Source organism: Salvelinus sp. IW2-2015, linkage group LG14, assembly GCF_002910315.2.
Source record: "Salvelinus sp. IW2-2015 linkage group LG14, ASM291031v2, whole genome shotgun sequence".
Lineage (NCBI taxonomy): Eukaryota > Metazoa > Chordata > Actinopteri > Salmoniformes > Salmonidae > Salvelinus > Salvelinus sp. IW2-2015.
In genome coordinates this window covers 14,643,351-14,778,947 of record NC_036854.1, presented here as the reverse complement: position 1 = coordinate 14,778,947, position 135,597 = coordinate 14,643,351, and the positions used below count along the sequence as shown (strand labels likewise).

Genomic DNA, 135,597 nt, shown 5'->3' with positions numbered 1-135,597 from the left:
ATTAGACTAAAATATTAGCACTACATAATCTGGTGAGTGATAACCTTCAATCTGGACAATTACACAAAACAAATTCTAAAACTAGAGACATTTATCGACAAATATTACGAAAGCAGGCAACAAACAAACATGACGGAGAGTAAGACAGGGGAACCGATTACAAAACGTAAACGTGACTCTTCTACAGACACTGATGATTTAATATTCTCACCACCGGGAATGGTAAGGTCGAAACCGATCTGTTAAAATCAAAAATGACAAACTGGGTATTCTTGAATTAGTTAGTAAGGATATAAAAGAGTTGAAGGCAAGCCTAGAGATGAGTGATGAAAAAGCTGCGACATTGGAGAAGGAAACGCACAAGCTAAAAGGGATAGTCAATAAGATTGAAACCGAAATGATTGGAATTAAAAAGGAGACACCGTTCTAAAGAAGCCTTACTGGACATACAAACTAGATCCATGAGAGAGAATTTGGTACTTACAGGTATCCAAGAAAAGAAGGAGAAGTTCCTATGATCTGTAGTTAGAGGAGTTCCTCTTACAGCGCTTCAGATTCCGCGCGAGGTTGTCGACAAAATCCAACTTGAACGTGTTCACCGCTTCGGACAGAGAGGGCAGAGGTACGAACGCCCAATTGTTGCCAAATTTGCTTCATTTAAAGATAAAATAATGTTAAAAGCCTGGGTAAAAGACTTGCTGGGACCAAAATTGTCATGAATGATCAGTTTCCGAAGGAAATTGCAGAACGGCGCAAAGTTCTGTATCCAATTTCAAAGAAAATAGATTAAAAGCGAAACGAGTAGCTCTCGTCGTTGATAAACTATATATTGAAAACCAGTTGTTCAGAGACAAAGACTACTCCATGGTTATTTTAAAATTTACAAAGTTCTCATAGACGAGGAAAATAAACACAATTCAAGACCGGTTACTGATTGTAACAATATAACAAAAATATATAGCTTTTCTATAAATCTTCACAAATAACTAATTGAACACACAAGCTCTATTTTTACATAGTGAAGATAAAACTAAGTAAACAGAAGGCACAGTATGTGTGGATGGTATGGTTTGTGTTTATTTTTATTTTTTTTGTTATGTTTGGAAAGTTGAGTGAGTGAGTAATGAAATGGTTGCATATCCCAGAGCCAATGTATGCTGTGAGCCGGGTATGAGAGGGATTTCAAGGTTATTCAGATGATGGATATACTTTTATAATGAATTATACGTCTTATTTATTTATTGTACTATCATGGAGAACTACATTTATTTTTAATTTTTAATTAATTATATCTAATTATTTATTATCCTATTTTAATGGTACGGTCCATGGCCCATTACCCTAGACACCCAACTGAATGACCCAGATACTAAGGAGAAGTCCCTAACTGTTTTATGTGCTCGCTGTAAGCGGTCTGTATGCAGCTAAAATGAGGTCGAGACCAAGAGCAGCACTGCCCCCTCAAGATTCTGAGCCTGCTTGGCAGGGTTGGTCCTGCAAAGCCAAAGCCCCTAAAGGAGAAGCATAATATACAAGGAAATTCTCAAAGCTGCTAATGAGAACCTTGACGACCTTGTACCTAGCCGGTGGGGATTCCGTGGGGTGCCCCCACTCAGGCAGTGGCAGTGCTGGCAACACTAGCTGCAGTAACCCATGGGGAGGGGTCACACTCGGACATTCAGAGAGGGGTATATTTATTGTGGCCCTGGCGGCACAAAATCAAAGTCGGACTGCATGGAGATGCGTGGGACCTGGTCATGACGGGTGCCGTATTGTGGGTGTTTCAGGACTAAGGTGTACATTTGACCACCATTATCTAGATGTGACAATGGTAAATAAATCTCTCAATTTTTGCTCATTATTTTGCGCGGCTTGCAGGCCTTCTCATGCAGCTGCAACTGCAGTAACATTTGTAAATCATGACCCATCTTGAGTTGGGCTCTGGGATGGTGCAATTGTTGAGAAAGTGAGCTTATGGTTGTGTGTGGGGGTAAGGCTGAGTGTGGTGTGTGTGAGTGTATTGTGTGTATCCCACAACTGTTGCGAAGGAAGAAGTAAAAGATGTTAGGGACAATAGAGGATGATCCACAGCTATATATAATACAAAAAGAGGTGAGGGCAATGGAAATGCATATGGCAATTGATCTACTACAATCCGGTAAATGGCACTGTATGCTCTTTTCAAAGGATGGATCCCAGTCGGTTCAGGGCTATGGGATACAGGGGTCGAGGGTGGTCTGCCGGCATTGGATGACAACCCAACTCGGGTTGAGGAGGGCTTTTAGCGGGTGGAATAGTAGGGACCAATTGGAGGTTACTTAGTAGAAATGCAAATATCATGGTACAACTATATAGACACTCAATCATTATGTTACTTTTTAATAGTACGTTTACAAAAATATATTCTGATTAAAAGACTGAAAGGTGTGTCTCATTATGGTAAGTGGTGAAATAAGTATAGCCAGTTACAATTGTAATGGCTTAGCAGATAATAAGAAAGACGATCAGTATTTACCTGGCTAAAAGAGAAGGATTATAATATCTATTGTTTACAGGAACCATTCAACAGTTTTAGATGAAGTTTTGTGAAAAAGAACTGGGGGGCAAAATATATTTTCTCCCATGGGCAAAGAAATTCAAAAGGGGTGATGGTCTTAATTAACAATAATTTTGATCCAAATGTGCAAATTGTCCAAACAGATCCTCAAGGTAGATGGATTATTTTAAATATGTTATTGGCAATAAACAAATATGGCTGGTTAACCTATACGGTCCGAATAATGATGATCCAAGCTTCTTTGAAAATATATATAAGAATTTATCACTCACAAGCAACACTAGACTCTATTATTATAGTGGGAGATTTTAATACGGTTCTAAATACTCTATAGACCGGAAAGGAAATCACACTACAAACTATCACCCTCAGGCACTTAAGGAAATCATGAATGTCATGGATATATTGGAATTAGTGGATATATGGAGACTTAAATACCCTGATTTAGTGAGATTACATGGCGGAGGCTGAATCAAGCTAGTCGTCTTGTACTACTCATTATCTATATACCTTCTCTCTGGCACCAAAAGTATAAAAAAGTGTTGATAGGGATAGAATGCGGTCGGATCATCACATAATTGGCATATATATTTCTCTACAGAATTTCACCGTGGGCGAGGATATTGGAAATTTTAATCAAAGTCTACTAGATGATAAATTGTTTAGAACTAGGACAGAAGACTTTATAACTGACTTTTTCAGACATAACATAGGTACAGCAGAATCCCCTTATTGTATTGGACACTTTAAGTGTGCCTTTAGAGGCCATGCAATTCAGTACTCATCTATAAAACAAAAGCAATTTAGATCAAAAGAGTCCATATTAACAAAGGAAATTGAAGGACTAACAGTACAGTTAGATAGCAATAAAAACGGTACCACAAGAGGCAGCAGAATAAGTTAGAGAAAACAAAGAAATGGAGGAACTTATTCAAGAAAGATTTCCACGTGTGACTATAATTATATATAATCAATATCAAGCGACAACTGTGATCCGGATATGTGGGAAAAATGCACCAATATCTCTTCTCTTTTTTTTTAGCAGATAATTCGAATATTATGTTTTATCTTGAGGTGCTCTACATAAATCCCTTCAGCCCGCCATTACCCTTACGTTACCTTTACGCCTTTACCTGCAGCTTTTTGTTAAGTGCTGCAGTCATTCCAGTCACTGTAGTAGCTGATGTGTATAGTGTTGAGTCACCCTTTACTCAAAGCCAGTGGCATGTCGTTAGTAAAGATTGAAGAAAGTAAGGGGCCTAGACAGCTTCCATGGGGGAATTCCTGATTCTACCTGGATTATGCTGGATAGGCTTTCATTAAAGAACACCCTCTGTGTTCTGTTAGACAGGTAACACTTTTTCCACAATATAGCAGGGGGTGTAAAGCCATAACATATATGTTTTTCCAGCAGCAGACTATGATCAATAATGTCAAAAGCCGCACTGAAGTCTAACAAAATCTCTCTCAGCCAATTATCAGTCATTTGTGTAAGTGTTGTGCTTGTTGAATATCAGCATGCAAAAAGTCGGTTGTCAATTTGTTTACTGTAAAATAGCATTGTATCTGGTCAAACAATATTTTTTCCAAAAGTTTACTCAGGGTTGGTAACAGTCTGATTGGTCGGCTATTTGAGCCAGTATTGGGGGCTTTACTATTTTTAGGTAGAGGAATTACTTTTGCTTCCCTCCAGGCCTGAAGGCACACAGTAGACTAAGATTGAAGATAAGGAAAATAGGAGTGGCAATATTGTCCACTATTTTTCTCAGTAATTTTCCATCCAAGTTGTCAGACCCCAGTGGCTAGACAATAATTTGTTCACCTCTTCCACACTCACTTTATGGAATTCAAAATTGCATAATTTGGTCAGATATACTTGGATGTATAGTGTCAGGGTTTGTTGCTGGCATGTCATGCCTAAGTTTGCTCATCTTGCCAATGAGAAATCATTAAAGTAGTTGGCAATATCAGTGGGTTTTTGATGAATGAGCATGAGCCATCTGAGTCAATGAATGATGTAGACAATTTTGCCTTTTTGCCCAAAATCTCATTTGCCAGAGAGGAAGGAAACCGCTCAGGGATTTCACCATGGCCAATGGTGACTATAAAACTGTTACATCGTTTAATGGCTGTAATAGGAGAAAACTGAGGATGGATCTGTCACGAACGTTGTCAAGGAAATGACCGGACCAAGGTGCAGCGTGGTCAGCGTACAATTTTACTTCTTTATAAATGTTGCCAACAAAACAAGAAATAACAAAAATGAACGTGAAGCTTACTAGGGCTATACAGGCCACTAACAAAGACAACTACCCACAACTAAGGTGGCAAAACAGGCTGCCTAAGTATGATTCCCAATCAGRGACAACGATAGACAGCTGCCTCTGATTGGGAACCACACTCGGCCAAACACACAGAAATACAAAACATAGAATGCCCACCCCACATCACACCCTGACCTAACCAAATAGAGAAATAAAACGGCTCTCTAAGGTCAGGGCGTGACAGGATCAACAACATCGTAGTTACTCCACAATAATAACCTAATTGACAGAGTAAAAAGAAGGAAGCCTGAAGAGAATAAAATATTCCAAAACATGCATCCTGTTTGCAACAAGAAAATAAAGTAATGCTGGAAAAAATGTGGCAAAGCAATAAACTTTTTGTCCTGAATACAAAGTGTTATGTTTGAGTCAAATCCAATATTACACATGACTGGGTACTGAGTACTACTCTCCATATTTTCAAGCATAGTGGTGGTTGCATCATGTTATGGTTATGTTTGCAATCGTTTTTCAGGATAAAAAACAATTGGAATGGAGCTAAGCAAAGGCAAAATCCTACAGAAAAGCCTGGTTCAGTCTGCTTTCCACCAGACACCGGGAGATGAATTCACCTTTCAGCAGGACAATAACCTAAACACAAGGCCAAATCTACACTGGAGTTGCTTACCAAGAAGACAGTGAATGTTCCTGAGTGTTCGAATTACAGTTTTGACTCAAATCTAGAGCAAGACCTGCAAATGGTTTTCTAACAATGATCAGTGGTGACCCGTCATTCAGGGCAGGTGGGCAGAGCTCTACCTGTTTTGAGCCCTACCTCTTTAGCTAAAAAAATAATATATATATATACAGTTGAAGTCGGAAGTTTATATACACTTAGGTTGGAGTCATTAAAACACGTTTTTTCAACCACTCCACAAATTTCTTGTTAACAAACTATAGTTTTGGCAAGTCGGTTAGGACATATACTTTGTGCATGACATAAGTAATTTTTCCAACGATTGTTTACAGACAGGCGTTCTGTCTCCTAGAGATGAACGTACTTTGGTGTGAAAAGTGCAAATCAATCCCAGAACAACAGCAAAGGACCCTGTGAAGATTCTGGAAGAAACAGGTACAAAAGTATCTATATCCACAGTAAAACGAGTCCTATATCGACATAACCTGAAAGGCCGCCATAAAAAAGCCAGACTACGGTTTGCAACTGCACATGGGGACAAAGATCGTACTTTTTGGAGTCGATATCCTCTTGTCTGATGAAACAAAAATAGAACTGTTTGGCCATAAAGACCATCGTTATGTTTGGAGGAAAAAGGGGGAGGCTAGCAAGCCGAAGAACACAATCCCAACCGTGAAGCATGGGGGTGGCAGCATCATGTTGTGGGGGTGCTTTGCTGCAGGAGGGACTGGTGAACAAAATAGATCACATCATGAGAAGGAAAATTATGTGGATATATTGAAGCAACATCTCAAGACATCAGTCAGGAAGTTAAAGCTTGGTTGCAAATGGGTCTTCCAAATGGACAATGACCCCAAGCATACTTCCAAAGTTGTGGCAAAATGGCTTAAGGACAACAAAGTCAAGTTATTGGAGTGGCCATCACAAAGCCCTGACCTCAATCCTATAGAACATTTGTGGGCAGAACTGAAAAAATGCGTGCGAGCAAGGAGGCCTACAAACCTGACTCAGTTACTAGAATTAAATGTCAGGAATTGTGAAAAACTGAGTTTAAATGTACTTGGCTAAGGTGTATGTAAACTTCTGACTTCAACTGTATATATACAGTACCAGTCAAAGGTTTGGAAACACCTACTCATTCAAGGGTTTTTCTATATTTGTACTATTTTCTACATTGTAGAATAACAGTGAAGACATCAAACTATGAAAGAACACATATGGAATCATGTAGTAACCTAAAAAGTGTTAAAAAATCTACTCTAATGTACTTGTCATCTGCTCAGTTGTGCACCGGGGCCTCTCACTCCTCTTTCTATTCTGGGTCCAGCCAGTTTGCGCTGTTTTATGAAGGGAGTAGTACACTGCGTTCTACGAGATCTTCAGTTTCTTGGCAATTTCTCGCATGGAATAGCCTTCATTTCTCAGAACAATAATAGACCGACGAGTTTCAGAAGAAAGTTCTTTGTTTCTGGCCATTTTGAGCCTGTAATCGAACCCACAAATGCTGATGCTCCAGATACTCAACTAGTCTAAAGAAGGCCAGTTTTATAGCTTTTTTAAACAGAACAACAGTTTTCAGCTGTGCTAACATAATTTCAAAGGGTTTTCTAATGATCAACTAGCCTTTTAAAATGATGAACTTGAATTAGCTAACACAACGTGCCATTGGAACACAGGAGTGATGGTTGCTGATAATGGGCCTCTGTATGCCTATGTAGATATTTCATAACAAATCTGTCGTCTCCAGCTACAATAGACATTTAAAACATTAACAATGTCTACACTGTATTGCTGACCAAACAAGGACATTTCTAAGTGACCCCAAACTTTTGAACGGTAGTGTACATGTACATATTACCTCAACTAACCGGTGCCCCCGCACATTGACTCTGTACCGGTACCCCCTGTATATAGTCTCCCTATTGTTATTTTACTGCTGCTCTGTAACTACTTGTTACTTTTATTAAACTGCTTTGTTGGTTAGGGGCTTGTAAGTAAGCATTTCACTGTGAGGTCTACACTCAATCAAATCAATCAAATGTATTTATAAAGCCCTTTTAACATCAGACGATGTCACAAAGTGCTATACAGAATCCCAGCCTAAAACTCCAAACAGCAAGCAATGCAGATGTAGAAGCACGGTGGCTAGGAAAAACTCCCTAGAAAGGCAGGAACCTAGGAAGAAACCTAAAGAGAAACCAGGCTCTGAGGGCTGGCCAGTCCTCTTCTGGCTGTGCCGGGTGGAGATTATAACAATACATGGCCAAGATGTTCAAACGTTCATAGATAGCCAGCAGGGTCAGATAATAATAATCACAGTGGTTGTAGAGGGCGCAACAGGTCTGCACCTCAGGAGTAAATGTCAGTTGGCTTTTCATAGCCGATCATTCAGAGTTAGAGACAGCAGGTACGGTAGAGAGAGAGAGTTGAAAACAGCAGGTCCGAGACAAGGTAGCACGTCCGGTGAACAGGTCAGGGTTCCATAGCCGCAGGCAGAACAGTTGAAACTGGAGCAGCAGCACGACCAGGTGGACTGGGGACAGCAAGGAGTCATCAAGCCAGGTAGTCGTGAGGCATGGTCCTAGGGCTCAGGTCCTCCAAGAGAAGAGAAAGAAAAAGAAAGAGAATTAGAGGGAGCCTACTTAAATTCACACAGGACACCAGATAAGACAGGAGAAATACTCCAGATATAAACAGACTGACCCTAGCCCCCCAACACATAAACTATTGCAGCATAATTACTGGAGGCTGAGACAGGAGGGGTCGGGAGACACTGTGGCCCCATCCGACTATACCCCCAGACAGGGCCAACCAGGCAGGATATAACCCCGCCCACTTTGCCAAAGCACAGTCCCCACACCACTAGAGAGATATCTTCAACCACCAACTTACCACCCTGAGACAAGCCGAGTATAGCCCACAAAGATTTCCCCCACGGCACGAACTCGAGGGGGGCACCAACCCGGACAGGAAGATCATGTCAGAGACTCAACCCACTCAAGTGACGCAACCCTCCTAGGGACGGCATGGAAGAGCACCAGTAAGCCAGTGACTCAGCCCCCGTAATAGGGTTAGAGGCAGAGAATCCCAGTGGAGAGAGAGGAACCGGCCAGTCAGAGACAGCAAGGGTGGTTCGTCGCTCCAGTACCTTTCCGTTCACCTTCACACCCCTGGGCCAGACTACACTCAATTATAGGACCTACTGAAGAGATGAGTCTTCAATAAAGACTTAAAGGTTGAGAACGAGTCTGTGTCTCTGACATGGATAGGCAGACCGTTCCATAAAAATTGAGCTCTATAGGAGAAAGCCCTGCCTCCAGCTGTTTGCTTAGAAATTCCAGGGACAATAAGGCCTGCGTCTTGTGAACGTAGCGTGTAGGTATGCACGGCAGGACCAAATCGGAAAGATAGGAGCAAGCCAATGTAATGCTATCTTTGTAGGTTAGCAGTAAAACCTTAAAATCAGCCCTTGCCTTAACAGGAAGCCAGTGTAGAGAGGCTAGCACTGGAGTAATATGATACAATTTTACACCTGTTGTATTTGGCGCATGTGACTAATACAATTTGATTTGATTTCAATTTACATTTGGTTGAGATGTCAATTAATGTCAATTCAACGTGAAATCAACAAAAAATCTCAATGTCATTGGATTTAGGTTAAAAGTTCGGTGGAAAAAAAGACTAAATTCCATTACGTTGATGACTTTTTGCAAATCCAATCAGTTTTCCACATTGATTCAACAGTCATCACATGGAACGGTCATCACATTGAACGGTCATCACATGGCACGGTCATCACATTGAACGGTCATCACATGGAAACAACGTTGTCTCTACCAGTTTTTGCCCAGTAGGTTGTAAGGCTGAAATTGTCTTCAGTTCGGGGCATGGGGACGGGGAAGAGAACCAAGGCAAGAAGAAAAACTGATACAAGTTATTATTATTGCCCTCGCCCTGGAAGACAGAGTGACAGTTTGGGTGCTCCTCAGACCCACAGGTGACGAAGCACGGGAGTGCTACGGGAATGTGGAGTGAAACATTTTGCTTTTTTTTTGAGAAGTGGCCAGTACCACAGGCAATATAATGGAAAGGTCTCTCAAGAGTTTTTTTTAAGTATCCTAGCAACATACCAGTATAGATGGAGATATAAGATGGTTGTTACTATGATTATGTCTGCGTCCCAAATGGCACCCTATTTCCTATACAGTACACTACTTTTGACCAGGGGCCATATGTGTGCCATTTGGGATAGTGCCAAGTTGCTTTTCTTTAGTTGCCTTAGGCAGGATGAAAAGCAAGAACTTTTCATCCTGCCTGTTTTCCATACTGTTTGTGAACTAGTGTGCACCATGTGTTTGCATATGTATTCCCTTAGCATTTCTGTCTTCAGACTTGTTCTGCTTCTTAAGCTGCGGGTCTGAGGAGCACACAAACTGTTACTCCATCTTCCAGGGGGAGGGCAATAATAATCTTGACAGTTTTTATCTTTTTTTTGTTGTTGTTGGTTTTGTTTGGTTCTCGCTAATACTACTAGACACCTAGCAATTTTGTGAAGTTGGCTTTAGCTAGCCCAGATAGGTTCCCAATCTCCCAACCTTATAATTAGCTATCAAGTTAGAGTAGGTGGCTTGTCTAACTACAGAAGTAGGATCTTAATTTGAGCCAGTTTGCTACAGCAGGAAAATAATCCCGCAGCAACAGGAAATGTGGATTATTATGTAGATTATAATAAGGGTTGATACATTTTTCGTTAGTGAAAACCAAGTGTGATATTTTTAAGTGGAAATTACAAACTTTAGAAGCCTTTTTAAACCTTGAATACTCTACAAGTTTTATTTTCCTGCAACAACAGGATGATCAAATTAAGATACAGCATCTGAATCTTATCTGGCATGCTTGCTGGCAAGGTTGGTAGCCTTTAGAAAAGCAAGCAATAACTAAATGTACTGAATAAGACTCACATTCCTTTCAATCTTTTACCCAGATGTATTTATAGCATTTTTTGTTGTTGAGATAATCATATTTAGTTTCTATAAGAAAATAATCACCAGTCAGGAGGATACAGACAGCTGAAGAGGCATGCTTAGATATGCAGAAAAATAGACATATTTTTGAATTAAGAATAATGATTATGTCTCTAGATTGCAGGAAAAGGCTGTTTCAGGTGTTTGAAAAATGCTAAATTACCCAATTTACGATCGGGGGTCCTAGCCCCTCTGGACCACCCCCCAGCCATCCTCACATACTTTGTGCCCCCTCCGGTTTTTGGAGTGCATGATGCCCCTGATTGAGCCAACAGGCTCTGAGACAGCCTCTAGCATCCGGCCACCAGACTGTTCAACAGATAACCTTAGCTGTCTTCCTGCACAGACCTGCACCTTATAGAGACTATTTCCACTGACTCTCCACACACATATATCCCTCACACACATATATCCCTCACACACAAGCACACACACAGTCAACGTTGCTACTCCATTCAACGCTCCTGTACCCCCACACATTGACTAGATTCCCGATTAAAAAAAAAAAAAAATGTTTATTTTAGTTTATTTAGTAAATATGTTCTTAACTCTATTTCTTTAACTGCATTGTTGGTTAGGGGCTTGTAAGTAAGCATCTCACGGTGCATTCGGTGCATGTGACAAATAACATTTGATGCTCTACTTATATACTGTTTATACAACTACACAACCAAGATACTATCCACTTTATGTCAGGACCCGGTGCGAGAAACAGTCACTAATAATCGTCAGAACCCAGAAGATGAGGCAGACACAGCAGTACTAGAGATGGTGGTTTAATTAAAGAACAAAATCTTCAGGCAAAGAAACTAAATCCACAATGTCCAAAAATAAAGCCAAAAGGCACAAAATGGAAATCCTCCAAAATACAAAAGAAACTCCACAAAGTGGTAAAAAACAGCAGGGAAAAACAAACCTCAAAAGACTACTCAAATAATACACAAGAACTAAACCAGAGAACCTCTGGAAAATCCAACAAGATAAATATCTGAATAAAACAAGGCTTGGGCTGGGGCTGGGTGCTAACTTCCAAACACTGAGCAAGGAACAAAGGAACACACAGGGTTTAAATACTAACAAGGGAATGACCTACAGGTGCAAACAATAATTAGAGCAAGAAAAACAAAAGGTACAAAAAAGGTGCAATGGGGACATCTAGTCACCAAAACCCGAACAGTCTTGGCCAAAACCTGACACTTTATATGTATAAATACAGTCATAGTTGAAATTGCACTCATCATTTATACTGTATATATCTTATTGTGTACAGTTTAATTACTATGCATACTATCGTCTTACTTTAGATTTTTTATTTGACTTTTGATTATTATTGATATTGACATTGTACTGTACTGTTGAGGGAGCTCACAAGTAAGCATTTTACTGCACCTATTATACCTGCTGTTAACCGTGTACGTGATTAATAAAATTGGATTTGATTCGAATTTTACATTCCAAAAATGTTTCTGATGGATAGCTGATCTACGCTTTCCAATGATATACGATTAAAGTCAAGGGTAGGCTACACTTGAGCAATAACTTGTTGTATACTGACATTTTTTGTCATGGGGTTAAATTCATATGGAATATTCAAATATTCCAAATCAGACTGCGTAGACAAGCAAACCCCACGCTGGGAAAAAAAAATATTCTAAATTGAGGATGTTTTGCTTTCATTTGTGGAATTCTCAAACAACACAATAGGTATGTCTACCATAAGAGCAAACAGCAATAGCCTATGAAATACATTGTCCATAGGGTAAATTAGAGTGGCGTATAAAGTGACACAGTATACGGGAGTTTCTCTTTGAGGCATATTGGGCCATAGAGTTCTCGATTCAGGATGCGTTGGGATACCCATCTACTGTTTACTTTGATTGCGTAACGCACTACACATCATAGAGACCCTATTCAACTCGGTATATTCAATTGTATTCTAATTCCTCATTCTATGCTACACATCAAGCTTGCGTCATAATAGCGTTTCGCGCACCTGCTACTTATGTGGCCCACAACCACCTGTAACGGTCAGATACACTGTAGGTTTCTATCGGACAGAGCAGTAACGTTGCTTCAACCCCGCGTTTTCCATTGGTAAAAGAGCGCGCAATCACCAGAAGAGCACCGGATCGAAACGGACGCGTATCTTTCATATCCGAGTGATCATGACGATGTCTGACAGAAGAACTTAACATGTTTGCAACTTCAGTAGAATACCTGGACCTCCGTGTGCCCCAGCTCCTGCAAACATTTGAGGAGGAGTTCGGCTCAGATCGTGTCATCGGGCTCAACCTTTTCCTGATTCTGGTCTTGCTCCTGTTCTGGGCTATCCATTTGCGTAAAAACGATGTAAGTGCGCGCCGCCAGTAGACTTTACTTCTTTATGTAATGGTGTTTGACGCGGGACTATCAGCCAGGCTCTCACAAACTTCCCACAAACTGTTCCATGCCCACAAACATGAGAACTATAGCTGCAGTGGCGTTGTCCTTTTAGCACTGCGGAGTGACTACCACTATACGACCACGACCTCAGCTCTCCATATAAATTGCATGCACTACAACTAGAATGTATATTTCAAAATCCTTATCTTATACACCCGTGCATTTTTTTCTTCACAGGATGATGTCTTCGGGGAGATAGACCCGTAAGTTTCATCCTTCATAAGTTTCATCCTTCATAAGTCATTGTGAATTCAAAGGGATCTTACATGTGGGTAAAAAAATAAAAATCATGAAAATGAATAGCTCTGAACTCAATTTAAACCCAGTCTTATATTTTCTCTTTCAGAGAGCTGGTCAATAAGTTCACAGAGGGAGTGCAGCTCAACTACAGCTACCTCAAACAACTGGAGGAACTTCTGGACATGAAGAAGTTACAGATAGAGGACCTCACCTCGGAGATGGACCTGGACTGCTGCTCTGAATCCGAGTCGTGCTCTGACTCATGCTGCTCAAGATCATCTTCAAGATCCTCTTCTAGATCACATTCTAGATCTTCTGTATCCTCTAGATCTAGTGACGGCAGCACATGCCAAACCTGTAAGAAACAGCCTCCACTTGACAGGTTTAAATACCCGAAAGGCTGTAGTCCAGATAGTCAAGATAGTCAAGATAGTCCCTGCCCTCCGGTTAATCCTAGCCCAGTGGGTAGTCCTAGCTCAAAGGCCACTCCCTGCCTCCAGCTACCAGGAGGTGGGGATGATGAGGACAGTTACCATGGCTCCACGCTCTCCTCCCGTAGCTCCTCCTGCAGCTCCTCTAGGTACGTGTCTCCTTCTGACTCCCCTCTGCCCCTTGAATACCAGCCCAGCCCTCGTCAGCCTGCTGCTACTGGTTGGAGGCGAAACTGGACTTTGATGGAAACCAAAGTGGACTCTGTGGCTAGTCCTGTGGCAGCTCCTTCTACTGTCACGTTCCCTGACTGCAAAGACAGAGCTGCTGACCTCACAGACCATACAAACTGGTCCAAGACCACTCCAGACCATTCCAAGACCACTTCAGACTGCTCCAAGTCTCCGACTGTGAGACAGATTCTGACGGTGAGACAGCTGTTTGAGGTAGTGCCGAGGAAAGCAGACCCACCCCTCCTGCACCGCTGGCACCGCAGACGCCTGGAACTCAACGTGACGCAGAAGGTCTGTAGAAATGTACTGTTAATCTGCATCCCCAATGGGACCCTATTTCCTACATAGTGTACAAATAAAGGAAATAGGGTGCCATTTGAGACACAACCACTACTGTTAAAATGTCTGGGTGATGAGTTGTTGGTTAGGTGTTCGTCTAAATGTACAAGTCTGTGAAAAGTAACATATACTCGGAAGACAATAAAACTAATCGAATCCGAACTATAATCTAAGGTGGCCCGCAATCGCTGGAGGATTGCCGTGCTGATGATCTCCATCGTTAGGTGGCTGCTTGCCGAGAGGCTGAAGGGAGGAGGCACCACCAGCTCAACCCTCCCCCCAACGTCCACCACTACCACCCACTCCAACACCTCAACCACCTCTCAGGCTAAGAAAGGATCTGAGATCATTAGGAAAACTGTCAGCATTCCAGCCTTCAGCTCGCAGGGTGTAAACCCTCCATCTCATTCCCAGGCTCCATACCAGTTTCCAGGGTCGGAGGGTAAACTCTTTATGATGTACGCTCAGGGTGCCAGGATCCCCTTAATTTCCCAGGAGGTCCGGGAGAAGCTGGAGTCCCACGTCCGCCGCAAGCAGAGCCAGCGCCTCTGGGGCTTCCCCAAGCTGGTCACCAGGTATGTGGGCGACCTCACGCCCCTGCAGCCCCCCACCTCCTGCAGCGAAGGCAACTGGAAAATCATGGGCAACGTGACTGACCGCCAGGCAGTGTTCTCTGGACGAGTGCACCTCAACACAGAGTTCAGGTTGAAGAACAAGACTACCAAGCCAGCGGGGGAGCAGAAGGCTACTGCAGCTGTAGCTGCACCAAAGGACATCTCACCAGCCACCAGGACTGTGGAGAAGACTACCACCATCAGCACCATGCTCCAGCCAGCTGAGACTCATGCTACTAAACCACCCCAGACCAGAGCCACTCTGAACCAGCCCTCCCCTGTGATAACCTTGACCCCGGAGAGACAATGGCTGGAGAAGAAGGTGAGGAGTAAGTGTATGGAGGTAAAGCTCAAACACTTCCCTGGCATGGTCGCCCAGTCACACCATTCCGCCCTTGCCTGGACAACCAGCCAGCCAACCAGGAAGCCCACCCAGGTGGCAAAAGCCTCCACTGTTGTTCCGAAATGCCCCGCCCCACTCAGACAGAGAGATAAGGTATCATTCATGGACCAGGGGAAGCTGAGGCACCTGGCAGACAACCTGATCATGAAACACATGGAGCACGTTCAGAGACAGGGAGTGGCAACCCCTTCGACCCACACCCAGGGAGTGACAACCGCCTCGGCCCTCTCGCAAAGCTCTCACAGCCTGGCCCTAGAGACCTCGATCGACACCACCGTCTCACATCCCTACCCTGCCCTCATTAAACAGCTGGTGCTGGTGAATGGTTTAGAACAAGGTGCCGGGGAGAGCAAGACACTGCAGGCTCCACAGCAGTACAATGTGAAGCCTAGCTCAGCCACAGTCAAGGTGAGAAGACGCTGCAGCATCATGTGAATCTGCAGCAGCATCATCCAGCACTGAGGTCCAGAGGGCTCCTGCTGCCTCCTTTGATTAGGCCTCTCATTTCCTGCATATTTTAGCTAAAGATGTATCCAGAAGTGAATAGTATGTATTCTTTCTACCAAATACAGAGTTTTGCATTTCACATGATTTGACTCTGTTCTTTTTATTTATGACATTTTTTATTTAACTAGGCAAGTCCGTTAAGAACAAATTCTTATTTACAATGACGGCCTACCCCGGCCAAACCCGGACGACGCTGGGCCAATTGTGCGCTGCCCTATGGGACTCCCAATCACAGCCGGATGTGATACAGCCTGGATTCAAACCAGGGACTGTAGTGACGCCTCTTGCACTGAGATGTACTGCCTTAGAGTATCCCGAGTGGCGCAGCGGTCTATGAGTAGAGTATGTGTCTGTTCCTGATGAATATTAATTTGGGCTTATTCATTTCGGTTTGTTTTAAATACAACATGCATAGTTTAAAATACACAAAGTCAAAACTGAGTCTTAGATGGCCACATAGACACAAGCAAACACAGCTGACTGAAGAGGAAATAGCAGGGATATTGATGCTATAATGCACTTTACAGTAACAAACTGACATGTTGAGCTATTTTGGTCTGAGGTGGTGCCTCTTGAAGGTCTACTGCCGCTTTCCATTTCCATCTCAGAGCCGTTAGCCCAATGAGCTCTTTTCCAAGTCACCCGTTTGTCCAGTTAGCCTATTGGAATGACAGGTGCAGGTCTATCTTTATGGATGTAAACAGACCAGTTCATTCCCCTGTGTTATGTTTCAGTCTATGCTTGCGGATTCCTCCAGATGTCAGAACAAAGCGACACTACCTTGGAGACAGTGAGAGCAGACAGACAGAGCTATACTCCCACTCCCTGTCGCACACCCCCCACATACAAGTATTTATATTTCGTGCACATGGAACAATACCAGAACAAAGAGAAGGGTACATGCTAAATTATGCCTGACCCCTTTAGCTGGAGTGTTACTATAAACAGCTAGGATTGACCAGTCAAAAGTAGTGCACTGTGTAGGGAATAGGGTGCAATTCAGGATGGGTCCCGAGTCTCCGAATCAAGGAGTAGGACCTTGTTACTCAGCCTCCAACAAAGACAATGGAGCAGATTGAGAATACAGTGCCTTGATGAGGCTGATGCAGGAACAGTGCTATGGCTCTCTCCCTGGAGTCCTGTCACACGCTCCAGCAGACTGGGAATGAGAGGAGAGTAGGAGGGGGAAGGGGGGGGAAGAGGGTGTTTGTCTCACTAACTGTGTGCTGCATCATCTTTTGACAGCTAACATTTACATCCCCACTGTGCTCTCTTGCTATTAATATATTTATGCTAATGAGAATCCCAAAACCCAGGTGTCAGCGATGGTAAAAAGGTCACAATAAATAGAGAAAGGAGCACAACCTGCAATTCTGAGCCACCTGTGCCATGTATGGAAACTCATGTGTCCCAAATGGCACCCTATTCCCTACATAGTGCAAAACGATTGACAAGAGCCCTGGGCTCTTGGTCAAAAGTAGTGCACTACATAGGGAATAGGGTGCCATTTGGGGGCGCAGCCTTATTCATTATATGCCAGGGTATTCCAGAAGAGCGTTCTTCTCAGATACGCACTTCAACAGATGTGACACATACCATGCTTCAATGTATTATGCAGTGCCCCCTAATCTGATTTTGATGAGAAAGCCAATAATGATGAGCTTAGTAAACAGCCCTGCACACAGTTTCTAGCAGGCAGCTGTGGCTGAGAAGGAAACAACAGAGTTGGTCGCTGTGGGTGAAATATAGTGTTGGACTGGGACCCAGAGATACCTTTGAAAATGCTGAGCCTGATGTACAGGAAGGAGATCACACCTCTCTCTACGGCCTGTACACAGAACTGATGTACCACACAGTTGGCACAATAGTCACTTGTGATACAATAATGTTATTCTGCACAAAAATAAATCGCAACATACAATGGTTGTGTAAAACTGTTATATCACAAAAATATCAGCTGTATCAAAACCATTGTGTCAAATCATCAGTTGTACATTCTGAGTGTCTATGGGGTCTATGAGTAGAATTCTATGTAGATAACCTCCTGGTGGCAAAACGATACTCAACGTTGCCAGGATGGATGCTGATGTTCCTCTCTTTTCCGAAGTGAATGAGATATGTAATATTGATACCCACTGCCCTGCACTCAGGGTTACAGCTCTGTGGTCAGAATGATAACATCATGAGCACATCATCAGTACAGGGGAAACGGTCTCGAATACAGTTGCTTTCATTCCCCTGTGGTGCTGTGAACGACACCATTCTCTGTGATCCTGCAAACGACATTGAACAGAGAGACCTTGGGGAAACAAAAGCAAGGAGACTTCTTGATAATTGGTTACCTTGGTGAGGTTTTCATAGCTCAGCCACGTCTCTCATGTCAGTGGCTCTTTTCATAAGTGTACTGGCTGTTGCCAAGGTAGAGAGTCACATAACATCAAACCAAAGGACACTTTAACATCAAACCTCTCAGTAGTGTCACTATGATTCACTACTCTGCTCTGATGTGACCACAGCAGACCATGGGAGGTACTTCAGCTGGCAACTGGCCCTCAGAACCAAGGCACATGCTATGGTGCATTGGAAGAAAACTTGTAGGAATCGCAAATCCCTCAGAAACCGCTCATTAATCAACACCGTTGCAGTTCATCTTAATGCCCTTAAAATGGGAAGTACTAATTCCACTAAGGGCAGCCAGCAGAAGCAAGGCATGACACATCCCTCTTCTGCTACCTGTGGCTTCAGTCTCACACAAGGCTGCCTATTAAAGCCACCACACAATTATAAATTACATTTTCAGTTTGTGACATGAATATCGCACACAATGGAATACACCAAATTAAAAAGTCATTGCCCTTGATGAATATTCAATGTTATGAGGTTTTTGCTATGTGTAAATGCCCCCCATTCGTTAGGGTGGCTAGGTTCTCATTTCAAGGTGTCAGCACAGTGGCTTGAATATACTGGATAATTATTTTCTGTAAAGTTTTTGGAATCATTTCAAATGATCAGTCACACCCGACCCTTGTCCTTGCGCGCCTACAGTACATCTATTCAACAAACAAATGGCTTTTGCCTTTCTGTTCCTCTGCTCTTTGTTCCGCTGGATGGACAATATTATGCAAAGCAGATCATGATAATGTATGTAAAACACCCCACTGTGAGCCACGGCATAAAATCCAATATTTATAAAAGAGGGTCACTTTCAAAGTGCGCTTTCTCAGGAGTTTATTGAGAACCACCTGTTCTGATGTTCTCTGACATCACTCGCACCTGAGGGGATGGAAAAGGAAAAACCGACCGAGGCACGTTTTTATCATCAACCCCCTTGAGAGGTTGACTCTAGCGTCCGCCCTAAAAGGCAGGTCTGTTGCAGCATCACCTTTCCAGCTGCCTGGAGATTTAATTAGCAGCAATACCAAGAGCAGCACGTCACTGCTGCGCTCCTCTCTCAGGCTTCAGATAGTGACATGATTGACAATGCTGTATACGTCCCAAATGGCACCCCGTTCACTCTATGGTGCACTACTTTTAACCAGGGCCAACAGGGAAATTAGGTTGATATTTGGAACTCAGACCCTGTGAACAAACACAACAAAGAATCTCATGAATCATGCAGAGAGCAGAGGGCATCAGAGGGAGACCAGAGCTGTAAGTGGGAGTCAAACAGTCTGGCTGGCAATGGGACAGTCAGTGGCAAAGCTAGAGGCACTTCTGAGGGAACTGTATGGTAGGGGCCACAGATTGTGGTAACTAAGTATGTGGCCTGGATCCAAACTAAATTGTAAGAAAGCCTTCATAGAACAGCCTATCTCCTGGTTCTGTAGCACGAGGCAGTTTGATGCACCAGTACAACCCCAGGACAGGACGCTAGTCTGCCAAAAGGGGCTTATCACACAATCCATTTCCTTAATGCTGAGTGCCAAGCAGAGGCATCGGTCACATTTTTTAAATATTTGGTATGACTCGAAACTGAATTGCTCCAATTGAAAAATTTGGTTTGGATCCAGGCTAGTAACTGTGGTCAATTCATATGTCACTTCCTCCTAATCTTCAATTATGTAATGCACTATAATACATGTCCAGATTCTGGTATACAGTATGGATAACATCTAATGAAAATCTTCACCTGGAGTTTGTTTTGATAGCCTAAACAGAACACAAGCTTCATTAACCTGCTTCGTTTGTTTTGATCTGTTATGTTCTCTCAGTCTAGATCATGGAAATAGAATTTACTCATCAGAATGCATTCTAGCTCTGTGTTTAGGATGAAAACCATTATCTGATTGCTGTATTCTGCTGGTGCATTTAACCCATCTATAACCATGACACAGCTAGATCCAGATAGGATTCATGTATGGAAACAATCACTAATAATTGCCTTGCCTTCATTTACCTTCTACTGTAGTCTCAGGAAAATGACTGGCAAATGGCCTGTGAAATACTCGGTTTACTGTACACACACACACACATATGCTGTATTAGTATTTAGCTAGATATCAAATACCGGATTTAAAATTACACAATAAATCTATAGCACGTTGCTTAGCTTTATGAACAAGCGCGACGCCTAGTGACATCATCCTGCATTAAAATTAGATTTAGAGGTCTGTGCTGGACAGATTTCTTCATTACACCGCATCTTTTCATACGACATCCGCAATCGCAAAAACGGGTCCCAAAGCCAACCACTGTTCCGCAATGTTATTATAAGCGTATGTGACGCAGCTCACTTTCTAGCCATGGTCCCAGCAATTGTGCGCCCTATAAGCAATATTAAAATGCGCAACAATAACTTAAATAGGTTAAATGACCAGATTCTCACGTGGCCCATTATATTAGACCATGGGTATTACTGGGCTATATTTGCCAATATACTAGATGTAGTTTGACGAGAGCAGAGTTGGAGAGACACGCACTTCCTTTTGAGCTATTTTTATAGCCTACCTTTTAGAGGTGGGAAGATTTTAAGACGGAGAAATATAGGTGATCATTATGTATTTATAGGAAACGTAGTAAGCTACAGCCTAATCATATTTGGGAAGAACATTTCCTTGAAAATATAACTGTCCCGTTCTAGCCTACTCTGTAATTGAGACCACAGGCGCACCTGATCTCACACGTATGGCTACGGAATTTGAAGGAAGAATGATAAAAGCGGACACATGCACTTTATCTTGCGCTAAATAGTGCATATAGGATATAGCCTACCTTTTAGGAGGACGACTTGCAGGCAGACAAATGGGTAATCAAAAGTTAATTAAAAGACGAAATGCTCGCTCGTAGCTGGCGCTCGCGTTTTCAATGTTGATCATGTTTTTTTGATTGCACTTGGGTCACGTTGGTTGAGCGCCCTCCACTTTTTTCCATTATCAATATATATTTTACAGACTCTGTAGTAAACTATAGTGTAATCCAGTGGATGCTGCTGTGGGGATGACGGTTCATAATAATGGCTGGAACTGAGCTAATGGAATGGCATCAAACATGTGTTTGGGGTATTTGATACCATTCCACTGATTCTGCTCTAGTCATTACCACGAGCCTGTTCTCCCCAATTAAGGTGTCACCAACCTCCTGTGGCTGTTTCAATGTAATACAATAGGTAGGCCAACTCATAAAGCAGAAAGACAACCATATCCAAATAATCTACAGGACAATACAAATGTTTTAATCCCAATGTAGTCCGACTGCACGTGCTCACCCGGAAGCATCAGAAATGCGGACCCAACTGAAAGCCAGAGTCCATGACCATGACTACACTTGGCAGACTGAAAAGGTTTTTAATTATTTACAAATGAAAATACACCATAACATCTCCAACATCAATCTCCCTATTTATGTCATTTACAAAATGGACAAAAATATATAAAAAATGCATAAAAAGGTTATTCAAGGTAGCCAATTCAAGACCCAATTCAAGGTAAATCTTTTGTATTTACAAATGGAGTAGAGACGAGACATGGCAGTAATACCCATCATCCATGGTTGTGTACATTAGGCTCGTGTTGACAACGTTTTGTTACGAAACACAAAAACAAGTGTCTCTTAGTGGACAAGTTCACACAGCATCTCCTTGTTCCACTCAGTTTCAGACCACTTTCTTTCATTCTATACCTACTGAACAGCACCCAGGAGTATCAAGGTTCTCAGGGAGTTCTATCTCCGTGCCGACCGGCTTTCTAACAGCTGGATGACCAGGCGGGTCTTCAGCGACGGCAGCTTGTTGCTGTAGTTCTGTTGGAGCACGGTGCTCAGTCTACTGCGCAGGCTCCGCAGGCATGGCAGGGAGTTGCAGTCAGGCACATTCAGCAGAGTGTGGAAGAACTCTGTCCACAGATCACTGTGGGGATTTCTGGAGAAGAGAGAGGGAAGGAGAAAGTAGTGTGAATTTGAACTATGCTAGAAATATTTTGGGTCAAAAGGGGGAGATGTTTTCAAAACCCAAACAAAAATATTCAAGCAATTACTTGGAACAACAAAAAGTAGTGAAACCATAAAAGCCATTAGCACTCCTACTCAAGGGTTACCTTCTAAATACTGCATTTGTCTTCCACACACCACCCTCCTGTGTTACTTGCATGTATGTTCCAAAAATCATGCAGTACACCGTTCCAGCTATTCCAAAGTAGTCGGTCTAAAACACAAAGAAACGTAGTTAATATTCTCAACCGGTCGTATCGGACATCCACCCATATCACTACAGGACACGCACTTGACACAGACAGACACACTTTACCTGGTAGTTCCATGGTCTCCCACTCTTCATCTCTGTACACTGGAAGCCAGAGGTCATACACTTGGCAGTGAACGAAGTGCCCTCTGGGAACAGAGTCATGTCAATGCTCTGACCCAGGTCAATCAGGGCAAGGCCATGATCCAGGTTATCTGGGTCAAAGGACTTGTTCTCCAGGAACCTAAAACACAACAGACAATTAGCACAGTGAAGAGCCACTGGTAATCCCTGGTAGAGTACTGCATCCACCCGTTACTAGAAATGACTACAGGGAAAACAAAAACACATCCGAGAGACATAACCACCAGTAAGGAGCCATCCCTACCTATCTCCCAGCAGGAAGTTGTCTGGTTTGATGTCAGCGTGAACGATGTGGATGCTGTGCAGCTGTTCCACCATGTGCAGCATGCAGACAGTGAAGTAAATCACCAGAGGCTGGGGCATCACCTTGTCAGTCAGGTTTTTGTACAGGTTCACAGCGTTCTGGAGGGGAGTAATAAACATGTTTAACTCCATTTAGTGCTCCGGTGTGGCGTCTTTGGGTGCATCCCAATCTCCTTTCGTGTAAACTTGTTCATTACTTCCCACATATCTAAAAGCATTGGATTGGTAGAGACATGGGCTACAGGGAGTTTCCATCATATTTTTAATACCAGTCATTTCCTTTCAAATCAGTGAAGGGAAGTGAACAAGTGCACACAGACGTAGCCCTGACGTTCAATTGTTTGAGAAAATATGGTGGGTGATGAAGAGCGGTTACTACCCACCAATAGGGTGCCACAGTTGTGGAGCTCGCCCAATAGCACGCTGCCATTCTGAAAGAAGTGGGCAGAGTGGATGTTGCTGAAGAGGTGGCGCACGCTGGGCTGCAGCCGGGCATTCAGCTGAGTGTTGATGTAAAACTCCCATGGATTGGCTGGTTTCTGCACCTACATGTACAGATCAAGATACATACAATAATTGACAATCAAGCATTCAATAGGAGTGTACGAATTGTGAGGATAAAGTGCCACTACTAATTGTGCCACTATAAAGCCGTCATGTTATCATTCCTACCTTTAAAATCATCTTCTCTGAGGTTGTCAGGTCAGTTGCCTGGTAGACCGTGGCAAAGGCACCCTGTCCGAGGACGCAGTCAACCCGTAAGGAGCCTTCACCTGTGGATGACCATCAAAGCGACTTTTTAAAAATAGGGTGAATTCTTTTTAAGTCACTGCCAGTAAACACACCAAGACTTTCTTACCCATCTTGATGGTCATCTTGGGTGCGATGCTGGGGACTTTGCACTGCCAGGTGATGAAGTTTGGCTGGGAGGTGAGTGGCATGGGCAGTTTGGAGAGCAGGGAGGAGATCAGCTCATCATCCCAGGGGTCAGAGAACAGCTCTGACCCTTGGTCTGGGCTCATAGGAATATCCATGCCGTACCTCACCTCTGGAGCTGGACTCATAGGAATATCCATTCTGAACTTTGATGACGAATGGACTGGACTCATGGTAACATCCAAGCCAAACTTTGATGGTTCTGGACTCATAGGGATGTCCATGGTCTTCAGAGGGAAGCCATCTGTTCTCTGACCCTGACAGGGACTCATGAAGGCATCCAAGTCCAGGTCGAGTTCAACCCCAACCTCTGGGCTTTTTACCACTAACCAGTCTGGCTTGGGTGCACACTCTGGGCTCATTGGGATATCGAAAGCAGGTGTTGGGGCTTTCTCTGGACTAGTTGAAACATCAAAGTTGGATTTGAAGGCATCAATCTGGCTCTTTGAAAGGGATGCCTCTTCCACAGGTGCACGCTGTGAGAGAGGACAGGCTGGCTTTAAAGACTGCTCTGGGCTCACATAGACATCCCAGTCTGGTTTAGAGGCCTTGGGAGGAGGGCTTTTGGCCCCTGCCCCCTCAGTATGAGCCAGGGGGGCAGTCTGGTCTCTGAAGGACAGTGCGGCCGGGGCATGATGCTGCACCTCAGTCATGGAGCAGGCAGCCAGGCTTCGCTGGGCCAGGGCTAGCCCTTCACCCACGATGGTGCCCTGCTCAGCAAAGCCCTGCGCCCTCATAGAGCACTCAGCGCCGGTCTCAGATATCCCATCAGGTGGGCTCTGCTCTATGATAGGGCTGAGGGAGGGAAACAAACTCATTATCTCCACCATGGAGGCAACTACATGCGTTTGACCCAAACACTTGACTACACTTCAAAAACATTGACCAACGAGCATTCGAGTGAAAATGTACAGTACACTGCAGTTACTGGTAGTCTACAATAACAGGTTACCAGTAAGTACCTGAGTTTAGTGGGCTGTCGCAGGAAAGGGCCCTCTTCTGGACCACTAAAGCCTCTGGGGTGATCATTTTCTAGAGGGAGGAGAAAAAATAAAAAAAGTCAGACAAAAAAGGTCAAGTACTTGCTTTAGACCACATTGTTGTTCTGAACTACAGACACCTTTTACCAGGTGAGGGCATTTGATTTCTGAACAGCTCATGGTTGCATCCCAAATGGCACCCTATTCCCTATGTAGTGCATTACTTTTGACCAGAGCCCTATGGTGGCAATTGGGATGCATGCATCCTATGCATGAGCTCAGATAGAGGGCTACCTTGGTCCTGCTCAAAGTTCCAGGAGGAAGGAGCTTTGTTTTGGAAGGGCGTGGAGACCAGGTGGGCCGACAGGGAAAAGTCTCTGGTGCTGTTGGGGCAGGTGGCCAGGGAGTTGTAGCGTGCTCCCCACATAGTGCTCTCATCTGGTATCAATTCCGAAGGAGATTCCTGAGCAAACACACACATGAAACGATAAAGGTTTGCATTGTGTACACAACTTAACATAACCCAACCATATTCTTTCATTGAGTCCTTGCTAAATGAAGATGAGTACATCACCATGTAATTTTGCACTTACATCTTGTTTCTCTCTTTTAGATACAGCGATTTCTGCTAGGGCCCTTGGTGGCTTAGCCTTGTCCACCATAGTAGCACTAAATGGAGCAGGAAAAGCACCATAAAGCAGTGTTCATAAATTTACTTTGAGAATTAAAGAGATAGCAAAGAAAATGGGATGCAGGAGAAGAATGTTTCACCTGCAGTTCTCCTTGTTTTCGTTCTCATCCTGAAAGATTGCGAAAGGCACTGCATTGGGGGGCTTGCTGAACAAAGAGGTGCTTCCTTTAAATAATAATTTAAAAAAGAGAAAAAAAGACATTTAACCACAATGTAAAATCAAAAAGGGTGACCTGCCATTATGCATCTTTTATTGATTGTTGTTTTCTTTTACCTCTCATTTTACTGTGAAGTGTTTTGCAATTGTAAATACACTTCTGATTTGACCTACAGACAAACAAAAAGTTGAGAAGTTACAATCGAAGGCGGAATTGAATTACCCCTTCTGTGGTAGACAGCATCAAAGCTCTTCTCAGCCTGATGCATTGACATGCTGGGGAACTGTTCCTCCTGCATGAGGGTTGGAGCCTGGAACATGTCCATGATCGCATCTGGAGGGGAAGGTAAAGAGAGGTGAGATACTAAAAAGGACCATATAATTAGGAATTAGAATTCTAGAATGGACATGAACCTTCTTATGGATGGGATGATAAAGGTCAGCCATTTTGGTCAGGGAATTAGTAAACCATGGTTTGCCAGTGCTGTGATAAGATCGTGTAAAATAATAAATTTGAATAATTTATCTGCACTGCATGTTTGTTAGCTACTGTAGCTAGCCAGCTAGTTTTACAGGAATAATTCCATCAATTTTTCTAATTAACTGCCAACATTCCATTCAAACAGTATATAGTATATAGTCAATCCACAGCCATTATCCATATACTGGCTGAAATCAGTTGACGATAGGATTAGACATGTTGTAAATGCAACGACTACTGATATTCTATCATATAATAGCACTCACAGCTTTCCAAGAAAACAAAATCTGAAATATTTATGGTCTGTTTCCATATATATTTTAGAGGCTATTTATATAGAAAATGTGTATAAAACCTGTATACACTATGTGTAATTATATGACAATATTTTAGGTTGACAATTCCATTACACAATTTCTGATATATAGTGCATTCGGAAAGTATTCAGACCCCTTGACTTTTTCCACATTTTGTGACGTTACAGCCTTATCCTAAAATTGATTAAAGTTATTTTCCCCTCAATCTACACACAATAGCCCATACTGACAAAGCAAAAACTGGTTTTTAGAAATGTAATAAAATACTGAAATTGTACATTTGCATAAGTATTCAGACCCTTTACACAGTACTTTGTAAAAGCACCTTTGGTAGCGATTACAGCCTCGAGTCTTCTTGGGTATGACGCTACAAGTTTGGCACACCTTCATATGGGGAGATTCTCCCATTCTTCAATGTAGATCCTGTCAAGCTCTGTCAGGTTGGATGGGGAGCGTCGCTGCACAGCTACTTTCAGGTCTCTCCAGACTAGAGGTCGACCGATTAATCGGAATGGCCGATTTGCCGAATATATATATATATATTTTTTTTTTTACACCTTTATTTAATCTTTATTTAACTAGGCAAGTCAGTTAAGAACACATTCTTATTTTCAATGGCGGCCTAGGAACGTTCTGCCTCAGAATTTTAACCTTGTCGGCTCGGGGGATCCAATCTTGCAACCTTACAGTTAACTAGTCCAATGCTCTAACACCTGATTACATTGCACTCCACGAGGAGCCTGCCTGTTAGCGAATGCAGCAAGCTAAGGTAAGTTGCTAGCTAGCATTAAACTTATCTTATAAAAAACAATCAATCAATGACTGTCATTGCTCCAATGTGTACTTAACCATAAACATCAATGCCTTTCTTAAAATCAATACACAAGTATATATTTTTTAAACCTGCATATTTAGCTAAAAGAAATCCAGGTTAGCAGGCAATATTAACCAGGTGAAATTGGGTCATTTCTCTTGCGTTCATTGCACGCAGAGTCAGGGTATATGCAACAGTTTGGGCCGCCTGGCTCTTTGTGAACTAATTTGCCAGAATTTTACGTAATTATGACAACATTGAAGGTTGTGCAATGTAACAGGAATATTTAGACTCATGGATGCCACCCGTTAGATAAAATACAGAACGGAATAAACGTTTTGTTTGAGGTGATAGTTTCCGGATTAGTCAAAGGTATATGGTTTAGAGAGAAATAGTCAACGCGTTATAATTCCTGTAATAACTTGCGGCTGAATTTGAAAGGGGTTCCTTCGTTATTTTACCGTTCATGTCTTCCATAGAGAATGTCTTGATCTACTTCAAATAAGGTCTRTGTTTCGTGCAGGCTTAAACCGCCTCGACGTTTTGATACCCGTGTAAATCTCACTAGGATAAGGTAACGTTTGTCAACATATTTTCATAAATCCACTCTACAAAAAAATGTATCTTCGCTTATATTTAGCCAATATTGATCAGAGTTACCTTGTCCTATGCGATATCTACACAGTTATAAAATTGGCACGGTGATGTAAGCCTACACGAAACACAGACCTTATTTTAAGTGTAAATCTAAAAATATCCTATGGAATAAATGAAGGAACCGCTTTTCAGATTTGCTAAAAGGTGTCATGGAATTATGACTCGCACTTTGGTTGTCAATTCTTACCATGCCCATTATTAAAATAGGATTTCCTGCATATAGAAATTAAATTTTGTTTTCAACATTCATCACAGGTAACTTAAACTCTATTTTATTCAAACAGTTGAGAGTATTTGTCTCCTAAGCAGACTCTTCAGTATCATTGTCACTTCAGAGCTGTGTGCGTGTGTGTATTTACGTATTATATTAAGTTAAAATAAAAGTGTTCATTGTTCATTCAGATTGTTTGCAATTGTCATTATTACAAAAATGTGTGTGTGTGTGGTATGTGTGTGTATGATATATATATATTTATTAAAAAAATAAAAAAATAAAAAAATTATATATCGGCATCGGCTTTTTTTATCCTCCAATAATCGGTACGGTATTGAAAAATCATAATCGGTCGACCTCTACTCCAGACATGTTCGATCGGGTTCAATCCGGGCTCTGGCAGGGCCACTCAAGGACATTCAGAGACTTGTCTCCAAGCCACTCCTGTGTTGTCTTGGCTGTGTGCTTAGGGTCGTTGTCCTGTTGGAAGGTGAACCTTAACCTGCTCCAGAGCGTTCAGGCTGGGGTGTTAATTGGCCAGCGTCGTCCAGGTTAGGGGAGGCTTGGCCGTCAGGGATATCCTTGTCTCATCGCGCACTAGCGACTCATGTGGCGAGTCGGGCGCAGTGCACGCTGACATGGTCACCAGGTGTACGGTGTTTACTCCGACACATTGGTGCGGCTGGCTTCGGGTTGGATGGCATTGTGTCAAGAAGCAGTGCGGCTAGGTTGGGTTCGGAGGAGGCATGGCTCTCGACCTTCGCCTCTCCCGAGTCCGTACGGGAGTTGCAGCGATGAGACAAGACTGTAACTACTACCAATTGGATACCACAAAATTGGGGAGAAAAAAGGGGTGAAAAATACACACAAAAAATAGAAAGAATCTCTTTGACTTTGGCTCCGTTCATCCTTCCCTAGATCCTCAGTAGTCTCCCAGTCCCTGCCGCTGAAAAACATCCCCACAGCATGTTGCTGCCACCACTATGCTTCACCCATAGGGATGGTGCCAGGTTTCCCCCAGACATGATGCTTTGCATTCAGGCCAAAAGAGTTCACTCTTAGTTTCATCAGACCAGAACATCTTGTCTCTCATGGTCAGAGTCCTTTAGGTCCTTTTGGCATACTCCAAGCAGGCTGTCATGTGCCTTTTATGGAGGAGTGGCTTCTGTCTGGCACTCTACCATAAAAGCCTGATTGGTGGAGTGCTGCAGTAGAATGGTTGTCCTTCTGGAATGTCTCCCATCTCCACAGAAGAACTCTGGAAGCTCTTTCAGAGTGACCATCAGGTTCTTAGTCACCTCAACAGATCAACGCCCTTCTCTCCCGTTTGCTCAGTTTGGCCCGGGCGACCAGCTTCTGGGAAGAGTATTGGTGGTTCCCCCCAATTTTGTGGTATCCAATTGGTAGTAGTTACAGTCTTGTCTCATCGCTGCAACTCCCGTACGGACTCGGGAGAGGCGAAGGTCGAGAGCCATGCATTTTTGGGGACCTTCAATGCTGCAGAATGTTTTTGGTACTCTTCCCCAGATCTGTGCCTCGACAATCCTGTCTTGGAGCGCTACAGACAATTCCTTCAACCTCATGGCTTGGTTTTTGCTCTGACATGCACGGTCAACTGTGGGACCTTACATAGACAGGTGTGTGCCTTTCCAAATCATGTCCAATCAATTGAATTTACCACAGGTGGACTCCAACCAAGTTGTAGAAACATCTCAAGAATGATCAATGGAAACAGGATGCACTTGAGCTCAATTTCAAGTCTCATAACAAAGTGTCTGAGTACTTATGTAAATAAGGTACTTCTGTTTTTAATTTGTAATACATTTGCTAAAATTTCTAAAAACCTGTTTTCACTTTGTCATTATGGGGTATTGTGCGTAGATTGACGAGGGGAAGAAATTATTTCATCCATTTTAGATTAAGGCTGTAAAGTAACAAAATGTGGAAAAATGGAAGAGGTCTAAATACTTTCCAAATGCACTGCATCACATGCCTTACTTTTATTTTCCTGCATAAGAAAAATCAGGATTATCACCGTACTGCCATTCATTCCTCCCTGACCAATATGGCTGCCATTTTCACCCCATTCTGGAACTTTTATTCAGGTTCATGACATAGCCCCTCTAGTAATTTAATAGGATCTCTCTATGCTAAATCTCAATTGGTTGTACTGCCTTTACCATACACATGTATGGTGGTAATACATTTGAATATCTCCACCAAAAAAGGGATTGAGTGTAGCAGATAGCACAACGGAAGTGATTGATTTGAGCACCAATTTTCTGCCTTTGAATTTAAATCACCAATATCTGAACACAACACACTATGATTGATTGACCAATACATGTATGAAGAAATGCCTTCATTTCAGTAAATGAAAAGAGTTGAGTACCCCACTCACCAAGTGCCTCCCGTGTGTTGACTGTTGGGGATGGGAGAACCCTGGACGGGGTGGCTTGCACCAGTCCCAGAGAAGTGTTAGGAGTGATATGGGACAGGTTCCCAGTCCCTCCCTGTGATACTGAGAGAGAGAGGGACGGTGTAATTAAACCTTTTAATTCACATACGGAAACTAATTAGGCGAATAAAGAGCCCAGATTATGATATTTTACTTACCATCTAATTTCACCTCCGACTCAGTACCTTCACTGACAGACACCTCACTGGAAAAACAAAGGGAAATGATTAGCTTAGACGATAAAAGGCTAAATAATTTAAAACAAATTCATTATCTACATCTCTGAGGTGTCTCGCCCTGCCAGAGCTAAATAGGCTAGAGACACATAATAAATTCTGGTTGTGAATAATGACATCTGAAACTCGGACTAATCTTTAGACATGATGACTCATTATCACTTACTGGGAATCTCTGCCATTGTACTGCTGGAAGCTGCTGCTGAGGTAGTTCACTAAGCCACCGAGTTGGGACTGGGAGCGAACATCCTGGAGAGGATCTGCCCCGTGCTGCAACTCAGATTCATAGGCTGCTGGCTTCTTTGGGGCCGATCCAAATGACAATCTAATAGGCTTAGGGTTTTGTCTTGGTTGGAGTTGAACCAGAGAGGCCTGTAGAGAATATGCCTGGGGAGCAACTGCAGATGGTTTTGGTGCTTCTGTACATTGACGCAAGTGACCCATTGGTGCTTTTGGCAGGTGAAAGGAGCAGCTATGGGAGGTGTTTTCCTCTTCCACCTGTCCAGATGGGGGAGAGGACATCTGTGAGAGCAGGGTGTCTGTGATGGGAACCCTGAGATGGACGCGCTGAGTGTGGGCCGCAGGTTCCTTCACCGTGCCTTTTCTGGGGTCCTGTCCACTGTTCAGTCTCAAGCCTGGAGTGGGTTTGATTCCGAGGTTGTTTGAGAGTGGAGGGTGCCTAAAGGACTGTTGTAGGAACCCAGGATTCAGTCCTGTTGCAGGTGTGCAGGATGCCTGAAAACAGAAGTGCATGCCACATTTTAAAAAAGGGTCATACAAATTCTATGGGAACCACGACAATAGAAATTGAAGTTAAGGAGCCATGTGGATTCTCTTACCTGCACTTGTGGAGCAATGGCTGAGCTTCCCTGGACTGTAGAGCTCACACCGAGGTTACTCTCCAGCTCCTCCAGCAGTTGGTTCATCCTTATCACTTCCTCCTCCTGCTCTCTAGCCAACCTCTGACGTTCCTCTGGTAATATAACACAAACAAACATTGGTCAAAGCTCACAGTTGGCACTGTGGTAGTGAGGCACACACTCAGCTGTTGGTGCATTTGATTTAGATAACGGGTGTCTGTAAAGGATGTCATGTGGCCAGTTCATATTGATGTCTGACTCCACGATAAAATACAGCCTTGCATTTCTACTGTTAGAGGAGTGGGATGCAACAGCGCTGCGTTAGAAAGTCATATGATCCTACCAAACTCTCTCTGCTTCTCCACTTGCTTGCATCTCACAAAGTATCGTCTGGCTCGGACCTCCTCGAAGCAAAGTTCAGACCCTTCGCAGATGAGGTCTTCAGTATGGTACATCGACACTGTTTGCAAGTTTACAGCCGGGCCTTGATTGGGTTTATTTACCACCACATTTTCAGACCGGGAGATTCTGCGGGAGAGTCGTTTCATTAGAGGGAATACAATGTAACTTTTCAACAAACAAAAAATATATACACACACGCACACTAAAACGTTTTGTTATTACGTTATAAAGACTTACATGCGAACTGTTCTGTCTGCAGGGAGTTGGGACAGACCTTCGGGGTCCTGTGGCAGAAACATTTATATTTCTCTGTTGATCACTTTCTACGAACAAACATGAGAAATGATTCTGAAGCCATTTATAAACATTTTGAAGACAAAAAAAATGTGGTAACTCACCTTGTACTGTGGGCCAGGCTCTCTGTGGGATTGCAGCTGATTTACCAAGTGAGAAGTCTGAAGAGGATTCCGTACACCTTCTGTTTTCATAAACAAATTCAGGTTAGATTGTGGATACGTTAGTCAAAGAACCAGTCCACAAGGAAGAAAACAGTCTCACCTGATGCCCCTGTCCCACCTCTAGAAGTGCTGGTTTGGAACCTCCTGTGAATACATTTAGATGTATCAACAATAAACACAACATGGAAAGGCTAAAACTTTCAGTCAATTGAGTCCTTAATTTTGACATGTAATTCAAACTAACCTGTATTGCTGAAGGACAGTGTCAACTGGCTCAGCTTGGTTTTCCATGGCTCTCTGGTAGACGGCGTCAGCCTGTTGAAGCAGGCCCTGCTGCTCAAACTGTTGAGCCCACGCCACATAAAGGACTGCAGCTCTGGTGCCAATACCCTTACTGTATATGTGACTGTACAGTTTGATGGGCTCATCATAATAACTTGCACATTTGATGCAGTAGTTTACGTATCGGATGTCATTGGAGTAGCGCTCCTCTTGTAGAAATCTTTGTACTAGACGATCTAGCACAAGAGACATCCCCTTGGCGTCTTCAGCAGGTAATCTCTTCTCTAGATATTCAATAAATCTGAAATAATGTAAAAGTATGGTAAAGATAGTTACACACCAATAAATATTCACACACAAAAAAAAGTTGTTACTCACAAACCAGGTGAGATTTGCATGCAAAAATATCCCATCAATGACAGATGCATAACCCTTTATTGTTTACTTTTGTTTGTGGCCCCCTCTATGAAGATAATAATGGAATATAACGCATGCACAAGTTACAGTACCTGTCCCATGGATCTAGGGGGTCGTCTCCAGTATAGTTGCTCAAACTTTCCTCAAAGCTCCTGTAAAGCCAATTAATTTGATTAAAAACTCAACCGCAGTTTGAACCCCTTCCTCTTCTGCTTAACTGTTACTGTAGCTAGCTAACTTCTAGCATGGATGACAATACGTTTATGTCAATCAAAACAAAGTATTACTGTAAATTGTATCAGCAAAGAAACTCTAGTATCAAATCTTGTATTATTCACCAAGCAGCAAAATAGGAAATAGTTACTTAACATTAGTTGGCTAGCTACTGTTAGCTAGCAAGGAATCAGGATTAACGTTAGCTGGGTGTGGAAAAATAAAAGCAGTTAGCTAGCTAAGTTACCGAACTTACTGTAAATGTGAACCAACATTCATGGTGTGGACTGAACAGCAGACTGGCGGTTCCCACTCCAAATTCCAACAACACAAATATGAGCAATTACACGCAAATCTAAGTTACATTAATTCAGTAGCTAAATACCAAGTATTGCATTCGCGTCGCTAGCAAAGACACTGGTGGCTTATTCTATCTGTGTCGCTAGCATGGCTGGTGTCACAGAGTACTGTGAAACTGTCTTTGCCATTGATCTATAATAAGAACGGACTTTGCTGGTAGGGTATTTCAAATTCCGCGCCTAGCTGATACGTCAAAAATCAGCATCATAAATGAATGCATCCAATCAGCGCCTTTGGAGCGAGTAAACGCGATTTCATTGGCTGGATGAAAAAAAAGATATTCACCTACGTGAAACTTTCGCCAATGCCTGAATCTGCCATTTTGAATCGTTTGATGAATTCGATTATAAATATGTTACAAAATGTGCAAATAAAAAAGTGCTATATCTTAAAAAGGAATGACAACAAAAATATGCTTTTTGGTCTTAATTTAAAATCAGGGATAAGGTTAGCATTGTGGTCAGTGTTGGTGAGTAGTGAACCACATGTAGTTCCACTACTAATTTAACTCCATTTTGCAGTAGCATGGTGGTTGTAGAACTACATTCAAATCTTGGTAGTGTTTTCAGTGGTTAATTACTGTTTTGCTGTGTATCTAGCTACTGAAACTACACACTACTTGTTTTGCAAAAATAAAATATGGGTGAAGTAGGGAAGAATTTCCTTTATTTTTCGGCATCAGAACTGCCTAATTCTCCTTTGAAACATAATTGATGTGTTTAATATGCTACATTACATATTCTGTTAACATCTGACTCCAGAGGGATCTATTCTTTCAATTTGTTGTCTGACACTTCAGATTTAAATATGATAATTATCACAAAGTAGTTTGTATGTAGTGAACTACTTTCTCAAAGTAACTTAGTTAAGTAAACTATATTTTTCTTAAGGGTAGCTTTAGTGTAGCTTAACTTCTTCCAGTGTGAAGTAATTGGTAGCTTGTTAACTACATTATATTTTCTAAGTAGCTTCCCCAACACTGAGTGTGGTTAGGGTTAGGTTTATGTTTAAAATCAGATTTTAAAGCTGTAATATGTAACTTTTTGGGAGACTGACCAAATTCACATAGAAAGGTGAGTTATAGATATGTCTCTCATTGAAAGCAAGTCAAAGAAGCAGTAGAACTGTTCTATTTCAGCTATTTCTATGCATCCAGTTCTTAATTAAGTTTCATTTTTGCGTCTTTTACTTTCGGTTTTGTACACCAGCTTCAAACATCTAAAAATACAATATTTCTGGTAATTGAAAATATATTTCACATTAGTTTAGATGGTGTCACGTTCCTGACCTTATTTCCTTTGTTTTGTCTTTGTTTAGTTGGTCAGGACGTGAGCTGGGTGGGCATTCTATGTTATGTGTTTCTATGTTGGGTTCATGTTCAATTAGCCTGATATGGTTCTCAATCAGGGGCAGGTGTTTTACGTTTCCTCTGATTGAGAACCATATTTAGGTAGGCTGTTCTCACTGTTTGTTGGTGGGTGATTGTTCCTGTGTCAGTGTTTGTGCCACACGACTTTGGTTTTCGTCGTTTATTTCATTCGTGTGTTCCTTCCTGTTCGTGCGTTCATGTTTTATGTTCACAAGTTCAGGTCTGTTCAAGTCGTTTATTGTTTTGTAGTTTGTTTAAGAGTTTTTTCGTCTTTCTTAAATAAACAAATATGTATTCAACCCACGCTGCGTTTTGGTCCGATCCATGCTCATCCTCAGACGAGGAGGAGGACGAGCGTTACAGATGGTACAATGATTCTCTACACTATACATTGCTTGTTTTGTCATATAAACTGAAATTAGGGGAACTATTAGAATTTTAGCAACCAAAAAATGGCAGAGCTATTTCTGCATACAGTGGGGGAGAACAAGTATTTGTACACTGATATTTTGCAGGTTTTCCTACTTACAAAGCATGTAGAGGTCTGTAATTTTTATCATAGTACACTTCAACTGTTACGATCAAACAAAAATCCAGAAAATCACATTGTATGATTTTTAAGTAATTATTTGCATTTTATTGCATGACATTAAGTATGATACATCAGAAAAGCAGAACTTAATATTTGGTACAGAAAGCTTTGTTTGCAATTACAGAGATCATACGTTTCCTGTAGTTCTTGACCAGGTTTGCACACACTGCAGCAGGGATTTTGGCCCACTCCTCCATACAGACCTTCTCCAGATCCTTCAGGTTTCGGGGCTGTCGCTCTGCAATACGGACTTTCATCTCCCTCCAAAGATTTTCTATTGGGTTCAGGTCTGGAGACTGGCTAGGCCACTCCAGGACCTTGAGATGCTTCTTACGGAGCCACTCCTTAGTTGCCCTGGCTGTGTGTTTCGGATCGTTGTCATGCTGGAAGACCCAGCCACGACCCATCGTCAATGGTCTTACTGAGGAAGGAGGTTGTTGGCCAAGATCTCGCGATACATGGCCCCATCCATCCTCCCCTCAATACGGTGCAGTCGTCCTGTCCCCTTTGCAGAAAAGCATCCCCAAAGAATGATGTTTCCACCTCCATGCTTCACGGTTGGAGTGGTGTTCTTGGGGTTGTACTCATCCTTCTTCTTCCTCCAAACACGGCGAGTGGAGTTTAGACCAAAAAGCTCAATTTTTGTCTCATCAGACCACATGACCTTCTCCCATTCCTCCTCTGGATCATCCAGATAGTCATTGGCAAACTTCAGACGGGCCGGACATGCGCTGGCTTGGAGCGGGGAACCTTGCGTGCGCTGCAGGATTTTAATCCATGACGGCGTAGTGTGTTACTAATGGTTTTCTTTGAGACTGTGGTCCCAGCTCTCTTCAGGTCATTGACCAGGTCCTGCCGTGTAGTTCTGGGCTGATCCCTCACCTTCCTCATGATCATTGATGCCCCACGAGGTGAGATCTTGCATGGAGCCCCAGACCGAGGGTGATTGACCGTCATCTTGAACTTCTTCGATTTTCTAATAATTGTGCCAACAGTTGTTGCCTTCTCACCAAGCTGCTTGCCTATTGTCCTGTAGCCCATCCCAGCCTTGTGCAGGTCTACAATTTTATCCCTGATGTCCTTACACAGCTCTCTGGTCTTGGYCATTGTGGAGAGGTTGGAGTCTGTTTGATTGAGTGTGTGGACAGGTGTCTTTTATACAGGTAACAAGTTCAAACAGGTGCAGTTAATACAGGTAATGAGTGGAGAACAGGAGCGCTTCTTAAAGAAAAACTAACAGGTCTGTGAGAGCCGGAATTCTTAATGGTTGGTAGGTGATCAAATACTTATGTCATGCAATAAAATGCTAATTAATTACTTAAAAATCATACAATGTGATTTTCTGGATTTTTGTGTGACAACATAGGTTGAAGTGTACCTATGATGAAAATTACAGACCTCTACATGCTTTGTAAGTAGGAAAACCTGCAAAATCATCAGTGTATCAAATACTTGTTCTCCTCCCTGTATAAGAAGAGAAATTGTAGAAATAAGCGGACACCATAGTGCCCACAAAACTCATCACTAAGCTAAGTAACCTGAGACTAAACACCTCCCTCTGCAACTGGATCCTGGACTTCCTGATGGGCCGCCCCCAGGTGGTAAATGTAGGTAACAACACATCAACCACACTGATCCTCAACACTGGGGACCCACAGGGGTGCGTGCTTAGTCCCCTCTTGTACTCCATCTTCCCCCGCGACTGCGTGGCCAAGCACAACTCCAACACCATCATTAAGTTTGCTGATGTCACAACAGTGGTAGCCCCATTAAAATCGATGGGGCTGTAGTGGAGCAGGTCGAGAGTTTCAAGTTCCTTGGTGTCCCAATCACACCATATCACCAACAAAGAAACGCCACCTGCTGAAGGGAGACAGATTTTCTGCCAAGTTGGGCCTCTCTCTTCCTCTTCCTCACAATGGTGTAGCCACAGGACAGCTAGTTTCCGACATCCTATGGGTACATTGACTTTAATACAAAACCTAGGAGGCTCGTGGTTCTCACCCCCTTCCATAGACTTAGACAGTAATTATGACAATTTCCAGAAGATGTCCTTCAACCTATCAGAGCTCTTGCAGCATGAACTGACATGTCCACACAATCAAACGATCAGAGAATGAATCTAGTACTGAAAGCATAAGCTACAGCTAGCTAGCACTGCAGGTTATATTATGTGGTGAGTAATTTCTTCCAAAATGAAGGAGAAGCAAGAGATAGAGAGTCTTTTTATCCCCAGTTTCAGTTTCACTTACTTAGCTAGCAAATGCAGCTATTTAGCCGAATCAAACACCCTGCTCAAACAGAGGGATGCTACGTTAGCTAGCTGGTTATGACTATCAACAAAACACTGGCAATCTTCCACTTCAAAGTAAGCTTTTGGTTTTACTAATGTATTGTTTTCCGTAAACAAGCGCTGTAACATTTATGGCCCTATAAAATCTGCAAAAATGTTTGCCTGATTCAGTTGAGTTTTTCCCCAAATTCCGTGGTCTCTGTTTAGTTTTTCCAGGTTTCCATTTCCCCCAAATTTAGATTTTTGAGTGGATACCCTTTAATTCCAATGGGCACCTAGCAAGAGGCTGTTTAGTGGCATTTTTGTAGCACACGTGATGGTATTTTGCAAAACAAATACCCACTGGATTGATGTAAATGATATCATTCTATATATCATTCATGATATCATTCTGCCACCTTGTACTGTAGTTAACTGTCACACCCTGATCTGTTTCACCTGTCTTTGTGTTCCTAGCTCCAACAGTGCAGTAATATCTAACAATACACATAAATCAGAAGTTCAGACCTCAAGAAAAGACCCAGATGCAGACAGTTCGAAGTAACAAAGGTTTATTACAAAAACAGGGGGCAGGCAAACGACAGGTCAAAGGCAGGCAGAGGTCAGTAATCCAGAGCAGAGTCCGAAATGTACAGAACGGCAGGCAGGCAGAGTTCAGTATTCCAGGGCAGTGTCACAAGGTACAGAATGGCAAGCAGGCTCGGGGCAGGCAGAATGGTCAAATCCGGGAAAACGGGAACTAGTGCAAGACAGGAGCACGGTTAACACTGGTAGGCTTGACAAAACGAACTGGCAACAAACAGAGAACACCGGTATAAATACACTGGGGATAATGGGGAAGATGAGCGACATCTCGAGGGGGGTGGAGACAAGCACAAAGACAGATGAAACAGATCAGGGTGTGACAGTACCCACCCCCCTCTAGGGGCGCCACTTGGTGTCCTACCTTGTTGACCGGGGTGCTGGCGTTGGAACTCAGCGATGAGGCCTGGGTCCAGGATGTCCCTAGCAGGGATCCAGCACCTCTCCCTCCCAGTCAAGACACATGAAAAGTGGGATGTATACGGAGGGTACGGGGCAACAGAAGACGAACAGCAGAGGGGCTAATGATCTTGGAGATGGGGAAAGGGCCGATAAAACGGGGGGAAAGTTTGCGGGACTCCACCCGGAGGGGCAGATCTCGGGTGGACAGCCATACCCTCTGCCCGAGACGATACCGGGGAGCCAGGGTCCAGTGGCGGTCCACTTGTAGCTGATACCTGGAGGTAGTCTTGAGAAGAGCCGACTGGACTCTCATCCAGGTACGGCGATGGACAAACATCTGGGCCGAGGGTATGCCGACCGCTTCCTCTTGCTCCGGAAAGAGTGGGGGCTGATAACCCAGGGAACCATCGAAAAGGTGAGAGCCTGGTGGCAGAGCAGGGGAGGGTGTTGCGGGCGTATTCAACCCACACGAGTTGCTGGTTCCAGGTGGTGGAATTGGCAGAGACCAGGCAGCAAAGAGTCGTCTCCAGATCTTGATTGGCTCACTCCGACTGGCCGTTGGACCGAGGGTGGAACCCGGAGGACAGGCTGGCCGACGACCCAATGAGTGTGCAGAACGCCTTCCAGAACTGGGACGAGAACTGCGGATCCCGGTCGGAGACCATGAAGGAATGTGTCGAACAGGGATTCCAGGTTCCAGGCACTCTCGGCAGCCAATGTGTGGAAATCAACCACATAGTCCGCCACACTGTGGGAGTCTTGGTAAAGCTGGAGTAATTTACAGGCAGCCTCTCTCCCGGACAACAGAGAATCTAAAACATTTTTCACCTCAGCTACGAACTTCTCCAGGCTGAAACACACGGCAGATTGTTGTTCCCACACCACTGTAGCCCAGGCAAGAGCCCTCCCGGACATTAGCGTTATGAGACACGCCATCTTCGAGCGGTTCGAGAGGAAGGACGAGGGCTGCAGCTCGAAGATGAGGGAACACTGGGAGAGAAACGCCCGACAGGTTCCTGACTAGGGTTGCAAAGGGTCGGAAACTTTCGGGTAAATTTCCAGCATTTTTCTGAAATATTTCCATGGGAAGTTCAGCCTGTGATTTTTGCTTAAATTCATGAAAAAAAGTTAGCTAACAGTTAACCTTTGTGAGTTCCACAAGGCATTTCTAGGTCTTGTGGCATATTTTGGTTAAACTATCCCCAATTCAATGGAATTGCAACCCTCTGCATGCACAGTGCATTCTCCCATCACATGTACAGCTGATTCTCAAGATCTTGCACCCTAATGAGATGCTATTGAGCCCACACAGTTTCCATAAATGTTTTAAAATGAAACATGTATCTTACAAAGGAGTTGTTTAATCTAACTGCTTAACTATTTATCTGTACATGGAATTGTATTTGTTTTTTTTAAATCTATTTTTTCTCATCTTTAAAGGAAAATGCCACGGGCACTATCTGATGTGTGGAAACATTTCACTGCAGCTAATGTAGAAGGAGAAGCTGTGTACATTTGCAAATACTGTGCCAAATCATATGTGAAGAACATAAGACACAGAATCTGGCCAAGTGCATATAAAGTTCCCTCAGAGCTCACAACCTCTGACAAAAGTCCCTCTACTTCTAGTCGAGGTGAAAATGATGAATCAGACACCTTATCGATAGCAACAGCTCATGGTCCTCCTGGAATCAGACGTGTTTGACTCAATGGAGGAACGTAGTCAGAGAAATGCTGATGAATGTCTTGCTCGAGCGGTGTATGCAACTGGTTCACTTCTGGAGTCCTACCCTCACATCACACCCATTGGCTGTGCTGCTCATGCATTGAATTTGCTCCCCAAGGACATGGCACTGAAAACAATGGATACACTCTACAAGAGAGCTAAGGAAATGGTTAGGTATGTGAAAGGTCAACAAGTCATAACAGCAATCTACCTCACCAAGCAAAGTGAGAAGAATAAGAGCACCACATTGAAACTGCCCAGCAACACCCGTTGGGATGGTGTTGTCATCATGTTTGACAGTCTCGTGGAGGGGAAGGAGTCTCTCCAAGAAATGGCCATATCACAGTCTGCCAATATCAACAGCCCCATCAAGAGGATTCTCCTGGATTATGTATTTTGGGAGAGAGTGGTAAGCAGCCTGAAACCTATAGCAGTAGCCATTGCACGGATTGAGGGGGACAATGCCATCCTGTCTGATGTTCAGACTCTGCTTGCAGATGTAAGAAAATAATTCTGTACCTCCCTGCCCACTTCACTGTTGCTCCAATCAGAGGAAACTGCAGTTCTGAAATACATTTTTAAAAAGCGTGAAGACTTCTGCCTAAAGCCCATACGCAGTGTACATATTGGACCTCAAGTATGCTGGCAAGAACATCCTGTCTGGTGCAGAGATCAACAAGGACTATGGTGTCATCACTACCATGTCTCGCCTCCTTGGCCTGGACGAGGGCAAGGTTCTTGGCAGTCTGGCGAAGTACACTTCCAAGCAAGGGCTTTGGGATGGAGATGCAATATGGCAGTCGTGCCAACATATCTCATCAGCCACCTGGTGGAAGGGACTTTGTGGATCTGAGGCTCTTTCCCCTGTTGCCTCCATCCTCCAAATCCCACCAATGTCAGCCGCCTCAGAGCGCAACTGGTCCTTGTTTGGGAACACACACACACCAAAGCACGCAACAGGCTGACCAGTAGAAGGGTTGAAAAATTGGTGGCCAGCCGGGCAAATTTGAGGCTTTTTGCGCCTGACAACAAGCCATCCTCAACAAGGTTGGAAAGTGACAGTGAAGATGAGGCCTCAGTCTGATGTTCAAGAGGTGGTCCAGGGAGAAGACATGGAAGCCTGAGAGGAAGACAACCAAAGTTTTAGTTTCTAGACTGTAATTTTACAGATGTATGTTGAAAAAGTTTTTGGGGAGATGCGATGGATCATTGGGGATCATTCAATATTCCCTTTCTTTTCTTGTTCAGTGAAATCATCCCATGTGAAGTCAACTCATTTAATTAAAGTTCAATTCATAACTATTTAAAAAAAAATATATATTGGACGGATTTATTCATTTGCGAAGCGTTCTGGAGGTGGTAAGAAGGTTCTCGGGAAGCAAGGGTGTCTTGGAGAGGCGCACTGCTGACAGCGGTGTTACTGGGGGGCTGAAAGGCTACTGTGGTGGCCAGCTGTCTCATAGGTAATCCGCGGAATTGCTCCAGCAATGTATTCAAGGCACAGTCAAGGTGTTCTGCCAAGGTCTGGAATCCGTCCAGAAGACCTCGAAGTAAATCCTCCTGTCTCCCAATGGTGGCTCCTTGGGAGGAGATGGCATTGCGGAGCTGGTCCGAGTCTGCAGGGTCAGTCATGGCCAGTTCGTATTTTCAGACCGTAGGATGAGACCCAGATAGTTCGAAGTAACGAAAGTTTATTACAAAAACAGGGGGCAAGCAAACGACAGGTCAAGGGCAGACAGAGGTCAGTAATCCAGAGCAGAGTTTGAAAGGTACAGAACGGCAGGCAGGCTCAGGGAAGGCAGAGGTCAGTAACCCAGGGCAGTGTCACAAGGTACAGAACGGCAGGCAGGGTCAGGGCAGGCAGAGGAGTATGGGAAAACCACTGGTAGACTTGACAAGATGAACTAGCAACAGACAAACAGAAAACACAGGTATAAATACACAGGGATAATGGGGAAATGGGCGACACCTGGAGGAGGGTGGAGACAAGCACAAAAACAGGTGAAACTGATCAGGGTGTGAATAATGGAATGAAGAAATATTGAAATATTAGTATGAGCAATCTCAGAGTCTGGAGTATTTATATACAGTATACCATATTTTCATAAGTCGGCTGGCCCTCGCTACATGTTCGTCGTCAGACCCACTGGCTCCAGGTCATCTACAAGGCTATGCTAGGTAAAGTGCCGCCTTATCTCAGTTCACTGGTCACGATGGCTACACCCACCCGCAGCACGCGCTCCAGCAGGTGTATCTCACTGATCATCCCTAAAGCTAAAACCTCATTTGGACGCCTTTCCTTCCAGTTCTCTGCTGCCTGCGACTGGAACGAATTGCAAAAATCTCTGAAGTTGGAGACTTTTATCTCCCTCAACAACTTTAAAAATCTGCTATCCGAGCAGCTAACCGATCGCTGCAGCTGTACATAGTCCATCTGTAAACTACCCACCCAATTTACCTACCTCACCCCCCATACTGCTTTTATTTATTTACTTTTCTGCTCTTTTGCACACCAGTATCTCTTCTTGCACATGATCATCTGATGATTTATCACTCCAGTGTTAATCTGCTAAATTGTAATTATTCGATTTATTGCCTACCTCATGCCTTTTGCACACATTGTATATAGATTCTCTTTTTTTCTACCATGTTATTGACTTGTTTATTGTTTACTCCATGTGTAACTCTGTGTTGTCTGTTCACACTGCTATGCTTTATCTTGGCCAGGTCGCAGTTGCAAATGAGAACTTGTTCTCAACTAGCCTACCTGGTTAAATAAAGGTGAAATAAAAAATAAAAAAAGCATTCAAACCATTTGCTATGAGACCCGAAATTGAGCTCAGGTGTGTACTGTTTCTATTTATCGTCCTTGAGACGCATCTATAACTTGATTGGAGACCACCTGTGGTAAATTCAATTGATTGGACATGATTTGGACAGGCACACACCTGTCTATATAAGGTACCTCAGATGACAGTCTATGTCAGAGCAAAAACCAAGCCATGAGGTTGACATTTTTTTGCGTAGAGCTCTGAGACAGGATTGTTGAGGCACAGATCTGGGGAAAGGTACCAAAACATTTCTGCAGTATTGAAGGTCCCCAAGAACACAGTGGCTCCATCATTCTTAAATGGAAGAAGTTGGGAACCACCAAGACTCTTTCTAGAGCTGGCCGCCCAGCCAAACTGAGCAATCGGGGGGGAAGGGCCTTGATCAGGGAGGTGACCAAGAACCCTCTGGTCACTCTGAAAGAGCTCCAGAGTTCCTCTGTTGGGATGGTTGTCCTTCTGGAAGGTTTTCCCATCTCTGCAACACTCCACCAATCAGGCCTTTATGGTGGAGTGGCCAGATGGAAGCCACTGTTCAGTAAAAGGCACATGACAGCTCGCTTGGAGTTTGCCAAAAGGCACCTAAAGGACTCTCAGACCATGAAAAACAAGATTCTCTGCTCTGATGAAACCAAGTTGAACTCTTTGGCCTGAATGCCAAGCGTCATGTCTGGAGGAAACCTGGCACCATTCCTACGGTGAAGCATGGTGGTGGCAGCATCATGCTGTGGGGATGTTTTTCAGCGGCAGGTACTGGGAGACTAGTCAGGATCGAGGCAAAGATGAACAGAACAAAGTACAGAGATCCTTAATGAAAACCAGCTCCAGAGTGCTCAGGACCTCAGACTTGGGCAAAGGTTCACCTTCCAACAGGACAACAACCTTAAGCACACAGCCAAATGAATGCAGGAGTGGCTTCGGGATAAGTCTCTGAATGTCCTTGAGTGGCCCAGCCAGAGCACGGACTTGAACCCGATCGACCATCTCTGGAGAGACCTGAAAATGGCGGTGCAGCGACGCTCCCCATTCAACCTGACAGAGCTTGAGAGGATCTGCAGAGAAGATTGGGAGAAACTCCCCAAATACAAGTGTGCCAAGCTTGTACCCAAGAAGACTGCCAAAGGTGCTTCAATAAAATACTGAGTAAAGGGTCAGAATTTTTTAATTTTTTTAGTAATAAATTCGCAAACATTTCTAAATCTGTTTTTGCTGCTTTGTCATTATGGGGTATTCTGTGTTGGGGAAAACAATTGAATCAATTTTAGAATAAGGCTGCAACAAAATGTGGAAAAAGTCAAGGGTCCTGAATACTTTCCGACTGCACTGTGTATATGAGTGATGGGCTGTCTAGACATTATGGATAGAATATATAGTGTATATCTAAAGAATACATGGATAGAATAGTATATGTACATCAATAGTTGAATATGATGGCCTTGACTAGAATACAGTACATATGAAATGGGTCAACCTAAAAGTGACCAGTGTTCCATGTCTATGTACATAGCGCAGCATCCTCTAAGGAGCAGGGATGAGTAACCGGGTGGTTGCCAGGTAGTGACAGTGATTAAGTTCAGGACAGGGTACTGGGTGTAGGCCGGCTAGTGATGGCAATTGGGCTGACCACATCACCCTCTAGAGAGCCCTGCGGTTGCGGACGGTGCAGTTGCCATACAAGGCAATGTGATACAGGATGCTCTCAATGGTGCATCTGTAAAAGTTTGAGAGTATTAGGGGGCAAGCCAAATTTCTTCAGCCTCCTGTTATTGAAGAGGCGCTGTTTGTCCTTCTTTACTACACGGTCGGTGTGGGTGGACCATTTCAGATTGTCAGTGACATGTACGACAAGGAACTTCAAGCTGTGCACCTTCTCCACTGCGGCCCCGTTAATGTGGATAGGAGCGTGTTCCCTCTGCTGTCTCCTGAAGTCCACGATCAGCTCCTTAGTTTTGTTGACATTGAGGGAGAGGTTATTATCCTGGCACCATGTAGCTAGGCCTACTGGTTATTTTCCTGGCACCATCTAGGCCTACTGGTTATTTTCTTGGCACCATCTAGGCCTACTAGTTGTATGAATTTGGGATCTATCATCCCACAACTGTCCCAGAGTCAGTTTGTGCTATTTCTTTCTCTACAAGTTGATCAATAGAATAGGTCAACTTTTCTACTATAGGGGATAATAGACGAACAAGTACATTTAATTAAATGCCAAAATTGTGTATTTATTTTATTTAACTAGGCAAGTCAGTTAAGAACACATTCTTATTTACAATGATGGCCTACCAAAAGGCATCCTGCGGGGACGGGGGCTGGGAATAAAATAAAAAAATAAAAAAAATATCGTACAAAACACACATCAAGACAAGAGACACACCACTACATAAAGAGACCTAAGACAACATAGCATGGCAGCAACACAACATGACAACATGGTAGCAGCACAACATGGCAGCAGCACAAAACATGGTACAAACATGATTGGGCAAAGACATCAGCACAAAGGGCGAGAAGGTAGAGACAACAATACATCAGGCGAAGCAGCCACAAGTGTCAGTAAGAATGTCCATGACTGAAGCTTTGAATGAAGAGATGGAGATAAAAAAAACTGTCCAGTTTGAGTGTTTTTTTGCAGCTCGTTCCAGTCGCTAGTTGCAGCGAACTGAAAAGAGCGACCCAGGGATGTGTGTGCTTTGGATACCTTTAACAGAACGTGACTGGCAGAATGGGTGTTGTATGTGGAGGATAAGGGCTGCAGTAAGTATCTCAGGGCGGAGTGTGGTCTAAGAGGGTTTTATAAATAAGCATCAACCAGTGGGTCTTGCGAAGAGGTATAGCGAGATATATAGCCTAATGAGCCTACTCCTGTCTATACAGAAATAAATAAATCAACAGTGGCTGAGTTGAAACAAAATCAACTTTATTATTTTCTTTTATTGACTATTATTCTTGTGACTTTCACGTTCTGATAATCAAAGGTTGATTATCTACAAGGTCATGGGTTGGATGAATGTTTGGATATTTCACCAACGAGGTAGTGACAAACTATTTTGGTATTGGTTATTAAGGGTTACTAAGTTTGAGAAATACTTTGTTACGCCTTGTTGAATACTGTACGTGGTTTTGAGAAACAACTTTCTTTTTGTGTTTCATGCTGGTAGTTGGAGAAATCAGTCCACTGCTCTTTATTATTTTCATTGAGGGTTATCAGTCTGAAGCTACAGTATATCAGTGTCTGATTGTATACATTGACTATTGAGGCACCATACTATTGCTTTTGTTTTGGTGTGTTGACTATCAAGATTCCCGACTCTATACCACTGCTCCTAGTGGATGAACATTGTTTATGTTCATCCATAATATAATTCTATAATTCTAAAGGAAGAATAGGAGAGACTGAGACACTTCATATGAATGGGTGGAATTAAACCAAAGAATTCTAAACGTTTATCTGGACTCACTGCGTGGATTGATTAATAGAGGCCATGCTATTGCACTCTTATTACACTCTTACGCTTAGATTGTTATGAGTTTACTGGATGTACACTGAGTATACAAAACATTAAGAACACCTGCTCTTTCCATGACAGACTAACCAGGTGAATCCAGGTGAAAGCTATGATGCCTTATGGATGTCACTTGTTAAATCCACTTCAATCAGTGTAGATGAATGGGAGGAAGTGGGTTAAAGAAAGATTTTTAAGCCTTGAGACAATTGAGACATGGATTGTGTATGTGTGCCATTCAGAGGGTGAATGGGAAAGACAACATATTGAATTGCCTTTGAACAGGTAATGGTAGTAGGTGCCAGGCGCACCAGTTTGTGTCAAGAACTGCAATGCTGCTGGGTTTTTCATGCTCAACAGTTTCCCGTGTGTATCAAGAATTGTCCACCACCCAAAGGACATCCAGCCAACTTGACACAACTGCTGGAAGGATGGTCAACATGGGCCAGCATCCCTGTGGAACGCTTTCGACACCTTGTATAGTCCATCCCCTGATGAATTGAGAATGTTCTGAGGGCAAAAGCAGGGGGGATGAAACTCAATTTGAGGAAGGTGTTCCTAATGTTTGGTATACTCAGTGTAACGACCATGACATTCTGGCAACCTTGAGAAAAACTATTTTATAGCAGAGTTGTGCCTGTTGTTCACACGTGCATCTGCCCTCTCATTTGCTAGAATATTCCCACATGATCTGGCCTCCTCCCGCCTGCTTTTCACATGCATTTCCATCTTCTTTCATACTGGACGCAGACATAAAAATAGTATCCACGTGTTCATCTGACTCTGGGGAAGTACAGTACCAGTCAAAAGTTTGGACACACTGACTCATTCAAGGGTTTTTCTTTATTATGGTTATTTTCTACATTGTAGAATAATCGTGAAGATATCAACACTTTGAAATAACACATCGAATCATGTTATTCACTCAGCTTCCCTTTATCTAATATTAGGTTTTGGTTGAAAAAAAAGTGTACAAAATGTGGGAGCCAGAAAGGGGCAAATACTTTTTTCATGGCAATGTACATTGTTGCAATAGGTTTCACATACAAACTTTATAGCCCATGTCCGAACTCAGAATCAAATAGGCTTTGCAACAAAAAAAACATGGTCGCTGTTATAGAATGTTTATTTTGGTTGCCGATTTTCTGCATTTACTTAAGTTCCATGGCATCAGGTAGACTGATTTCAGATGTGTCCATGTAAACAGGATTATTAGGGAAATTGACCTTCTTGCAAAGCATGTAAATGTTTTAACTATTATATTAATCTGACTATCCACAATAATCGTATTATTGTGTGCATGTAACCATACTCATTGTGATCTGTATCAGGGCTGACCATCACTGGCAATGCAGAGACTACAGCTTTGCCTTATTTTAATCTACAAAGCTAAATGACAAAGCACTAAATTAGCGCAGAGTTTTTTTCATATTGACTGTAGTGTTTTGTGTATTAACTGTATTAACTTTTCTTTTAATAAAGATAATTTAGCCAAGTGCATTCTGTCTTGAGCTTTTGGTTTCACTGCTTAGGGGTTTGTCACCTAAGCATCATTCTCCTTTGGCTGAGAATGATGGCTTTTGGAATCTAATGACCTCACCATGTCTGATCTTATGACAAAATGTGTCATTGTTTCAATTCTATAGAGCTAAGTTCTCTAAAAAATCATATTGGGGATATGTAATTCCTAAGGAACACGCCATGTTCAATTTCATAGTGGTATGACACAGCTCTAATGAATTTGGCATAATTGGCTCAAGGTGAAGGAGCAATTGTCATTTGAGAGAATGGAGAAAGCATATTCTGTAGAGGTACGGTTTGACAACTGATATTTAAAATGCTTTGCACGTGGCTTTCTCAACATGGACCTTATCAATCAAAACATGTTTCAAGGGTGAAAGTTTCCCACAGCATTGCTTATTATCCACAACGTGGAGATCTACAAGATATTAGACTAATAGTTCCAAGGACCTTACCATAGACTTTAGAGGAGATGGTGTTGCACTTGGAGCAAGTCGTAATGACATGCATGAATCACATGTGATGTTGGGTTCGAAGAGTCGCCCTGGCCCATGGAGCCCGAGGAGAGATGTAAGAAGGTAATACCTTTGACCCTTTGTCAATTCATACTTCCTCAATTCTCCCCGTCCTTCTCAAAAGCCATTGGAAAAGGTAATAGGGGAGGGCCTCCATCACTTTGCAATAATGTAGCTATGTTTTTCATTTTACTGTAGCAGCACAATTGAAGCAATGCAAATTGTGTTCCCTCCCTCCCCAGGTAGCTGTGGTCAAGCCCAAAAACCGAACAGTGGCAGGTGGAGCGCATGGGACTATAGTCCCCCAGAGGTTGCAAGTCCTACATCAGGCAGAACCTATCCAGGAACATCCTCCTGTTGACGTAATTCTGTTTTTAACCACAGCTACAAATTTAAAGTGAATACATTTTAGCTTTATTTTATTTCAATGGACAGTTTCCTGGACTATAATGCACTTTCAATGAAGATTCTGTGTCTTCCCTAGAAACCCCTAAAAAAAAATCTTAAATTGTGTACCTTAGGTGCTAGTGAAATGCAATAGATGACCTGAAGGGGTGAAAGTAAGGTACTGGTAATTTACCAGGTATTTCTCTTGAAAGGCAGGTACCAGTTAATGAGCTGAACAGTACAGACCAAATTGTAGAGGAGCATGCACCTGAACGTGATTCCAGAACTGCGCTGGCTGAGTCAGAAGCCTCGAGCACCATAAGCCAACCAGTCAAGCAGAAGACAGTCCCCATCAAGGATCATGATCTCTTTATCTCAGAGTCCGAAAGCAATTCAAATATTAAATTGGATGCATTGTTGGCCTCGTCTGACTCTACATCTGACTCATCTGAAATGTCTGACTCATGACTCTGACTTAATCTGAATCCAATTCATCTGACCCCGAGACAGAGGCATAAACCTGAATGAGATGAAATTAGCTCTAAGGATCAGTACTAGCACTGCATAATGTAATATGAAATTATGGTTGTCTTGTCCAGAATAATTTACATTTCTTTATGAAATTATGTGAAGCCTCGAAAAATAATGCTTTTGAAATGCTTATTTGTCTGGCTGTTCTGAAGATTACATAACTTGGGTCCACCTATAGTGCCATCAGAAAGTATTCACACCCCTTGACTTCTCACATTTTGTTGTGTTACAAAGTGGGATTAACATGGATTTAATTGTCATTTTTGTTAACGATCTACACAAAATACTCTGTCAAAGTGGAAGAAAAATTCCACTTTTATACAGTATATTGATTAGATAAGTATTCAGCCCCCTGTCAATACATGTTAGAATCACCTTTGGCAGTGATTACAGCTATGTGCCTTTCTTAACATGCTGACCAGACCGGACACGTCGCGTGCGCCGCAAAATAAATTTAGAAATCCATGTTATTCAATTATTGCACCCACACTGCTCGCGCGCCAACGAGCGTCTGCGACGCCAAGGGATCAAATAGAACTAATTTCTATTTCTGACGCAGATCGCACTGCAAGTCTTGCCTCTCCCATCTCATTGGTTTATAGAAGCAGGTACCCAGTGCCATCTCATTGGTTATACCCACGTGGGTGATTGAAAGACAAAATGGTTTGCCGGTTGTCGTGGTAAAAGTGTAGATGCCATTCACCATATAAATTCAAAGATGAAAACGCCTGGAAGGAGGAGAGATGACTAGAAACGATTCGGTTGGCCGTTGTATGTGGATTAATTGTCGGAGTAGAAGACATTGTGCATTTCAGGTAAAGTAACTCATTTATATCCCAGGACAAATTAGCTAGCAACAGCAAGCTAGCTAAATAGGACAAATTTTCTAGCTAAATTGCCATACATGTTTAATGCTTTTCGACCTGTACCCAGATTAATGTAATTGGTTGAGTTTTTGACATTTTAACCTGCGTGTCGTGATCGCGTTTGGTGTAGGGGGACAAAATAATGTATGCACGATAGCGCGCAGCTGGTTTGGGTTCTGTGTAAGAGCATTCCAAACCAGGATTGTACAACATTTGGCCATTATTCTTTAATCAAGCTCAGTCAAATTGGTTGTTGATCATTGCTAGACAAACATGTTCAGGTTTTTCCTAGATTTAAGCAGATTTAAGTCAAACTAACTTGGTAAGCAACTCCAGTTTAGATTTGGCCTTCTGCTTTAGGTTATTGTCCTGTTGAAAGGGGAATTCATCTCCCAGTGTCTGGTGGAAAGCAGACTGTACTAGGTTAACCTTTAGGATTTTGCCTGTGGGGGGGTTAAACCTAAATGTATTTAGGCTTGCCATAAAAAGGGGTTGAATGTTGATTTCAGACATTCCAGCTTTTCATTTACGCAGTATGTCAAAAAACAAATTCCACTAACTTTTTTGGGGTATTGTGTATAGGTCAGTGACAAAAAAAATATATATTTAATCAATTCAAAATTCAGGCTGTAAAACAAACGTGGAAAAAGTCAAGGGGTGTGAATACTTTAAATGCACTGTACACTTTCATTTGGGTCCATATGCCCCGATACCTTTTCTTGTGCGAATAACTAATTCATGGGACATGAAGAGTGATGAAGATAGCTATGATGCCTTAAATATTTAACACCTTTGTCTCCGTTTGTTCTGGACAAATAAATGTACTATGTATTAGCGATTTGCGTCAATTCAAATCTGGTATCAGGACAAAATGTGATTCAGCGTCACCGAACATACTTTAAGTATTTTTATTAAACTCAAGCAATAAATGGTAAATGCAATTTTCGTATATACGGGTTCTCTGTATCACCTCGCAGGGCAGAACAGAGAACTGGCAGGATGTAAGTAAACAGCTGTTCTTATACAGTGATAGACGTAGTTCCAACCCGTCTGTTAGCCTATCACAGTAGAGGCTGAGCGTGGTTTAAACTTGCTCAACCTAACGCCGGCGCTCAGACTGGTCCCAGCCTCTTGGCGCTCCTTGGTGTCCGGCGCTGTTTCTGTGTAGATTATGCTCCCACACCCCAGAGACTGAGGTCAGACAGTTCTGTAACATTGTTTGAGCTATTTGCACCTGCATAGAAAGCATACTGTTCTCACTCAAGGTTAACCACAGCTTCTCAGCACACTATCTGGGGCACAATGTTACTTTCAGCACACACAGGCGCCCAGGCTAACAGTTACTAATATTATATCACATGTGATATAGTATTGGGTTATAGTGCAATAAACACAGATTCTCACATATGCCATTGCTTCTGTTCTGTGCCAAAATGTGCATGCTCCCAGTCCCGCGAAAATACAACAGCCCGTGGTTAGCGGTTGCTGAAACCCCATATGTGGAAGCACTCGGAGCGCACGTCATTAGTTACCACAGCTACAAAGTCATAAACCCCGCCCATTTCTACCAAATCTATTTTTCAAATCTGACTTTAAATTCAACCACATGCCTAACCTAAATCGAGATCAAAACGTATGTTTTCATTATTTATAGTCAGTTTTGACTTTGTGGCTGAGGTAACTAGTGACAACACTCGCAGCGTCAGTCAACTAGCCGCCATTTCGCATTATCCGGACAGGAGCCTGACCTAACCTTATGCCGGGAATCGTAGTTTTTATTTTTTTTAAACACCCTGAAATCAGACAAAATCGGCAACGTGCACCTTGGTGAACTATCGAACGGTAAGTATTTACATGTGTTAAATGGTGAATTCACGCGGATAGTTGACTTTTGTTCTGGCTGTGTTTTTAAAACAATGTGGAAAGTGGTTAGCTAGCTAAGTAACGTTAACGTTACTCCTAAGAGTCCTACTCGACATTTTGAAAATTAATTCCAGAGTTTGCTAGATATTTTGCGCCTGGAGACCAGGCCGGCGCCAATGGAGTAGTTCCACTAACGTTGCGGAAGCTGTGTGACATTTCAGACGAGAAACGCATGACAAAGGTTAATTAACGTTTGCTAGCTAGCTTATTCGCTTTAGCTAGCAACCGGTTACGTAGAACTATGGCTAGCATTGGCTACGCGGCGTGGATGTCTCGTGTATGGGCTGGTTAACGGGATTGCAAACACGGAAGTCTTAACATCGTTAGTTAAGTCAATTACATTTAACTGACATTCAAGCATTTCTTGGCTAACTATTTAACTAACGTTAATTGTTTCCAAGTACGTTACAGTAACGTAGTTAAGCTGCACTCGCTGGCTTGTTAAGCAATGCATTGGAAGCTAATTAAGTAGCAGCCCGTAAGAGCTTCGCCAGAAAAAATATCGTTGTGCACAAATGCACATGTAACGTTAACTACAGTAAGTAACTAGTTGGTTCTGCTCGAATTGGTAGTCCAACAACTCAAACCAAATGTTAGCTAGCTAACTGAATGTAGTTAATGGTAAACCAATGACTCCCAATTAAGTTAAGTACCAATATGTTCAGTATAATGCCTGGTGTCCTGACAAATTGTTCAGGCACTATAGTAGCTAGCTAAAACAAGACCATCGACGTAACATAACTGATGGCTTTTATCACGTTAGCTATTTGTCTTCATTGTAGTAGTTTCGTGATTAGCATGAGAATAGGTGGGTTGATTTGTCACCTGTGCACTAAACTTGCCAGGACAATGAATTAAATGCTTCTCTGTATGCAATGTTGCGTGGAAACCCCGACGTTTAATTACATTTAATTCTAAAAGTTGGACAGAAATTAGCTTTTGAATCAGTCCCGAATGTTGAATAAAATTATATTTTAACATACTTTACCGGTTGGTCTTTTTGGCATTAGGAATGTATAACTACATCAACTTTTCAGAGCGCTGGTAGTGCATTCATATTCTAGAGGCTAAAGAAACGCACACCTTTTTAGGCGAGGTGCTGGCTAAGGGAGTGGAACACTTGAAAAAATAAAGGAGAGCCGCACAACCTAGGAGCTCAGATGCAAAAATATTTATGGCTAACGTTTCGACACACAAGCTGTCTTCATCAGGGTATAATGACAAACATTGCGGGATGACTCATTTATATAGTGTCAAAAGACACACAGGTGTTTGTAATCATGGCCGGGTGTGGCCTGATATCATTGGTTAATTCTCATATTAAAATAGCATACAAAAAAACATAAATGGATAGCGTACGATCATAGATACAATTTGGCTACATAAGTCTACAAACATTTACAATATCATAATCACAAGAATGGCTTCAGATCAAAGTCTGAAGGGTCTTTAAATTAAAGATCCAAGCAGCCTCTCGTTTTAACAATAAATTGTCGAGGTCACCCCCTTTCCTAGGGAGGGTGACATGTTCGATGCCAATATAACGTAGAGACGAAATCGAGTGGTTTCTTCCAAAAAGTGGGTCGCAACTGGTATGTCGAGTTTTTGCGCCTAATGGTGCAACGATGCTCCAAGATGCGTACTTTTAATTCGCGCTTTGTTTTACCCACATCATTTTTTACCACAAGTTATAAGTTATAAGATAAATAACTGCCTTAGTGGAGCACGTGATAACACCTTTAATTGGGATCTGTTTCCCTGTTTGGGGGTGTTTGAAGGATCTACATTTATAAGTGCCATTACACTTGTAGTTTCCATCCAGTTGGGGAGCAAATACACGTTGTGCAGGGATATCTTGGGGTGGTAAATCAGAGTTTACCAGTTGATCTCTGAGGTTTCTGCCCCGCGAGAATACGGGGGCAGAAAACACATTACCGATACTATCATCGGATCTTAGAATGTGCCAATGTTTGTGAACGATTCCCTTAATTTGTTCAGAGCACTTTGAATAGCGGGTAGTTAGAACGCAATAATGCTTATTTTTGCAATGTTTTGAATTTTCTCAATGGCAGTATTAATCTGACCATTTTTGTACCCCCTCCTCTTGAATTTTCTTTGCGTCTCAGCCATATTTCTGTTGAAATCTGATTGTTTTTTACAAATTCTTTTGATTCGACAGAATTGGCTGTAGGGCAAACTGTTTTTCAAGGGAAGTGGGTGACAACTATCAGCCCTCAACAAACTTACGATCAATATACCGTTTCCAAATACTTATGTTAGGCAAGAAAACATTTTTGAAAGAATTGGAAATAGAATGTTTCTCAATGTAACCCACATACAAATTAGCATAGTTAGGAGCCATGGGGGATCCCATAGCAGTACCCTTCGCCTGAAATTAAGAAATCATTCACCTGAAGCATGCGCACAATATAAAAAAAATATGCAGGAGATGCATGCGTGCTTGTTGAGCTCGTTTACATGGTTCTGTGCATGCTTCAGAGATCTGAACACTACCAGCACTTTACAGAGTTGATGTAATTGTACATTCCTGTGAATATATTGTCTCATAATTGCTGCCGACAAAAGGACCCACTGCACAGACAAACGTTAAAGTACTTTAAAATATAATTTTATTAAACACTCTGGCTTGTAGAGGGAGGAAACTTTCCTGATTCAAACACTCATTTCTACCCGACATAGTATTAAATGCAATTCAACTTCGGATTTCCAGGCAAGCAATGATGAAATGCCTGAATGTTATGTTTTGCTTATTTGAATTGGCTAAGTGCAGTAGGTGCTTAAGTTATTGGAACAGTCATTCAAATAATTTTACTCATCATTGCATTAAACAGATGGCGACCGATCAGATGACCGATCATGTAAATGGGAATGGTACAGAGGAACCAATAGACATAACTGAAGTGGACACAACTACAGCTGAAGTTATCCATTCAGACAATTTCCAGACTTTATTAGATGCTGGTTTACCACAGAAAGTTGCAGAAAAACTAGATGCAATTTACATATCAGGTAAGTGCATGTTATGCATAACCTAACTGTTTTTTGTTGTTGTCGTGTTCTTCCTTTTTAGTTTGTATTTCTATTAGAAACTTGTATTTATTTACCTTTGCAACTTTGTGTGATATATTTACAAACAAAGCTATCCCCACCATAACAAAGAACTGTGAATTTGAATCCATTGTTTCTGGGTGGAGTTGATGAGCTTTGCTATGGCTAACACTAATTCTGCTAATAGGTTATGCATGTATAAACTACACATTGACACATCCAGCCCAAAGCGGGAGCTTTAAAATATGCTTTGTAGTTGCTAACCAAAGTCCCGGAGCATGTCTTTATTTAAGGATGGAACTCTGCGAATCCTGGGGGGGGGGGGTGTTGTGTTGTTGTCTTGATATGGTCTTCAGGGGGCGCAAATGAAAGCGTAGGGGGGGTGTTCAGATGTCTGAATTGAATTGTGCATGTACAGCTGACCTGGTTCATGCAGTAGGATTAATGCTTTGGTTGTGGGTGCAGTTAGCGAGATACTTTTTCCCTCCTTTGATGAGCTTGTTCGTGTGTATTTCCTTGGTTTCTGTAAGCATAAATCATTATTCTTCAAATTTTATAATGTACAACTAGCCTGGTAGGTTGCTATTTCTAGCAATGGTGACATTTTTTTTTTTTTGGTTGTCCACATGATGATCTCTATACTCAAATACTGGAGCAACTCATTATTGCTGTGATGGTTTACCGCTAAGATCTGATTGGACATAATCCCATGAGTTCTTTGTGATTTCATTGGCAAACAGTGGTTATATTTGAAATGTCACCCTTCTACAGGCCTGGTAGCGCACAGTGACCTAGATGAAAGGGCTATTGAAGCATTGAAAGAATTTAACGAAGAAGGTGCTCTACAAGTCCTGCTTGATTTTAAGGAAAGTGATCTGTCGCATGTGCAAGTAAGTGGCCGCTGCGTTACACTTAGTTGAGGATTATTTAATGAAACGCAGGGAGTACTAAAAGCGTAAACTTTCCTTTTCAGAACAAAAGTGCCTTCCTCTGTGGAGTAATGAAGACTTATAGACAGAGGGAGAAGCAAGGGACCAAAGTTTCAGATCCCACGAAAGGACCAGATGAGGCGAAAATAAAAGTATGTCAACACCAGGAAGGAAGTTTACTCTTTGTAGAGATGAAGGCATGCCTCTTTTCCAATATCTTGGCATAGCAGATTGTAAGAGTCTTGCTCATTTGTTGGCAGACTTGATCTTGACTTAGCTCGTCAGAGTATTATACCAATGTTACAAAAGTCTGTCAGTTTAGGCTACGCGGTCACATTTTTTGCATAGGTGATTTATTGTGGTTGTGTGAAAAATCAAGCGGTGTCTGTGTGTGGTTACAGCAACATGAAATATTTTTATTTTGATAATGACAGGCTCTGCTTGATAGAACCATCTATACACTTGATGTGACAACGGGTCAGCGGAAGTATGGAGGCCCCCCCCCTGCGTCTGTGTATTCAGGTGCTCAACCCACTATTGGAACAGAGGTAAGGTCTTTATCTTTCAGTGAACAAACACTTTTGAATAAGACCATCAAATGTCGACAAATCTCTGTTTGGCCTTATGATGACGTTTGTAATTCTGGAGTGACTCTTGTTACACTGAGAGCTTACCGCTAAGATCTGACTGGGCCAAATAAAAAAAATAAAAAATACCGCTCATCTCCTTGATTCCCATAAATATTTTACATTTCCAGAACTGACTACTTTCTTAGCTGCTCACAAATGTTTTTTCATGACTTGTTTCATGACCTCCCTATGCAGATATTTGTTGGGAAAATTCCTCGAGACTTGTTTGAGGATGAGCTGGTGCCCCTCTTTGAGAAGGCGGGACCTATCTGGGATCTACGTCTAATGATGGACCCCCTGAGTGGCTTGAACAGGGGCTACGCCTTTGTTACCTTCTGCACTAAAGAGGCTGCCTCGGAGGCTGTAAACCTGGTCAGTGTATCCCCATGCTTCCAGTTATGGTCTGTCTCTTCAGCCTATCAGTCAGTTTGGAAGTATGAACTTTGGCATAGTCTGTGCCATGGCTGTTTCATATTTATCCTTGTCACACTGGTTGATGAGTTCCTCTTTCCCCAGTGTAATAATCATGAAATACGCCCCGGCAAACACATTGGAGTGTGTATATCTGTTGCCAATAACCGGCTGTTCGTCGGCTCCATCCCCAAGAGTAAAACGAAAGAACAGATTGTGGAGGAGTTTGCTAAAGTCACAGGTAAGAAAGATCTTTGTTTATGGGTGAGATGGGCACTTTTCATTTGATTAAGTCAACAACAGGTCTTGTAGTTGTAACTAAATACATGATCACATTTTGCTCAAACCTCGCTTAACTTTTTCTATTTCTAACAGAGGGTCTTAATGATGTCATACTGTACCATCAGCCAGATGACAAAAAGAAGAACAGAGGTTTTTGCTTTTTGGAATACGAGGACCATAAAACTGCTGCTCAGGCCAGACGCAGGCTAATGAGTGGCAAGGTGAAAGTGTGGGGGAACATGGTTACTGTGGAATGGGCAGACCCCATCGAGGACCCAGATCCAGAGGTTATGGCCAAGGTAAGTGATCTGCTGACTACAAAGTGATGAAACACTGGAGAAACAAGGTGTTATGTCCCAAAGGGCACTTAATTCCCTATATAGTGCACTGCTTTTGACCAGGGCCCATTGGACCTGCTCAAAAGTAGTGCACTGTATACAGTGCCTTCAGAACGTTTTCATACCCCTCGACTTATTCCACGTTTTCTTACAGCCAGAATTCAAAATGGATTAAATAGATGTCTCACACATCTGCACACAATACCCCATAATGACAAAGTGAAAACACATTTTTAGAAATGTTTGCAAATTTATTGAAAATGACAGCCGTTATCACATTTACATATGTAGTCGCACCCATGTTATAATCACATGTTAGAACCACCTTTGGCACAGATTTGCAGCTGTGAGTCTTTCTGGGTAAGTCTCTAAGAGCTGTGCACACCTGGATTGTACAATATTTGCACATTATTATTTTTAATATTCTTCAAACTCTGTCAAGTTGGTTGTTGATCATTGCTGGACAGCCATTTTCAAGTCTTGCCATAGATTTTCATGCTGGTTTTAAGTCAAAACTGTAACTGTAAGCAACACTGGAGATTTTCATTTGATATATTTCCAACCTGAAGTCTCGCTTTATAGGCTTGCAGTTGATGCTTGATCAACCTTGGATGTCTTTCATTTAACAAAATACAACCACTAGTCTTTAAGTGGGTGCAGATCACACTGATGCCTGTGTGTAACCCATGTAGTTGAAGTTCTTAACACGTTTCCCATTGTGCATTTCAACCCACAGGTCAAAGTTTTGTTTGTCCGAAACCTTGCGAACAGTGTTACGGAAGAAATACTTGAAAAATCCTTCGGCCAGTTTGGGAAACTGGAGCGAGTGAAAAAGCTGAAAGATTACGCCTTCGTTCACTTTGATGAGAGGGACGCTGCAGTCAAGGTACTTTATATTGAGTGATAATATAATGAGAATACACTGTGGTAAGTAAATGATAATATAATGAGAATACACTGTGGTAAGTAAATGACATTGAGGGTGTGTAATTGTATGATGACTGTAGTTTTCCATCATCTCCACAGGCGTTGGCTCAAATGAATGGCAAAGTTCTGGAAGGAGAGCACATTGACATAGTCTTTGCAAAGCCCCCCGATCAGAAGAGGAAGGAACGCAAAGCTCAGAGACAAGCAGCCAAAACAAACATGTAAGACATGTCTTTATAAAATATATTTTTTGCGCCCAATTTGAAATTGGTGCATGACTGATTGATTCTAAAGCCTTGTTTACACTGCAGGCCCTAATGTTCACATCTGTTTTGTTTTTCAAATCTGTTTTGAAGTACTGACTGTCAAAATTGCAAGGTACAAGTGACCAAATCAGATTTGTGGGTGTTCAGATGGAAGTTATTTGCTGACATGGCTATGCTAGTTGTCATAGTAATGACGGGTGTGTGTGCAGTGGTGTAGGCTGTTTTGGCGGTGCTTGTGCTTCCTATCAATCATTTGTTTGTAAACAGTTAACAAGCTAGTTACCTACAGTTTGTTCTTGTCAAACTGTCAACAGAGCAGCTAACAAGCAACAAGATGTGCCTAATAACAGTCTAAAAAAACATTTGGGGGCAAATAAATCATATTTTACCATTCAGAAAAGTCGCATGGCCAGGAATCAGATTTGTATCTGATTTCAAACCACCTACGAAGGTGGTTTAAAATCAAAGTTTATTTGTCACATGTGCCGAATACAACGGGTGTAGACCTTACAGTGAAATGCTTACTTACAGGCTCTAACCAACAATGCAAAAAAGGTATTAGGTGAACAATAGTTAAGTAAAGAAATAAAAACAACAGTAAAAAGACAGTGTAAAATAACAGTAGCGAGGCTATACACAGAAGTGAGGCTATAACAGTAGCGAGGCTACATACGGGCACCGGTTAGTCAGGCTGATTGAGGTAGTATGTACATGTAGATATGGTTAAAGTGACTATGCATATATGATAAACAGAGAGTAGCAGTAGCGTAAAAGAGGGGGTGGTGGGTGGCGGGACACAATGCAGATAGCCCGGTTAGCCAATGTGCGGGTGCACTGGTTGGTCGGGCCAATTGGGGTAGTATGTACATGAATGTATATATGAAGGTTTGAAATGTGTGTTGAATTATCTGATTCCATGTGATTTTTGGCTGTTCAGCCTGCAGGAAAAGTAACAGATTCTAATGTGATATGTATGAAAATTGGATTTGAGTCACTTTAAACTGCCAGTGTGAACAAGGCTTTAGTCATCAAATCAGAACAATGAGTCCATGTGTGTTCAGTGCCTTGAACATTTTTGTCAGGTTCTGCTTGTTTCTCCCATAGGTATGATGATGATGATTATTATTACAACTACGGCCCCCCTCAGTTGCCCCCTCCCACAAGAGGCGGCCGAGGTAGGGGAGGTTATTCTTACCCACCCGACTATTATGGCTACGATGATTACTACGATTATTATGGTTATGATTACCCCAACTACCGCGGGGGATACGACTACGACTACTACGGCTATGATGACTTTCAGGCTCCCGCTAGAGGAAGAGGGGGCAGAGGTGCACGGGGGGCATCCCCAGCCAGAGGCAGGCCAGGCGCTCCCAGGGGCAGAGGTGGCTTTTCCCCTCGTGGTGGTCCAGGATCAAGCAGAGGAGGTGTGCAACAGAGAGGCCGCGGCGGGGTACGTGGTGCGAGGGGTGACCGCGGTGGAAATGTAGGAGGAAAGCGCAAAGCTGATGGGTACAACCAGCCAGATTCCAAGCGGCGCCAAACCAATAATCAGAACTGGGGCTCTCAACCCATTGCTCAGCAACCGCTCCAAGGTGGTGATCGTTCTGGTAACTATGGTTACAAATCTGACAACCAGGAGTTTTATCAGGATTATTTTGGGCAACAGTGGAAGTAGAACATTAGGGTTTTAATTCCAAATCCTTTTTTAGAGACTTGATCTGATTGGCCCTTAATGCATATAGTTGCCTCACTTTTTTCCCAATTTGGTGACATCTGGCAAGATTTATTTTGTATATATTTTAATAATCCGCTTGGATTTGAACAGTAGTCACACTTCCAACTGTTTTTGGCTAACTGGTTTTTATTCTTTCAAAGTTGATTAATGCGATTTCCATAATCAGGTTTAAACATTTAAAAATGTGCAATCATGTGATCCAGCTGTTTTTATTTGGCTGTAGTTTTATGTATGTTTTTAGTGATTCCATGTTTTAAGTAGCTAACAGCAACTAAAGTCTCCTAAACATGTACCTATTTAAAACAAATGAAACCACAATTTGTATGTTACAGAAGATAATGCTAGGAAATGGCGTGTCTTGTAAAAAATCAAAGAAGAAAAAAAAGACTAGTCCTATTTATTGGGCTTTACATTTTGGCTTGTATTTTTTTGCTATTTGTCTGCTTTAATAAACATACACGCAGAAGTGTACAAAACCTCAAATTGTGTTTCAAATTCATGTTTCGGAAAATTCTCTTCAAATTACCTTCAAATTTAAGGCTCCTTGTGGAAGAAAATAACTAAAGGTTTGCCTATGTTTGCCACGTGCAGCAACTTCACTTTTGCATTCCATAAAAAAATGTATTACTTATTTTAGTAGTCGGCTTATTCCACAATTGAAGTGTTACGTATGTGTAGAGACGTTCTCCATTTGAGTTAAGTTTTTTGATTCGAGACCGTATCTCAAAAATTCTCGATTTAGATTTCACAATTTCGTAGCCCAAATTAAATGGATTCCCGTTTTAAAGAAATGTCATAAAGTGGAGTCTTTCTCTGATGGCCAGTTCAAATATATCCCTTTGGCTATTAAAAAATTAGTCTGTGAAGATGTTCTTGTCCCCGAAGGCTCTATCTCAAATTGAGCAACGATGGGAATAATTGTCATGCATGAACTGTCTGTACATAGTGCTTGTAGTTTGGACATAACCCCCAATCTTTCCATATCCCAACCACTTGACTGGTCACCTTTAAAATAACACAGCAAGGCCACTGTTCTGCTCTACCTTTTCCTGACGGCATAGCCTTGTTGCATGTGACGCTGAAGGGTGTAGACGTCTTGGTGAATGACTAGAACCCTTTGCTTTTTCCTTACTCAAGTTAATTTGTTTGTCTTTAATGTGCATTGGACTGTGTTCTGTAGTTACTTGTGGGTAGCTAGCTGGATGTTATGTGGTCATCTGTTGTGATCTATCTTCTAATTGCGTCCTTTTGTTACCTGACTAGCAGGGAAAAGTGGTCGAGGCCGGTCCTGACCTGTCACTATGAAGACTGACCTGCTATGTGGGGTTATACTGGAAGCTGCCAATTGAAGTGATGGTAAGGTCAACTCAATGGTCCAATGATATTCCAACTTTACAGGAGCATATCTGCCAGATTAGAAGATAATCAAAAGGGCAAACTCAAGACACTTGTTGCTTGGACTTTTTAGACCGTTGCTGCAAATAGGGTTTTCACACCTCTGAAAACCTCTCTCAAAGCTAAGGATCGGGATCATATTCTGCACATATTATTTTACATGCGCATGTTCTTTTACGCACACTTTGTAGCTGCTGCTCACACTCCCCTCACGTTTCTCTTTTTACTCACCCTCTTTTGGGCCATGCTGATGTAGCCTATGTCTTTCTCATATTTCTGAACAGCTGAAATAACCCCAAAGTGATTTGATCTAACGTTCCCCAAAATATATTATGAAGGCTGTACAACCATTGTCTGTTGTAACGGATATTGCAGTTGCACAAGCAGGACACAGTCCTTACACATTCATTCCATTGGAGAAAAAACAGTCAGGTTTTTGTGTGAAGTAGGCTAATGCTTTATAGTCATATCGTAGCCACAGCCAGAGTTCCTGGGGGGAAAAAGAACACTACTACTTTGTCTGCCTGTCTGCCTCCTGCTTAGCCAATGCTTGTAATGATGAGAAAATAACATTAAATCGCTAACTAGACTGTGTCTCTGTGTCTTGCTTGTGTTTCATATGCTGCCTAAATAGCTGCATGGAACTACCCACTTGAGTTTTGCTTTGGGGCAAAAAATTATCTGCGTTTCAACCACACCCAGACCCTACTAACTACTAATTTGCGTTTCAATTATCATGCAAGTACCGCATGAGTAAGCGGCCTAGCTGTTCCAACTCTGGACAGTTGAGCATGTATTTTGACCCGTAACCAGTGTCTGACAATGGGCGAGTGTTTTGCATCGCCCGGCGCGTTTATTATTGCTTGCGTCGTTTTGTCAACTACTGCTTAGACTGCCTACTATTTGTCATAATCTTCATAGTATGCTGCCATATCGTAGCGATGATTGCTGGAAAAAATAACTAGCCAATGTTTGCGATGAGAAAATAACATTAAATCACTATTTTGACTGCCTGTGTGTCTTGCTCGTGTTTGATATTCTTGCCTAAGTAGCTGCATGTTTAACTCGGCAACTAAAAAGAACATGGACTCGCTAGACTGCTTATGTTTGCAACAGACAACTGTTACAACCGACAAAGTTTGTACGAACATGATGGCTGCATGTAACACCCCTCCTGAAAATAATTACATTAAGTCACGCTTGAGGCATGGGTGGGTGAACATGTTGACCATGTCTTAAGCATAGACTAAAAAAACATATATCTCAGTATATAGTGTAGGCTACAACATTAAGTGGAAGCAGCAGTGGAGCACTGAGCAGACATTACTGTGGGCAGCAGTTACGTAAAAAAAAAAAGATACTGCACATGTGCAGAAAGCTCATTATCCATGGCAAGTGTTCCAGAAAATCCTAAACCACAGCCACGCCTTTGTTATTATAAGCTTGCCACCTCCCCCATGTCTCCAAATAATATGCCATTTTTAAAATGACTATTGAAGATGTTGAGTTCCCAGTGGACTGTTCATCCCGAAATGTAGTTATGCCTTTTGCACTTTGTCTAAGTTTGAAGTGGCTCAGAGGAGCTTGACGCCAATGTATATTTTGATGCATAATGCAGCTTTACGATGGAATAGACATATTTAATTCTGTTTTGATTTTGATTGGCTTTAATATAATGTTTAGCAGGTTTTTAGGTTTAACCACCTGGCATAAATGGTCAGGCATTCCAGGAAAGTGGTTATTTTCAGAACTTGTCTTTAAAGGGTTGGTTAACTACCTCAGTACAGAGGATACAACTGCCCTGTCTACTGTAAGTATGGAAACGTAATTGATGAAAGCAGGGCTTGTTCCACATACTAACAAGCACAAGGGCAACAGCAGAGCACATGTAGTTTGTTTATTATAGGTGCTGCATGCTGTTATTCTAACACTGCCAACACTCAAGCTGGGCATGTTAAATAATCTCATGTAATGAGTGAATGAAGGAACAAACCCTGCTTTCATATGGTTTGAACTGCATTGGCTATGTGCTTATTCATATAATGTATTTACAGGTTGTATAATAGTTCAACATAATAATTCAACATTCTTGTAAAAGCTTGAAGGAAAGACATGCTTTTTTCAGAAGCATTGCATTGTCCCTTTTTCATTCTGGGATAGGATAGTAAGTATTTTGTATATGATCCATTCCTTTTGGTTGCCTGGAAACCCAATGTAGCATTATATGCAATTCAACATTGGGTTTTCAGGCAACCCATTTGGAAGGTTGCATTCACATTTAAGTTTGAGAGCCATCAGTCTACTTTGTGTACAGAAATTTGCCTAATCATGATGTACTGTACAACATGTACAACATGAATATCGATCAGACATCTATGAGCTGCCTTTTTGTCACATTTTAAGTATGTGACAAGTGTTTTGAATCTGCATCATGTTGAGCATGTAATTAGTATCTGAGTTAGCTGGATATGACTTGGTTTATCCAGTTCAAATGGGATACTGCAGCTTAAAAAAAAAAAATGTATTTCCTGGATCGCATAAAGGAGACAACAACTTAATCAGGTTTTGTACACAATTGACTCTGAAAAGCTGTTACCAGTTTAAACAGTTGTTGGTGGCTAACAATTGTTTTTGCATTCTTGCAAATAAATTGTTTTATACTGTTAAGTGAGGTGCGTGAAACTTATTTAAAAAAATAAAGGTCTTGATTTTCATCCCTGTCTTATATTTTTATATTGTATTTGATCAATTTATGACTATTCGTCCAACATAGTTGTGTACATTTAAATGTAGATTTTATGGAAAAACGCAAACAATTCAACCTGCTGCTTTGTGCACCACACCTTGGTATGGAACTTACGGCAATGGAATTAATTTCTTCACGGAAGTTCGTGTTACTTTCAAACATACTATTTCGTTTAGGAAATTAAATAGTTTATGATTATGAATACCAAGCAATTACCAGCTGAGACTACAGTACTAAAGATTTTCCAGTAGCTTCGCCTATCCCTCCCTCTCTGGTCTGCTGGCACTTCCTGTGGTGAGGATTAGAACCGGAAGTGGCGACCATCGGATTAAGGGAACTCGATCTGTCAAGGAAATCACACAATACTTTCTGAAATGGGAAATAACAAAAGTGCGAACCATAATTAAAAGGAAGAACTATCGTTGAAGAAATTAGATAACAATGTGAAACCTGCACAAAGTTATGACATGGTTCGCTGTTTGAAGTACTAGTTGATGGGATTATATTGTGTATTAGTAAATAGCTAAAGTCGCGAGCCTTCCTTGTTAACTTTAGCATACGCATCAAACGTTATATAACGTTAGACCTAGCGAGTACATTTTAGCTGGTGTTATGGGTTACTTGTTTAGGGTGTCCATATAGCTTTTTAATGTTTACTTCAACAGACCCCATTGTAAAATGGAACGTATTCGAGTTTATCTGGAGAATCTGAAGCAAGGACTGCAAATTGATGTCCTGAGGGAAGTTGGACGTCAATACCCTGTCTTTTGCTTTCTTCTGGTTTTCATGTTTTCATCAACTATACTTCTTAATAGGTAGGTTTTGTTGACATACAGTGGATATTTGTTCATGTGGGATATCGAATATTTTGACTCAGTCATAATGTCACTTGAAGTACCTGTAGTTAAAGTTCTCTTGCTCATTCTGGAGTGTTAGTTCAGCATCCTGTCTTAACTCATAATTTCAGAATGTTTCTTTTTTAGTTCCGGTATTAACCAGACATCTAGCTATATGTGTCTGACCAGGTTTTTCTTCCAGGTATCTCCACATTCTGATGGTGTTTTGGTCCTTCCTGGCTGGAGTGATTACATTCTATTGCTCCCTCGGCACAGAATCCCTCCTGCCCAACATCCTCTTCACCATGAAGCCCAAGAACAAAGTAAGTTGAATGTTAAAAACACTAAAACCAGTAGTTGGAGGGCAATGCAGTGTCACTCCAGTGGTGAAGTGACTCAGTTGCTTAACTTTTCTAACGGTCAGTTCCCATTTGTCAGTGGGATATCCAAAAGTACGTTTTGTAGCTTTAGGATCTACCTCTATTTCTACAGCAGCAGGAGCAACAGGAGCTGTTTCCATTGGGACACAGCTGTGCAGTGTGTGGGAAAGTAAAGTGCAAACGTCACAGGTATGTCAGCACACCAGTGATTTTAGGGTTGACTCATAACCCGCAGTCCCTGCGCCTGCGTGTTAAGGGTCATTAAATATTGTGTAAGTAAAGGGCGGGTCACGGCCAGGTTTTATAAAGAGAAAACAATGCATAAAAAATTCATAATGTATTATTATTGTACAATTCATCTCTATAGGCTACATTGAGGTTTTTCTTAATTGATTTTTATTTTTGGTGTTAGGCCCAAAAGCTTAGGTTTATACGCACTTAGGCTTATAACTATATGTGCGCCAAATACACTTCAATTGCCAAAACTTTTCTGACCAAGTTCCCAAAAGCATAACGTTGATCCACTGATGCAAAGAGGACTTTGTCACAGTTTAATTCAATAATGAAAGCTGCGAAATGGAAAGTTGAAAATAAAGAGAAGGGTGGGTCAGAACAATAGCCTAATGTTTTGGACAGTCACAAGACAGGGTCATCAAATATGGCACATGAAAGGAACTGTACTGTTCAGATGGGTTAAATATAATATTAACTGAAATATGGACATTGACTGTAGGTCTATAACCTCTCACATAGCCTAATATAATATTAACCGTAAAATCATACACCAAATGTACATTTTGACTCTAGCTCCTGTTTCCTAGTTGTCATGTGACTGGAGTATGGCTGATGTATTTGCTGCCAAGGACTAAGAACACATGTAAACAGACATGAAAGTTCTGTGAGCTTACACATTTGGGGCTGCCTTTGAGATCACTTGACCTCCTGAAGGCATCTTGGACTGAAGTGTTTGACACTGCCTGAACGTCACTAAGGAGTTTTTCCATTGGGCTCACAAAGCAGTCTGTTGCGAACAGCTTTGATAAAGGGCACTCGACTTGGAGCATTAGCAACCATATTCTGAGGACCTGGCACGTACTTAATGTCAAAATCATAACTGGCTAACTTGGCCACTCTGCGTTGCGCGCAACAGTCCAGCGTCAGCTTGGTCATAATGTGAGTAAATGGATTGTTGTCAGTCCAAACAGTAAAGACATGACCTTTCAACCAGTGACTGAACTTGTCACAGATCGACCACTTCATTGCCAGGAACTCTAACTGCTAAGCTGGGTAGTTCTTCTGAGACAGACAAGGACTTGCTAGCAAATGCAATGGGTCTGGCACAAGTTTCTCCGTCTTGCAAATGTGACAGGACAGCACCAATGCCGTCCATGGACGCAGCTGTCGATAACATGAACAGGCGGGAGAAGTCAGGATGTGCCAACACCACCGCGTCTACCAGAGAGGTCTTACATTTTTTGAAGGCCTTCTCATGTTCAGGTGTCCAGTCTGCGACGCTCAACTTTCGACGCTGAGGAGTGCTTTACTTTCTGACGACCCTTGGGTTTTCTCTTTGATCCAGTCAATGAGAAGAGGTTTGGCTATTGCGGAGAAACCAGGCACAAAGTGTTAGTAGTAGTTTACCATGCCAAGGAATGAACTTAACGGTTTCTGTGAAGGAGTCACCATCAAATTCCATCAGATCACCAATGCTTATCTTAGGGATGCTGTCGGCTTTATTAGAATCTGTAGACACACCATTTTCATAAATTATATGACTTGACAGACTTCCTGAGAAAAAGCACTTCTATGGGGCCAACTTCATGTTGTGACCATCTCCAAGGGTTCCAAGGCCGTCTTCTCGTCTGGGCCAAAGACCAACAGATCATCCAAGTAACACAGCAAACACATGAAGTTCTGATCTCCGAAGATACTGGCCATCATGCGCAAGAAGCTTCCAGGGATGTTACAGGAGACCCTGACGTAGACGGTTATATTCAAAGAGCCCCATAGCTGTTGTGAAGGCTGTATACTTCCTGACATCTTCGTGCAGTGGCATGTTATAGAACCCAGAGGTGAGATCCATTGTGCTGAAGAGAGAGTTGCCGCCGAGCGCAGCCAAGAAGTCCATCTAGTGCGGGAGAGGATGTGCATCTTTCAGGGTCTTCTTGTTCAACCAGCGGAGGTCTGTACAGATACGAAGGTCTCAATTTTTCTTCTAGACTAGCACCAGGGGAGATGCTTACTCGCTTGTCGATTTCCAAATTAGATCTTTTTCCCCCTTCTCACTCAAGACCTGGCGCATCTTCTGGTATTGACATGGAGGCACTCTTTGGAACGGAAGCCGGAACTGTCTATTGTCGGTCATGCGGATTCTGTGAACAAATCCTTTAGCTTCTCTACAATCAAGATGGTGACGTGAAAAGATATCGTCATAGCGCACTACTAGGTCAGCCAGTTGACTCTTGCACTTCTCATACACATCACGGGCTGAGGTCCAAAGCACTCAACTCCAGCAGTCTTAGCTTCTCTTCCGTGGAACGTGTCTCTTGTGGCCCATCACATCGGACTCAGACGTGGCTTGAGGACAGCTGACCAGGTGGACTACACTGTTCTGGTTCGGTGACTTGTATGTCCTCCATTGCTACACATGGGAAGATGTCTGCAAGCTTTACATTGCGCTTCAGCCACACTGGACAGCCAGACGTGTTGATCAGCTTCAGTGGGACCCATCTGTCTCCCCACACAGGCGTAACAATCCTTGCCAACATGATCCCCCATAGTGCTGAGCGAGACGTAGTAGGTTCTGTCATCACCGCGCTGCCAGGAGACGCAACAGTGGTTTTTGTTTAGCTTTTCCCAAACCAGATACTCGCGACCACGGTCAAGGCAAATGGCTGAGTTACATCTCACTGTTCCTATCTCGTTAGAGATGTTGTCGCCTCTCCAGTGGTTGATTCCAGCTAACATGGTGAGAAACTGCTCAGATTCCATGTCGTCTGTGATGCAGGGGGCCGAGACTGCTTTCCAATAATTGTCACATTGTTTTGATTCACGGAGGATGTGCTTGATCACGTTGGTTTCCAGTATTAGTTCATCATGTTGACCTTCTACTACCAAAGTTGGAACAACCATCTTGCATCCATAGACTTCAATGTTTGTTGAATGCAGACTTAGGCCTCATAAGGAGTCCTCCACAGCCAACAAGTACGACATCTGAGTTAAACTGGCTTTTCACATCAACTACCCCAGCATCTATAAACTTCAGCTTAGCCATCTCACTCATTGTGCACGCCATTGACCCACTGTCAAGCTTAGTACCGAGAGTCACTTTGTTACCAACAGGTGTGTAAAACAGGCTTTTGCTTCTTCCTACTATATGTGTGTTCTGGTACACAACATATCCAGTCATGTCATTAGAGTCTTTGGCTGACATGTATAGAGCTTCGGCATTGGGAGTATCTTCATCTTTACCTGTACTGCCTCCCTCAAAACACAGACTGGCTAGTTTTCCTCAGCCGGACTGGACTGTGACAAAAGCCTTGGGCATGCATCTCTCGTGTGACCAGGAGTGAAACGGAAGGAAGCACATACACTCTCCCATGCAATGAGACTGTGTTGAGTGCCTAGTATCATTACACACCCTGCAGGCCTGGTCACTGGTACGATGTTGAGACCTTGGGTTGTGTGCAGGGGGGTTGTGTTCACTGGAACCACTTTTGTCGCTGCACTTTCTCCATCATTAGTTCCAACATGTCCATCTCATCTGGCTGCTGCTGTGCATTGAACCAAGGCAGGAGTTATGGAAGTATTGCAGGAGGATGGGGTAGATTAGATCTAGGTTCTGTTTGATGTCCAACGACTCTTCACTACATCCCTGGCTTTTCCCATTAACCTGCTCATGATCTCTTCTGCTTGATCAGGCACCTCACATCTTTGCTTTTTGAAATAGTCTGTCATATCAACCCACTCCTGAACTGTGTACCCGCGCTCCTAACACGATCAGCTAATGACTGATATATCCCCACTCCCCGACCATGAAACCCACTGGACATTGCATTGCTACCTGTATGTTTGCCAAACCAAACACCCCTCTCCCCTTGACAATATTAGGAGTAATAAAATCTTCAACTATTTCACTATCAGTTGAAGATTTGTGAGCCCTGACACCGCCCTTGGATGAAACAAATTAAATGTCAAAGAAAAAGTTAAAGAAAAATTGACAGAGAAAATAAAAACTGGAAAAAACACAACACTGAAATGACAAAACAGCAGCCCTATGGCATGAAACAAAAAATCTGACCAGAAGAGCACACTTGATCTTCACTTCCCCCGGTGATCTGCGTCAGGCTGATCATGAGGATCATCCGGGTCACGGCACCAGTGTAACGGCTCTTGTATGGCTCATCGACAAAGGGCACAGTGCTGTTCTCTTTCACGGTTTATTCTCCATCAAATTTTAACTCTTTGATGGATCTGCAAATACATTCACAACACTGTGTAAACTTCAGAACAACTGCAAACCCACCTAGCAAAGTTGAACAACTCTGGCTGGATGCTGCGTGATCATGCGCACATATACAGTACCAGTCAAAAGTTTGGACACACCTACTCATTCAAAAGTTCTTCTTTATTTTTACTATTTTCTACATTGTAGAATAATAGTGAAGACATCAAAACTATTAATTAACACATATGGAATCATGTAGTAACCTAAAAAGTGTATTTTATATTTGAGATTCATCAAAGTAGCCACCCTTTGACTTGATGACAGCTTTGCATACTCTTGGCATTCTCTCAACCAGCTTCATGATGTAGTCACCTGGAATGCGTTTCAACTAAAAGTTGTGCCTCGTTAAGTTCATTTGTGGAATTTCTTTCCTCAATGCAGTTGAGCCAATCAGTTGTGTTGTGACAAGGTAGGGGTGGTATACATAAGATAGCCCTTTTTGGTAAAAGACCAAGTCCATATTATGGCAAGAACAGCTCAAATAAGCAAAGAGAAATGACAGTCCATCATTAGTTTAAGACATGAAGGTCAGTCAATGCGGAACATTTCAAGAACTTCAAGTGCAGTTGCAAAAACCATCAAGCGCTATGATGAATCTGGCTCTCATGAAGACCGCCACAGGAAAGGAAGACCCAGAGTTACCTCTGCTGCAGAGGATAAGTTCATTAGAGTTACCAGCCTCAGAAATTGCAGCCCAAATAAATGCTTCACAGAGTTCAAGTAACAGACACATCTCAAAATCAACTGTTCAGAGGAGACTGCCTGAATCAGGCCTTCAAGGTCGAAATGCTCCAAAGAAACCATTACTAAAGACACCAATAAGAAGATGCTTGCTTGGGCCAAGAAACAAGAGCAATGGACATTCGACTGGTGGAAGTCCAGTTTGGAATTTGGAAGTCCAAATTGAGATTTTTAGTTCCAACCGCCTTGTCTTTGCGAGACGCGGAGTAGGTGAACGGATGATCTCCAGATGTGTGGTTCCCACCGTGAAGCATGGAGGATGTGGTGTGGGGGTGCTTTGCTGGTGACATTGTCGGTGATTTATTTAGAATTCAAGGCACACTTAACCAGCGTGGCTACCACAGCATTCTGCAGCGATACGTCATCCCATCTGGTTTGGGTTTAGTGGGACTATCATTTGTTTTTCAACAGGACAATGACCCAACACACCTCCAGGCTGTGTAAGAGCTATTTGACCAAGATGGAGAGTGATGGAGTGCTGCATCAGATGACCTGGCCTCCACAATCACCCGACCTCAACCCAATTGGGATGGTTTGGGATGAGTTGGACCACAGAGTGAAGGAAAAGCAGCCAACAAGTGCTCAGCATATCTGGGAACTCCTTCAAGACTGTTGGAAAAGCATTCCCTGTGAAGCTGGTTGAGAGAATGCCAAGAGTGTGCAAAGCTGTCATCAAGGCAAAGGGTAGCTACTTTGAAGAATCTCAGATATAAAATATATTTAGATTTGTTTTAACACTTGTTTGGTTACTACATGATTCTGTATGTGTTGTGATGTCTTCACTAGTATTCTAGTATTAGTATTCTAGTACACTAGTATTCTAAAATAAAGAAAAACCCTTGAATGTGTAGGTGTGTCCAAACTTTTGACTTGTACTGTAAGCCTATCTAAATTGGTCTTAAAAAAAGAAAATCCCACACCCCTGTCAAAAAATTGTTCCGACATCTCTTACTGTGCAGCACAATTTCTATACTTGTGGGTTAGGGTCGGGAGCAGGGCTCATTTTCACTTTATCACATAGTCTGGCAGTTGCAGATGGGTTATTAGCAATTGTGTGCAGGTGGGGTGAGCAAACGGCTGACACGCGCATCACTACAGCTCACCACTCACGTTTACATTGTGAATGCTTAAGACTAAATCTTGTGTTTAGCAATGAACAGCAGTGGCATTGATGAGTAACATGCCAAGAAGGATTTTTGCCCCATTGGTTAGAGGTGCATCTGGAGTTAATCTGCCATCTAGTGGACACAAGATTACGGTTACATTAACACTATGCGATTGTGAATTGTCAGATTAATATAGCGTAATAGTTTGAATATAACCTTTACATGCTTTGCAAGAAGAACGATTTCCCTAATAATCCTGTTTACATGGACACATCTGAAATCAGGCTACCTGATGGCAGAAAATCGCCAATCAAAATAAGTTCTACCACTGTGACCATGTTATTTTTGGGAAGCATTTCACATTGAGTTCGGACATATAAAGTTTGTTTGTGAGAACTACTTCTAAGACGCATACATTCAGTTGTTCCGAACTCACTTCACTCACGCTTGAGGAGGCTCGCTCAGCTGGTGATAGCACATGCGCAGATCAAATACACGGCTGGAACGACGATTTTAAGGTGTTTACATGTCCTAATAATTTGAAAGATTGCTCAGAAAACCAGGTGATTTAATTGTATGCTTACTTTGATTTTGACCGTATGCCGATTTAAGATGAGCAGATTAAGACGTTTACTTGACTTGCGTAATCTGCCTACTGCCATAATCAGTTTATTATTGAATTATTACTTTGCATGTAAACTTATGTGCTGCACAGGACCGACTGACACATTCACACATCGCTATGCCATTAATTGCTTGCAAATTATTGTGTGATAAATATATGACTGAATTGTGATTTGAAATGTAAAAATACAATTTTTAAATCTTGAAATATGGTGTCCTTCACAGACCAACATTACTCCTAGAAAACTATCAGCCATGGTTGGACTTGAAAGTCTACTCAAAAGTGGATGCTTCTATGTCAGAGGTAGAGTAATGGGTCATTTCAAAGATATAATTTTAATTTTGAAAATCACAAATGCAATTAATAATTATTGATATTTGGCCCTTAGTTGCTCGAGTTGGTTCTGGAGAATTTTGTATATCCCTGGTACAGGTGAGTAGTTTCTACCACAGTTTTGAACGATTTGACTTGGGTTTTCTGTCTGGATTTTGGAATGCGTATTTCATTATGCTTTTTATTACTTTACTTTATAGGGACATCACCGATGATGAGGCATGCGTAGATGAACTGAGAATGACTTTTCGTTTCTTTGCATCTGTGTTAGTTCGACGCGCTCAGAAGGTGATATATAGTTCTGTCTATTCATCTCTTTCACCCACATTCTGTTCTCCGAGTAGTAACCTTTGTCAAGAAACCTTAGCATATATTAGAGTTGTTGTATGTCATTTGAATCCACATATTGCTAATGGGTAATACCGTGTTGATGTGCTGTGGCTATTTTTCAGACTCTATGCTAACTGTGTAATTGTTTCACACAGGTTGATGTCCCCTCACTTATTTCTGGCAAAATGATGAAAGCTGCCATGAAGCACATTGAAATCATTGCAAAGGCCAAACAAAAAGGTTTACAATTTGTTTTGTAGATTTGCATGTTTTCATTCTCACAGTAGTATTCTGCACTGCAAGATGTTGGTCAATAAAGAAAACAAAATGTGTACTGGCTGTGCAAGGTTTAATACTCTGTGTGTGTGTTCTAGTGAAGAACACTGAAGGTTTGCAGCAGGCTGCTCTGGATGAGTATGGCCCTGACCTGCATGTTGCTCTGCGCAGTCGCAGAGAGGAGCTGCTTTATCTCAGGAAGGTGACGGAGATGCTCTTTGCCTATCTTATGCCACCCAAAGCTACTGACTGCAGGTAGGCCCACCCAACCAGGCAGTCCATGCACCTCTGTCAGTCAAAATCGTATATATTTTATCATTCTTATCACTATCTTGTTATCAAAATGATAGACATTTAACTGTTTATTATTGATCTTAACCACAAAATATACTGAGTGAACATTTTTTCTGTCAGATCTTCCTCAAGGAAAAACGGAGAACTCTACTGTTAAATACATTTGACATAAGGCACTTTATCTGAATCCTATGTCTTCCTGATTGTCAGATCTTTAGCTCTGCTGATGCGAGAGGTCATGGTAGGGTCTGTGTTCCTCCCCACCTTGGACTTCATGGCTGATCCTGTAAGTAGAATGTTGTGTGCTTAGTGATATAGGATATGAATACGAACGGATATAAATGAGCAGAACATATACTTCTGGAATGGTAGCAATTTAACTGAGCGGTGGTTGACATATTCCATCTTATTGATGCATTCCTCCTGTTGCTTTTCAGGATACTGTGAACCACATGGTTCTAATATTTGTTGATGACTCTCCAGTAAGTAAATTGGGCACTTTACCAAACCTCATGTGGAAGCATCATGCTGTAATGCATTTGTGATTTATTCCTCAAATTGTTTCCCCAGCCTGAGCTGGCCATGGATCCACCATCTGCCCTGGTTCCATTCCTGCAGAAATACGCTGACCCTCGTACCAAGAAGACATCTGTAAGTACCGTAATTTCTGGACTATTAAGCGCACCTGAATATAAGCCGCACCCACTGAATTAAAAAAAATATATGTATTTTGTACATAAATAAGCCGCACATGTCTATAAGCCGCAGGTGCCTACCGGTACATTGAAACAAATTAACTTTACACAGCCTTTAAACGAAACACGGCTTGTAACAAAAATAAATACTTTTAAACGAAACACGCCTTGTAACAAAAATAAAAAAATAGCAGTAAACAGTAGCCTACCAAGAAAGTCTGCTCTCTGTGTGTTGACCCAGGCTTCAAGCTCATTTTCTAGTTCGGGCCATTTGGTTTTCTTCCCTCTGAAAGCTTTTGTTGTCTTTTTGCACTGAGTCAGTTCCTCATGCTGCTGTTTCCAACGTCTTATCATCGACTCATTAAGGCCAAGCTCCCGTGCAGCAGCTCTAGTTCCTTTTCCAACAACCAGATCGATCGCCTTCAACTTGAAAGCTGCATATATGCATTTCTCCGTGTCTTTGCCATGATGAGGTTGACAAAATGACTACCGTAATCAGAATGATGGGAAGTTTGAGCGCGCTCGATTTACGTCACATTATGTGACGGTGCTCAGTTTTTTGGCGGCATGAATCTTGTGAAAGCGGGAAAAATCCATAAATTAGCCGCGTCATTGTATAAGCCGCGAGGTTCAAAGCGTGGGAAAAAGTAGCGGCTTATAGTTCGGAAATTACGGTACTTAGTACCTTCGGCATTTGGAACAGAAAGCCCTTGTTAGTTATGTATCCATTCCACTGACAATTAATACCTGTACTACTGTACCCTCCTAGTTCTAACAAGCACAATTAGAAAGGTAGTCAGTGAACTAAAACAGAAGACATGACAAAATTAATAAAAATGAAGGCAATAGTTAAAGTATTGGTTTAGAGTTTTGCATGGACAAGCACAGTTTCTGAACTCTGTGGCTGTCCTCCGGCCTGTGGATTCCCAGGTGCTGAAGCTGGAGCTGAAGGAGATCCGGGAGCAACAGGACCTGCTCTTCCGCTTTATGAACTTCCTGAAGCAGGAGGGGGCCGTGCAGGTTCTTCAGTTCTGCCTCACTGTGGGTAAGGACAGCACTACTTTCAGAGATCCTCATACAAGGCTATAAAAGGCATTTTGTTTGCCTCCTACCACGTTCTCACCCCTTAAAATATTTTTTGAATTGAGTTGTTTGTCATGAAAGAAATACATTTGTACTGCCATCTTTCCTGCATGCTACTCCCATATTGAGAGGCATGTATATTGAAGACCATAAGTCCATGATGACACAGAATAACCATAGCCAGTGATGTCTAGAGAGTAACAACACTCAACCCCACTTCTCTTTCTTTATTAGTGTGCTTGCTGAAGGCAAGACACTATATTTCTTATTCGACTTCTTCAGGCCCACTTTAGAGCTTAAAAGATGTAAGCTATTAACACGAAACCAGATTGCCCCAGTTTAGATTGTTTGAGAAAATATTTTTGATAGCATTTATACTTTTTTTACTACTGAAACATTTAAATGAGCTCCTAATTAATTTCAATCGCAAATAAACGGCCCATAGACTAAAATGGTTTAAAAATATATAATAATCTAGACCTATCAACCCTTTTACTGTTTAAGCTATAAACTCCAAACCAACATTGATATGTTCAGACTGACCCTACTTAGATTGCTTGTCAAAAACCTGTTGATACTCTATATACTTTTTGAACTATAACCATTTAAAATGTGTATACATAATCATGGGTTTGAATGAGATTCAAAATGTGCCCCTCTGTATGTGTAGCCCATTTATCTGATGATGTCTGGTCAAAAAGAGTATGATATTGTTGTCGCCTAGGGCTGTTGCGATGACTGTATTACCGCCACATCGGCGGTCACGAGTCAAAAGGCAGTCAAATTCCATGTGACCGTTTAGTCACGGTAATTAGGCTTCTCCAAGTTCTAATGATGCTGATGGTCATTAGTAGCCTACCAAACTTGCTAACTGCCTGGTACTCAGCACTCTATTGTCCCTCTAATCACTCTGACATCAATGCAAACGTGTTTGAAAATCTAATCAAACATTTCAGGAGAGCCCATGAGCTCCTGTTGCACAACATTTCTATAGGCTATGCAATTGCACGAGAAAACAGTGATGGCCTCTATTTTAAAAAGAGGAGCATCCCATCTTTCTATAGGCTAGGCCTACTATATTTATTTCTCAACTTTCCTAATATTAAGCACATTGTATATCTTTACAACAGGAGTATAGCCTACCTGGCTGGCATTTAAAATTAACCATGGGAAAAGCGCCCTCCATTCGCTACTTAAGTGCATAGATGACATGTCTTTTTTACCGCTGCCTCTGTTTCGAGACAGGTGCATGATATTGGGCCATTCTAAATCAAAACACATTTTACACAAATATTATTTAGTACATGTAAAGACAAGATTAAGTCAAGAATAGTCTGATGGGTGGCAATATTAGCCTATATATTATCACTTCTGAATGATGCCCAGCATAAGAAACTGCCTTCCCCTCGACTTTTTCTAATCATAGTCGCACACATCCTGTAGCCTAGCCCATAGGCCTATATGTTTTTTTTGTTTTTATTTTATTTTGTTTTTTTATCCCCTTTTCTCCCCAATTTTCGTGGTATCCAATCGCTAGTAATTACTATCTTGTCTCATCGCTACAACTCCCGTACGGGCTCGGGAGAGACGAAGGTCGAAAGCCATGCGTCCTCCGAAGCACAACCCAACMAAGCCGCACTGCTTCTTAACACAGCGCGCCTCCAACCCGGAAGCCAGCCGCACCAATGTGTCGGAGGAAACACCGTGYAMCYGSCCCCCTYGGTTAGCGCGCACTGCGCCCGGCCCGCCACAGGAGTCGCTGGAGCGCGATGAGACAAGGATATCCCTACCGGCCAAACCCTCCCTAACACGGACGACGCTATGCCAATTGTGCGTCGCCACACGGACCTCCCGGTCGCGGCCGGCTGCGACAGAGCCTGGGCGCGAACCCAGAGACTCTGGTGGCGCAGCTAGCACTGCGATGCAGTGCTCTAGACCACTGCGCCACCCGGGAGGCCCTAGGCCTATATGTTTGATTAGGTTTGTGTCACAACTAAAGTGGCCAAATAACTTCTAAAAATGATGCACATTAATCTGCTTTACAAGGGGTTTAGAGCATACATAAGTAGCGAGTTAGTTTCAAGTTTGGGGAAGATCATTTTCACCATAAAAATGCACCTTTATAATAAAAGCATTACATACATAATCACATCTGCGTCACTTTTGATAATGGTGTTTTCCCGCTAATGGAACATAAGCGCTTATAGACTACTGTCATGTGCGCATTGCTGCGCTTATAATGTGAAGAAATAGCCGGATATTTCTAAATGTTCTGATCTGTTGCGTCAGCCACATTGCTAGTGGTTGTATTAATTTGTGATCTATTGCATCCCACAACTGTCCCAGACTATGTTTGGAATATTTATTTCTCGCACAGAATTGAATATGTCGACTTTTGTACTATGGGGGATAGTAGATTGACATAGGCTAGTGCTTTTACTGTTCGTTAGGCCTACTCATCTTGTTGGCTGACGAAAAGTATATGTGGACAGTTCTTTCAATATGCACCTCGAAATTGGATAAGGACGTGCGCAGTTGCGTCCCGGATGTGTCGGTCTTCACTTGTAGCCTGTGAGAAAGACCCAATCATGTGATGGAGAGCCATGTGAGTGAGCGGTGCTTAGGAGCGTACAGCAGTCAGGGCCAAGGGCACAATGGCCACTGGCCGCAAAAGGCATGTATTTTTTACGGTGCATTACGGACACAAAGGGGATGCCGGCGTGAAATTCAAGGCATTATCAAGTGCTTGTCTAATTGTGAATGAGAGACTAATGAAGTGTGTACAGCTTGCGCAAAAAAACAAAGCAGAGCTCATGCCTTTCAAGCAACTTTTTTCAAATCATTAGTTGCATCATGCAGCCTTACAATGTATTAAAAATCTAAACATATAGCCCAACATTTGTAGAACAACTAAAGTTACATTAATAACTCTAAATGAAGCATATAGGAGTACCTCATTTATGTTAAGCGCTCAACACAGAATAGCCGCATGTGCGCACGCCCTCAAATCGTTTGGGGAAAAATATTGATATTTTGTTTAGCTTTGTTTAATTGTATTCTTCATACTATAAAATAATGCCATGGAATTATAAGCAAGTCTTGTTTACTAAATGAACTAGTGTAGCCCACAGCCATTTGGCATAGCCAGTTCAGGACCTAACATAAGGACAACTCAAGAGTATGCTATTCTGTTCTTCTGAAATAGACTAGATGTTCTTCATATCATGCTTCTTTAGACCTATATTACATGGATTTATTAGACTTTATAAGGCTATGTGTGGAAGCCAGGAGATGCTAAATGTGTATGTTAATATACGGTCAATTACTGTGAGCCCGACAGTTATTTGCTTGACAATCACAGTCTGACTGAATTTCGTGACCGCCACAGCTCTGTTGCCGCCCGTAGCATTGAATGCAAGGAATGCCAGCTAGCATTTGTTCTCCCTTGATAAACAATTATACAATAATAGGCAATCAGCTTTGAGCTAAACTGAGTGAGCTCAGCTGTGAATAGAACTATCAAGGGAAGCCAGTTTGGATTTGGCTTCACACCAATCACATCAAGCCAAACTTAATTGGCAGAAAAAAACTTGAATTGTTGCATCTCGTTGTGTTGTCCTCCGGTGGCTAGCTAGCTAGCTGAAATTGGCCCTTTCCTAAATTAGCCATGGACGGAGGTAGGAATTTCGACTTGTGGCTTTACTTACTTCTCTGTACTGGCCAGTGATTATAACGGTGATTCTGATCCAACCATAAATTCAAACATTGTGCCTGAGAGGATGGAAGTTCAATATGTAGTAGGCTAATCGTTGCCCATGAAGTCAGACTAGCCAGCAAGCATTTTAGCCAGGTAGCCTAGGACAACAAAAACTTAGTGTGTACTGTATGACAATCATAGACCGTTTCGGCAACATGAAAGAGAGGAGGATGACATTGGCGTTTTTCTACACGTAGGGTGAGTCAACATGTTTTTTTTTACTTACTTACATACACACACGTGCACACACACATCAGTACCATGGACAGCCACATATCTAGCTTATGTTGATTGGACTAAATTGTTTTTGAAATCTTTTAGTTGTCACTGTATTAGACTAAGCATAGGTGATTTGATGATGTTGAAATGGTGCTGGAATAGTGGAGGCAGCTCCCTGTTTTCTTTGCGACTTGTGTTAACCCTACGGTGTTCTAAATCAATAGTTGTTTAGTAGTCTGAAAATGTCGGAAACATTAACTTGCTTAACCATGCTGTAGGTCATGTAACTGTTTGTTACATGCAATATGTTTTGTGGACTTCACCGGACAGATGTTGCTCTCTGGTTTTGTGTTGAAACAAAGGTGTGGTTGAATTTATTCTGCCACTGTGCCTTATTGTCTCGGCCTTTAAGCCTATATATCAGGGTCGCAAGGCATATGAACTAACAGGTTATAGAACAAACAACGCAAGTATCACAACACAGGTCGTAATATGGCTTTTTCCCCCTGGCTTGGCTTCCCCAGTGATTTTACCCACGCACCGCTACTGTGAATTTGGAAGTTTTATAAAACATTGATCAATCAAGTAACACTTTAACAGCATTCATCTACTTTTCCTTCATGTCATTCCAGAAGAGTTCAATGATAAGATCCTGTGTCCGGAGCTGAGTGACTCTGAGCTGCAGCGCCTGCATGGAGAGGTGCAGCACCTCTATGAGACCTACTGCCTGGAAGAAAGCATCGACAAGATCAGCTTTGACCCCGTCATCATCGAAGAAATACGAAACAGTAAGCGCTGCTAGATTCTCAGTACACAATCATCATTCAACATAGTGTGACGTGCGCCGCCTTTTTCAATCAGATATGTGCTATTTTCTCAAAGTCCACAAACCTTGAAAATATATATGACTTGCTTTTTAATTTATTTTACTGCACTCTGTCATAATTGGCACTAGTTGCACAGGGGCCGTACGAGGGAGTGGTGAAGCTGCAGACCATGCACTGTCTGTTTGAGGCCTATGAGCATGTGCTGTCCCTGCTGGAGAGCGTCTTCACCCCCATGTTCTGCCACAGCGATGAGGTGAGCCCAAGTACAGCACTTACACTGTACTATACTATCGTCTGTGTTCTAAATTGCACATAGGGCAAACATACAATGACAGAGTCAAACGATATACAAAAGCAAGTTGACAAATGGATAATATTTTCCCTCATTTATAGCTCTCTTTCTCTCTGCAGTATTTCAGACACCTTCTGAGGGGGGTGGAGTCTCCAAAAATGGACTCCAGAATGAACAGGTTTGTGCTCCTGATGGCAATGACTACATTGGAAAGATGTCTAATGTTACTCTAAGCTGAAGTGTTTAGTGTAGTTAGTTTTCTAGTTTTTTTTGTTGTCATATAATATAGTCCACAAATGTTCCCTTTACATCTAAATAGAGACTTAATTGGAGAGCTTTAATATTCTTCCAAACAGAAGTGTTAAGACTAGTTTCATTATGTCGTTCATGTAATACACAGAATGCCTCCAAGTCTATATCAAGTTCACATCAACACTACATTAGGGTGGTGTATTATTTTTGGCCCCAGTAACAGACCTGTTGACGCCCACCACATCCCCACAAAGGGCACTGAGGCTAATTTGTACTATTTGTGGGCTGGTCCTGTTTATCCTGGCATCCTGTAATTCATTGTGCCTATTATTCCAGGAATAGTCTGAGTTTGGATGATATGAGGTGAGTATGTGTTTTGAATGATGCAGGCCAAGCTAATGTCCCTCGGCTGGCTGCCGTTGATTTAGCTGCATGCAAGAAATGCGACTTAATATGCCCAGAATGAAGTGAAGGAACCAAAATTTGCCTGAGAACAAAAGCATTGTGGGGCAATAAGCACTTGTCTTCAGTAGGCTTTTGCAATCTAGTGTTTGTATGTGTTTTTGTATTGACTTACTCTTTACCGTGTCGAATTGCTAAAACTGAACAAGATTTGGGGTTATAGGCCTATGTACCATTTTGGATAGATGCATTGGTCTTTATTTTAGTTGCACCTTTGAATATACAAAGTCGTGAGTGCTTGAATGGAGGAAGAGGAGAACGATGGCGTTGCCCATAGCCCCATTACTGATCTCTTCTCATGCCTTTTCTCTCTTGGTCTATCTATCCATGTCTTATGTGAGTGTCCATAGTTTTCTTGTGCATAACAGCTGCCCGACCAAGTCCCCCTTTTTGGGGCAGTGTTGAAGGGCCTCAATTTCACGCCATCTCTCTTCAACCCTCATTGGTTGTCCCCAATATTTAGTCTGTACTAACTTTCCCATCCAACATTTCTAACTTCTATTGACATATGGCTAGCTATGAGCCTCAGTCTGTAAGCATGGACTCCTGTAATACACAACTTCAAAGTACCTCATCTGTTTTCGTCTGTCCGTTAGTTGAATGTGCAGCGCTTCATAATGTGTGCTCTCGTTGTTCAGCATGGCATTTTGACATGAGGCAAGGCTGCATTAACATCAGACGTTTGCATAAGTGGCCTCAACAACTGTTGACAGGAACACATGCAGTTGCACACAGCTCCCTTTCCGACTCTCCGTTTCCTAGTTGGTGTGTTCACTTGTGTTGTTCACGCATATGTTTTTGTGTGTGCCTGTGAAGGAACATCTCAAAACGGGGGGAGTCCTTCGGGATAAGCAGGATCGGCAGCAAGATCAAAGGTGTCTTCAAAAGCACTACCATGGAGGGGACTATGCTGCCGTACGCCATGGTCAACGCTGAAGATGAAGTGGTGAGCGCTTCCCCTCCAAATGGCACTTTATTCCTGATATAGTGCAATACTTTAAAACTGACACCCAAAGAGAAACCAATATCACTTCCTCATCCTCCACTATCTGTATATGAATAGGTGGTTTTCATGTTTATTATCACCAAAGGGTTTATTTTTTAGCTAAGTACAATTAAAGGGGCGTTCTGCTATTGGTACATAATTTACATAAAAGTCAAAAAATTTATATGATTCTAGAAGAATATAACTTCTAAGTGCCTCATGAGCTTAGTTCAACTGTCGTCCCACACCTCCCATGTGTTGCAGATTGAGGAGGCCACTATGGTGGTGGAGGATAACACCCCAGTGGAGGCTTGCAGTACTCCAGGAGTCCTGAGGAACCTGTCAGCCTGGAGCATCACCATCCCCTACGTTGATGAGGTCAATAGGGAGAGGGTCCCTGTGTTCTGTATCGAAGTGGAGCGCAATGACAGGAAGGAAGGTGAGGGCACAACCAAAGATGTTTATGAGTTAGTCCCAAATGGCACCCTATTACCTACATAATGCACTACTTTTGATCAGAGAGTCCTGGTCAAAAGTAGGGCACTAAGTAGTAGGGCTGGGGGATATGGCCTAAAGATAGTTTTGGGTGATTCAAGATATATCGGGGTTGTGTGGTATACTGGTATGAAAGTGAATACCGGTATGACGTTGTGCCATGATGTGGATTTTGCCATATCATGGTAAATTAATAAATGTAATGAAATAAGGCGTTTTTGTTTTGTTAAAAATTTCAAGTCGAGTGATACAGCCTAGTGGGCTAGTTCAAATAGTTTTATCTTTTACATAGCTTCTTCTTTTTAGCAAAGTAGGAGCATGGACGTTACACGCGATCTGCCTGCCAATCAAAGTCAACAAACAAACATGCAAGCAAACATTTAGTGAAGTAAACTCCTTTCGTTAGCAAAAGTGTCTGAAACTCAAGCGCAAAAGTGTAAGCAAGCATTGAGGATGACTGAAGAAGAGGAAAATAATGCTATTGAGGTTGATTTGCAGGACGACGAAGAATTGGTTCAAAAAAAGGGGGCCTCTGTCGTTTGGAACTGGTTTGGCTTTAAGATATCGGACCTCAACCAACAAACAGTATTGTGTAAGTTGTGTAGACGCATTGTGCAAGCCAAAGGTGGAAACACCAGCAATCTTTTTCACCATCTGAAAACCCTGCATGTGCGCGAATATGAAGAATCTACCAGAATGCGTGCAACAAACCCCCGGAGCAGCAGAGCAAGTCTCAAGACGTCTTCAAGCCAGACCCGCACTCAGCTATCACTCAACGCATCAATCATTAGTGGTAATCCCTATGACAAGAAGTGGAATGAAATAACGAATGCAATTACGTATCACACAGCGAAAGACATGGAACCAAATCAAACTGTGGAGAAAGACGGTTTCAGAAAGTTGATTCGAACTCTAGGCCCAAGATACGAGATCCCGAGCAGTAAATAATTCAGCAAAACACGTCTACCAGAACTCTACACAGAATGTCCGGGCAGAGTTGACAACGAAATCCGTGACGCTGCATTCTTCTCTACCACAGCCGATTTATGGTCAAGCTCGACCAACGAGCCATACATTGACAACAACTGGAAGCTGCAAAGCAAATTCCTTCAGACCTCTTATTTTCCAGACGACCACACCAGAGAAATAATTGCAGCTGGGCTGAGGGGAGGCACTTTCAACCTGGGGCTTGAAAGAGTCGCGTCAAGTATGTATGACTACCGACAGCGGATCGAACATGGTCAAGGCATTGGAGCTGAACAAATGGACAAGACTAGGGTGTTTCGGACAGAGGCTACACATTGCTATTGGTAAGTTTCAACATCCAAAACACACAATGCTAGGTAGACAAATAACGTAACTTATAAACAACAATTTAAAATAACTATTGTATTCCTTATCTGTTTGAAGTTATTCTAGACTAGACTGCCTGTTCCTTATTATATGTTAAGCCGAATATATATATATATATATATATATATATATATATATATATATATATATATATATACACACACACATACACAGAGCTATGCAAATCTATAATATTTGTAAATGTGTGCAATATCCAAACATTTCATGGATTACATTGCTTTTATTTAATATTGATACGTTAGGCTATGGTTTCAATATATTAATTTTTCTTCTCTCTTTCAATAATAAATAGCCTACTCAATAAATGATCCCATTTTCTAAAGCAACATAGCTCTCAATCACAACAGTTGTATGTAAATCTATATATGGATTAAATGTGTAATTATGTCCAGTGTCCATACTGTAAATTGTTGTAATTACAGCAGATGCAATGTTATTTCTATTGAATAATTGTGACTCATATGTAAATCTTTTTCACCTTTTTATTTTTCAGAGAGGAGAGTCCAAAACGAACCTTGGGTTTCCCAGGCCACAGGAGTGTGCAAGAAAGTGGTCAGCATTTTTTCCTACAGTTGAAAGAAGCAGAAGGCCCTGACAAGTACACAGGATAAACTGAGTCTGCCCCTCCACAAGCTCATCACGGAATCCCCATCTGTATCTCGACTGCAGATGATGGAAAGAGTCCTGGTGCAGGAAAAGGCCGTCACACAAGTCCTGGCAACAGACAAAAAACACGGCACCCTGCACCCTCCTGGCAAGACAGCGAGGTCTTTGAATCCATCACGGCAGCACCTCCAGGATTTCACAGGATTTTAAGAATGTTATTTATTTAACCTTTATTTAACTAAGTCAGTTATTTTACAATGACGGCCTACCCCGGCCAAACCCTCCCCTACCCCGGACAACGCTGGGCCAATTGTGTGCCGCCATGGGACTCCCGATCCTGCACGGGATCGAACCAAGGTCTGTAGTGACGCCTCTAGCCCTGAGATGCAGTGCCTTAGACCGCTGCGCCACTCGGGAGCAAATGTCCTGTCAGGAGAGACATACGTGAGTGTGTCGTATCTGAAGCCGGTCCTCCATTTGTTCAAGACGGAGGTTCAGAAATCAAATGATGGCGATGACCGGTGTTATGCGGAAAAAACACTGCACTTCTTATATTTGGCAGGAAAAAGTAAAACAAAACAAAAAACTACAATTCTTTAAATCCTGAGTGCATTAAATATTTTTATTTAATTTTACTGCATATTTATTTAACTTGTATACCTTTTATGTTTCATGTTTGCCAAGGTTTACCACAGAAGTAAAAAAATATATATACAAAAATGTGTAATGCCCCCTTTCTGTTTTTATAAGGTTCAAAGCAATATTTTGTAATTTATTAACTTTGAAGGGCTCATGAAATGTTTTTTGTTTACAGTATATCGTTATCGTCCGGACAGTGGAAAATATCGTGATATAATTTTTTTTCATATCGTCCACCTCTACGATAAATATCTTGATTTTATTTTTTAACGTTTAAATAAGCTTTGTTGCACAATTAAAGGTCAAATACACTGCATTTCAAACAGTCAGCAATAATCGAATGAATTCAGGGCGTATAAAATTATACCTAGGCTAAAATATAAGCCTTCTACCATAAGCTTTGCTAATAAGGTAGAACAGTTTAACTATTATGAATACACCCTCCTGTCCGTCTCAACTGTTTGAACAGCATAGCCTGTTCACTTTGTTCAGTTGTTGAAATCAAGTGGCTTACCTGGATAAGAAGGTGCTTATTTCTCAGAATGACAATGAGTTGCCAATTCCTTAAATATTATGCACATTGCACATGTATATATAAAAAAAAAACAGACAAGACAGCTAGTATATAAGTCTGTGGCTAAAATGCTGCTAGCAGTAGCGCGTCAGAAACTGAGCATGAATTTTCCATGGTCATGTTTATTGATACTCCCGTTTTAGTAGGGTCTGCTCTGTTATGGATGTTGGGAGTTGAGACATATAAAAAGAGTATCGTTCTCCTCTATTACAGAAAAATAATGTCTTAAGTATTTCGGTGTCCATATGACCGATTCTGTTGGCCCAAACCTCAAATGCAAATAGCAAGTTTTAACTGCTTGTTGTCAGAGAGCAAGAAGTTATCGTTTGTCGTTGTTGTGCGTGGCATGGGGAGGGGCTTAGTGTCTGTGTGCGAGTGAGAAGGTGCACAGAAGGAGCGAAGGAGATGAGACCAAAAATACATAAACGCTCATAAAAACAGGGGAAAAAATGCTTGATTCTTGCGATACAAGCATTTGGAACATCGCGCTAAAACATAAATTCAAATCAATCGAATTAATTCTATTTATCGGCCTACCTACTATGCAGGAAATAAAGTGCCATTTGGGAAGCAGCCATACATTTGATGATTATTGACAGTTGGGAATGGGAAATATAAAACTGCAATATTGATGTTGGTTTTCAATTCTGTTGATTCTTTAGCGGTTTTCTCAGTGGGGCATGAAACGGAGAACTGGTCCATCTTCAGAAGATACATGGAATTCTACGTTCTAGAAAATAAACTCACAGAGTTCCATGGTAAGATGTCACTTATACTTTCTCACACATTTCAACAGAGGAAGTGTACCTTTTTTGGCTTTATTTCAGTCCTGTGGCTGGTGGATGCTGACAGAACTTTTGTTTCCTTTTTTGACACTATAAATGTCACTAGTAAATTGACCTTGTTCTCTTTTGCACAGGCTCATTTGCAGATGCACAGCTTCCCTCCAAAAGAATTATTGGACCAAAGAACTATGAGTTCTTGTCATCCAAAAGGGAAGAATTTGAGGAATATTTGCAGGTAATGATTCATAGGCCTGTTGCTCTGCATAGTGTGCAGTAACAGTAGTGCATTCAAGGCTTTAAAAAACAATAAAATGACTCTAATATATCTTCATCTCTCTCGCTTTTGGTGAGTCCTGTGCGTGTGTGCATATGCGTATTTGTATTGTGTGTGTGTGGTGTGTGCATCTATGCGTGCATCCGTGCCTGCATCCATGCCTTTATCTGTGCGTGTGTTGGGAACAGAGACTGATGCAGCACCCAGAGCTAACTAACAGTCAGTTGTTGGCAGACTTCCTATCGCCTCACAGCATGGAGTCTCAGTTCATGGACAAGATGTTGCCTGATGTCAACCTCGGTATGGAGCATTTTCACATTCACATTCACACAGTACATCAATAACATCTATGGAACATTTTCTAACACATTCATACATTATGACACGAGGAGGGCTGAAGATGCCCTGAAGAAGTACATGTTCTGGGTCCCAAATGCCACCCTATCCTCTATATAGTGCACTACTTTTGACCATGCATTCATACAGAATTTATAGGGCTGAAAATGCCATGGTGAAATACATGAGAAATTCATCATTGATTAGCTATGTAGCTCCACGTGGATCTGTATTGATTTTATTCCTTCTCAGGTAAAATATTCAGGTCTGTCCCTGGAAAAATTATAAAAGAGGTAAGAGGCATTTTTCCAATGTGCTTTTAATAGTAGAATATCTCTTGGAGTTCCGGCCAATACCAATATATCAATGTTATAGTTAATCTCTGAGACTAAATTTAACTGGAAAAGGAAGTAGATATGATCAGGCAATATTCCGGCTCAGTCGACTGATATTAATCACAATGTTCTGTCTTTGTTTTCCTCTGCATCTCTGCCTGCCAGAAAGGACAGAACCTGGAGCCCTTCATCCAGTCCTTCTTCAACTCCTGTGAATCTCCCAAAGCCAAACCTAGCAGACCAGAGATGACCATGCTCAGCCCTACTGCTGAGAAGAACAAGAAGGTGAGGCTAGGGTTGCACAATTCCCCAAAGTAACCAAAACATTTTTCCTAAAGTAGGGTCACATTTTCCCCAAATTCCCAAGTTTTACCTTTACAATTACTGTGCGTGCCAATGGTGCAAAACTCCCCATTTGCCCTGGGACCACGTACACACGTACACACTTCACAGTGAACACTGATTGTATACATCCATCCCATCAATCTCAGATATATCTAGGGATGTGTCCTGCTTCAGTGGACAACCTTGACCAATGTTCCCTCTAAGGCTTGTTTTGAGATCAAAGCGAGAGCTGCATGTAGCCACATGTGCACATTTGTTCATATCCTTTGCTAGTTAGGGAGTTATTAGCCTAGTTATAGATAATTTGTAGTCAGCAATGGGGGAGTGATTGCTTCCTACAAGAGCATCTTTGAAAAGTGAGTCAGGTAAAAAGCTTTTTCTTGTCTTAAAGGGGCAGTGTTGTATTTTGAGACAGGCTTGAATAAGCTAAGTAGCCAATAGGCAAAGTGTAGCATAATAGTTTTGATTCTCTATAATAATGATATGGGAACAAGAATACATTTTATTTTGTAAAGTGTTTAATTTTCAGTCACCTTCCTTGTCTAAAGGACAACTGCATAAACAGGTTAATGTCAAGCCCTACATGTTTTTTTCAAAAGTGTCCTGGAATGTGGGCCTACATTGAACACCAAACATTGCCTGCTACTGTAGGCTGAATGATAGAACAGCTATTTCTGTGTTAAAATGTTATGGGATGAATTTACTCCATTGTTTTTGATGGTAGGCCCTTCTGATAGGCCTACATTATGATCAAATAGCCACAGTAGCCTACTTGACCTCTGTCTGGAACTAACTTAAAGTGGGTACAGCCTCAGTGTTCACAGTAAACGAACGCTGGAAGTTGCACTGCATTTTCACAACATACAAGCTTGCAGACCTGAAATTTGCTCAGTGCCGAAAAACATTTGAAGGAGCATTGGCCTTGACCCCAACTAATAAATTAAAACCATTTCTCTTAACTCTCAGGCGTTTTTACAAATGACCCCACGATGAATGCTGGAACCAAATATTTTAGTGTCTTCCGTTTAAAAAAAAAAAACATTTTTGTCACAGTGTCAAATACTTAGCCCTGCCCTTTGACAGGATGTGCTCATTTCAGTCACAATGATGAATATTTGCATGTTCCTTCCACTAACCAAAATGAGAGAATGTTCCGGTCATTCCAGGGTTTAGCACTTTTGAAAGAACATATTCCATGGAAATGTTGCATGTAAAAATCTCAGATTTAAATGATCAAGTAAGTGTCAGACTGTTAGTTAGAAACTGCTTTAACTGACTGGTTTGACTCACTCTGAGCTTCCTTGAAAGACTGAGTTGTGTGTTTTGTAGTCTTTAATTTCTCGTGAATATAAAAGATTCCTATCTCCCTAGCTATTCACTGACCTGTACAAAAACAACGCTAACCTGCCTGAGGGCCTGGAGAAGAAACACAACCGGAACTGCTTTATGGAGGTGATCTCAGTGGAAGGGATGTATGACTACATGATGTTCATGGGTAAGTGACCAGGCACCAGGGAAGAAGTAGTCCCTTGTGACTGAACCATGATTTGAAATATGGTAGTCACACAAATAACACAAACATCTTGAGCATAATACGGCTGTCATTAGAAGTGAATCTAGTGAAAGAATATGGAGGGTTTTAGTATTGCCAGTGATGGCCACTACAGTACATGTAATGATATGAAGGTTGTAGGTAGGCTTGTGACTGTAATTGAATAACCGTGTAACTGACGGTAAAGAATGAAGTCCAACATGACAGTAAAATAAGTCTAAACATTTTATTTAGGCCTACATTCATTTTAGGATTTTAAAAATCTTTTAATGAACTTTATTTTCATGTTTATTTTGTATTTCACCTTTATTTAACCAGGTAGGCTAGTTGAGAACAAGTTCTCATTTCCAACTGCGACCTGGCCAAGATAAAGCATAGCAATTTGACAACAACACAGAGTTACACATGGAATAAACAAAACATGCAGTCAATAATACAGTAGAAAAAAAGAAAACAGAAAGTCTGTATACAGTGAGTGCAAATGAGGTAGGATAAAAGAGGTAAGGCAATAAATAGGCCATGGTGGCGAAGTAATTACAATATATCAATTAAACACTGGAATGGTAGATGTGCAGGAGATGAATGTGCAAGTAGAGATACTGGGGTGCAAAGGAGATGTAGATACACTTGACCTAATAGCGGGAGTGTTTACTATTGATTATAAGGAATTGTTTCTGTAACTTAGTATGTCTATTAAACGTTTTACATCTCCTATTTCCATCTGTCCTTTGATGCTACAGCAGCTAATCACTAGATGAGCAGGAGTGTACAGCATTATAGGCTATGACACTTCAGTCAAACAATTGCTTGATTTGTGGACTTTCTTGTTATACATTGCACGTATTTGTTGTTTGCTAGTAAATAAATAAATCGTGTCTTTTAAAAAAGGTTTGTGTTTGACTATTCATTAGTTATTGAACAGCAGTTGCCAAGATTAATCTGGCTCTGAGGCCTAGAATGCGCTAATGTTGTGCAAAAAAATTGACAATGCGCCAATCCTCTCCAACCTGGTATGATATAATAACAATCTTTATTTAATTTATAGACTAATCAACGCTGATCAGCCCCGGTCCTGGCTGATATGCCAACCTAAGCGAGACGACAAAAAAATGCTGCCATCCTATCCCTGCAGAGTAGAATAGTAGCCTAAGCTATACAGTTTTGCCCGCAATGCACTTTTATGAATGCCCATGTGGTAGCCAACCGTTTGTAAAACCGGCAATTTACTATTAATCCCTGTCATTTGGTTACATTAATTTCTGTTAATACATGTATTAATTACAGTAATTTCATTCTTGGAGTGGAAATGTTGTTTGCAGAGTTCACAACCTGCTACAGAATAAAGTTTTGGTTGATTTCATGCCATCGTTTACGTGCACCATGTGAGCAATGAGCATTTGTCTGGTTTCTCTGTCCTGTTAATGTTGACGGAGCGTGGGCGCCTGAGCACACATAGAAGTACCTAGCCTGCTTCTTGTAAATGTCAAATGTAGGAAAGTGCCCAGCTGGGCTTCTTAGTAATGTTTTTTTTTACCTTCACCTTTCCAGTACTTTCCCCCCCAATGATAAATAGGCTATGTTGCGTGTATTTATTATTGCAATTGTTTTTGTTTTTTAAAAGATATAAAGACAGGTGGCAGGTGCTTTAACAGGGGTGTGCGTGTGAGTTCGCTGATTCTCTCTATAGGCCTATATGCCCATTCAGAAAGTTTCCTCAAGTAGCCCATCTGAACTCTCTCTTTTAATAAAAATCAAATACTCCTGTCATGATTTAATCTTGTAAAAGGCCTATTTGCTTTGATTGATTTGACTTTCTGTAGCTTAGGCTACCTCATTTTTCTCATTACGGCATCCTCTCTCTGAAGAACATATGCCAATGCCATCTAATGACAGCAGCAGGGTTTGTGACGTAATGCGAATATTTCGGAAAAAGCGTGAGGAAACCCATCGGCTTTATTTGAATCGTTTTGTGCATCAAAATAGGATCTGTATATAAAAATAAATGGTATGCAGAAAAGCCAACACAAGGACAAAGTAGGCATATATTTATTTTGTCTCCATTAACGTTGTCAATACGAAAATGCGACACTCCAACCTGGCATTTCTTAATTTGGTGATTCATATTTATAAGTAACCTTAATAATAATAATGAAATGGAATGATGATAATAACAAAGTGTAATGGCTTTTTTAAAATAGCTTTTATTAAGAACCATATTCATGCAAGCAAGTGTACAAACAGAATTGTGACCGTCACAGCGCTAGTTGTAGCCACCTATTGCCCAGCCATGATTCTTCTCATTGTGTTTGGTGCTGTGTTTGTGACAACTGCTCATGTAACGAAATGATTGTTTGACTGACAGGTCGAGTGGTGTTCCACATGCCAGACTGGTTGCACCACATCCTGTCAGGGGGACGGATCTTGTTCAAGAACACGCTGGAGGCCTACATGGATAACTACATCCAGCACAAACGGGACATAATCCTGCAGGAACACCATGTCGTCTCTCTCGTCACCATGCTCAGAGGTACGGTGAATGTGTGCGTTTTGCTTCAGTAATGTTTCCCCCTTTATAAACCTTTTGACTGTTTTTCTTCCCCGACCCCTCCTATTTCCTTCCTAAGGCTCCATCAAAGGGTTTTAGGGCAATACACACAATCACTGTAGATGTTGCTGTTCCACTTCAGTGCTTAGCCAATCTCACTATGTTGTTGTTGTGAATTCCTGTCCATTATGTTCTGGAATTGCCTTGCCTTGATCCACTTCTCCCAGACTCATGATGTTTTCTGCCCAATCTTAGATGCTGTGTTCTGTGAGACCAGTGAGGAACTCGCTACAGGAGACAAGCAGAGAAGAGCCAAGAAGGCATTCGAAGAGATGATGAATTATTTGCCAGGTTCGACCCAAGCTTTTAGCCTGGTCATGGCATGATATGACAAGGAGTTGGTATGATAGCAGAAACAGACTGGCACTCGCCGACGGTGTCTCGGGGGGAGTTGGGATATGCAAAAAACATTTCCAATTCACACATGCGTGAAATAAGAAAATATAAGCACCCACCAAATTGTTATTATACAAACAGACTGGAACTCAGGCTACCAAGCATTGGCTGACAACTGATATGTTCTCTAGTATTCTTTTGCTATATTCATCTGCTTCCAACTGTTGCACAGATCCAGTATGCACTCTCTACACAAGATATCTAGCTCTCAGCATGATGGATTCATGTCTTAACTACAGTTCATTAGCCACCGAGCAAGTTCCGTTTTGTTACATTGTATTGACAAATGACATCCAGACACAGAGAATAGTTTTCTCCAAGCCCAGATATTTTCCATTTCATCATATCAATAAGTCCCATTGCCTGTGCATATGCCCCTAGTCAAAAGTAGTGCACTATAAAGGGAATTGGATGCCATTTTGGGACACAACCTGTGTCTGGTGAACACTCCCTGATTTATCGGTTTCATTCTAATCTCTGGAAGCCTGGTCCTACTTTTGAAAGCATGTCCTGGCAGAAACGCTGCATGTTGAACAAGTGCAATGGCATCATCCATGGAAATAGTAATAATAATTTGATGGAATCACCTGCCAAGGTATAGTTGAGTTTTTATGGATAAAGTGGGCCTCAGTTGTACTGTATTGATGTCTTTGTCTTTTCACCTCATAGACTTTGTGGAAAAGTGCATCGGACAGGAGGCCAAATACGAGGGCATCAGGCTTCTCTTTGAAGGTTTTCAGCAGCCACTTCTTAACAAGCAGGTAAAGCTGAAAGCCAAACAAGGAGACAATTTTCTCTGCAGCCAAGGTCTCATGGTGCATTATCTGTTTTCTCTCTTGTTTCTGTCCTCTGCCCCTCAGATGACGTACGTTCTGATGGATATTGCTGTCGAAGAACTGTTTCCAGAGCTCGGCAAGGTAAATTCCTAAGAATCGGATACAAGCCAACCATGTCTTTTCCAAACTATTTAGACACGCTTATTTATAAAGTAGGAAGGTACCAGGATGTAGTTTTTGTACCTTCCTGCGGATACCGTGACAATGTTGTCTATTCAGCAGGGACAGAGAGAGCCATCGGCCGATAGTAACCAGTGGATGTAGATAACAGCACGCTTCCCTTCCCTGGAACGAAAGTGCAGTGCAAATTCCAATGTCTCTGGGATCTTATCAACATTCCAATGTACAATAATAAAGTATATTTATTGATTTTACAAGGTGGTCATATTTTATCTGGCTTAAATAATTCCTTGCTGACTGCTGCGTCAATGTAAGAGGTCTTCCCTTCGTGAGATGATGGTTATCCAGACTGTATGTGTTTTGTATGGTAACTATGGTTTAATTTGTGTATTTTTACAGCAGAGATGGAGGCTGGAGCAATAATCTGAGCTTAGACCTGTGGTTAGGGGCATGTTTAGTTTCTCACATCCAAGTCAGCTTCTCAGTTTTCTAAATTGAGGTTGTGTCCTAATACATTTCCATCTGCCCTCCCTTGGAATCTTGTTTCTCTGTGGAAAGGAGATACTTTCCATGGTAATACCACGTGCATTCCCAGTCCACTGGTGCAAGCGGTGGGTGGAGATGAATGGCTTGCACCTGTAAAGAATAAAGCCTGTGGGAGGTTGAGTTCCTTTTCCTCAGAATACTACTCTGCCTTGAAACAGTTCTGATCAATGGTGAGAGCAGCAAAGCCACATCCCTCACACAATTGAGTCACTTCATATGGTTTCCTTTTTGAAATGCTACATTAGATGGAATGAGGCATTGTACTTTTTTTCATGAGCCAGTTCAAGATCAGAGATATCTGCTAGACAAACATTGACACATCTGGCTAAATGTACTGCTATCAAGCTTATTTCAATATCACAACGAAGCCAAATATAAAACATTACATTTCACATAGGCTATTTACATGACCTCTTTGGTTCTCAATGTATTTCTCTAGAATTAACAGAGGGGGATTTGAAACAAGCTAACCAACTTTAGTAAAGTTCTAATCAGATTTTATAGCATTCATGACCATAAAAAAGTCGCTAATTTGCCCTGTAAAGAATACCATAAATATTTACACAAGGTTGATCACCAACTCGTTTATCTCCTTTCAAGATACCTCTCTGGTCCCAAAGAGCTTTAAAACAGAGCTCGTTGTTTGTATATCTTCTCCCATAAACTAATGCTGGTTAAGCAAGCATACTCTGCCCAGTGCACACATTAAAACAGGCAGTGGTCATCTGTTTCCATCTCTGCGGAAGTTTGCACTACTATTATATAAACAGAATTTCTGAGCAAGAGCGTGACAGCAGTTACTGTACATGAGACTTGACAAAGCAAAACCTGTCTAGAGGAGTCCAGTGTGTAATTTACATAGAAATATCTAAGCGGCTTGTTAATGGATATTTCACCAATGTCCTTCAAATTTGTACTCTAGTTAGTCTAACTAGAGTTGAGCTCTTCCCTTGGATGCTGAGAAGAACACATCCAATGGCGAGCTAGCGTTGCAGGCAGGGATCTCATAGGCTCCTAGACAGAGCCATCACCAGCCCTATCAGGATTAACAGAGTTGTGTGTCCAGATCCTCCTGAATTTGAGTTGGAAATCTTGATACGTCCTTCTACAGCTGGATGCACCTTCTTCCTCTCAGTAATGTAGCTGGCCACCACCGAAATGTCCATGTCACCTGTAAGAGAAACTATTTTCAACCCCCATGAACCAGTTACCAGATAAGTTGTTGGCTAAGTAATAGTTGTGCAACCACAGTGCAACAGAAAATGCTCAAGGCGTTCCTGTTCATATGAGTCTGCAGAAAGGCGCTCATCCCTAGAGATACATTATCTGCGTCCCAAAAGGCACCCTGGCCTATTCCTTATTTAGTGGACTACAGGGTTGGGGTCAATTACATTTCAGATTGCAGACAATTCAGGAAGGACGCTGAAATTCCAACTTCAATTCTCTCTTAATGCTTTGAGGAAAATGTAGAATTTGGTTTACTTTCTGAATTGACCCCAATCCTGGTGCACTATACAGGGAATTGGTTGTCTCCAATGGCACCCTTAGTGTTCTAATCTATTCAATTCTGTGAGCTCACCACTGTCGTGTTTTAGCTTCTCCTCTTTGATCATGGAGAATCCGTCTCCTCCTTCCACCAGGTAGGAGGGCAGGACCACCTTGTATAGTCTGCTGTCGTCCAGTGGCTCATAGACGGGCACCCGGCAGTTCGTACAGATCACACTGATACTCCTGGCACGTTCCCCTGGGGGCCTTGACATATCATACTCTACATGGAATCCTATTGAGATTATAGGAGTGAAATAAAGTCAGTCCAAAACACTTGTCCTCATTCCTCTCCATGTAGTTTGACTAAGAGGGAAAAGCAAAACAATAGTACATTCAATGTAGGTGCACAGGTTCTTGGGGCTAGATAGCTGGAGACAAGTACCGGATGTCAACTGGTTTAGGTCACATTATGACCCTCTTTACCAATGAAAATGAAACAGACTGATACCTGATACTTGAAGGAATTCCCCTGTGCTCCCTCCATATCTCCTGACAGAGTGCTCAAAAGCTTTCCTCAGAGTGGAGCCCTTCAGCTGCACCAGATCATAGGTGCCTCCAAACGGCAACACAGCAATCAGGTCTTCCATCGTGATGGAACCTAACAAAATAGATTTCACTCAGTTTCCACATTGAGGGAAAAAACCCAGAAATGGCAAACACACAAGGCTAGTTTCCTGGACAACAAAAAACACAGGCTCAATGGAGAATCTCCATTGAATTTTCTGCTATTGTCCAGGACTAAGCTTAATCTGTGTCCGGGAAACAGCCCCATAAAAAGGCATACACTCACCATTTCGGCTGCGTTCATCTATGGATGACCGTATTGATCCCCCTTGGACGATGCAGGAGCTGACATGGTTCCACTGAAGCTCATCTGCATATTTAATGTTGTGGTGTACCTACAGCAAAATAACAGGATTTCATCAGTAGGCTACAGACTGACCGAAAAGGTACCAGGTTTGGGTAGCTGTCCTGGGTACTATTAACTCACCATAGCGTCGCAGATTAGGTTTCCCAAGTTGCACTCTCGGAACCTGCACTCTTCAAACGTTCCATTGAGATACACCAGGGTCTCCCCCACATACTGGGAGGAGTAATTTGCCAGGGCCTTTTTCCACTCGTTTACGTCAGCAAGAATACTGGGGTCTGACAAGAGGAAATCATATGCAATTACTGGGTTGATTCAGTGCCTTTTGAGAAGTGTAACTTGATTTCACCTCAATTTAACATTCGGTCATGATGAACATTTTAAAATGACATGTTTTCCCCATCTCAAGAGGTTAAATAAAATGACTATTGTAAGTGCCAAATAAAGTGGAAGCTTGTGTGCAACAGGGAGTGGCAATTGAATGCAAGCTTCACAAAACAGACAGATTTAAAACATTTCTAGCCTACGGGTACCCAGCTAGCAATGGAAAAAAAACTAAAAGAAATGTAAAAATTCAGTCCAAAACTAGACCTCTTCTGGGGGGCTGGAACTGATTGAGTCATCCCAGAATTGGGTGTTGCACTTGGCCCGGAATCAAAATGAATGACTGCCCAGAATCGGCCCAAGTACATCGGGCCATTTCCATCTACTGGAATTCAGTCAACTTTGCCGGCATCTTACCAGAATTCCCCCAGAAGCGGCCCGATGCAAATTTAAGTGACTGTATACTAAATTACTATTATACATTTTATGCATACAAATTATACCCATCCACCCAAAAGAAAAAGTATGTCGGAAGAAACACCGTACACCTGGTGACCGTGTCAGCGTGCGTGCGCCTGACCCACCACAGGAGTCGCTACAGCACGATGGGACAAGGACATCCCGGCCGGCCAAACCCTCCCCTAACTCGGACGACTCTGGGCCAATTGTGCGTTGCCTCATGGGTCTCCCGGTCGTGGCTGGCACGGGTATCGAACTAGCATCTGTGGCAACGCAGTTTGCACTGCGATGCAGTGTCTTAGACCGCTCCCCCACTCGGGAGGCTCCAGCCACAAAATTAATGCTTATCAATTGCCTTGCACAAAGTAATACTGCCGAAGGCAGCCCAGACTCAGGCCACATGACGTCGGCCGAGTCTGACTCTCACCCGGAATCGGCCCAGATCCACTGTGCTAGCTGGGTAACTAGGTTGACGTGTTATGCTTGACCCGCTCAGTTTTCCACCAGAAAATGGCCAAAAAGAGTAGAACTTGCTCACCTGCTTTTACTCTGATTTGACTATTCGATGTTCAATGGAATAGTTTCACCTTTTTAAAACGAGAGTTCATTTCACCTTAAAATAAGGGACAGATGTAAATGAATCACTAATCACATTAAATAAATAATGATCTTCAGAAGTGACTGTTGAAGAAAATAAATAACTAGGGCTTTACAATGATGGTGAAACTTGGAGACAGTGGATTAAAATCTTCCTATAAGTGACAGGTTTGACAGATGCTGAATTTTGGCACTTTAGCAAGCCTTTATTCATATTAAAAATATTTATTGAATTCTCCATGTGTCTATATTAAAGTGCACTTCATTTAACAGAACAGGCTTTTAAAATTCAATATTGGTGCACAATTTCTACTTTAATGTCAAAGGTATTTTATTAGGATCCCCATTAGCTGTTGCAAAAGTAGCAGCTACTCTTCCTGGGGTCCACACAAAACATAATACAGATTAGACAAGAACAGCTCATGGACAGAACTACATAAAAAAAAAGGCACATGTAGCCTACATATCAATGCATACACACAAACTATCTAGGTCAAATAAGGGAGAGGCGTTGGGCCGCGAGGTGTTGCTTTATCTTTTTTAAACCAGGTTTGTTTATTTGAGCAATATGAGATGGAAGGAGGTTCCATGCAATAAGGGCTCTATATAATACTGTACGTTTTCTTGAATTTGTTCTGGATTTGGGGACTATGAAAAGACCCCTTGTGGCATGTCTGGTGGGATAGGTGTGTGTCAGAGCTATGTGTAAATTGACTATGCAAACAATTTGGGATTTTCAACATGTTATAAGAAGAAGAGATGCAGTCAGTCTCTCCTCAACTCTTAGCCAAGAGAGAGACTGGCATGCATAGTATTAATATTAGCCCTCTGATTACAATTAAGAGCAACACATGCCGCTCGGTTCTGGGCCAGCTGCATCTTAACTATGTCTTTCCTTGCAGCACTGGACAATCAAGATTAGACAAAACTGGAGCCTGCAGAACTTGCTTTTTGGAGTGTTGTGTCAAAAAAGCAGAGCATCTCTTTATTACGGCTAGACCTCTCCCCATCTATGCAACCTTTGAATCTATATGTTTTGACCATGACAGTTTAAATTACTTGGCGTTACCTTGGATTGTAGTCTCCTCAACTTGCTCAACAGCCACACCATTCATTACCAGATTCAGCTAAGGTCTAGCACTTAAGGAATGATTTGTACCAAATACAATGCTCTTAGTTTTAGAGATGTTCAGGACCAGTTTATTCCTGGCCACCCATTCCAAAACAGATTGCAACTCCTAAGGGTTTCAGTGACTTCATTAGCTGTGGTTGCAGATGCATATATGGTTGAATCATCAGCATACACGGACACACATGCTTTGTTTAATGCCAGGTCATTGGTAAAAATAGAAAAGCGTAGAGGGCCTAGAGAGCTGCCCTGCGGTACACCACACTTTACATGCTTGACATTAGAGACGCTTCCATTAAAGAAAACCCTTTGAGTTCTATTAGATAGATTGCCATATCGTGGATTCAGAGCGGAGGTTGAAAAGCCAAAGCACTTAAGTTCTCAACAGGTTATGGTCAATAATATCAAAGGCTGCACTGAAATCTAACAGTACAGCTCCCAATCTTCTTAGCAATTTCTTTCAATCAGTAATTTGTGTCAGTGCAGTACATGTGGAGTGCTCTTCTCTATAAGCATGCTGAAAGTCTGTTAATTTGTTTACAGAGAAATAGCATTGTATTTGGTCAAACACCATCCATTTTTTCCAACAGTTTTCTAAGAGCTGGCAGCAAGCTTATAGGTCTGCTGTTAGAACCAGTCAAGGCCGTTTTACCACTCTTGGGTTTGCGGAATTACTTTGAATTCCCGCCAGGCTTGATGACAAAGACTTTCCACTAGGCTCAGATTAAAGATATGACAGATAGGAGTGGCTATAGAGTCAGCTACCATCCTCCGTAGCTTTCCATCTAAGTTGTCAATGCCAGGAGGTTTGTCATTATTGATCGTTAATAATTTGTCCACCTCTCCCACACAATTCAAACTTGCACTGCTTCTTTTTTTTTTATACATGAATATAATTGCTCACTGTTTGTCATGGGCTTTTCCTGCCTAAGTTTGCCCACTTTGCCAATGAAATAATCATTAAAATAATTGGCAACATCAAATGGTTTTGTGATGAATAAGCCATCTGATTCGATGGAAGATGGAATTGAATTTGTCTTTCGGCCCATAATTTCATTTAAAGTACTCAAGTTTTTTTCCATTCCAGTCTTCACGTTAAAGTTCTAATAAATAGCAGATTGGTAACAGTGAACTCATGCTTAAGACACAGTGAAACACATTCTCATTGAATTAGTAAATATAAGCCTGAAGTAGAAGGTCAACGATGGTATGTGTCCACAGTAATGTTCAGTAGTGTTCTCCACCAGACATTCAAATGATTACAAACAAAACATTGTATAGCATGGTGATACTGTCCTGAGTCAAGAAAACCAAACTTGTTATTTTCACACTTACGTCACAAGTGATATAAATAACAGCAGCACTGTTGATGCAATCGGAAGTCCATTTCACTGTGTAGGTCTGAAATGGCAACCCTATTTCCTATACTACTTTTGATAAGGGCCTATAGGGCTCTGTTCAAAAGTAGTGGACTGTAGAGAATAGGGTGCCATTTTAGACACACTTACTGGCAACTTCACCTCATGTTACTCAGTAGTACTGTACTCACCCTCTGGTACAGAGCTGTCCAGCAGGATGGGGTTGCCTGTGGACTGGACCACATTGCCAGCCTCATCAAATGTCACCTTGAGGTAACCCAGATATTTCCCAAAAGCAAAGGCCTGCACCACAGGGACGTCACGCCCATCCTCTGATTTCACCATGACGGGGTAAGGACCTGCCGGAACCTCAGAGGAAGGTTTCTCTCCTATCGAAACAGTGAATGTAAACAATGGAATTAATGAATGTTTTCTATATCAATCATCAGTTGCATTGTAATCATGCTTAAGAAAACAGCCTAGCAATTAAACAACGCCTAAATAACTGTATGAATGCATTAAGATAGACTGGGTTTCAATCAGCTGCTGTATAATGGAATGAATCCAGGCCATAGACTTCTTGGATTCTTATGTTCTTACTTTCCCACCACATCAGCCTGAACTACACTGATTTACAGCCAGAATTACTGAACACAGGGCTTACTGTTTGTGGTTTAGTGAACTGTTCTAAAGTGTAGGCCTCACATCAAAGGGAATCCTTATAGCCATCACAGAGTCCTCTTTAAAATAAACAGCATAGCATAGGTACTGAACTTGCAAGCATGGGAACCAGCCAGTACACTGATTCTAAACAATATGAATCATGGCTGCTGTTGTGGAAAAATCTCAGCACAGCACAAGCTAACTGGGGCTACATCCCAAAATGCACCCTAATCTCTTTGTAGGGAGTGCCATTTGGGACGCACACAAAACAAAAGGCCAGGATCGGCATCAGGTAAGACAGGTGGCAGATACTCATTGTTCCAGCTTTTTGATATTGCACTAATTAAGGATGTGGATGGCCTCAAATCACAGACCAAGAGCTGCTGAGGCATAAAGTAATATACTGCCTGTGTGGCAAAAACAGCATGGTGTGGTTGTTGGTTGAGCTATTAGTAAGCCTTTTTCCTTCAGGACTGAAGGCAGAATGTATGTGCATTGGTTGGACACATGCATGTTCAGTTCGGGAATCAACTGTAGGTTCCACAATTCCTTACAAAAACTTATGACAGTTAAAAAGATGAAGGTGTTCGTTCGGATGAAATACAATCTCTCCTATGATTGTAACCAAAGCTCAGAGAGAGCCCTGGCTGGCAGATGAAATTACTATGATTGTAAATATTAAACAAAAGTAGTCTGTGGTAAACAATGCATACCGTACCTGTGTACAGAAATGTGTTGCTGTGTCCTCCAATGACCACATCCACACCCTTCACCCTTCTGGCTATTTCTTTGTCCGTAACGAAGCCAGAGTGACCGAGGGCGATGATCTTGTTGACCCCCAGGGTGATGAGTTTGTCGACCTGAGGCTGAAGGGCATCAATCTCATCCTCAAACACTAAGTTAGGTCCTGCAGCAGAATGGAACAAAAATACATTTTATATCAGGGAAATTATTCAAATGTATCTGGGGCAGCGTTTCCCAAACTCGGTCCTCAGGACCCCAAGTGGTGCACGTTTTTTTCCCCCCCTAACACTAGACAGCTGATTCAAATGATCAAAGCTTGGCGATTAGTTCATTATTTGAATCAGCTGTGTAGTGCTAGGGCAAAAAACAAAACGTGCACCGCTTGCGGTCCCGACGACCGAGTTTGAGAAACCCTGATCTAGATGAAGGCATTATTAAAATCATAGTGTAAATATTGGGAGCAAACACGAAGCAACCGGGACAGAGCGATCAATATGGATTATTGTGACGAAAGTAGGAGGAGAGGAGCGAATGCATGAATATGAAGCTGAATAGAGGGAGAATAAAAGGAAGATACATTAAGAGAGGGGGGGATGTAGAAAAGCTAAAACTTCAAGCAAAACCTTAATCAAGTCAAAACATAATTGTACCCGTTTGTGACAGGGCAGGTGTTTCCTTTGAAGTGTATCCAACCACGCCCACTTTCTGAGAGCCGACATCAAATATCTTATATGGGAAATAAAGACCGCTGATGCGTGGCGAAAGTGTGTCATCTGCTTTGATGTTAGCACTGAGGACTGTGCAATTCACCTCCTGGAGAAATGGCTTGATAAGTCCCTCCACGTTATTGTCAAACTCATGATTCCCCAGAGCCTATAAAGTTACAAACAAAGGCAAAGGTCAATCACAACATTTTCCGATTAACAACAATGTTCAACCAACCATACTGTTCTGGTGTTGTTGTGCTGCCAAGTCCATTTTAGATGAGTTTATCTAATGTTTTTCTTCATCTAATTGCTACGTAAGTGCATGTCCACCAACAACTGATGGAAAGAAAAAAAAATCTGTTATTTGTTTTATACATGACTAATTAGCGTCCTCCTGGGGTAGGCTTCCTGATCATATTATGAATATGGCTTCAATTATTCCCAGCCAGTGTCACACTGAGAATTGAAGACCTTTGTCTGGACTAGTCTTGTCCACTACATTGACACCTTGCTCCAGACTACTTGTCCCTTGTACGTCACAGATTAATACACCGCGGAGTACCCTATCCCTAAAGACCCTACGGAAAATATGTCTCTATACACCAAGGTGCATCCCAAATGGCACCCTTTTCTTATTCTCTTTACAGTGTACTACTTTTAACAAAAAGGGCCCTGGTCAAACGTAGTGCACTCTATAGGGCAGGGTACTGAACTCTTACCCTATGGAGGTCCAGAGCCTGCTGGTTTTCTGTTCTACCTGATAATTAAATCAAATCAAACTTTGTCACATACGCCGAATACAACAAGTGTAGACCTTACCGTGAAATGCTTACTTACAAGCCCTTAATCAACAGTGCAGTTCTTAATCAACAGTGCAGTTCAAGAAGAGTTAAGAAAATATTTACCAAATAAACTAAAGTAAAAAATAATAAATGTAAAAAAAGTAACAATAAAATAACAATAACAAGGCTATATAGGGGGTACTGTAACCAAGTCAGTGTGCTGGGGTACAGGTTAGTTGAGGTAATTTGTCACATGTAGATAGGGGTGAAAATGACTGTGCATAGATAATAAACTTTGAGCCAGCAGCAGTGTACAAAACAAATGGGGGGGGGGGGGGGGGTCAATGTACATAGTTTGGTGGCCATTTGATTAACTGTTCAGCAGTCTTATGGCTTGGGGTTAGAAGCTGTTAAGGGGCCTTTTGTTCCTAGACTTGGCGCTCCGGTACCACTTGACGTCGCAGTTCAGAGAAACAGTCTATGACGTGGGTGACTGGAGTTTCTGATCATTTTATGGGCTTTCCTCTGACACCACCTATTATATAGGTCTTGGGTGGCAGGAAGCTTGGCCCCAGTGATGTACTGGGCCGTACGCATTACCCTCTGTAGCGCCTTACGGTCCAGATGCCGAGCAGTTGTCATTCCAGGCGGTGATGCAACCGGTCAGGATGCTCTCGATGGTGCAGCTGTAGACAGACCTATATCTATCCTACCCTGCCTTTCTAAGGTCTTCGAAACCTAAGTCACCAAACAGATTACCCGACCATTTCGAATCCCACCGCACCTTCTCCGCTATGCATACTGGTTTCAGTGCTGGTCATGGTGCACCTCAGCCACGCTCAAGGTCCTAAACGATGTCTTAACCGCCATCGATAAGAACATACTGTGCAGCCATATTCATTGACCTGGCCAAGGCTTTCGACTCTGTCATGACCACATCTCATCGGCAGACTCAACAGCCTTGGTTTCTCAATGATTGCCTCGCCTGGTACCCCAACTACTTCTCTGATAGAGTTCAGTGTGTCAATTGGAGGGCCTGTTGTCCGGGCCTCTGGCAGTCTCTATGGGGTGCCACAGGTTCAATTCTTGGTCTGACTCTCTTCTCTGTATACATCAATGATGTCGCTCTTGCTGCTGTGAGTCTCTGATCCACCTCTACGCAGACGACACCATTCTGTATACTTCTGGCCCTTCTTTGGACACTGTGTTAACAACCCTCCAGACGAGCTTCAATGCCATACAACTCTCCTTCCGTGGCCTCCAACTGCTCTTAAATACAAGAAAACTAAATGCATGCTCTTCAACCGATCGCTGCCTGCACCTGCCCGCCCGTCCAGCATCACTACTCTGGACGGTTCTGACTTAGAATATGTGGACAACTACAAATACCTAGGTGTCTGGTTAGACTGTAAACTCTCCTTCCAGACTCACATCAAACATCTCCAATCCAAAGTTAAATCTAGAATTGGCTTCCTATTTCGCAACACAAGCATCCTTCAGTCATGCTGCCAAACATACCCTCGTAAAACTGACCATCCTACCGATCCTCGACTTCGGCGATGTCATTACAAAATAGCCTCCAACACCCTACTCAACAAATTGGATGCCGTCTATCACAGGCCATCCGTTTTGTCACCAAGCCCCATATACTACCCACCCTGCGACCTGTACGCTCTCGTTGGCTGGCCCTCGCTTCATACTCGTCGCCAAACCCACTGGCTCCAGGTCATCTACCTGCTAGGTAGAGTCCCCTTATCTCAGCTCGCTGGTCACCATAGCAGCACCCACGTGCAGCAACGCGCTCCAGCAGGAATATCTCTCTGGTCACCCCCAAAGCCAATTCCTCCTTTGGCCGCCTCTCCTTCCAGTTCTCTGCTGCCAATGACTGGACGAACTACAAAAATCTCTGAAACTGGAAACACTTATCTCCCTCACTAGCTTTAAGCACCAGCTGTCAGAGCAGCTCACAGATTACTGCACTTGTACATAGCCCATCTATAATTTAGCCCAAACAACTACCTCTTTCCCTACTGTATTTATTTATTTATTTAGCTCCTTTGCACCCCATTATTTCTATTTCTACTTTGCACATTCTTCCACTGCAAATCTACCATTCCAGTGTTTTACTTGCTATATTGTATTTACTTAGCCACCATGGTCTTTTTTTGCCTTTACCTCCCTTATCTCACCTCATTTGCTCACATTGTATATAGACTTATTTTTGTACTGTATTATTGACTGTATGTTTGTTTTACTCCATGTGTAACTCTGTGTTGTTGTATGTGTCGAACTGCTTTGCTTTATCTTGGCCAGGTTGCAATTGTAAATGAGAACTTGTTCTCCACTTGGCTACCTGGTTAAATAAAGGCAAATGTTTTAATTTTTTAATTTTTTAAAGTTTCCAGTGGCTGAAAACACAATCAGAGGGATGAATGAGTGACGAATTTCCAGCCAAGAGTGGTCCATTTAAAAATAATTCCTTCCTTCCTCCCTCGCCCCTTGCGAGCGGTGTATACTCGTCAAACGTCATCAGAAGTAAGTGTCCACTTAATTTGAGGGCTGAGGGGATAGGGGGTGTCTTTTAAATGTTTGGAACGCAACCTAGGTTTTTACTCCAACCCTAATTAAGCACACCTGATTCTAATAATTAGCTGGTTGATAAACTCAACTGGAGTTGGAGCAAAAAACCTACAGGAGGATAGCTCTGGGTTGGGAATCCCTGACTATATAAACTCAGCAAAAAAGAAATGTCCTCTCACTGTCAACTGTGTTTATTTTCAGCAAACTTAACATGTGTAAATATTTGTATGAACATAACAAGATTCAACAACTGAGACTTAAACTGAACAAGTTCCACAGACATGTGACTAACAGAAATGGAATAATGTGTCCCTGAACAGTGGGGGGACACATTATCAATCCTTGAGTCCAGCCTCTCTCAGCATATTGCGGAAAGTCTGATAACTGATGGAGGGATTGTGCGTTCCTGGTGTAACTCGGGCAGTTGTTGCCATCCTGTACCTGTCCCGCAGGTGTGACGTTTGGATGTACCAATCCTGTGCAGGTGTTGTTACACGTGGTCTGCCACTGCGAGGACGATGTCTGTCCTGTCTCCCTGTAGCGCTGTCTTAGGCGTCTCACAGTACGGACATGGCAATTTATTGCCCTGGCCACATCTGCAGTCCTCATGCCTCCTTGCAGCATGCCTGAGGCATGTTCACGCAGATGAGCAGGGACCCTGGGCATCTTTCTTTTGGTGTTTTTCAGAGTTAGTAGAAAGGCCTCTTTAGTGTCCTAAGTTTTCATAACTGTGACCTTAATTGCTTACCGTCTGTAAGCGTCTTAACGGCCGCTCCACAGGTGCATGTTCATTAATTGTTTATGGTTCGTTGAACAAGCATGGGAAACAGTGTTTAAACCCTTTACAATGAAGATCTGTGAAGTTATTTGGATTTTTAAGAATTATCTTTAAGACACGGTCCTGAAAAAGGGACGTTTCTTTATTTGCTGAGTTTAGAAATAATGATGCTCAATTTTAAAATCATGACAAAAAGGTCCAATGCAGCTGTTTTTATGTCATTATTAAATCATTTCTTGGTAAAAATTAAGTACCTTACAGTGATTGTTTTCAATTAAAATGGTCTAAAATAAACAAAAATAGCTTCTTAGCAAAGGGCAATTTCTCAAGCAAGAATTTTGCTCGGACTGTCTGGCAGTGGTCTGAGTGGGGAGGGAAAAACTGAAAATTTGCTTTTATTGGTAGGGGTTTATAACTCTTTTTTATTTGTCTGTTAACTGATTTACCGCATGGTGATGTCGCCATGGATGGCCAAAACTCCATCCCACCAAAACTGCCAGAAATTTCAGGCAGCCTTTTCAAACAGCTCTTACACTGAAAGGGGATTACCATCATTTTCACAATATTATTCCAACCTCATAGTGTGGAAATATGTATAAAACACATCGCAGTTGACTGCACTGGGTCTAAGAGTTTAGTTGGTTAAAAGTGCTAATTGATCTCCACTAGTTAACTGTCTTAGATACAGTATGATTGGAAAAAAACATGAAAATATATCCTAGCCTTACCATCATGCAATATTGTATGGGGAAAATATGTTTACAATGTTTTAAAGGTCTAATATTATAAAAAGCGTGTAAAGCTCAAAGACCAGTACCACGGGTGACCACTTCTCTCGACTTGTGTAAGACATTCCCTCATTTTGGCCCTTTGTCCCGCATCCCACAATCAAACATTTTATCAACAAATTGAATTCCACAAAAAATAATGAATACAAAATATAAAAACATATTACAGCATGTGAATCGTAAATCATTTCCCAAGCGATTCCTGAACAATTCATCAACGTTCTGAGACCAAAATGGCAGCCGTCATTTAACACAGTCCTGTCAAATTGTATTTTCCTCAGTACAAACATGAAACTTGGACCGAGTAGGCCAACAGCAGATAAATACAGAGGGCTGTATAATTAGCTACTGAGAAATGTACTCACAAAAAGAATGATAAAATCAACTCAGTTTTTCAAAACAAGTGTTTCCTTAAATTACTACTAATGCAAGTTTGTTCAGCAAGAAAAAACAATAAAGAGGTCAATTTGTCCCGTATTTCATTCAACATTCCAACCCGTCTCTTGCAGTCACATTGCGCTTATAAAAATATTTATAAACTGGGTGGTTCGAGTGCTGAATGCTGATTGGCTGACAGCTGTGGTATATCAGACCATATACCACGGGTATGACAAAACATGTATTTTTACTGCTCTAATTACATTGGTAACCAGTTTATAATAGCAATACGGCACCTCGGGGGTTTGTGGTATATGGCCAATAAATGGCTACGGGCTGTATCCAGACACTGTCGTGTTTGAGAACAGCCCTTATGTAGCAGTTTAACTTTAGTCCGTCCCCTCGCCCCGACCCGGGCGCGAACCAGGGACCCTCTGCACACATCAACAACAGTCACCCACGAAGCATCGTTACCCATCGCTCCACAAAAGCCGCGGCCCTTGCAGAGCAAGGGGAACCACTACTTCAAGTTCTCAAAGCGAGTGACATAACCGATTGAAACGCTATTAGCGCGCACTACCGCTACTAGCTAGCCATTTCACATCCGTTACACTTAGCCATAGCATATTGGCCATATACCACATATTGTATATGGGCCATATACCACATATTGGCCATATATTGCTTAAATATATCATAAGGATGTGGTACTGGTAATGTTGAGAACCCTGACTGACATAGGTATGTGGAGCCAAACAGGACCAGAACATCTAACGTTAGTGCTTTCTCAGTTAGGCAGGAGACAGCTTCCTGCTGTAGATGAACAACCCAGAACTGTGTTTGCCTCAAAAAGTATCTTGCTTCAATCAGTTTATTCCAGTTCAGAATAAAAATGACTTGTATTTTGACAGCAACGGTTCCAACCTAGACTTGTTTCCAATAATCATTTCTACAGTAAGATGTACAGTAGGCCTGATAATTTTTCATCTGTACTGTTACTTAGGGTTGAACTATCAGTAGCTAGCTAACTTGCTTTGCCTAACGTTAGCTATTAGCTGTGTACAAGGCCAGGGGATTGTTTGAAAGAGAAACTCACAAATACCACTGAGATAGTACTCCCTTATTTATGCTTATCATCACCTTTTATAAAATTAAGTTACTAAAGACTTCCCCGCACAAATCACATTGAGGGAGCTCCTCGTTAATTCTCAAAGTTTGTATGAAAGAGAGGAACTCATCGGTGTATTGGCTTTTCGTGACGATTGAGCTCAGTCAGAACTTGTTGCTAGCATGAGTCCATTTGGCGAGTGGGAATGACAAGTCAGTGGCTGACAGCGCATCACCTGCTGTTAAACGACAGCGCTGCAGCTTGTGTCATCGAGTGAACGTCAAGAAAACTTCAGAAAAAGATCTGGTAAACCGCGAAGCACACCGGCAGCTGCCAAACTGAGCAGAGACCGCTGCTAAGCAGTGAGCGCACTGAACAGAGACCGCGGTTGCACTTGGCCAAATCAATTCACTAAATAATTATACATTTACTCTGACACGTCGCGACCCATACTTTAAGAAAGGCTGTGTTGGAGATTTTTCCAATCGTTGTTGAGATCTGATATTCTGCATAGTGCAAGAGGAGAGGTAGGCCAGACAATATCATAGGCCTATCATATCACATTTCTCAAATCCTTTCGGCTAAATTCAGGCAACGCTTGGAGAGGACAGTTAGGCCTAACAATAATACTTACACAACGCGTGCTTGTGACGAAGAGCTACCAAGTAAGTAACTGAAAGATAGTGTATAAGGTAATTTCTTCAAACTTGTGAGGGTAGCATATTCTCCGCTACTTCACTCAATCCCGTTTTAAAAAGGATAATTTCCTAACTGTTTTACATTCCCTTACACCAACCAGAAATGTTTCCTTGGACACATATTTCCAGATTTTCATAAACCAGATACACATGTGGTCAAGATTCTACGTCGCCAAATTTTGCCCGACGTATTTGAGTAGGCTATTCTTGGTGCGCTTCAATTAGCTCGTTCAATACAGCGGAGCAGGGGTAGCGTCGCACCGCCACTTCTCACAACAGTGGTCCTTTAGTAAAGTTTGATCAAAGCTGAATCAATGTCTTGGAAGATCATAATGATTCATTAGTATTCTACATATCGGATACAAACATCACAGCGTAGTATAACGTTACTGTTACACCAAAAACACCACCTCATTTTGTTATGAGATTTTAGGATGGTTAGCTAGATAGCTGAATAGTAAAAAAAATATTTATATAATAATATATATGGCCAAAACATAACAGCGCGCGTCACTAAGCAGAATGTGCTTTTATTTAAACAAAATACTGGACGTTTAAAACCATCTGCTCCAATTTGCTCAGAAATTCTAAATTCAGATATTCCCATGAGGGTAAAACGTTTAGAATTATCATTCACGATTGACAGTGATGATGGCCTATTTTGAAATAGTGATAGTGTCCGGAGAATGTCGTGCCAAATCATCCTGTTGTCACGCATTTGGGTATTTTAAAATGTGGTCACCCAGAGAGCACCCTCCGTTATGAAATGATACAGTCGCCCACATTAATATTCTACTGGAATGATGTAAACTGCTTACCATCGCATCGTAGCCAAGTTTATTCATAAAATAAGCAGCCTCGGCTCCCTTATATACATTAAACCAAACGGTTCCCTGAAATTGGTCGCCTGCATCCAGCAGCATCACGTTCTTCTCCCGGCTCCGGATCTCCTGTATTTTCGTAAACCTCCTTGCCACACCAGCAAAACACGGAGGCTTGGTGCATTTGCCGTAACTGTTGCTCGTTTCCTCAACCCTTGCGTGGACGTCGTTGGTATGAAGCAGGGTGAGTTCCCACGCTTCCACAGTAGAAACATGACTACAGATGCAGAGGTAGAATAGAAGACCCTTCATAGACTCACTCACTCCCATCCTGTCGTTGACAGCGCACTGTATTAGAACACAGAAGTTCACCCGTACATTGACTGCACCAGAAGGCGTGGACACAAGAAGGGGTGTTCTTCTCCAATCGTAGCATATACATTACATGGCTTGGGTTGGTTTATGTGTTTACAGTGTCCAGTAACTTGACAAGGAATGCCCACACGCAATTCAATATTACTTTCAACCTAATAAATAAAAGGCGTACAGCCATGCACAAACACAGCAAAGTGATACAGCCCACTCAACCATCGCATTGAACAGGTACAACTCTGGGTGATGACATCATCAAATGGGAAAGGTCAAGGCCAATGCCAATAATAACCATGAACACATGAATAGTAATCATACTATATTGCAGGTAAGTACAATAACATATTCAATGTAATTATTTATATAATGTCCACACTATAACACTTCTCCCCCCTTAATTTCAATCCCCCTGTGAGAAAAGAACATATGATTAACAAGTGAACCACATCAGTGTTTTCTTTTCAACATTTTAGAACTTCTGCTAGTGTTACTGTAAATGGAAATAAACAAAAATTGACAGTCCTTATTTATTTTCAACTAAGTCTGCTGTTCCAAACAAACACTAACACCACAAGCCTCGTCGTCTCAACTACAGAGTTAGTCTTTCAGGACGCTCGTGACTACGCTGTGATCTGCGCACTACTCCTGGTGTGCAACAAGAGTAAGAGAGTAAGGTAAGGCGTGTCCCAGTGGAGCTGGGTCTGAGGGCACAGGAGCTTGTTGGGTGTTTGTTAGAGGAAGTCCATCACCCTCTGCAAGAATCACTGAATGCCCCTGTTCCTCATGAACTGTTTCCTGTGGGGTTTTCACTTGTATACTACCACCCGCAGCTGTTCCGTCGGAAAACATGCCATTTTCTTTGTCATAACGCAGGCGAATGTGGTCCTGGTGTCTGTGCATGAATCGACCATCAGTCAGTTTGACCACAAAGGAGACTGGGCCACTGACTCAGAATGGTACTTGACTCTTTAGAATTGGTTATATGGAATATTCTCTTTTAGCCTTTTGGGGTGAAAGCTGTCTGCCCTCAGAATCCAAAATTTGGGATCCTTCTAATAACCATTTCTTTGACCGGATTATATGGTGGGGACGCTATATTGATGATGTTTGCCTGTTTTGGTCCGGCTCAGAAGATGAACTTATTTCCTTCCACCAATACCTTAACAGCATTAACCCTAACATCAAACTAACTATGGAGTACAGCAAGGATAACATTCATTTTTTGGACCTCGACATTAGTAAAAATGACAAAGGTTGTTTGCACACATCAATCTTTAGGAAGCCTACAGATGGGAATACCATTCTGAGGGCAGACAGCTTTCATCCCAAAAGGCTAAAAGAGAATATTCCATATGGCCAATTCCAAAGAGTCCGCAGAATTTGCGATCAGGAAACAGACTAGTGTCAAATCTGCTGAATTGGAGAATTGCTTCTTGAATCGGGGCTACAGCGTTCAGGTCCTGAAAGATGCAGGTATAAGGGCTGGATTACTTGACAGAGAGAACTTGTTGCGAAGGGGAGTTCCTCGTGATACATCAGAGAGAGTGTATTTTGTTACAAAATACAGCACTGAAGCAGAGAACATTAAAAGAATCATTAAAAATAATTGGGGAATCATCCAAAGTGATACGCTACTACGCCAAGTCTTTCCTGAGCCACCAGTCATAAGCTTTAAGAGATGTCCTACCCTAAATGACAAATTAGTCCACAGTTATCTGCCGGGTGACTCTCAAAAAACTTGGTTTGACCACAAACCCAAGGGCTCTTGCAACCATTGCAGAAATATTGCACAGAAGAAGTATTTTGTTGACACAGCTTCCAAAACGGAGTATTATGTCAAGCATTTCATTAACTGCAAAACCACTCATATCATCTATAGATTGGAATGTCCACAGTGCAAGATGTTCTACATTGGACGGACAAAGAGACGCCTTCAAGACCGCTTAGCGGAACACAAGTACGCCATACGGGTAGGCAATGAAGACTACCCCATGGCAAGGCACTTCAAGTCCTTACACCATGGCAACCCTGCCTCCCTACAAGCTATGGGTATTGATCATATTCCGGCCTCTATTAGAAAAGGGGACTGTCTTAAACAGTTAAACCAAAGGGAAAGTTTTTGGATTTACAAACTACAGACCACTAAATACCCTGGTTTAAATGAAGATATGGATTTCTCACCCTTCCTGTAGGGTCGTGATGGGTCCATTTGCTGTCATCTAGTGGACATTTTGCTCAATTGCCCTCAGCTATGTTTAGACTGTTGTTCATGTTTTGCTGTGTTCTAGTGTACTATGGAATATATTGCTTTCTTATTCTTGACACTTCTCCCAGTCATATTTAAGGTTAGAACTACCTTTAAGTGTTCTGACACTTCTAGCTTGGAGTTGTATTTTTATGATAACATAGCTACAGTATTTCACCTTTTAATGTGTATAGTATTGCTTACTAGGTGTGTCCAATCAATTTTGTAACCACTCCCTCTCCCAATTAGGGCTAATTGGAAAAGCTGTTCAAAAGAGGACATTGTATTCCTTTTTTTTGGTACTCCCTGACGAAGGCCATGCAGCCGAAACGCGTCGGTTTTTGTTTCTATTGAACATGCCGTACTAATAAAGGCATTTTAATTAATTATATGAAGAGTGCCTTGGTCCTCCTTTCTTTTTGATTACTTTCCTTTACTTTCAACCGAATAAATAAAAGTTGTACAGCCATGAACAAACGGTACAAACACAGCAAAGTGATACAGCCCACTCAACCACACTATAACAAGAATAAACTGTTGCCTCTTACCATAGCCAGCTATCTAAGATGGCTAGCTAGCTAGCTAGCTACATATTAGCCGTCATGTTGCAAGCTTTTGTTTCAGCACCTTGCTTGCCCGATCTGTCTCCCCTTTTACAGAGAACTGCTCGCACACGCCTGCTAGTTTTTGCAACAGTAACTATGTGGGAGAGAAGCAGCAAATCAACATCCCAAAGTTTTTTTGAGACGCAGATTGGTGCGAATGTCAGTCAGATGTTAGCAGTCAGATCTGGTATCAACACCGGTTCAAACCCTATTGTGTCATACATACACACCTAGTAAGACATACATTATGTAAAGGCAATTATCACGACAAGTAGTTTCTTCTAGAGATTGTTGAATTGAGTTATAGCATTTACACAAATGTAACACTTTTGCATTCTCTCTGACACCGATTTACATGCCAGCACAATGTGTCTGTGCATTATCAAAGAGCACGAACACGTCACCGGATGTTAATGTTGGATGTTAATGTTGTACTCAATTTTCTCATTCAAACACTAGGAAAAGAGTGATTCTCTCAAGGTATGCTTAATGCTCTTTTTTTTTATTTTTTWTTTTWATTTTTTTACATATGATAGCAAGGCTCTGCACCGGTGGCCTGGCCACCAAAACACTATAAAATGAACCTTATGCTAGTATGCAGGTTCTTGTGCCACCTATTGTGAGAACGTGAGGCTAGCGTATCTAACAGGTTTACAAGATAACACGGGACACAATCTTGGAGAACCATGCAAAGAAGGGTCGCAAGAGTAGAGAACAGGTAAAAGTAGTTTCTGTGTAACATTAGGATTATTACTCCTGTATTACTCCCTGTCCTTGGAATACAAAGTGCATACATGGCCCTATTACATGTTTCAAGTTATATATTACATGTTTCAAGTTAGAAAATTAAAACAGACATTGAATCCAGGTCGGAATGGATCGCCTTCCATGGGAGCAGACGGAGGCAGCGAGGGAGGAACAACGTCGACACCGGGGTTCGCGACCTCGCAGCAAGCACGAGAGGCAGCCCCCCAATTTCTTTGGGGGGGGGGCACACGGGGAGATTGGCGGAGTCAGGGTTTAGACCTGAGCCAGTTTACCGTGGGGAGTGAGTGACCGGTCAGGCACCGTGTTATGCGGTGATGCGCACTGTGTCAAACAGACGATGTACGCCTACCATGCTGCGCCTTGGTCCACTCTTCCTTCTACAAACGAGAGCCGTTACAATAGCCTCCAGTAATTTGTTGTAATAATAATGGCCTCATCAGAACTGCATTGACAGTTTAACTGAAAATAACACTTCATGAGTTTGATACAGGTTTTACCCAAAATTCCGTGTCCTACTTGAATTCACATGCCTGTAGCTCTGTGCACTGATAGTATCACATGCAAAACTTGAAGTTTGCTTGCAGTGGTGTAAATTACTTAAGTAAAATACTTTAAAGTACAACGTAAGTTGTTTTTTGGGATATCTGTACGTTACTATTTATATTTTTGACAACTTTTACTTCACTACATTCCTAAAGAAAACATTGTACTTTTTATTCCATACATTTTCCTTGACAACCAAAAGTACTCGTTACATTTTGAATGCTTAGCAGGACAGGAAAATTGTCAAATTCAAGCACTTATCAAGAGAACACGTGGTTATCCTTACTGACTCTGGCCTGGTGGACTCACTAAACACAAATGCATCTTTTGTAAATAATGTCTGAGTGTTGGAGTGTGCCGCTGTCTATCCATACATAAAAAATAAATAACAAATGGTGCTGTCTGCTTTGCTTAATATAAGGGATTTACTTTTGATACTAAAGTATATTTTAGCAATTACATTTACTTTTGATACTTAAGTACATTTAAAACCAAATACTTTCAGACTTTTACTCAAGTAGTATTTTACTAGCTGCCTTTCACTTTTACTTGAGTAACTTTCTATTAAGGTATCTATACTTTTACTCAAGTATGACAATTGAGTACTTTTTCTGTCACTGCTTGATTATAATGACCTTTGGGTAGGTGTTTGTGGGTGGTACATTGAGTGCATGTAGCCAAAGCCATGTTGAGCCCCTTTCAATCAGGTGGATGGAATTTAACTATGGTTTTCACAATAGTCCAATAATACTAATCATCTCAGTAATTTCAGAAGAAATTAAAAACTTTGGGGCAACTACAATAAAGTTAAGTGATAAAGGTTGTAATTCCCCTTCACTATCGCTCAGTGTGGGGTTGGTGGGGTTGGTGTTGTGAAGTTGAGATTGTATATGAATTATATGAATATGCATGATTTGAGACTGATGCATTTGTTTTCTGTGTTCTATTGGTTTTAAATGTGCGGAGAATGAGTGAGACCTTTGGAGAGGAGTTCATGTGGACCTGATGACCTATGAAGAGGATGGACTGCAAAACGGCAAACCAGTATGGTTCGTTAAGCCTCCTTACTTCCGGAATGATGTGCTCTCTGCCCTTAGTCAAGAACTACACATGGTGAGTTTTCATCAAGGCAACCTATATCCCACGGACCCCTCATCTCTCAACACTATTGCACCCCAAATGGAGGTTCGCCCTGTCCCAAGCTGAATGACTTCTGTCAGTACTGTGCTTGATTCTTTTGAAAACACTTTTGTTGATCTTTGAATAGGCTCGTTCATATTCCTCCATGTGAGTTATACCCCTCAGCCCCTTTAATCCATGTAGGCAGGTAAGCACCACATTCGAAATTCAAAGATTAATGAGTGTTCAAAAGACTTGCACAAAATACTGTCAGGAATCATCCAGCTTGGCCCAGAGCTAGCCTCCATGGGGTTACTTTAGTTTCAGGCCCTACTTAGCTTAAATGCAGATGTTATTACCCGCTTTCTCCTGCTCTACTTAAATTAATTGCCATCCTTCAGGAGGTGTACAGTGCCTTCGGAAAGTATTCAGACCTCTTGACTTTTTTTTCTTCACATTTTGTTACATTACAGCCTTATTCTAAAATATATTAAATATTTTTCCCCCCTCATCAATCTACACAAAATATCCCATAATGACAAATTAAAAACAGGTTTTTAGAAATGTTTGCTAAAAAAAAAAATGAAATATCACATTTACATTAGGATTCAGGCCCTTTACTCACTACTTTGTTGAAGCATCTTTGGCAGCGATTACAGTATCGATTCTTCTTGGGTATGATGCTACAAGCTTGGCACAGATGTGAAGCTTGGCATTCAGGCTAAAGAGTTCAATCTTCGTTTCATCAGACCAGAGAATCTTGTTTCTCATGGTCTGAGAGTCTTTATGTGCCTTTTGGCGAACTGTTTGGCAAAGTGGGCTGTCATGTGCCTTTCATTGAGGAGTGGCTTCTGGCCACTCTACGATAAAGGCCTGATTGGTGGAGTGCTGCAGAGATGGTTGTCCTTCTGGAAGGTTCCTGTCTCGGAGCTCTACAGACAATTCCTTCGACCTCATGGCTTGGTTTTTGCTCTGACATACACTGTCAACTGTGGGACCTTTATATAGACAGATGTGCCTTCCAAATCATGTCCAATCAATTGCATTTACCACAGGTCAACTCCAATTAAGTTGTAGAACCATCTCAAGGATGATCAATGGAAACAGGATGCACCTGAGCTCAATTTCGAATTTCATAGCAAAGGGGCTGAATACTTATGTAAATAAGGTATTTCTGTTTTTTATTTTAAATACATTTTCAAAAATGTCTGGGTTATTGTGTGTAGATTGCTGAGGATTTGTTTTTATTTAGTCTATTTTCGAATAAGGCTCTAACGTAACAAAATGTGGAAAAAGTCAAGGGGTCGAAGTCGAAGGCACTCTATCTGTGTTTTACCCCCTTTTTCTCCCCAATTTCGTGATTACGATCTTGTCTCATCACTGCAACTCCCCAACGGGCTCGGGAGAGGCAAAGGTCAAGTCACGCATCCTCCGAAACATGACCTGCCAAGCCGTGCTTCTTAACACCCACTTGCTTAATCTGGAAGCCAGCTGCACCAATGAGTCGGAGGAAACACTGTTCAACTGTTGACCGAAGTCAGCCTGCAGGCGCCCAGACCACCACAAGGAGTTTCTAGAGCGCGATCAGCCAAGTAAAGCCCCCCCGGCCAAACCCTCCCCTAATCCGGACGACGCTGGGCCAATTGTGCGCCGCCCTATGGAACTCCCGGTCACGGCTGGTTGTGACACAGCCTAGGATCGAACCCCAGGCTGTAGTGAAGCCGCAACAGTACCTTAGACCGCTGCGCCACTCAGGAGGCTCTGAGAGTTGTTTTAGTATAGCGATGTCATGGGGTGCTGGAAAAACCTTGATACTGCTGCTTGAGTTTTATTTCTGAAAAAGTGTAGGAACCCTGATGTGTGATAATAATTCAAAGTTATTTATTAATTCCTTTCTAATTTACTCAAATGTATTCATTAATTTAATAATTAATTGTGATTTTAATATACTAGTTACAGCCACTAAGGCAAGCTAGCAATGACTAGCATTAGCATTCAGTGGTGCGAATAAGCATGCGCAACATTGAGCAAATGCACGGCCATTTACTGACATTTATTGGAGAGACGTGGGCAGACGTAAAAGGAGTGCACTGGAATTTCAAGATGTGTCCTGGTTAATGGGTGTACGCGTGTGGTCGTTTCTGGGGATTAACTGAAATGTTTCTGGACATATACACATCCGTGCACAGGGCCGAACCCTGCTGGACACGTGCCTGCAAATTTGATAGAAACTGTACGTTTTCAGACTTGTGCACTGGAGTGTTTCGACCCGTAAATGTGCCTTTTCATCCAGTGGCTACTGCGTAAATACTGAATTGATCCCCTAATATTCATTTTCAAGGGGATGATTACAGTTTTCTTCCCAACACAATACTACAATAAATGTGAGTCCACATTTCAAATATTTTTTGGTGCCTCCAAATAACCTATCATTTATTTTCTGAAAACATTAATAAAACCTCAGAGAAAAACTTTCAAGGAACCAAAGTAAAACATTTTCAAAACCTCCCTGCAACCTAAAAAGAAACGTTCCCAGAACAGGCACATTTTTCATATCTATTCTCAAATCATTTTAAAAGAAAATCTATTTTACAGGTATGGCTTCGCTCCCACAACCAATATGAAATGAAAAACATACGTTCCCACAACTTAAACGAAATGTGCCAGCTAGCACGCACGTGCGCGTGTGAGAGCAAAACCTTCCCAGAAATCTCTTATGCCTGCACCTCATGTAAACTCCTCTCTCTAAACAATCCACATACAGTATAGACAGGTGACTGCCTTTCCAAATCATGTCCAATCAATTGAATTTACCACAGGTGGACTCCAATCAAGTTGTAGATACAGTGGGAAGAAAACGTAAATTAACCCTTTAGAATTACCTGGCTTTATGCATAAATTGGTCATAAAATGTTATTTGATCTTCATCTAAGTCACAACAATAGACAAACACAGTCTGCTTAAACTAATAACACACAAACAATTATAATTTTTCATGTCTTTATTGAACACACCCTGTAAACATTCACAGTGCAGGGTGGGGAAAGTATGTGAACTTTAATAACTGGTTGACCCTCCTTTGGCAGCAATAACCTCAACCAAACGTTTTCTGTAGTTGTGGATCAGACCTGCACAACGGTCAGGAGGAATTTTGGACCATTCCTCTTTACAAAACTGTTTCAGTTCCACAATATTCATGGGATGTCTGGTGTGAACCGCTCGCTTGAGGTCATGCCACAGCATCTCAATCGGGTTGCGGTCAGGACTGAATGGGCCACTCCAGAAGGCGTTTTTTCTTCTTTTCAAGCCATTCTGTTGTTGGTTTCCTTCTGTATTTTGTGTTGTTGTCTTGTTGCATCACCCAACTTCTGTTGAGCTTTAATTGGTGGAAAGATAGCCTTACATTCTCTTGCAAAATGTCTTGATAAACCTGGGAATTCAGTTTTCAGTCGATGATAGCGAGCTGTCCAAGGCCCTGAGGCAGCAAAGCAGCCCCACACCATGATACTCCCTCCACTATAGTTTACAGTTGGGATGTTAGGTCTTTTGAGATCTTTTTAGTTCGAGGCATAGTTCACATCAAGCAATGCTTCAGAGATGGTTGCCTCGTTTCGCGTTCTTAGGAAACTATGCAGTATTTAAAAAAATTATGTATTATTTCTTACATTGTTACCCCAGGAAATCTTAAGTCTTATTACATACAGCCGGGAAGAACTATTGGATATAAGAGCCACGTCAACTTACCAACATTACGACCAGGAATATGACTTTCCCGAAGGGGGTCTTCTGTTCAAACCACTACCCAGGACAATGGATCTGATCCCAGTAGGCGAACCAAATCAACGGTGCCGCAGAAGGGGTAGATGGAGCGGCCTTCTGGTCAGGCTCCGTAGACGTGCACATCGCTCACCGCTCCCGAGTATACTACTCGCCAATGTCCAGTCTCTTGACAAGGTAGACAAAATTCGAGCAAGGGTTGCCTTCCAGAGAGGCGTCAGAGGTTGTAACTTTCTCTATTTCACGGAAACATGGCTCTCTTGGGTTATATTGTCGGAATCGGTTCAGCCACTGGGCTTCTCCATGCATCGCTCCAACAGCTATAAACACCTCTCTGGGAAGAGGAAGGGCAGGGGTGAGTGCTTTATGATTAATGACTCATGGTGTAACAATACACAGGAACTAAAGTCCTTCTGCTCACCTGACCTAGAATTCCTTACAATCAAATGCCGGCCATTTTACCTACCAGGAGAATTCTCGTCAGTTATAGTCACAGCTGTGTACATTCCCCCTCAAGCGAACACCAAGATGGCCCTCAAGGAACTTCACTGGACTCTATGTAAACTGGAAACCATATATCCCGGAGGCTGCATTTATTGTAGCTGGGGATTTTAACAAAGCACATTTGAGAACAAGGCTACCTAAATTCTATCAGCGTATTGATTGCACGACTCGCAGGGCTAATACTCTCTACTAATTACTGCTACTCTAACTTCCGTGATGCATACAAAGCCCTCCCCCGCGCTCCCTTCGGCAAATCCGACCACGACGCCATCTTGCTCATTCCGTCTTATAGGCAGAAACTCAAACAGGATTTACCATTGACGAGAAACATTCAATGCTGGTCGAACCAATCGGAAGCTGGTGTGTTTACGGACATATTTAATCGCTCCCTATCCCAGTCTGTTGTCCCCACATGCTTCAAGATGGCTACCATTGTTCCTGTACCCAAGAAGGCAAAGATAACTGAACTTAAATGACTACTGCCCCGTAGCACTTACTTCTGTCATCATGAAGTGCTTTGAGAGGCTAGTCAAGGATCATATCACCACCACCTTACCGGACACCCTAGACCCACTTCAGTTTGCATACCGCCCCAACAGGTCCACAGATGATGCAATCGCCATCACACTGCACACTGCACACTGCCCTATCCCATCTGGACAAAAATAATACCTATGTAAGAATGCTGTTCATTGACTACAGCTCAGCATTCAACACCATAGTACCTTCCAAGCTCATCATCAAGCTGGAGGCCCTGGGTCTCAACCCGCCCTGTGCAATTGGGTCCTGGACTTTCCCAGGTGGTGAAGGTAGGACACAAGATCTCCACTTCGCTGATTCTCAACACTGGGGCCCCACAAGGGTGTGTGCTCAGCCCTCTCCTGTACTCCCTGTTCACCCACGACTGCGTGGCCATGCACGCCTCCAACTCAATCATCAAGTTTGCAGACGACACAACAGTAGTGGGCCTGATCACCAACAACGACGAGACAGCCTACAGGGAGGAGGTGAGGGCACTCGGAGTGTGGTGTCTGGAAAACAACCTTTCACTCAATGTCAACTAAACAAAGGAGATGATTGTGGCCTTCAGGAAACAGCAGAGGGAGCACACCCTTATCCACATCGAAGGGACAGCAGTGGAGAACGTGGAAAGTTTTAAGTTCCTGGGCGTACACATCATAGACAAACTGAAATGGTCCACACACACAGACAGTGTGGTGAAGAAGGCAGAACAGCGCCTCTTCAACCTCAGGAGGCTGAAGAAATTCGGCTTGTCACCCAAAACCATGACAAACTTTTACAGATGCACAATCGAGGGCATCCTGTCGGGCTGTATCACAGCCTGGTACGGCAACTGCACCACCCTCAACCGCAAGGCTCTCCAGAGGGTGGTGTGGTCTGCACAAAACCGTACAACTGGCAACCAAAGTCAGCGTGCATGCGCCCGGCCCACCACAAGGAGTCGCTAGAGCGCGATGGGACATCTTGGCCGGCCAAATCCTCCCTTATCCCGGACGACGCTGGGCCAATTGTCCACCGCCTCATGGGTCTCCCAGTCGCAGCCAGTTGCAACACAATCTGGGATCGAACCCGGGTCTGTAGTGATGCCTCAAGCACTGCAATGCATTCCCTTAGACCGCTGTGCCACTCGGGATGACTCAGACCCTTTGCTATGAGACTCAAAATTGAGCTCGGGTGCATCCTGTTTACATTGATCATCGTTGAGATGTTTCTACAACTTGTAAATTCAATCGATTTGAACATGATTTGGAAAGGTGCGCACCTGTCTATATAAGGACCCACAGTTTTCAGTGCATGTCAGAGCAAAACCCAAGCCATGAGGTCGAAGGTATTGCCCGTAGAGCTCCGAGACAGGATTGTGTCGGGGCACAGATCTGGAGAAGGGTAACAAAGAAATTCTGCAGCATCAATGTTCCCTGAGAACACAGTGGCCTCCATTATTGTTAAATGGATGATGTTTGGAACCACGAAGACTCTTCCTAGAGCTGGCCGCCCGGCCAAACTGAGCAATCGGGGAAGAAGGGCCCTGGTCAGGGAGGTGACCAAGAACACAATGGTCACTCTGACAGAGCTCCAGAGTTCCTCTGTGGAGATGGGAGAACCAGAAGGACATCCATCTCTGCAGCACTCCACCAATCAGGCCTTTATGGTAGAGTGGCCATACGGAAGCCACTCCTCAGTAAAAGGCACGACAGCCCGCTTGGCGTTTGCCAAAAGGCACCTGAAGGACTCTGACCATGAGAAACTGGTGTCTGGTCTGATGAAACCAAGATTGAACTGTTTGGCCTGAATACCAAGCACCACGTCTGTTGGAAACCATCCCCACGGTGAAGCATGGTGGTGGCAGGGATGTTTTTCAGCAGCAGGGACTGGGAGACTAGTCAGGATAGAGGGAAAGATGAACGGAGCAAAGTATAGAGTGATCCTTGATGAAAACCTTCTCCAGAGCACTCAGGACCTCAGACTGGGGTGAAGGTTTACCTTCCATCAGGACAACGACCCTAAGCACACAGCCAAAACAACACAGTAGTGGCTTCGGGACAAGTCTCTGAATGTCCTTGAGTGGCCCAGCCAGATCCTGGACTTGAACCCGATCGAACAACTCTAGAGAGAAATGAAAATATCTGTGCAACGAAGCTCCCCATCCAACCTGACAGAGCTTGAGAGGATCTGCAGAAAAGAATGGGAGAAACTCCCCAAATACAGGTGTGCCAAGCTTGTAGCATTAAACCCAAGAAGACTCGAGGCTGTAAACACTGCCTAAGTTGCTTCAAGAAAGTACTGAGTATAGGGTCTGAATACTTATGTAAATGTCACATTTCTTAAATGTCTTGTAAATTGAAATGCTGTTGTCAAATGTCCAGTGCCACATTTTCACAACGGAAACCCTCGTCTGGCGTCATATACACTCAACGGACAGTTTTTTAGGTACACCTGTATAGCCCCCTTTTGCCTCCAGAACAGCCTGAATTCTTAGGGGCAGCTATTCTACAAGGTGTCGGAAACGTTTATTGCTCAATTGGTACTAAGGGACCTAACGTGTGCCAGGAAAACATTCCCCACACCAGTACACTATCGCCACCAGCCTGTACTAGGCAGGATGGGCCTATGGTCTCATGCTTCTTACGCCAAATCCTGACTCTGCAATCCACATGACGAAACAGGAACCGGGATTTGTTGGATGTTTTTCCACTCCTCAATTGTCCAGTGTTGGTAATCGCGTGCCCACTAAAGCCACTTCTTCTTGTTTTTAGCTGATAGGAGTGGAACCCGGTGTGGTCGTCTGCTGTAATAGCCCATCCGTGACAAGGACTGACGAGTTGTGCGTTCTGACGTGCCTTTCTGCACACCACTGTTGTACTGCACTGTTATTTGTCTGTTTGTGGCCCGCCTGTTAGCTTGCACGATTCTTGCCATTCTCCTTTGACCTCTCATCAACAAGCTGTTTTTGCCCACAGGACTGCCGCTGACTGGAAGTTTTTTGTGTCGCACCATTCTCGGTAAACCATAGACACTGCAGATCGTGAAAAGCCCAGGAGAGCAGCCGTTTCTGAGATACTGGATCAGGCACACCTGGCACTGATGATCATACAATGCTAAAATGGACTTAAGTCACTCGTATTGCTCATTGGAACATTCAATCGAACAGAAACTGAATGTTTCCATGCCTGTCTGCCTGCTTTTTATAGTAAGCCACGTGACTCATTGTCTTTAGGAGAGATCCATTTTTGTGAATGGGGTGGTGTACCTAATAAACTAGGCTATACAGTGTATTCGGAAAGTATTCAGACCCCTTCACTTTTTCCACATTTTGTTATGTTGCAGCCGTATTCTAAAATGTATTAAATAGACACTTTTCCTCATCAATCTACACACAATACCCCATAATGACAAAGCGAAAAAAAATATTTTGCAAATGTATAACAAAAAAAAAGAAATATCTTTACATAAGTATTCAGACCCTTTGCTCTGAGACTCAAAATGAATTGTGGCCTATTGCATTTGGAATTGTTGAACACTGATTGGACTTATAAAAGAGCTGTCTAGCAGATTTTCAGCTCAAAAGGTTTGTACTTTATCTGTATGCTGTGCGTGTGTGATAAGATACATAGCAAATATACACACACACACACACACCAATTTAATTCCACAAAATTATGCAAATGAACCCATAGACTGATAAGCATGATCGGTCAAATATATTTACAGTGCATTCGGGAAAATATGCAGACCCCTTGATTAATAAATAGGCCTACAATAATAACAATGATATCCAATAATGATAAGGATCAAACTAATTATCCTTATAATTAAAACAACATAAATGACGTAGAATGCATGAAATGTGTTTATCGAAGGCAAAACAAATTCCACACCCAGCTAAAAAGAAATCCCCATATGTGGAAAACAAAATGATTCATAAAAGCACATAGATGTGTATGAAACGATAAGCAAAAACGTTGAATTTGGTCATATGCGGAAATGTGCCTTACTGCCTTTTTATTTTTGTGTAGTCTAGTCAAGGAAGCATCATGCAAAATATATTGGCACACTCCACTTACCAAGACCATTGCCAAATAAGGTGCACTGTCACCTGGTTTTATAGTAAGCCTTGAGGTGTTACCACACAGCACATCTAGAAGGGAGTGTATTTCATACCGAACTCCTCCCTTGAAATGACGTAGAGGCTGCATCACAAAATGGTAGAGTTGAACCGCTACGGGCAAAAAGAGCTAAATTTACTAATAAAATACCAAAATATATCACTTTTGCAACGAACTGTCAAAATGAAGACCAGAATTGACTTGTTTCACTATAACTAAGCTTAAAACATCTGGTTTTCATAAAAAGAAAACAAAAATGTTTTACTCTTTTTAATCACGCAAACACCTTTATTTTTTTATTATGACACAGCATTAGTGAGATTCAAATGTATGATCTTTTGCTTTCTATCCATGGAATTAGTCCACTGCGCCACCAGGAGGGAGCTAGCATGACATGTTTTTTGACGTCGTTCATTTTATTCTATTCAAACAGACCCCATTTCAAAGGAAACAAGCACTCATTAAGATCAGGTGTGGCCAATTAGTGAACACGGCCAACACACTTAAGATAGAGGATAGAGTTTTTTGTTGATGCTGAGAACGGATTGTATATGTTTTTAAATAACATTCTTAGATTTCTTGTGTTTTTTTAATGTTTTCTTGTGCGTTTTGTTGTGTTTTTTATGTGAAGTTTTCTTTACATTCTAGGAACAATTTGAGAACATTATTTTAAATGGAACCATGAGGAAACCTGTAGGAAATGTTATGCTGAAGTACTGAAATTCCCACAGACGAAAGTTGTGTCTTAATATTCTCTGAACTATTTTAGAACATTCCCAATGTCAAACCAGTTGGAGAACGTTCTAGAACGTTACCAAAATTGTTTGAACTTCTAGGAAACGTTTTGTTAAAGTAATGAAATACAAAGAAAATGTTTTTTTTTGTCAAGTTCCTTAAATGTGAAGAGAATGTTCCAAAGCCAAGCAAATATCCTGCACCATTTTTAGAAAGTTGTCTGCAAAATAACCACAGGACAACCACGCTCCCACCAAGCTCTAAGAAACATATAATGTGCTAGTTAGGAGAGAGACACAGAGAGATGATTATACTTCATAAAGATCTAGAACATTTCTCCCTATTGCTGTCACCACCCACTGGATTATAGCAAAGTACACTGAGGGGAATTTGTCAATCCACTCTCTCCCTCCCCTAACCCATCTGTATCTGTGTGGGCTGCTACTGGTATCCTCATTTTGAATGATAAATGACCGTTTGGAACACGTTGTACAGGTAGAATAAGAGAGCTTTTCACTTTGTTTTATTTATTTATTTACATCTCCCAATAAATATTTATGTTTCACACAAACACAAAATACCAGATACACTGTGCCATGTCTGCTGTGTTAAAATTGTCTGACAATTTTGACATCTGTTTTGAACCAAAAGATAGTTTGACAATAATTTGAAGGAAAGGGGAGGTTTTCCTCCTGACTTACACGAAGTGGGAAGAAAACTACAAAGTCTGCCAAATCATCACCACAAAGGGAGGAGGCTATAATCACTGCTCACAGTGCATTCGAAAAGTATTCAGACCATTTTGACTTTTTCCACATTTTGTTACGTTACAGCCTTATTCTAAAATCTATTAAATCGTTTCCCCCCCCTCCCCAATCTACATACAACTCTCCATAATGACAAAGCAAAAACATTTTTTTTGTTTTTTTTTGCAAATGTGTAACATTTTTACAACTGAAGTATCACAATTTACGTAAGTATTCTGAGCATTTACTCTGTTGAAGCACCTTTGGCAGCGATTACAGCCCTGGGTCTTCTTGCGTATGACGCTACAAGCTTGGCACACCTGTATTTGGGGAGTTTCTCTCATTCTTCTCTGCAGAACCTTTCAAGCTCTTTCATTCTCTCAAGCTTGTTCATCTTTCCCTCTCCTGACTAGTCTCCCAGTCCCTGCCACTGAAAAACATCCCCACAGAATGTTTCCTCCAGATGTGACACTTGGCATTCAGGCCAAAGAGTTCAATATTGCTTTCATCAGACCAGAGAATCTTGTTTCTCATGGTCTGAGATTCCTCTAGCTGCCTTTTTGGCAAACTCCAAGCGGGCTGTTGTGTGCCTTTTACTGAGGAGTGGCATCCATCTGGCCACTATACCATAAAGGCCAGATTGGTGGAGTGCTGCAGAGATGTTGTCCTTCTGGAAGGTTCTCCAATCTCCACAGAGGAACTCTGGAGCTCTGTCAGAATGACCATCGTGTTCTTGTTCACCTCCCTGACCAGGGCCCTTCTTCCCCGATTGCTCAGTTTGGCCGGGCGGCCAGCTCTAGGAAGAGTCTTCGTGGTTCCAAACATCATCCATTTAACAATAATGGAGGCCACTGTGTTCTTAGGGAACATTGATGCTGCAGAATTTCTTTGGTACCCTTCTCCAGATCTGTGCCTCGACACAATCCTGTGTCGGAGCTCTACAGACAATCCCTTCGACCTCATAGCTTGGTTTTTGCTCCGACATGCACTGTCAACTGTGGGACCTTATAAAGACAGGTGTGTGCACCTTTCCAAATCATGTCCAATCAATTGAATTTACCACAGGGGCACTCCAATCAAGTTGTAGAAAAATTTAAAGGATGATCAATGGAAACAGGATGCACCTGAGCTCAATTTTGAGTCTCATAGCAAAGGGTCTGAATACTTATGTAAATAAAGTGTGGTGTTCCTGTTTTTAATACATTTGCAAAAATGTTTTAAAAAACTGTTTTCGCTTCTTAATTATGGGGTATTATGTGTAGATTGATGAGGAAAAGGTGAATTTAATCAATTATTGTAACGATCGTCCTGGGAAGAATGAGACCAAGGCACAGCGTTCTTTGAGTTCCACATAATTTTAATCACGAAATGAAACTACGAAACAACAAAACAATAAAGAATACGACGACCGAACTGCTACGTCGTGCAACCTAGCGGCACACAAACAAAGAACAAGATCCCACACAGAAAGAGGGAAAAAGGGCAGCCTAAGTATGGTTCTCAATCAGAGACAACGATAGACAGCTGCCTCTGATTGAGAACCACACCCGGCCAAACACATAGAAATAAACCACATAGAACCAAGCCATAGAATGCCCACCCCAACTCACGCCCTGACCAAACCAAAATAGAGACATAAAAAGGATCTCTAAGGTCAGGGCGTGACAATTATAGAACAAGGCTGTAACGTAACAAAATGTGGAAAAAGGGAAGGGGTCTGAATACTTTCCGAATGCACTGTATATTTATATTTACAAATAGAGATAAAGACTACAGTTATGGCTCACAAACATAATTTCACTCTCATGTCTGCTGGCTAATGGGCTAGAGGCGATAACAGCATAGCTGTCTACAGAATGCTTGCACAGTATATGTCTGTGACCATTTGGGACATACAGGAGCCTGAGTATTTGTAGCTTCACATTAAAAGCTCTATGTAGTGGGTGTTGTCATCCATTATTTTCTATGTACCGTACAAGTTTTCCAGAACAACTGAGAACAGCAAGACATTTAGTAGTTTCCGTGGAAAGGCTCTTTTTTTCAAGGAAGATTTGTCCTCAGGGCCCGATGTGGTAGACATTTATGGCCAGTTTCCTTGACAATTTCAATGGAGATTCTCCATTGGACATTCTTATTAGACTAGGACTAAGCTTAATCTCTGTCCGAGGATCCGGCCCCTAGGGTCCATCAAAGTGTGTGGTTATGAAATGCTGAACAAATTAAACATTGTACTCATAACCATGTAATATGAAGGAGAATTTCCCATGAATTAACTGTCAATTCACATTATTGCTCCCATAACAATCCTGTGTTTAAATATTATTTTTATCCTTCCACAAAGTCCACTGAATTCCCATGAACTCTGAGCAGTGATACATGTATTTACACCTCTTCTTTGGTTGTTCATAACACATTTACTAAGCCTTTATTTGGTATGTTTCAATGCTTAAAAAAATCAGAGTGATAAGTTCTCATTAGTTAGACATGCTGCAGGGACACCTTAGATGCACAAGGTGGCAGTACACATTAAATAATGGCGATATGTAGCCATACCCAGAGAGGAGGTAGGCAAGCTGCATGTGGCAGTATTTTGTAGTAATATAATACTCAGTTCTAGTAATACGTCTGTTGTATCATCAGCACCTCTCCAACCATAAGACATGGTAACAGTTGAAATAATAGGAACTACTACTTCACTGATTATTTTAAATAAAAGCCAGGCCTGAGGTTGAATGAAAAATTAAATAGATGAAACCTTTCACAGAACGTCTAAGAGCTTCTCAAGAGAAGTCCTCTGTTTTTAAATGACAGCTGCTCACAAAATGAATGAGGATCTCTGTGTTTATGTGGGCTTGAACTGGGGAAAGCACACTGACAATCTCTCACCTTTCCACTTCATGTTCAACACAAAATGACAAACGTCCGCAACATATCGTAGACCTGCATGAGTGAGTTTCATTTTAGGCTGAAAGAGAGAGTGGAGGCACTACATGTGGAGAGGGAGGCCTTCCATTAGAAGCAACTCTCTTCTATTTCATGTCTGATGGCCATTGGCCAACCTTCTCATACACCAGGCTTAATATGATGATACCTATGATGATAGTGTTGGTGATAATCTGACAGACATGACTGATCATGGCCTTTTGTGCAAGGCCCCTGTAGCCACCCTGTAGCGACTCATGACTGGGATTATCAAGTCAAGAGAAGGCTTCTCATCCTCGCATGCCCGTCGCATGTCCTCAGTCACGGATGAGACCCATGGAGTTGACATGGGGTACATCCCAAATGGCACCCTATTCCCTATATAGACTACTACTTTTGACCAGGACCCATAGGGCTCTGTTTAGAAGAAGTGCACTATATAGGGAATAGGATGTTAGAATGGGCTGGAACGCAGCCCATGGACCCATTGACATGAAGAGGCTCAATCACAGATGCTCTCTGAATAACACCTTGTTTTGAATAGGTGAGGAAGTGGACCTGCTCGAAATGAATGGGGATTGATGAGGCCAAAGGATGAGGAGCTCCGGGTGGGAAATTACATTTTCGCTGGGCTCCTAGGGAACTGTGGGTCGAAATAGAGTGATAAAATTACCTGCTGTGCCAGTACTGCGTGTTCTTGTCCTCCATCCAGACCTAAAAGTAAAGGGGGTTGGAGGAATTGATAGAATGATGAGGTTCTGAGACTGTCAGAAATGATAGCTGGAGGGGACCGAGGTGTGAGATTGAGACAGGAGGAGTTGAAAAGGAACATGATGCCATCAAAGGGAAAACACAAATCTATTATTATAGAATTTGTTCTGAGAGGCACATTCATAATTCCAAGAGAGAAGTAATTTGTGTTGCCTTTGTGTTTTTTTCCCCCATAAAGACTGAGAATTCTTTATGCAAACCTTTGGCACAATAGCTTTATCAAAATATTACATTTACCTCTCAATTAAGTGTTAACATGCCAGATTGCAACCTTTTCTAGACTGATTTTCTTCTCGAGATAGATTGAAATGGAGGGAATTCAGTGCCTATTCTTCAAGAAAGGCATTTGAAAATATGTTTTCAACATGCCAGCTGTGACTTCATGACACTTCATTACAGCTTTCCATTGGAAGAACTTATGTTTTGTTTGATTCCTTGTGAGTTAATGAACACAACAAGTAGGTAGCCTTGTTTTTTGCAATGTGGAGAAGTTATGTGATAACAGTTGCTGTTTTAATTTGAAATGGTCACAACAGTATGGGTGGTATAATTGTATACAGTATTAGCAAATCCATAAGCATTGCACGATTTTGGACTTCTCAAATCATTACTGAGTTGAGACTTTTAGTGTTTGACTGAAGGTTGAGAAAGTAAGCAGTGACTTTGGCATCATCACAACAACAGAACATAGGGATGGTGGTGTGGGAAACCAGCCCTCTTGCCTTGCCCGATCCCCCTGCCAAGTTAAGCCACAAGCACCCTTGTGGGTAGCAGCATGGATCAGTGAGAGAGATTAAAGTAGATGTGACGTGTCAAAATTTTGATTGATGACCCTATGTGAACTCTATGTGAACTCTATGTGAACCCTATGTAGTGATGACKTGTGCATGTCTTCTGGTCAGRCAAGCCTGGTTAGGTGGGGGCTATGGGTTGAGTAAGGGTCCATTTGMCAGGCCGTTAATGATTGATGACCCAAGCCTGATTTATGACCCTATGTAATGATTTATGACCCTATGTCATGTAGAAGGGTGCATGCCCAGGGGGGTTGGTGGGTAAGTAAGTGATCAGGTGTCAGGTCAACCTGTTACTGTTTCTCACGGTTTGGGTTGGTTAAGGCCCCTTATAAAGCCGCTGAACAATTCCTGTTTAAGAGTGCACAAGATCTTAAGAATAACCATGGAATTTGGGATCGGTACCAAAGAAGTGATGACGGTAACAACTGAAGCAGGCCCTCGGGTTGCCCATAGAGCAAGGGCAAAGTATCAACCAGCAATATATGATGCGCCAAAAAAACGTTTTTTAAATGTGTATAGAACCCAAATACCGCCAGCAAATGCTCTGACAGATCAAGTGTTGATGTCTAATGGCCAGCAGTGGGGGTATCGGTTTGATTACCTGGCCTGTAGAGTGAACCCTCTATACGGTAGATGAAGGAGAAGAATATACAGACCAGACTGTAGGCTTGGAATATGGTGTTGAAGACTGGTCGGTTTTCGCAAGGTGTGTGTCCTGAACTGAGCCTTATCACCAAGGGTATAGTGTGTTCACGGGCCACGAGACCCGTTGGGAGGTACCCCAGACTCCTCAGGACAATATTTCACAGGGTGAAAATACAAAGACAGAATGGCCGACCGTGCGGCAGCGTGGAGTTCTATATCGGCACCGAGGCAATCCGAAACCACAACCTTAGGGGTGGTGGCCTGACTGGGATACCCGACTGCGTCTGCTTATTCCTTTTAAGAGTTGGGATGTACTGGAATTGAAAATGTTGCAACCGTTGGATGCTCTCTTTGTACAGAGCCAACAGCGTCAGAGCCTTGTTCATTTAAAGAAGTGCATAATATATACGAATCGTAAAGATTACGATGCAAAAGAGCCTCAAGAAGATACAGCGTCAGAAGAAAACATAAGTAAGCGGATGCTTTAACCCCGCCCCCAGATACCCAATGGCCTTGTTCTACAATAAAAAGAAAAAAGCAGACAGTTCTTCATTTCAGCATACACCATGGATCTCCAGACCATCTACGAGGAAGCCACTACGTCATGGGGCCCGACACTAAAGACTCTATGCCACGAAGCCCTACACTCTACGCACCCCTGGCAGACCCGTGACACCCCCGACATTTACCCAGCCTGAGGATGTGTTTGATGGGGTGCCAGTACTATTTTTGTGGATACAATCAAGGCCTCTGTAGCTACACTTTTAAACGTGGTGATTGGCGAATATATACGAGAAAATGCATCGGCTGTGAGATCAATCATCCCAGCCAGCGTCGTCATCCTTGCCTCTACGACCCTCCTAGATACTACTTTTTCAATCATTTGAGGAGCTGGTGAAAAGACTGTGGTCCTGCCGTTTATACCAGCGCTGGTCATCGCCCTGGAGTCTATGGTATTGTGCCGTCTATCCCTAGAGTTTACGGGGTAACCGAAGCCTTCCTACATGAACTGAAGGAGGCCATCTTCATCCATGAGAAACTCAAAGAAATCCGACACACCCTGGTGGACGACAACAAATACAGGGAAGCTGTGGTGGCTGATGTGATGCTTTTCTGGCTCAATAAATCCCAAGAGACCGAGTGACATTTTGTTTATTTAGAGCTATGGTAACTATGTGTCTACGATGTTTGAGCGAATAAATACCTTTTTCTTTTGAGAGACCTTACAAATGTTATGCATCAAATTTGAAATAAAGTGAACAAGGATCGTTCTACACGACACACAATACCTGGGCTAATGTAGAGCGTTTGTTAAAAATGGAGCAAATCATGAAACATGTCCGACATACGGGCGAGAGTTTACAATGGTCACATATGGTATCAAAGGCTTGTTGAGGATTCTGAAGAACTAGAAATAACTTTGGCTAAGATTTTACATTATTTGTTTGAACCACCCCTTAATGTGAATTGTATCATATTTGTTTGTATATACTTATATATCAGACGTGTGTGTTTTAAAAAATTCAGCGAAACAAACCTGTAAATCTAAACAATATATACAGGGTGTTGCATGTGTGTGTGATTTTAGAAAACGGGGACTTGTATCTTCAACAAATCCTGAATTGTCTGTATACGTAATAATTGTGCATTCTTAAAATAAAAATTCACAAAACTGAATGTTGTCGTTATATGAAGTGGCTCATTACAGTTATTGTACCTCAGAGAGGCAAGAAGGATGGCTGAGCAGCTGTGTGAAAAACATATATTATAATCCCTCTAACCCCGGGTCTTATGGGGTAAAGAGCGTTTACAGAGAGCTATAGTCGAAGAAACAGGGTAGTCTGTTAAGCGATGCTAAAAGTGAATGAAATGGTTATCAGAGCAAGATGCCTACACTCTACATAAACCTGTAAGAAAACATTTTCCAAGAAATAGAGTTTTTTCTACGCATCCATTATCCCAATTTCAGGCGGATCTATGTGACATGCAGTCCTGCCGATAAAAATGATGGAAATCGCTACATGCTAACGGTTATAGATTATTTTCTCTAAATTAGCCTATGTAAGGGTGTTATAAAATAAGAGCGGGGCAGAGGTGACCAGGGCCTTTGAATCGATCTTGAAGCAGGAGGCGCACCCAAGAAAGTGCAGACGGATGGCGGAAAATAATTTTTTAAAAAACATTTCAGAAGCTAATGAATAAGTATAATATAGTACATTTTGCTACAGGCTCTGATTTGAAAGCTTCGGTTGTGGAACGCTTTAATAGGACTTTGAAAGAGCGGATGTGGGATATTTAACAGCTCACAACACCAACCGATATACAGACATAGTTCAGGATTTAGTAAACGGGTACAACCACAGCTACCATAAGACTATACGTATGAACCTGCAACCTGCGGGTCTCTTCTGAAAACTCTTTTCAAGTCTTTAAAAATATGTATGGTTTGTTCCCACTTCGCCGTAAGAAAAAAATGACTTTTAAATTCCTAGTGGGTGACTTGGTGCGTATATCAAAGTTGAGGGGTGTTTTCGACAAAAATACGAACAAGGCTTTAGCTCGGAGTTGTTACCGTTACCGAATGTCTGCCACGCATTCCGCCGGTCTACAAATTAAAAGATTATGACGGGGATCTTATAGAGGGATCTTTTTATGAGAAGGAATTACAGAAGGTCCAGTTGGGTAAAGACAAAGTCTTTCACGTGGAG

The 135,597-nt window shown here is 42.1% G+C and overlaps 4 protein-coding genes across 18 annotated transcripts; 2 read left to right on the top strand and 2 right to left on the bottom strand.

The window, feature by feature from the left end:
- Nucleotides 1–21,512: 21,512 nt before the first annotated feature.
- Nucleotides 21,513–33,939, bottom strand: LOC111973114 (mitotic checkpoint serine/threonine-protein kinase BUB1-like). 2 transcript variants are annotated; one of them, XM_070446550.1, is made up of 24 exons: nucleotides 33,699–33,939; nucleotides 33,322–33,381; nucleotides 32,775–33,113; nucleotides 32,631–32,674; nucleotides 32,471–32,550; nucleotides 32,310–32,356; nucleotides 32,014–32,198; nucleotides 31,650–31,783; nucleotides 30,977–31,545; nucleotides 30,733–30,779; nucleotides 30,518–30,637; nucleotides 25,857–25,967; nucleotides 25,557–25,641; nucleotides 25,379–25,454; nucleotides 25,080–25,248; nucleotides 24,768–24,837; nucleotides 23,953–24,600; nucleotides 23,729–23,910; nucleotides 23,542–23,642; nucleotides 23,253–23,414; nucleotides 22,811–22,968; nucleotides 22,489–22,666; nucleotides 22,280–22,386; nucleotides 21,513–22,104 (listed from the first exon to the last, which is right to left on the bottom strand). In XM_070446550.1, exons 1-24 carry the CDS (start codon nucleotides 33,719–33,721, stop codon nucleotides 21,909–21,911), a joined length of 3,891 nt encoding a protein of 1,296 aa, XP_070302651.1. In that variant the 5' UTR covers nucleotides 33,722–33,939; the 3' UTR covers nucleotides 21,513–21,908. The 2 variants fall into 2 exon arrangements, with proteins under 2 accessions (XP_070302651.1, XP_023856122.1); XM_024000354.1 differs by having other exon boundaries at nucleotides 23,729–24,600.
- Nucleotides 33,940–52,510: 18,571 nt separating this feature from the next.
- Nucleotides 52,511–63,413, top strand: LOC111973409 (heterogeneous nuclear ribonucleoprotein Q). 7 transcript variants are annotated; one of them, XM_024000778.2, is made up of 12 exons: nucleotides 52,511–52,759; nucleotides 55,693–55,870; nucleotides 56,681–56,799; nucleotides 56,883–56,990; nucleotides 57,273–57,386; nucleotides 57,663–57,839; nucleotides 57,984–58,119; nucleotides 58,254–58,459; nucleotides 59,235–59,384; nucleotides 59,525–59,646; nucleotides 60,796–61,286; nucleotides 62,696–63,413. In XM_024000778.2, the coding sequence occupies exons 2-12, from the start codon at nucleotides 55,693–55,695 to the stop codon at nucleotides 62,719–62,721; spliced, it is 1,827 nt and encodes a 608-aa protein (XP_023856546.1). In that variant the 5' UTR covers nucleotides 52,511–52,759; the 3' UTR covers nucleotides 62,722–63,413. The 7 variants fall into 7 exon arrangements, with proteins under 7 accessions (XP_023856546.1, XP_023856544.1, XP_023856543.1 ...); XM_024000776.2 differs by having other exon boundaries at nucleotides 62,693–63,413; XM_024000775.2 differs by having other exon boundaries at nucleotides 60,796–61,301.
- Nucleotides 62,720–95,099, top strand: LOC111973408 (sorting nexin-14). 8 transcript variants are annotated; one of them, XM_024000765.2, is made up of 30 exons: nucleotides 62,720–62,785; nucleotides 66,236–66,385; nucleotides 66,609–66,729; nucleotides 66,899–66,975; nucleotides 73,978–74,068; nucleotides 74,154–74,197; nucleotides 74,299–74,386; nucleotides 74,584–74,668; nucleotides 74,803–74,959; nucleotides 75,209–75,284; nucleotides 75,436–75,480; nucleotides 75,569–75,649; nucleotides 76,624–76,738; nucleotides 81,385–81,540; nucleotides 81,708–81,832; nucleotides 81,991–82,049; nucleotides 82,460–82,486; nucleotides 83,402–83,531; nucleotides 83,835–84,009; nucleotides 87,921–88,016; nucleotides 88,178–88,278; nucleotides 88,506–88,617; nucleotides 88,906–88,946; nucleotides 89,154–89,273; nucleotides 90,705–90,828; nucleotides 93,248–93,412; nucleotides 93,686–93,781; nucleotides 94,556–94,647; nucleotides 94,747–94,803; nucleotides 94,942–95,099. In XM_024000765.2, the coding sequence occupies exons 2-30, from the start codon at nucleotides 66,249–66,251 to the stop codon at nucleotides 94,984–94,986; spliced, it is 2,838 nt and encodes a 945-aa protein (XP_023856533.1). In that variant the 5' UTR covers nucleotides 62,720–62,785; nucleotides 66,236–66,248; the 3' UTR covers nucleotides 94,987–95,099. The 8 variants fall into 8 exon arrangements, with proteins under 8 accessions (XP_023856533.1, XP_023856535.1, XP_023856531.1 ...); XM_024000763.2 differs by lacking the exon at nucleotides 62,720–62,785 and adding an exon at nucleotides 65,872–66,040; XM_024000764.2 differs by lacking the exon at nucleotides 62,720–62,785 and adding an exon at nucleotides 65,874–65,960.
- On the bottom strand, nucleotides 93,067–112,097 carry LOC111973410 (5'-nucleotidase-like). The gene is made up of 9 exons (XM_024000779.3): nucleotides 111,716–112,097; nucleotides 103,729–103,951; nucleotides 103,053–103,241; nucleotides 101,863–102,060; nucleotides 97,928–98,082; nucleotides 97,727–97,835; nucleotides 97,385–97,534; nucleotides 96,968–97,168; nucleotides 93,067–96,559 (listed from the first exon to the last, which is right to left on the bottom strand). Exons 1-9 carry the CDS (start codon nucleotides 112,046–112,048, stop codon nucleotides 96,393–96,395), a joined length of 1,725 nt encoding a protein of 574 aa, XP_023856547.1. The 5' UTR covers nucleotides 112,049–112,097; the 3' UTR covers nucleotides 93,067–96,392.
- Between the last annotated feature and the right edge of the window lie 23,500 nt (nucleotides 112,098–135,597).

Coding starts and splice junctions, on each gene's coding strand:
- LOC111973114 (XM_024000354.1), bottom strand. CDS start 33,721: ATGAATGTTGGTTCACATTTACA. Junction 33,114..33,321: donor CCCCTAGATCCATGGGACAG/GTACTGTAACTT, acceptor ACATTATTTCAG/ATTTATTGAATATCTAGAGA. Junction 31,546..31,649: donor CCATTGCTCCACAAGTGCAG/GTAAGAGAATCC, acceptor TTCTGTTTTCAG/GCATCCTGCACACCTGCAAC.
- LOC111973409 (XM_024000771.2), top strand. CDS start 55,693: ATGGCGACCGATCAGATGACCGATCATGTAAATGGGAATGGTACAGAG. Junction 56,991..57,272: donor CAGATGAGGCGAAAATAAAA/GTATGTCAACAC, acceptor TGATAATGACAG/GCTCTGCTTGATAGAACCAT. Junction 57,840..57,983: donor CCTCGGAGGCTGTAAACCTG/GTCAGTGTATCC, acceptor CTCTTTCCCCAG/TGTAATAATCATGAAATACG.
- LOC111973408 (XM_024000765.2), top strand. CDS start 66,249: ATGGAACGTATTCGAGTTTATCTGGAGAATCTGAAGCAAGGACTGCAA. Junction 74,669..74,802: donor TGCAAAGGCCAAACAAAAAG/GTTTACAATTTG, acceptor TGTGTGTTCTAG/TGAAGAACACTGAAGGTTTG. Junction 75,285..75,435: donor TGGACTTCATGGCTGATCCT/GTAAGTAGAATG, acceptor GTTGCTTTTCAG/GATACTGTGAACCACATGGT.
- LOC111973410 (XM_024000779.3), bottom strand. CDS start 112,048: ATGGGAGTGAGTGAGTCTATGAAGGGTCTTCTATTCTACCTCTGCATC. Junction 102,061..103,052: donor CAACACATTTCTGTACACAG/GTACGGTATGCA, acceptor CTGTTTCGATAG/GAGAGAAACCTTCCTCTGAG. Junction 98,083..101,862: donor GGACAGCTCTGTACCAGAGG/GTGAGTACAGTA, acceptor TCCTCTTGTCAG/ACCCCAGTATTCTTGCTGAC.